General features: G+C 38.8%; 1 protein-coding gene across 8 annotated transcripts; it reads right to left on the bottom strand.

Moving 5' to 3' along the window:
* Window positions 1-34057: 34057 nt before the first annotated feature.
* Window positions 34058-110707, bottom strand: Cemip2 (cell migration inducing hyaluronidase 2). Of its 8 annotated transcripts, none has more exons than XM_040285673.2 (26): window positions 109521-110082; window positions 108682-108863; window positions 104857-105016; window positions 92871-93213; window positions 88552-88692; window positions 87429-87990; window positions 82500-82669; window positions 77727-77915; window positions 75395-75564; window positions 73704-73913; window positions 73150-73355; window positions 72941-73010; window positions 70158-70286; window positions 67975-68063; window positions 64307-64438; window positions 62914-62949; window positions 62002-62157; window positions 59713-59890; window positions 57171-57386; window positions 53187-53395; window positions 49091-49273; window positions 46293-46512; window positions 43329-43427; window positions 40094-40248; window positions 36429-36532; window positions 34058-36082 (listed from the first exon to the last, which is right to left on the bottom strand). In XM_040285673.2, the coding sequence occupies exons 4-26, from the start codon at window positions 93199-93201 to the stop codon at window positions 35886-35888; spliced, it is 4152 nt and encodes a 1383-aa protein (XP_040141607.2). In that variant the 5' UTR covers window positions 93202-93213; window positions 104857-105016; window positions 108682-108863; window positions 109521-110082; the 3' UTR covers window positions 34058-35885. The 8 variants fall into 8 exon arrangements, 7 of the variants coding, with proteins under 7 accessions (XP_040141607.2, XP_021581298.2, XP_021581299.2 ...); XM_021725623.3 differs by having other exon boundaries at window positions 104921-105016; XM_021725624.3 differs by lacking the exon at window positions 104857-105016.
* Between the last annotated feature and the right edge of the window lie 33472 nt (window positions 110708-144179).

The raw sequence follows: 144179 nt of genomic DNA, 5'->3' as shown, positions 1-144179 counted from the left end.
AGAATTAAAGTCATTTTACTTTGGTAACACATGCATACACATGTATATAGCAGTTCACTATTTACAATAGCAAAACTATGGACTCAACCTGGGTATCCATCAACAGATGAATGGATAAAGTAAATATGATATAGATACACAATGGATTTTTATTTAGCCATAAAAAATGAAATTATGGCATTTGAAGGAAAATGGATGGAACTAGAGATCATCATTTCAAGTGAAAAAGTCCAATTAAGAAGCTCGAGGGTCATATGGTTTCTCTCATATACAGAAGCTAAAAAGAGGAAAAAAACAACAACGACAACAAAGGTGGGGTGGGTATTTTGAAAATCAAGGGGAGGTCAGTAGAAAAAAAGGAGCAAAGAGTGAGAGGCAGGTTGGGAGGGGGAAAATGCTGGGAAATGATATTGGCCAAATTATGTTCTTATATTGTATGCATGTACAAATGTATAAAACAAATCCCATCAATATGTACAGCTCTGATGCACAAATAAAAATATGGGAGAAAAAAAATAGAGTTTGAATAAAGTAGATTGACCTCCATTTATTGGTGAACCCACCCAATCAGCTGATGGCCTTAAAAGAAAAGACTAAACCTCCCCAGCACCCTACCCCCTGACCCATGGAGGAAGGTAAGAGAATGTGCACTTTCACCCTGACATGATACAAAGATCATATCTTTGTTAGCAATTGTCACCTTGTTCTCAAGTAAAATCTGTTGGGTATAAATCCATATCTTAATATGTATTTCCCTGCTTACTAGTGAGACTTTAGTTGGCTTTTTGTCCATACTAATTTCCTTTTTGTCTGAATTGCTGAATCACCTCCTTTCACATTTTATTGGGGCTTTGTCTTTTCTTCAAAGGTCTGTAAAAAACCTTGATCAATTCTGGAAACAAATTCTTTATCAGTTATAAGTGTTGCAAAGCCCTTTCTAGTCTGTGGATTTAGTTCTTCCATCTTAATTTTATATGCTATTCTCTTCCTCCTCACTCTCTTGTTTTTCCCTTTCTTGCTTGCCTTCTGTTATAACATTTTTTACATATTCTTTTTTCTCCTCTGTGGGATTCTTTTTTTCTTTTTAGCACCAGGGATTGAACCCAGGTGTGCTTTTATTTTGAGACAAGGTCTTGTTAAGTTGCTTAGGCCTTGCTAAGTGGCTAAGGCTGACTTTGAACTTGGGATCACCCTACCCCAGTCTCCCAAGTTGGTGATATTATAGGTGAGTGCCACCATCGCACCCGGCCTCTCCAATGTGGTTTTGAAACTATGTAGAGTTCCTATTCTTTTAATGACCACCCTTAATTTGTGTCTACATACTTAATTACAACATCTTCATAATAAACACTAAAGAACTGGTTCTCAAAGCATGGCTTCTAGAGCAGCAGCATTAGCGTCATGTGGAAATTGTAAAAAATGCAGATTCCCAGGCTCTACTCCAAGTCTAATAACACAAACTCTGGAGGTGGGACCACAAATTGTATATTCTAAGTGATTCTGATGAATACCAAAGCTTGAGGAACACTGCTCTAGAACTACTTAACATCTTTATCCACCTACTAAATTCAACCAAAGCAATCTTCAAAGAAAAGACTCCTCTCCACTTTACTTCTTCCATAATATTCTTATCTAGTTTTTGGTGTGGTGTGTGTGTGTGTGTGTGTGTGTGTGTGTGTGTGTGTGTGTGCTGTCAATGGTTAATTAAACATAAGAGCAGTTAAGACCATTAGTTTCTCTTGTTGGTTTTATTTTACATCTCCATCCTTGGATATCTGTTGATGGTTCTTTCATTAAGGCTTCTAAGTGGTTAAGTTTTGCTAAGGCATGTTTGAAACTGTCTTTATATGGCCTTTATTTTTAAGTTTTTATTTTTATATTTTATATTGTATTATATTTTTATATTTTATATTATATTTTATATTTGCTATTGGAGATTAAAATTCAGAGTTTGCAGTTGTTTTCTAACAGCACTTTGAGAACTTTATTCTGTTGTGTTCTGGAATCTGTTGCCCATAAGAAGTCTATTGTTCATCGAATGAGTACTTTTTAGCAGGAATTCTTTTGAGATTTTTCCTTGGTGTGTGTGGTTTTGCAATATTATCACCAGTGGCTACATGTGCATTTACTTCTATTTATCCTTTTCATTTTTCTTGGTATTCTTTTCAATGTGAGGATTTGTGAATTTTTTAAATTTTGAAAATTTTTCAGTTGTTTTCTTCTTTTTTTTTTTTTTTTTTTTTTTTTTACTATTTCCTTTCTCTTCCTCTGAATCTCCTGTTGAATACATGCTGAAGCCTCCTGTTTTTCATCTCCTTCCCACTTTCAGAGCACTACTTCCTCCCTTGGAGTCAGCCTAGAATGAATACAATCTACTGTGTGTTTCATTTAACTGTCTGTATTTCTCATGCATAAGATATGTAGATGGTTCTAGTTCATGTTTCTCTCCATATTGCATTTTTACCTACATTTGTTTGGTTAATTCTGGTTCTTTTATTAATTTTTTTTCATTCACCACTCAGAATCCTAAACTCATGTATTTAATATTTTTTCAACTTATTCTGGTTTTTAAATTGTACCTAAAGTGAATTTGTCTCAATTTTTTGGTTGTCCGTCTTTGACTAAAATTTTTCATATATTTTGAAATGTGCATTATAAGCTCATCTTAGGTGAGGAGCTTTTTTGTTTTGTTTTGGTTTTGGTTTTCCCTTCCTTTCCAGCCACTCTCCTAGGTTTGAGGTTGCTTCTACTAATATTGCATATATTGGTGATTTGCTAATGTATGAGGCTTGTTTTAGTTTCGAGTGATGAACTTATTCAATGTCTTTTTTTCATTGATACAGAACTTGCCAAAAGTGACAGTCCTAAAGAAACTTCCAAATTCTTTCTGAACCAGGAGACTTTTGCTTAATCCTTTGGTCTTGAGACACTCCTACTTGCCCACACAGCCCTGAGCAGAATCCAGAACCAACCGTTAATCATAATATAGAAGTTTTGTTGTGTTTCTAATACATGGAGATGTTATTCCTTTTTACTCACACATATAGTACTTTTGACACTCTTTTAATACTGCCATATATTTGGAGCAAAGGTAGCATCTCAAAGAAGAAATTCATAATTATTTCTTGACACACAGGATCTGAAAAGGACCCTGATTTGATATGTTTGCAGGGCCCAGATATAGAGAATGATGTTGACTTCCAATTTCTGTCTACCTATAAGCAACTTGAAAGTCATCACTCCATCCTAACAACAAACAAAAAGCTGAACAAAATGAAGATTAACTCTTCTTAAATGTGTCAGAGAAGCAAAGTCACAAAGCAACCTGCTGCCTTAAAAACTGGAGAGACAGATATATGGTTACAGTGTATGACAACTTACCAAACTGGAAATCCATATGCAACAAAATTAAATTGAATCCTTATCTCCCACCGTGCACAGAAGTTAACTCAAAATGGATCAAGGATCTAGGAATTAAGCCAGAGACTCTGCATCTAATAGAAGAAATAATAGGCCTTAATCTTCACCATATGGGGGTAGGCTCCAACTTCCTAAATAAGATGCCTACAGCACAAGAATTAAAACCAAGAATCAACAAATGGGACGAATTCAAACTAAAAAGTTTTTTCTCAGAAAAAGAAATTATCTGTGAGGTGAACAGGGAGCCTACATCCTGGGAACAAATTTTTACCCCTCACACATCAGATAGAGCTCTAATCTCTAGGGTATATAAAGAGCTCATTAAGATAAGAACCAAAAAAAATAATCCAATCAATAAATGGGCCAAAAACCTGAACAGATACTTCTCAGAAGAGGATATACAATCAATCAACAAATATACAAAAAAAAAAATGCTCATCATCTCTAGCAATCAGATAAATGTAAATCAAGATACCACTTCGCTACTACTCTAAGATACCATTTCACTCCCATGAAAATGGCAGCCATTATGAAGACAAACAACAACAAGTGTTGGTGAGGATGGGGGGGATATACTCATACACTGCTGGTGGGGATTGCAAATTAGTGCAGCCAATATGGAAAGCAGTATGGAGATTCCTAGGAAAGCTGGGAATGGAACCACCATTTGACCCAGCTATTCCTCTTCTAAGACTATACCCAAAGGACCTAAAAACAGCATACTACAGGGACACAGCCACATCAATGTTTATAGCATCACAATTCACAATAGCTAAACTGTGGAGCCAACCTAGATGTCCTTCAGTGGATGAATGGATAAAAAGAAAATGTGGCATTTATACACAATGGAATATTACTCAGCAAAAAATAAGATTATGGCTTTTGCAGGGAAATGGATGGCATTAGAGAAGATTATGCTAAGTGAAGTTAGCCTATCCCCCCTCAAAAAAATGCTAAATGTTTTCTCTGATATAAGACAGATGACTCAAAGTAGGGTAGGAAGTGAGAGCATGGGAGGAAGATTACCTCTAGATAGGAAATAGGGGTGGGAGGGAAAAAAAGGGAGAAGGGGAATAGCAGGGATGGTGGAAGGAGAGGGTCATCATTACACAAAATACATGTATGAAGATGTGAATTTGGTGTCAACATGCCTTGTGTGCAAACAGAGATATGATAAATTGTGTTATAAAGGTGTATTAAGAATTTTAAGGCAAAAAAAAAGAGAGAGCTCATGTATAATGGCATAATTTGGCGTGAACATACTTTATATACAGAGTTACGAGAAATTGTGCTGTGAATGGTAATTATGAATGTAATGCATTCCATTATTGTCATGTATTAAATAAATAAATACATAGATAAATAAATAAAAACAACTTACCAGAGGAAAGAATCCACACACAGAAAACTTCCTGAGCAAAGGCAGGAAAATCTACTCTGTAATGGACAAGTTGTTAGGGGCTTGATGTGAACAAATCTGAGAGTTAAAAACTCCAGAGGAACCCATTCGTGAGAAACACCTAGTTTTTTCAAGGGTTTTACTTCCAAGTTCTCACATGAACTTTGGGGTAAAATCTGCTGAGACCTTGTAGCATTTCGAAATATGCTAAAGCATTCTGTTCTTCTCAAGTTCTGCCCTCAAGAGAAACTATTTTATCAGAGCCTAAACTAGTTGGTTACTTCAGAACCTAACCAACCAGGGATGAGGGAAATACCCAACCTCAGTCCCCTCTAGCCATCCAATACCACCTAGAGGGGGTGTGTAGGGGGTGTTGTTGTTACTCTGTGTGTGTGTGTGTGTGTGTGTGTGTGTGTGTGTGTGTGTGTGCAAGACTGAGAAGCACTAGTGAAGTTCACAGCCCAGGAGCACAGGATCACCAAAAAACTAAAACCTAATCATGGAAAGGTTAGATGCTTGCACTTCCCGGACACATACCTCACCACCACTAAAGGCCTATACCCATGAGCTCCTTTCACCCAGAACATCATGTCTAGCTTTCAACAAAAAAAAATTACAAGGCAAATAAAGGGAAAAATCCACAATTCAATGAAACAGAGCAAGCATCTGAAGCAGACTTGGATATGGCAGGGTAGAGGAATTGTCACATCAGGAGTTCAAAAGACTAAGATGAATATGTTTAGGGCTTTAATAGGAAAAATAGAACGCATGACAGAACAGATGGGAACTAGGAGGCAAGAGATTTAAAGTGTAAGAAAAAATTAAAGAGAAAAGCTAAAGATTAAGAACACTATAGCAAAAATAAAGAATGCCTTTGTTGAGCTCATTAGAAACTAAACACAGCTAAGGAAAGAATATCTGAAATTAAGGAAAGAATATCTGAGACTAAGGAAAGAATATCTGAGATTGAGAATATGAAACTTCCAAATCTGAAGAGCAAAGAAAAAAGAGGATGAAGAAAGTCTATCATAATACCTGAGATAACAAACAACAAGAGGTATACAACATGTAACAGGAATACAAGAAGCAAAATAAAAATATACAACAATCATTTGTGTGTGTGTATACACACACATAAATATACACATACATATATATGTGTGTGTACATATATACATAAATATATATATAAATAAAACAAATTTCATCTTCTAAGAAATTCTCTTGGAAAATAAGACTAAAGTATCTTTGCAATAATTCTTTGTGAGATTTCTTCATAATTAGTGTTGGGTGCAGAGCAGGCTGAACTGTGTTGTCTGCAGGGCAGGCTGAACAGATGTTGGCTGCAAGATAGCCCACGCACTCAAACCCTCGCTCTATCTGGTCCTTTATCACCTGTTTGTGTCAAGTCCTGCTCAAGGCTGAGCACTCAACCCCCCTTGGGCCAACAAGGCAGCTTGCAGACCCAGAGGCCCCATTAGATTTGGGCTATAAAAACTCCCTCCTGCCAGGCCCCCCTCTCTCTTGCTCTCTCTCTCTTGTTCTCTCTCTCTTGTTCTCTCTCTCTTGCTCTCTCTCTCTTGCTATCTCTCTCTTGCTATCTCTCTTGCTTTCTCTGACTCTCTCCTGTGTGTGCTTCCTCTCTCTCTCTCTCTTTCTCTTTCTCTCTTTTCTCATTGTTGCACTGCTGCAATAAAGATCTTTTGGTTGCTCTGAGTGTTGTGGTCACTTTCCTTTCAATTAGCTCATAATTCACACCAAAAAGACATCCTCAAAGTACATTTCATGTGCAGCAATACAGAGATCCTTTACTATAAGTACTTTGAATAAGGTGTTTGTACATTTCTTGGCACCAGGCCACAGTTAACTGAGGGAACTCATTACTGTACTTTTTTTTCTTTCTTTCTATCATTTTTTTTCATTACTGTGTTCTTCCTCAAAGTACCTTGGCTGTGCCTCATGCCCCTTCTCAATATAATATATGCAGTAGTCACTTCCAATTTTCCAGAGATAGCATGTACAGTAAGTGCTATCTTCCTAACTTTCTAAGATGTTTCTGTGGCAAATACCTCTATAAAACATGAATTAATGAAAAAAAGAATAGGGTCAAATACATGTAAAAACACAGAATTAAAATAATAAGTTCTTAACTGTCAAATTTGATGATATTCTTTTTTTGGGGGGGGTGTAGATGGACACAATACCTTCGTTTGTTTATTTATTTATTTTTATGTGGTGAAGGGTCGAACCCAGTACCTCACAGGTGCTAGGCAAGTGCTCTGCCACTGTGCTACAACCCAGCCACAACACTATTCCTTATGAATCATATTTTCTGAACTCCTTAACCCAGGAAGGAGTGGCTCATAGCAAATGTGTTCCCTCGAACACACCCTAAGAAATGTTATTCTAGAAATATTCATGGATAGATTATTCACAGGAAGGTAAAGAAGTTTAGGGGAATGTGCTTAATGTTTTTAGAGGCCTGAAAATTTCCTTTATCAGAGCCAGATGGCAAATATTTCAGGCTCTGAAAGTCGCTCATACCTACTTACCTGTATTGGTATAGCACAGAAGCAACTACAGTTCAGTTCTGGATGTGGCTTTGTTCCAATAAAAGTTGGTTTTTTAAAAAAGGGCCTGCGGACTGTTTGCCAACCCCTGCTATAAATGATAATGATGATGTTTTACCAGAAAACATTTTCATCCAACAAACACTCATGAGTGACAACCATATGTTTTTTTGGTTTCATCAATATTGTTGGATGTATAAATACATGAATCAATGTTAGGGAAGGAGGCTGTGTTAGTTAGCTTTTTATCACTGTGACCAAAATACCTAACAAGTACAACTTAGAGGAGATAAAGTTTATTTTGGCTCTTTGGTTTCAGAGGTTTAGTCCATCGTGGGCCAAGTCCTTTGCTCTGGGGCCAAGGTGAGTCACCACATCATGGGGGAAGGGTGTCACGGAGGAAAATTGCTTCATTCACGACAGTCAGGAAGCAGCAGCGAAAGAAAAGGGAAGGGAGAAGGGCCCACGGGGAAGATGAAGACTTCTAGGACACATCTCAGTGACCTACCCCTGCAACCTTACCCCACCTGTCTACAATCACCACCCAGTTAGTCCATTCAAACTAGAATGGACCGATCAGGTTACAGCTTTTATGAACTATTTCATCTCCTGTATTAACACAGGAGATTTGGGGGGCAGACTTTATATCTAAACTATAACAGAGACCCTGGTGTTTAAGGCAGACATGCTGGGCAAAGTTCTAGGACCTTTACGGTTGACATTTACATAGAGATTTTCACTTGACTTTTTGTAAAAGCAGTGTTATTCATATCACAATTCCACACGAGAAAACTGAGACTTGAACTTCCTTCCCTAGTAGTGCCAAAGATAACATCTAAGAATGGAGGGTGCACAGGTGCACCTCCAGTATTGAGGCTGGTGATGAGAATCAGGGCCAAGTCCTGTTTCCCTGATGTGAAGATTGAACACCCGAGAAACGCAGAGGAAAGCTTAGAAGGCATGTTTTATTTAAAGGATAGAACAGAGTCTTCTCTGAAGAGAAGGGGCTCCAGAGCTGGGTGTCCAAAGAATTGGGGAGTGTCCTGCCCCTTTTATAGGTTTTTTCAATTCCTTTGTTCTCGTGCCCTCCTTCTCCCCTTATCTTGCCTACCAGACTAGTGACCAAAAGGTGGGCCAAAAGGTGGGAAAGAAGCCTTCAAGGGGTGCCTTTCCAGGTCTGCCCAAATGGGCAGGAAAGAGCCACCAGGTGGTACTTCATTAACAAGTCCTACGATTTCCTGCAGGGAGGAACAATTTCCTGGAGGCAGGTAGCCTTGGCAACAGATTGGAGGAGGAGGAGGGAGGGTGGAAGATATTAGCTTTTAATTTTCTTTCCTCTTCAATCAGACCCCATCTCTCTGATCAGACCCAATTATTTATTACCTACCCTGACTGCCTTTTTGTTCCCGAGTCTCAGTTTGGTATTTCTAAGGCCCTGATGCTGTGTGTATCAACTTGGCATTGCAACTGCTTATGGTGTAAACCCTACAAATATTAAACCCCAATAAAAACACTAGAAAAAATGAAAAAACAGGTTCAGCTAAGGCCACCCAGCAGTGTTTATGTGTTGCAGGATGGGTTAGATTCTTGAGTTGTTCAGAGACTCATCACACTTTTTCAACATTCAACTTACCAGTTTTCTGGCTGAACTTAAAACATGGCCAGTCTCAAGGAAATAGAAAGGTGCTACATTTGTTGTTTGTTTTGTTTTTGTTTTTCCAATGATTTATTTTGAAATCCTGATATAAAAGCTTAATTTGACCTGGCTAACCTTTATTCCTAGAACTTTCCAAACAAAGGCTTTATGGCTTGAGGTTTTCCCAGGTTCTGTTGATTCTTGCCAATCAAGTTAACCCTGGGCATGTCTGGGCTTTGTTCACTCACCACCTGCCTCTACTTTCCAGCTCTTTAGAGTACAGCATTCAGATTTCTGCTGCCCAGTTACACCGTGTCCTTCCACAGGAAAAGAGAACCCCAAGAAGATGACAATCATGTATCATCTGATCGCTACAGAAGCAGGGAAGAGGAAATGATTTATAATGAAAAGGAGATTGTGCCTGTGTTTACTTTCTCAAGCTCTGTCCCCCCATCCTTTCTCATTGTGACCTTCCTGAATAAGCAGTAGGAGTTTGCTTGTTACTGACAAAAGAAGACAACCAAGATCCCCAGCATAACATACCAAGTTGCTGATGTGAAATAATTAGCATTGTGGCCAGACATGGGGTTGCAATTCAGAAAGTCATTGTGTTCTTGAAATTCCTTTGGCTTGGCTGCCCTGCTGGCCACAGACCCAGCCATGGGCATGTTGAATAGAACAAATGTTGCTCTCTGCCTTGGAGCTTTTGTTTCTCAGAATTCCTATGGAAATTTTCCTATGAAACGGATCTGAGAGCTAGGATGAACAAACAGCTTCCTTTCAAACAACTGTCTTCCACTCCCCCACCCGCAGCCAGATTAGATGAAAGCAAGAAAATTCTTCTCAGACTGCACAAACAAAATTTGAGTCTCCTAAGGGTTTATAAGAGCTGGAAGATGGGGGTCATTCTTCAATTGGTTCAAATGTCTGATCTAAATGAAAGCAAATTCCTAGGATTCCCTTTCTGCTAGGATCATTCAGTAAAGCCAGTTCTCAAACAAAAGTATTGTTGCAATATCTGCCAACAGGGATTGTCAACACTCATAAACATCTGTAGATTTAACTCACCCCAGAACTCTGGAGAGTGAGAAATCCAGGCATTTGTTATTTCCACAAAACAAACCAACCTTAACCCAACAAGGGACAAAAACAAAGCAGAGCAAACTGAAATGACAAGAGATGGGGTATGATTGATGGAAGGCAGAGTACAGAGAGGAGAAGTTTGTTCTTGGGAATGTGTGATATACAGTCAAGAGCACCTGTCATTCAGAACCAATGTCTTCTAAGCACAATTTTTTTACTTACTAAAAATTTCAGTGTGTTTGCTTTAGCTGGGCTTGTTTGTCCCTTCACATCAAAAACTAACACATTTGAGCAAAGTCCATTTGTCACATTTGATTTGCATTTAGTAGCTGTGCAATTTGTAAAACTGACATCATAAGGCTGGACATTGTCTGAGATCCTCCAGCCCTATAATTCTATGAATGGGTTCAACCTTTGGAAACTTTCAGAAAGTCCTACCTTCCCTAAGAATTAACCAACGTAGAGATATTAAAGCAGACCCATTTTCACCTCTGAGCAAAACTACACCTACCATTGTCAGATGAGAATACCAACACTCATTGGAGCTATTTGAGAACAAAATGCACAAGCCTTTATTTTTTCACCTTCCAAAGCACAAGCTTCTTGGGCATTTTATTCTTCTTTGGGGGGATAACAAAAAATAGAAGAAAAGTTATAACTCAGATTAATGCTAATATAGTATCTGTTAGTAATGCTAAATAGAAGTTAGGTATCAAAGAGGTACTCATAATTAGGGTCAAAGATTATCTGCCAATTTCAACAACCACAGTTCTGTGAAATATAATTTTCTCATTTCAGCAATACCAACACACTTTTTTTCACATTTGGCACCTCTGAGATTGGGATGCCATTTTACTATTGGGTAGCAGCATTTTACAATCCCTATTATCAAGGCGACATCATGAGGTAGTTGTCATTGCTGATGTGCACCGTGGTGTCAGAGCTGTTCATGTGAATGTCAAACCTCTGTGGAGCTGTTTGCATCTGGTTCTTCAGTGTTTATGTGTTTTTCAAAAATATTTCAATTTGATTTGACATTTAAACAAAAGATTTTGAGAATGCTGAAAGGCACTGAAACAGAGTAGAGAGGCATAAATATGATATGGGTGAGATAAACAGTTGATTGTATTTGTAGGAAGACATTGAAACTGAGCAGAAAAAATATTCACTGCAGGAGTGAAAACGGACCCCACTTCCATATTTTCTTCTAAAGAAATAGCCAAGCATTTTACAGGAACTAATAAAGATGATGCTCACAAATAGATGGTCTCCTATTTTGTTACTAAAATGCGTACAAAATGATGTCTGTCACAAACCAAGGAAACAGGCAGGACAAACTGCAAATCCTGGGAATAGTGGGAGACAATTCAGAGCAATAAGGGGCTTCTGTGGTCAGTTCATATGGAGTGGTTTTCATTTTTCCTTCTCTTTTTCCTTAGTATGTAGAATAATGGCAAGTCTTGCAATTAACGGACTCTTAGGGTTGATGAACTATACCTTCCTCATCTCAAGCATCAGCTAACCCTTGACAAGAGTCTGAGGTAGTATGTGGTGTTGGACTTCTGACATATACAGAAGATCACCTTCTTTAGGACCTCTAATCCCTCCATATTTCACAGTGAACACGATGGTCTACTGTCTGTTCCTGCTAACTTCACATCTACCCTCACTTAGCCCAGGCTACCCAAATTAGTCATCTCTCCTAAAATGTTCTTGCCAATACATCTCATTTTGGGTTCTGGGTATTGAACTCAGGGGTGCTCTACACTGACCTACATCCCCAGCCCTTTTTATTTTTTATTTTAGGACGGGGTCTCACTAGGTTACCCAGCCTAGCCTCAAGTTTTCGATCCTCCTGCCTCAGCCTTTTTTGCTGGGATCACCATGCCCTGCTTTGCCGCAGTCTGGCTGGGCACAAAATCACGAGCCACTCAAGCAGGAACAAACTTTATTTTTGAAACTGCCGCCGATGCCCCGTATGCTTCTGGGAAGATTGCCGACCAACCCACGCATTGTTTTCCTGGACCCCGACAGGAAGTCCCTCCTCCGGAATTCCCTCCTACGGCACTTCCCCAACCAATGGGAACTCTCTAGGAGTCCCGTAGCAGGCCGAGGTGGACAGCAGGAGTTCAATATCCATATGAATGCAGATCTTAACATAATCATATCATCTCAATGGCTTGCAACCAAAAATGTCATGCATCATATTACTTGGCTGTGGCTCTTAGCACTGCTTGCCAATGTTTTTTTTTTTTTTCTTTTTTTTTTTTATTGGTTGTTCACAACATTACAAAGCTCTTGACATATCATACTTCGAACAATAATTTCAAGTGAGTTATGAACTCCCATTTTACCCCAAATACAGATTGCAGAATCACATAGGTTACACATTCACATTTTTACATAATGCCATACTAGTGACTGATGTATTCTGCTACCTTTCCTATCCTCTACTATCCCCCTCCCCCCCATCTTTTCTTTCTATCCCATCTACTGTAATTCATTTCTCTCCTTATTTTTCTTCCAATTCCCCTCACAACCTCTTTTATGTAGTTTTTTATAACAATGAGGGTCTCTTTCCATTTCCATGCAATTCCACTTTTCTCTCTCTTTCCCTCCCATCTCGTGCCTCTGTTTAATGTCAATCTTTTCTTCCTGCTCTTCCTCCCTATTCTATTCTTAGTTGCTCTCATTATATCAAAGAAGACATTTGGTATTTGTTTTTTAGGGATTGGCTAGCTTCACTGAGCATAATCTGCTCTAATGCCATCCATTTCCCTGCAAATTCCATGATTTTGTCATTTTTTAGTGCTGTGTAATACTCCATAGTGTATAAATGCCACATTTTTTTAATCCATTCATCCATTGAAGGGCATCTGGGTTGGTTCCACAGTCTAGCTATTGTGAATTGTGCTGCTATGAACATCGATGTGGCAGTATCCCTGTAGTACGCTCTTTTAAGGTCTTCAGGGAATAGACCAAGAAGGGCAATAACTGGGTCAAATGGTGGTTCCATTCCTAGCTTTCCCAGGAATCTCCATACTGCTTTCCAAATTGGCCGAACCAATTTGCAGTCCCACCAGCAATGTATAAGAGTACCCTTTTCCCCACATCCTCGCCAGCACTTGTTATTATTTGACTTCATAATGGCTGCCAATCTTACTGGAGTGAGATGGTATCTTAGGGTAGTTTTGATTTGCATTTCTCTGACTGCTAGAGATGGTGAGCATTTTTTCATGTATCTGTTGATTGATTGTATGTCCTCCTCTGAGAAGTGTCTGTTCAGGTCCTTGGCCCATTTGTTGATTGGGTTATTTGTTGTCTTATTGTCCAATTTTTTGAGTTCTTTGTAAACTCTGGATATTAAGGCTCTATCTGAAGTGTGGGGGGTAAAAATTTGTTCCCATGATGTAGGCTCCCGATTTACTTCTCTTATTATTTCTCTTGCTGTGAAAAAACTTTTTAGTTTAAGTAAGTCCCATTTGTTGATTCTTGCTATTAACTCTTGTGCTATGGGTGTCCTGTTAAGGAATTTGGAGCCTGATCCCACAATATGTAGATCGTAGCCAACTTTTTCTTCTATCATACGCAGAGTCTCTGATTTGATATCAAGGTCCTTGATCCATTTTGAGCTAATTTTTGTGCATGGTGAGAGGAGGGGATTCAGTTTCATTTTGTTGCATATGGATTTCCAGTTTTCCCAACACCATTTGTTGAAAATGCTATCCTTCCTCCAATGCATGCTTTTAGCCCCTTTATCGAATATAAGATAGTTGTAACTTTGTGGATTAGTCTCTGTATCCTCTATTCTGTACCATTGGTCTACCCGCCTGTTTTGGTACCAGTACCATGCTGTTTTTGTTACTATTGCTCTGTAGTATAGTTTGAAATCTGGTATTGCTATACCACCTGATTCACACTTCCTGCTTAGAATTGCTTTTGCTATTCTGGGTCTTTTATTTTTCCATATGAATTTCATGATTGCTTTATCTATTTCTACAAGCAATGCCATTGGAATTTTGATTGGCATTGCATTAAACCTATAGAGGACTTTTGGTAATATCGCCATTTTTATGATGTTAGTTCTGCCTATCCATGAACAGGGTATATCTTTCCATCTTCTAAGATCTTCTTCTACTTCTCTTTTTAGGGATCTGTAGTTTTCATTGTATAAATCTTTCACCTCTTTTGTTAGGTTGATTCCCAAGTATTTTATTTTTTTTGAGGATATTGTGAATGGAGTGGTTTTCCTTATTTCCATTTCAGAGGTTTTGTTGCTGATATACAGAAATGCCTTTGATTTGTGCGTGTTGATTTTATATCCTGCCACTTTGCTGAATTCATTTATTAGTTCTAGTAGTTTTTTTGTAGACCATTTTGGGTCTTCTAGGTATAGAATCATGTCATCTGCAAATAGTGATAATTTAAGTTCTTCCTTTCCAATTTTTATGCCTTTAATTTCTTTCGTTTGTCTAATTGCTCTGGCCAGTGTTTCGAGAACTATATTGAATAGAAGTGGTGATAGAGGGCATCCCTGTCTTGTTCCTGATTTTAAGGGGAATGCCTTCAATTTTTCTCCATTCAGAATGATGCTAGCCTGGGGCTTAGCGTAAATAGCTTTTACAATATCAAGGTAAGTTCCTGTTATCCCTAGTTTTTCTAATGTTTTGAACATAAAGGGATGCTGTACTTTGTCGAATGCTTTTTCTGCGTCTATCGAGATGATCATATGGTTCTTATCTTTAAGTCTATTGATATGGTGAATTACATTTATTGATTTCCGTATATTGAACCATCCCTGCATCCCAGGGATGAATCCTACTTGATCATGGTGCACAATTTTTTTTGATGTGTCTTTGTATCCGATTCGCCAGAATTTTATTGAGGATTTTTGCATCTAGGTTCATCAGAGATATTGGTCTGTAGTTTTCTTTCTTTGCTGTGTCTTTGTCTGGTTTCGGAATCAATGTGATGTTGGCCTCATAGAATGAATTTGGAAGGACTCCCTCTTTTTCTATTTCCTGGAATAACTTGAAAAGTATTGGTATTAATTCTTCTTTAAAGGTTTTGTAAAACTCCGCTGTATACCCATCCGGTCCTGGGCTTTTCTTGGTTGGTAGTCTTTTGATTACTTCTTCAATTTCATCCATTGATATTGGTCTGTTCAAATCGTGTGTGTCCTCCTGACTCAGTCTGGGCAAATCATATGTCCTAAGAAATTTATCGATGTCTTCACTATCTTCTATTTTATTGGAATATAGGTTTTCAAAATAGTTTCTAATTGTCTTCTGTATTTCTGTGGCGTCTGTTGTGATATTGCCTTTTTCATCCCTTATGTTAGTAATTTGAGTTCTCTCTCTTCTTCTCTTCGTTAGCATGGCTAAAGGTTTGTCAATCTTGTTTATTTTTTCAAAGAACCAACTTTTAGTTTTGTTAATTTTTTCGATAGTTTCTTTTGTTTCAATTTCATTGATTTCCGCTCTGATTTTAATTATTTCTTGCTTTCTGCTGCATTTGCTATTGTTTTGCTCTTCCTTTTCTAGGGCTTTGAGATGAAGTGTGAGCTCATTTATTTGTTGGTTTTTCCTTTTTTTGAGGAATGACTTCCAGGCGATGAATTTCCCTCTTAAAACTGCTTTCATTGTGTCCCATAGATTCCGATAGGTTGTGTCTTCATTTTCATTTATCTCTAAGAATTTTTTGATTTCCTCCTTTATGTCTTCTGTAACCCTTTGATCATTCAGTAACATATTGTTCATTTTCCATGTGATATTGGATTTTCCCTTCCTTCTTTTATCATTAATTTCCAGTTTCAATCCATTATGATCAGATAAAATGCATGGTATAATCTCTACCCCTTTATATTTATTGAGGGTTGCCCTATGGCATAATATATGGTCTATTTTTGAGAAGGATCCATGTGCTGCTGAGAAAAAAGTATATCCATTCGATGATGGTTGGTATATTCTATATATGTCAGTTAAGTCTAGGTTATTGATTGTGGTATTGAGGTCTATAGTTTCTTTATTCAACTTTTGCTTGGAGGATCTGTCCAATGGTGAGAGAGGTGTGTTGAAGTCACCCATAATTATTGTGTTGTGGTCTATTTGATTCTTGAACTTGAGGAGAATTTGTTTTATAAACTTCGAAGCGCCATTATTTGGTGCATAAATATTGATAATTGTTATGTCTTGTTGTTTAATGGTTCCTTTTAACAGTATATAATGTCCTTCCTTATCCCTTTGGATTAACTTAGTCTTGAAGTCGATTTTATTCGATATGAGGATGGCCACCCCTGCTTGCTTGCGAGGAGCGTGCGCGTGGTATATTTTTTCCCAACCTTTCACCTTTAGCCTGTGTATGTCTTTTCCAGTCAGGTGAGTCTCCTGGAGACAGCATATTGTTGGATTTGTTTTTTTGATCCATGTTACCAGCCTATGTCGCTTTATTGGAGTGTTTAAACCATTAATGTTTAGAGTTACTATTGATATATGGTTTGTACTTCCAGCCATATTTGATTATTTATTTCGTTTGTTTTTTTTTTTTAATTGCGTTTGTTTCACCATGATTAGTTTTCCCCCCTCCGTCTGTCTTTACTAAGGTACTTCCCACTGTTGGCTTTGGTTATTGTTTTCCGTTTCTTCCTCGTGAAGTGTTTTGCTCAAGATGCTTTGCAACGCTGGTTTTCTGGCTGCAAATTCTTTTAGTTTTTGTTTATCGTGAAAGATTTTTATTTCGTTGTCGTATCTGAAGCTTAATTTTGCTGGGTACAGAATTCTTGGTTGGCATCCATTGTCTTTCAGTGTTTGAAATACGTTATTCCAGGATCTTCTCGCTTTCAGCGTCTGAGTTGAGAAGTCCGTTGTTAACCTTATTGGTTTACCCCTGAATGTAATCTTTCTCTTTTCTCTTGTAGCTTTTAATATTTTCTCTTTGTTCTGTATATTGGATATCTTCATAACAATGTGTCTTGGCGTTGGTCTACTGTGATTTTGTATGTTCGGTGTCCTGTATGCATCTACAATTTGAATATCTGTTTCCTTTTTTAATTCTGGAAAGTTTTCTGTGATTATTTCATCTAGTAGATTACTCATTCCCCTTGTTTGAATCTCTATCCCTTCCTCTATCCCAATGACTCTTAAATTTGGTTTTTTTATATTATCACATATCTCTTGTATGCTTCTCTCATGATTTTTAACCAGCCTATCTGAGATGGCTAGCCTCTTTTCCAGGTGATATATTTTGTCTTCATTATCTGATGTTCTAGCTTCTACTTGCTCCACTCTATTAATGATACTCTCATTTGAGTTTTTAATTTGGTTTATAGTTTCCTTCATTTCTAAGATTATGGTTTGATTCTTTTTTATAGTCTCTATCTCCTGATAAAGATGCTTAACTTCTTCCTTTATCTGTTTGTGTAATACATTCTCAATGTGTTCTTTCGCTGCTTGAATTTGCTGTCTTGTATCCTCTTTAAGGTTCCGTTCCATCTGTCTCAGGTGTTCCATGAGTTCTTTATATGACCATTTTTCTGGTGGTTCTATATCCTCCTGAATATTTAGGCTGCCCTGCATTGTTTGCACTCCTTTTCTTCCTTGCTTTTTCATGCTGTTCATATTGTTTCTTGTTCTGTTTGACTGCTGAGTTACTGTTTACTCCTATAAATATATTTGAAGCTTGGGAGGAAGGTATTAGAAGGGATGGGTAGAAGTCACTAAAGAGAATAAGAGTAAGCAGGTAGAATTCAAGGAAGGGGGAATAAGAAAATTAAAAAGAGATGTAAAGACAGGAGAAAAGAAGGATAGAAAAGAGTAGAAGATTAAAAGGGATTTAAAGAGAAATAATAATAGTAGAAATGGAAAATGAGATTTAAAAAATAGAATAAAATAAAATAAGATGGATTAAAAAACATTTAAAAAGACAGTAAAAAAAAAAAAAATTATAAATGCAGTCCTAGAGTTCGATTAACTGCTCTTCCAGTGGGTGGAGCTATGCCCACCAGGCCAAGTTTCTCCTCTCAGTAGGCGGGAGTCAATCACTGTGCAGCGGTACTTCCTCCAGGATTGGGCGGGTCTCCCTTCCTGCTGTTCGCTGTGTGGGCGGGGCCTTTTGCAGAGCTGGTCAGGGGTCGTTTGCAGCACTGGGTTGGCAGGTGGAGGGTGGTCGTCTGCAGCTCCAAACCGCCAGAGGAGGTTCACAGAGTCGTGCCCTCGGGGCCGGGCAGGCAGTGTCTGCTCCCCCACTCACTGCAAGGGTGTAGGCAGCGGCCGCTTGGCGGTAGCCAGCGGCGGTTCACAGAGCTGGTCTGCGGGGGGCCCAAGCAGCCAAGCAGGCAGCGCCAGCTCCCAAGTTCACTGCGCCGTGTGAGCGGCGGCTGGTTGAGGTTCACCAAGCCAGCCCGGAGGAGGGAGGGGGGACAGGCAGACAGCCAGCAACTGCTCCCAAGTTCGATGTTACGTGTGGGCGGTTCACAAAGCCAGGCTGCGGGGACCCAGGCAGGCCGCTCCTGCTCCTAAACTCGCTGCAGCGTGTGGGCGGCGGTCGGCTTGGGTTCACAGGGCCCGCCCGCGGGGGTCCAAGCGGGCAGCAATGGTTCCCAAGAACAATGCAGCATGTGGCCTGCGCCAGCTGCAATTCAGAGAGCCAGCTCGCGGGACCTGGGCAGGTCGCTCCTGATCCTAAACTCGCTGCCTCTTGTGGGTGGCGGTCGGCTTGGGTTCACAGGGCCCGCCCACGGGGATCCAGGCAGGCAGCAATGTTTCTCAAAAACAATGCAGCGTGTGGCCTGCGCCAGCTGCAATTCAGAGAGCCAGCTCGCGGGACCCGGGTAGGTCGCTCCTGATCCTAAACTCGCTGCCGCTTGTGGGCGGAGGTCGGCTTGGGTTCACAGGGCCCGCCCACGGGGATCCAGGCAGGCAGCAATGGTTCCCAAAAACAATGCAGCGTGTGGCCTGCGCCAGCTGCGATTCAGAGAGCCAGCTCGCAGGACCCGGGCAGGTCGCGCCTGCTCCTAAACTCGCTGCCGCTCGTGGGCGGCGTTCGGCTTGGGTTCACAGAGCCCGCTCGCAGGGGTCCAGGCGGTTAGTGTCCGCTCCTATGCTCACTGCAATGTGTAGGCAGCGGCCATTCGGCGGCCCCCGGCGGGACTGTGCCCCTGCTCTGGGTTGCCGAGATTCAGTATTTTGTGACAATCTAACACCTCCTATTAAACTTACTAGTTCCAGGAAGGTCTCCTTTCAGAGGAAATTTGCTTGAAGTTTCCCAGCAGGACGCATGTGGGTGTATTAATGAGTCTCTCTGATCCCCTTACCACGGAGGCATTGTATGTGCTGCCTCTTCGCTGGCAGCCATGTTCTTTCCCCGCTTGCCAATGTTTTAAGGACCAATTCTTTCGTCATGGCTTCCTATCTTGGTTAATGTCTTCTACATATACCGACTTACCAATCTTAAGAAAGAAAAATCTCCTGGTACTTAATACATGCTTTCCCCTTTTATCACTTGGCCACTTCCCTGCTCCCAATTTCTTCATCTGGGCCTACTCACCCTCCATATCCCACAGAGCTCGTATCTTCAGTTCTCTCCATCAATTACATTCATATTCCAGGGTCCATGTTTTTAAATAACCTTTGTTTCCACTCTGCCTCCCTTTCTAGCAATCTGATAAAACCAGGAGATAAAATTTTTATTTTGCTTCTATTCCCACCAATTTACTCAGTCTTTTCTGTGAATAAATCACAACAGAAATAAAACCCATAATGGAAACCCACTACCTCTTTTGGGTTCTAATTATGCTGACTATCTCAGCAACATTAGATACCATTTGCGACTCCCTTCTTGGAATTATCTCCTTTCTAGCTTCTGAAATGCCATTTTCTCTGGATTTTCTTCTAATGTCTTTGAAAACCTTCTGAGTTTACGTTTTTGGAACCGTTGTCTCTATTCAGCCTTAAAAGTTGGATGTTCCACTCCATACACATTTCTATTTTGTTGTTGTTCTTGTTTTGCTGTTTTTAATTGACACCTAAGTGTACATATATATGAAGTACAGTATGCTATTAGCTGTTGTTTGAATTCCCCAATGTCACAAATCACATAAGCCACTTCTACTTGGTGAAGAGGGTGGAGAATATGACAGAGAGGGTTGTAATTGGAAGTGTTATTCTAAAGTTGTTCCCACATGGTAAGTGAAGTGAATCGTGTATTCTTTTTCTAGGGCTACCATTAAAAAATTACCACTAACTTTGTGGCTTCAAAACTATATAATTTTTTTTCCTCCCTCAGTTCTAGAGGCAAGCACTCCAAAGTTAAGGTGTTTCTTCCGGAGATTCTGAAGGAACATCCATTCCTTACCTTGTTTTTGTTTTTTGATGGCTGCTGGTAATCCTTGGCATTCCATGGCTTGTAGTTACATAGCTCAGGTCTCTGCCTCCATCTTACATGACCTCCTCCCTACATCAGTGTATCCGATTTCCTTCTCCCTCTTCTTAGAAGGACACTAGCCATTGGATTTTACCCAACATAAATGTAAGATAATCTCATCCCAAGATTCATAACTAAATTATATCTACAAAGACTTCATTTTCAAATAAGATCACATTCATATGTAAAGGATGTTAAGACTTGAGCATTAGAGAGACACAAAATATTCACTACAGGTTCTTATGGAAGACTCTCCCCTGACTTCTTTTTCTTTCCAGAAACTGTGCCAGGCACCAGAAATGCAGAAACATAAAACCAATGCACTCCCTGTCCTCATGCTCACAGTTCATCATTATTCACTCACTTTCCCTACTGCCAAGGCTTTGTTGAAATTATCTCCGAATTCTCCTTCTGCCTTCCGGTCTCATTAGTGCCAGATCAGATTTAAAAAAAACACCTACATTAGCCGGAACAGTCAAGGCCATTCTGAAATAACAAATAATCACCACCTCTCAGTGTCTTAAAACAACAAAGGTTTGTGTCTTATTTAGTCTATGAAAGAATAACTGAGGGTCTTCTCTATCTATGGCATTCTTGTTGAGGCCCAAGTCTCCTGCTTCCAAAATAGGTAAGGCTGGAGAAAAGTCAACAGTGTGTTTTAAAGCTTCTGCCCCATGAGGCTCTCTCACTTTCACTCATTAGGATCAGTCCAAGTAAGTCATGTGGCTATGGATAATTCTGAAGGCAGAAAGAGAAGTTACAGTCTCCATATGGGCTCAGAAAAATACTTAGTGAACAGCTCTGATACACTCCAATGTTTGGATGGACGTCCCTTGACTATACATTAACGATTACACTCAGCATGACACTCCAGGGTCTACCAACAATCCCCAATCTCTATGCACAACTTTATTGCTCTCTTCTTTTTGCCACACACACTCCACCTACACCAAATTTGATCACTCAAAATGCCTTGCCCAGCCTTGCCTCACTGGCCTTCAGGCCTTTGTTCACTTTGGTGCCTCCACCAGGAAGAAAACATCCTTTCCCCTTACTCATTCCCTGGGCTTACTCCCTAAAGGTCATTTCCTCACTAAGCCTTGGGCTTAGGCAGAATTAATCCCTCCCTCTGGGATCACACACCATTTTTACATAACTCATTCTTTCACAGATCTGCTTCCTCAAAAAGCAAACCAGCAGCCAGGCCCTGGGCCACTGTGCAGTGAAGGGCTCAGCCCTGGTCCTGGAAGGTCTATTGTCTAGTGAGAAGAAAGGAATTCGACAGAAGCAAGCATGCCATCATGCGAGCAGGATGAGGTGCTAGGACATAATAGGACAGTTAAACTGAAATCTGTTAGTGGTAAGAAGGAAGCCATTAGCTGAGGATGGGGGGCCAGGAGGAGAAAGATCTGGATAGACAAAGGCAGACACAAAGACTCACAGAGTAAAGACCTTGTGATGAGGTTGGAGGACATGCACTTAAATATAGGGGAAATATGTTGCAGACACTGTGGCAAATTGATGACTGAAACACAGATCTTAAGTTGGAGAACTACATCTCTGTTTTTTACTTTGATGATTCATCAGAATAGCTGGTTCTTTAATTTGACCTCCTTGATCTAGCCATTTCTGAAAGTATATATCTCTTTGTCCCCACTGCTATCAATTATTAGGCTGCCCTCTTTCTTTATGCATTTTTTTGTTTAATATTTTATTAATTTTAGACTTATTTAAAATTGTTATATCAACTCTTCTGGCTAATCTACCATTTTCTCCTCTTTCATTTTTAATCATTTCTTATCATTTTCTTTGAGGTATATCTATAAACAGCACACAATTACATTTTACACCTCAAGCCAAACAGATTTTTTTAGTCAATATTAGAAAAGTGAGTTTAAACCCATTTTCATAATTATTGAAATATATGCATTGATATCTATCATCTTACATTATTATTATGGGGGTGTATTATAATTGTTTCTTTTTGCTACCTTGCATTAAAATAGACAAATTTCTTAAACTTCTTTCTTTTCACCTTCCAACATACATGTTATGAATGTGTTTCTTTTTAGCCTACACTCTTACATTTATAATAAACTGACAAGATCAAAGTTAATTAATATTTCTTTACTGCAAAAAACCAAGGACTTTAACTAAATTCCTTCAAATTTCTGCTTCATGACTTCCAAATTATTATAAAGGATTTATTTCCAGTTTCTTTTGAATCACAAATAGCACTGTTGTTATTATTTTGTGGAAAGCACTTCTTAAAACTGTTCTATACTGTTCACACTGCTTCTGTTGTTTCACCACTTAGCTCTGTAATCATTCTTCTTTCTACTGTTGTCTCCATGGCCATCTAAAATACCACCCTCAGACGTGAGCATCTGGGGCCACTGACTCGTGGCCCAGCACCTCAGTGGTAGCTCTTCTCTTTTGTATTCACAGTGTCCATCCCCAAGGGCCAGGGAACCCAGGGTCCAGAAAGGCACACCCACCTGGTATGCAACTCCTGTCCCCTTTTGACTGTGTTCAAAGATCCAGGACCTTGGAATTTCCTGCCCATGGCAAATGTTATGGCCAGTCTTTCAATATTACTTTCTGTTCCGCGTGGAGCCTCATCTCCTTCTCATTGATATTAGTTCCTTCCTAGTTTCCAAAATGTACAAATTTTTCTGTATTTATTTAGAGCTCAAGTCTGTGGATATGTGGGTGGATGTGTTAATATAAAAAATATGGTATTTAATAATTGTAGATTCTAGACCTAACAATAGAAGGGTTGTTGGGAGGCAAGTAGATTTTGTATGTGCCAAATCTGTTGTTTTAATTTAACGTATTAATTAAATGTAAAATTTAACCCATTCAGTCCCAAGCTTTTGATTCTGTAAATATTTCAACAAAATTGACACAGGTATATTAAAATAGGTTGGAAATCATAATCTTAGAGCTTTTATATGTTACTATATGAATGTTATAATTTTTATAATATAGTTACATTATTATATAATGATATTACATAGTATAGACTGTAATTAAGTTTTTAATAGGTGTTCCATATATGGGATGTTGGGATGAAATGGATTAAGTGAAAGAAAATTGGATCTCATTGATTGATTTAAAATTAAATGGACTGTATTAAAATTATTTAATTATGCACTAAGTTACTCCTCTGTGGCCCAAACCATACTTCATACTAGACAGACTAAGTATGATTAACTCTAACTGGAACAAATCCCTCTATCTTTTTGAGTTACGATTTTTTTCTCTCTCCCTTCCTTCCTATTTTATATTTATTTTTATTTTTTAGCTACAATTCCTTGAGTCTTGGAAACTAGGAGACTGCTTGCACATAGAGATTTCTTTCCAAAAAATACAGCATGGAAAAGGGAGGGGGAGAGCTAAAAGAGCAACTTTACAGTTGAGAAAGCTGACAAGGTTCCTCCATCCAGTGATCAAAGTTAACACCAAGCCAAGAGCAGTGGCGCACCCCTGTAATCCCAGCAGCTCAGGAGCCTGAGGCAGGGGCATTGAGAGTTCAAAGCCAGCCTCTACAAAGGCGAGAAGCTAAGCAACTCAGTGAGACCCTGTCTCTAAATAAAATATAAAATAGGGCTGGGGATGTGGCTTAGTGGTTGAGTGCCCCTGAGTTCAATCCCCAGTATCAAAAAAAAAAAAAAAAGGTAACACCAAGAGTAATGTCATATTACTAATATGTACACTTGATTCAATGCGGTGAGAATGGTACTCCACTTTTATTCCTTTCTTTCCAAAACCCAGAATGTGAGAGAACTGTGTCAGACTCCAAAGAAGGACATTTTACAAATACTTTACAATACTTCAAAACTGTCAAAGTCATGGGGCAGGGGCAAGGAAAGTCTGAGAATCGGCTGTGGCTTAGAGGAGTCTAATAAGACATAACTAACAAGTTAATGTGATATCTTAGATGAGATCCTGAGACAGAGAAAGAACATTTGTTAAAAGCAAAATAGGAATAAAACATAAACTATAATCATCACATTAGCACTAATTCATCAATTTTAACACTAATTTAATAATTGTTCCATATCAATTATAATGTTCATAATAGTGGAAATGAAGATGGGATATATGCCTTCACAATTTTTCTCTACATCTAAAACTATTCTAAAAATAAAAGTCCATTTAAAAATATTTTTGAAAGAAGGAAATTGGATAAGGTGATTTCAAGGAAAGTTTTTAGACCTCAACATTCTGGGATCTAGACACAAAAAAAGCAAATCTCCAAATTTTAGCAAAACTAGAAAGAAAATCTCTTGTTTAAGATAAGAAACTGGATCATGCCATCTCAACAACAATAAGTGTGTATTCATAAATATAATGTTATTTCATATGTTCCCATTTGTAACTTGGCCACCTGAGTCTATGTTTTCTAAATGCACCTGTATGATGCCATACACTTAATTCATTCACTGTAACTAGAAAATAGTAGTCCAAAGTGTGAGTATCCTGTAACATATTTATGCAGTTCCATATTGATGACATTCATGTTCTTTCCAACTTTTCACCAATATAACCAACAATGAAAGCCTTTGTATATGCTTGCTTGTAAAAAATGAACAAGAATTTCACAGACATAAATATAATTAGGGTAGTACAGATACAATTAGGGGTGTAGCTCAGTGGCAGAGCTCTTGCACAGAATGTGCAGGACCCTGGGTTTCATCCCCAGCACCTCAAAACAATAACAAAATTCAGCAAGCTTTTGGATGCTACCAATTTGACCTCCAAAGTGTTTGTACCAACTTACTTTCCAACCAACCAGGTATCTCTCAGTTTCATTTTCTGTACTCTTCACTAAACTTTCAAAATGGTATCTCTGTTCTTTTACCTGTTGTATTGAAAATTGAACCCAGGGGTGCTCTATCACTCCATACCCATCACTTATTATTATTATTATTATTATTCATTTTTGATACATGGTCCAAGTTGCCCTTGAACTGATTCTCCTCCTTCAGCCTTCCAAGTAGCAGGATCACAGGCGTGCACCACTGTGCTTGGGGGTACAAAAATTATTTTTCACTTATAAAAATAAAAACAAAATATCAAGTATATGGTGTATTTCTTGACTCCATGGTATCTTTTGTCATACAAAGTATTAAATTGGGCTCTGACCTGAATGTTTGTGTCTTCCTAATATCCATATACTGAAATCTATGTGATGATGGTAGGAGGTGGGGCCTTTGGCTGGGTGGAGATATGAATGAGGTTAGTGCTGTTACAATAGAAGTCTGCGAGCTACCTTGCACCTTCATCATTGGAAGTCACAGTGAGAAGGTGCCATCTTTGACTCATGAGGTGGGCCCTCACCAGATATTGAATCTGATCTTGGGTCTCCTACTCTACAGAACTGAGAGACATAAATTTCTGTTGTTTATAAGTCACCCAGTCTATTATATTTGTTATAGCAATGTGAATGAACAAAAATTATAATCTAGTAGAATTTTTCTGTTGTTTTCTTAATAATTCATTTTTTAATGTAGTGAAGATAATTTTGTATATTCCAATGTTGAAATAATATTCTATATTTTTTCCAAAATGTTTCATTAGTTCTACTTTTTCTCCTTAAAGAGTTAATCTATGTGGAATTTATTTTTCTTCATGGTTTTAGGTAAGAATCCAATTGCATTTTTTTCCCACATGGAAAGTTAATTACTCTCTGATTATTTATTGAATAGTTTATTCTGTACCCACTATTTGTAATGCCTTATTTGTGGCATTTCTGGTTTCTGTGATTCATTCCAGTGGTTAGCCTGCTTATTAAAATGCAGCTTTCTGGATTTCACCCTAAGATTGTAATGCAATCTATCTAAAGTGAAGTCCAGGAATCTGCAAATGAATAGTAAACCCCGGATTCAGTTGGAAACAGCCCATAACCTTACTTTACGAAATATAATCTTGGGCTTAGTAAACAACAGAGTCCAAAGGATAAGATTTTATAACACAGGGATACTTCCCTTTGAATCCCGTTTTCTTTCCACATGGTACCTGAAACTTTAACACTCACTACTCCACAGATTCCTTCAAGGCACTTTGACTTATAAAAATTTAATCTAAACCCTTCTTCCTTTCAAACTTAGAAATTTATACTAAGTTGGAGGGTACACCTAATTAGCTAACTTCCCTTTGATAATTAACAGTAGATTTAACTTGACCCCTGAAGCAGGACTCCACCATGCACACATCAGGGTAATATCATTTGTGTAGCCCTCAATAAGCTAATTATATTGGTGCAACAAAGAAATTCTCAAACATACGAGAACAACACACATAAAAAGTTATAAGGGGGGCAGAATTTGCTTTTTAAAAGTGGCCTAACACACTAAGCAAACTCAGACATTCAAGAATTAGTCCACCAGCTCTGAGTTGTTAATTTAAGAGTTAAAAATAACTAATAGGCAAAGTGAAAAAAAATTAAGGTAGAGCCATTCTTTTCTTTTCTGTTCATTCTCTCCTTCCAATGTTACTGTTATTTAAATCTTTAATTGATTAGCTTTATGCTTCATATTAATCACTTGTCTTTGCAAGTGGATAAAGTTAAGGATGAATTAAAAATAAAAGAGCCCTTGTGTTATTGCAATCAAGTAATCAAGGCACCTGTACTAAATTGATAATTTAGGTGACTATTCAACATAAGCAACAATTATAGTCAATAGACTTTGCCATCAGTTATTTTAAAGATTATATTGAAACCAAATTAACTCATTTCAAGGAATTTGAAACAAGACCCCAAAATTATAGGTCACCAATGATAAAATCATTCCCTCCCCAACAAGAAAAAAAATTATGCTTGACATTTTATCCTCTTCTTGTGGATAAAATAGCTCAGGAAACTTCTACAGTCCTTACTATTCCTAATTCTGTTTATGAATCATCTATCCACTTGGATCCTTACTTAACCTTGCTAGAACGTTTTCTTTTTTTCCTAAAACATTTTAAAGTGTTTTGCCATTTAATATTCAATAACCCATGAAGTTGGTGCTGTTATTACCTTCATTTTAGAATTAGGACTTAGTTGAGTAATTTCTCCAATGTTACATAACTGGGAAGTTGTGGAGCAAATTCTCAAATTTAGGTTTGTTTGACTTTTAGAGCTATAAGGCAGCTTTAATATCAGCTATGTTATTTTTTATTTTAAAAGATCTGATCTTCTCTACCATTGTCGTTTTGCATGGATGCTGAGCATTCTTTTCTTTCTTCAAAAATCACCCCTCTACCTCTGAATCGATAGACAACATAGATAATGTGGCTTTTGTTTTCAGTCATCTGAATTAAAATCACAATGCCTACACTAACAAACTGTGAGGCTATAAAGCACATATTTAATTCTATGTCTCATTTTTATGTCTGTAAGTAAAGGGATAACATTAGTGTCTTACCTATAGGGTTTGCATAAGACAAAATGCCAGTCATTATTGCTGCATTGTAGATGAACAACCATAGTTGAAAACAGATACATGTGGTTGTGATTAGTCAGCTTACTTTAAAAATGATTCACAAAAGAATTTTTTAATCCATTATTTGGCATTTGAATACTACTGCAAAGCAAGAAGAGTTATTGGACAATAGCTAATGTTTATGAAACTCTCACCATTATAAACTCTTTGTACATATCAGTGAACTTATTTTCAAGATAACCTTTTAAAGTTGCTTGTATTATCAATATAAACCTGTGACAAAGGAAAGCTGTAATTACCAAATCTTTCCCTTTCAGCTATTGAAATAAGGTGATTTATAAAAATGCAAGGCAGGGCTGGGGTTGTGGCTCAACAGTAGATCGCTCACCTACCATGTATGAGGTCCTGGGTTCGATCCTCAGCACCACATAAAAGAAATAAAGGTATCATTTCCAACTACAATAATAATAAAAAAAAAACTTTTAAAAAATGCTAGGCAGGATAAACAAAGGGGATTTTTCCAGTGCTCAATGAGCACAGCTTCTAGGAAGATGTCAGGATAAAAAATCCTTTCTTATGGCCAAGTATCTGGGCTGGAATTCAAATGGATTGTATGTTTCTAAGCCGTGTAGTTTTACCCTTCTAGTCCACTGTGTTCTGAGAACGTTACTGAAAGCAGAATGAAAATCACAGTATCATCCACAACCTTCCTGAAGGTGAACACAAGGGACTTCATCCAAACACAAGTACTCATGTCTTCCAGACAGCTTGAGTCCATTTTTCAATGACTAACTCTTGTCTGTGACTTTTCCAGATTTATAACTTCCTCAACATATAGAGGGAACCATTCTCAGGAGGTCAGTATGCCAGAGGGCAAAATTGGTTTAAAAATCAAGCCAACCAGAAGAATACTAAAAAAATTCCAGGTACCCATTACTCTCAGCAGTTTAAGTAGCATGGACAGATATCAAGATGGCGTAACCACCCAAGAAAAAATTTAAGACATGAAACCTAATTTTTTTGAGATACCCAGGGCCTTGCCCTTGCTAGGCATGTTTTACCATTGAGCTACACCCCCAGCCCGGAAACCTGTTTTTGAATTAGTTTAGCAAGGACTGAAAACCCTGAGAGTTGAACAGGGAACTTGTGAGCGAAGATAGGATAATGAGGAGTGAGTTTCAGAAGGGCCTCCTCACCTACATCTTGCACAGTGGAACTTGGGCAAGACATATAGGTGTGTGACTAGGGGAAAATGGGGTGCAGAAGCCTGGGCGGGCTTGTTGGCAAAGGCACTCATTCCTCCAGTCCTCTAACTTGGCTTCAGCTCACTATGTAGCCTGAGCTTTGAACTATTTCTCTGCAATGTCAGCGTTTTCACCACTGCCTAGGAAGGGAGAAGGAGAATGTAGCTGGATGAAAACAGAGATAGAAACGACTTGTTTTTATTTTATTGGTCTATGGTTGGTTTATGGATTGGAAGAGGCAAACTATTAGCTGAACTGAAGTTTCCCCTCATAAAAATGGAGAGCAGAAAATTGCACATATCAGCTGCAGAACAGGGTGTAGCCATGTTTTTGTGGCAGAACCCGTGCCCCAGCTCCCACTGCCCATGTTTCATGGCTCTTGTTCATAAAAGTGAGTGTGTTGAGTTATGCTGGTAGTACGACTAAAGGCATAAACATAAACTTGTTGAGGATGCTTAAACCAATCCATTAATGTATTGCCTGGCTCAGGCTCTTATTCTCTAGATACAAATAGCTGAGTACCAGAAATGTGTTAAAACTAGGGCAGAGGTTTCGCAAAGGGTCTTCTCACTGGTTCTTAAACCTGGCATTATCTGGGGAAAGTCGATTTCCTAATTCTTGACCATTGTAAAACTGCCAAATGAGAATTCAGAAGTGTCTGGAATTGTGATTTTTTGGAAACCATTAGGTGTTTCTGATTACCAGCTATGTTCATGAGCCATGGCTACGCTCATTTATTACCCAAAACAAAAGTATGAGTAATCCTAGTTTATAGATGAGAAAGCTGAGGATCTGGAATAGGAAGCTGCTCTAGGTAACACCACTAATAAAGTGCCTTAGAGAAGGTCAAACCTATTGTTCATCAAAACGTCCCCCAAACCTACAGTAAATAATGATCAGGCTGTCTCCAATCCATTAACTGCTCATTATTTTCCTCAAGGCTATGGTGTACCCTTTTGAGGAAGCAACAAGTTTTATCATGTTCTCTCTTTCCTATCAGAACTCTCTCTCCCTCCCACCCATATTGGGAGTTAATGATGCTGCCTATCTTCTGACACTTGGAAGCCCACATTCTCCAACATCAGCAACCTTCCTGGTCGAGGCCTTCCTACCTCAGGAACTGGGTGCTAACCATCAATGTGGGCGAAGGGAAGGGGAAAACGCCCCACCCTCACAGAGCTCCACCCTCCTTCCTTAACAAGGATCAATTTCCATCTCTCTCAAGTCTACCCAACCACCTGTGATTCTCTATGAAGTCCATGCATTAAAAGGCTTTTGCTTGCTGGGCATGGTAGTGTATGCTTGTCATCCCAGCTACTCGAAAGGCTGAGGTGAAGGGTCATAAGTTTGAGGCTAGCCTCAGCAACTTAGGTAAGGCCATGTTTAAAATAAAAATATAAATAGGATTGGGGATGTAGCTCAGTGATTGTGTCTAGGGTTTCAATCCATAGTACCACAAGCAAACTATCTGTATAAAATCATTCATTCTACTTTTAAAAAGTACATTTGTACTTATCAATGAGACCTCTGCTAAATATTAACTAGGATTACAGTGTCACTAAGGAAAAAAAAAAACCCTGTTGTTATCCTGTGCAGCCTAATTTCAGCCTTAAAATAATGAATTGCAGAAAACAAAGAATGGTTGGGATCACAGAGTGGAAATAACAGTTGCCAAAGGAATAATTTTAACAATGAGAACGTCAGACATCGTGGAGGGAGGGCCGAATCATAGGCTTCACAAACCTTTGCCTAGGTTAACAGCCATACCCACTGCTGTGCATCAACTCTGCCCTAAACTGTCAAAAGACGTTCTGGGGAAGACCATGTAGATGGCATCCACAAGATTACAAAAAGAAACACTTCAAATATGTCCAGAAGTGTTCTCTGCTGAGGGGAAAGAACTCACTACATTCAATGGGGTTTACAAATTTCATCCTTGATAAGAAACCCCTACAGAGCTTGTTAGGGAATTTCATTCCCTGTTCTGCCTGCTGGGGACGGCAATTCTAAGGCTGAGCTTGGGTTTGGGGTTCTGCATTTTCATTAAGCACTGCATGTGATTCTGCTAAGGGATTTTTCCTTAACTGGCTACTTTTTAAATTTTCATAATGTAAGCAGTTCCAAGAACAGGACAATGAACACCAGTAGACTCTTCACTGAGATCGAGGGTCAGCAAATTTTTCAGTAAAGGGCTAATAGTAAATATTTTCAATTTTTTTATGGGCCACAGACTCCTGCAACTATTCAATTCAGCCATGGCCACATGAAAGTCCCAATAGTCAATTCAGAAGTGAATGAGCTTGGCTGGGTTCCTTCCAGTTCCTACCTTACTTATGAACACTAATGAAAATTTAAATTTCATAGAATTTTCACAGTATAAAATATAATTCTTCTTTTGACTTTTTCCAACTTGTTGTTATTAAAAATATACAAATAATTATTAGTTCCCTATAGTGCTACAGAATACCAGACAAGTAGCAATAATGCATCATACATCTTAAAATAATCAGAAGAGCCAGCCAAGGTGATGGCCCTATAATACCAGCTACTTGGGAGGCTGAGGCAGGAGGATCACAAGTGCATGGCCAGTCTTGGCAACTTAGTGGAACCCTGTCTCAAAATGGAAAAGGAAAAAAAAAAAATCAAGGTTGACTAAGAGTAGAGTTCAGTGGTAGAGAATCCCTGGGTTCAATTCTCACTATTAAAAAAAAAAAAATCAGGAGAGGAATTTATACTCACCATGAAAAAAGGATAACAGTTTAAGGTGGTGGGTATGCTAATTGCCCTAAATTGATAACTCCCCGATGCATGTGTGAATTATCACACTGCAGTGTGTCTCATGTATATAAATGTGTCAATTAAAACTAAAAACAAAAACCCCATTCTTAGTTCAAAATTGCAGGCAGGGAGCTTACAGGTCATACTTTGCCAACTCTAATTAACCAATTGTGATCATCATATCTAAGCTTTCCTGAGGATGAATTTTAATTACTTTTCATTTTTAGACTCACCATGTTGTCCACATAAAGGAAATTACAGAAAACGCATCTGGGAAGATGTTTTCTGACCCATCCTGTTTTATTTTTGAATAGAACATTTTCACAGCTTGGTATAGGCTGATGTTTGGGGACATCCTGTTGGGCAGAGCTTCTCATTTAGAAATCACAGTTCAATCACGCTCTGATTTTATCAACTAGGAGCAAAACATGTGCCAACCTTTTCCCACAACACGAGGACCTAATTAAGCATTGTTTTTATGGGTTTCTTTCTCATATTGAAGCTAAGTAAGAGTAAATGACTCAAATGGCCCAGCAAATCATGAGAAACAGGTTATCATCTGTGAATGAGGAACTGGGAATGACTTTCCTTCATTATTTTTTGTGCCCAAACCCCCTCACCACCCACATCTTTTGTTGAAAATTTGCTCTAGACCAGAGAGTCTGCTCCCATTTCTAGCAAACTGGGTCATTACCAAGTCCTACAAACAGTAATGATACAAATCTGTCACCCTATTAAAGGTTTTCACCTCCAGGAGAATTTATAAGGTCATTAGGCATGGTTAATAAGTATCTGAAAACTAAATAAGAAATCTAGAAGAAAAACTCCAATTCTGCCACTCAAAATCAACAAGCATTGTCTTGGGGTATATTTATCGACTGGGAATAACAGAAAAACACACTTGGATTAACTGAGTGCATTCCTTTCTTTTGAAATGCCTTTCAACCAGACTGGCCCAAACATGATTTCATCTCTTAGGGAATAAAAACCTAGTTACCTGAGGCATGAAATCCTCCTTCCCTCGCCTCATTGCCCAGCCCCCCTCAAAACAAAGTAACTCCAAGGCATGAGGACCTGTGAGGAAGTTAGGGACAGAGGAGTCATAGCTCCCTGGCCCCCAGTCTACACATCAGCTTAGCGGCTGCCTTGGAGTCATTTTCCATGACGGGAGGTGCATCTGCCTTTCACCTTCTCACAAGCACTCTCTCATAGCCTCTGAAGATAGCATATGGCATCCTGGCTCAGGTGGAGAAGCAGGACCCATGCAGCAAAGATGTAAAATGCTGGTCTGTGGACAATATGAGAGACCCTGTGTTTCCCATCAGCTGGCTGATTTGTAGCAGCCACATTTCTGGAGCTCAGTCAGTTGCCTCACCTGATAGAAAATGCTTATAAACCTATAAATCACATTGGAATACAATTTCTCAGTAGAATTAGAACAGACTGCTAGCTCCCAAACGCCTGAAATGTGTGTATCAACTTGTAGGTCTAATTCAACAATTGGAGAGGGTTAATGACTGAAAACCGTAAAAAAAAAAAAAAAAAAAAAAAAAAAAAAAAAAAATCTATTAAAAAAAAGAGAGAGAGAGAGACAACAAGTGAAACGCTTTGGTTAGGGTTACAAGTCCCATGAGTAATACAGGAAACTCAAATAAAAATAGTAGATGAACGCAATTGTGTTTGGATCACAAAAATAATAATAATAATAATAATTACAGACTGAAGTTCAACAGTGGGCCTATTATTGTGTTAGTACAGTGATTCTGAAACCTGGCTTCATATTAGAATCACCCAGGGAGCTATAAAAAAATTCCAATGCCCAGGCTGCACCTCAAACCAATTAATTCAAATCTACAGGGTGGGGTCCAGGCCTCTGTATTTTTTAAAGCTCCCCATGGTGATTCCAATGTGCAGCCAGGATTGGAGAATATGGAGACTATGGTCCCACCCTGCTGATGCTCAGTCTTACAAAATCTACTCACTGGATTTTCTTTCCTTATTTCCGCCAATAACTTCTTTGCAGCTAGAATGCGGAACTTTAAAAAAAATCACAGAGATTCACAGACACACGTGTATAAAATACATGCATACATTATTTTTATTTATTTAACTTAGACCCTGATTATTAGTATATAAATCAGAAAAAACTGAGTGCCTTGAAACTTACCCATCCTCCCCAAATCTTTAAAGAACCAAACTCTAAAAAACACACATCATAGATATTTAACTCATAAAACACACATACACACGAACTTTAATCACTTTCAGGAACCATGATCCAATAATATATTTAATAGGTAAAATGTCACTCATCACTATACAAGGGAAACAACAACAACAACAACAACAATAACAACCCACACCCAAAAAACAGATAACCAAACTTTGATTAAGACACGTGCCCTTAGCACGAGCACTTACAGTTAGAATGGTTTATCGGTAGCACTTTGAGGTAGCATATTCTGTAAAGTAACAGAAGTCACAGAGCTGCTCTGTAGTGTCTCCTGGACACAGAAGTACAGGCCATCAGCCTTGGCCCTTGGTAGAGGAAAGTGAATTTGTCCATGCTTATTTCCAACGTCCGCCTGAACACCCTTGGCCATCCCTCCACCAGACTTGTGCCTTGTGGGTTTATAAAAACATAAAGGCATTTTGAAGTATCTTTCCTCCTGATGTGCAACACCCAGGCTGTGGAGCCAATCTCCTTTTGCCACACACAGCCCTCACTGGCAGGAGACACAAGATCCCAGTGGAAAGGGAAACTGGGTGTCATGATGCCCTTTTTAATTCCTTAACCATTTAATGCAGAGTGACTCACTCCTTTAAGGCTATGAAGAGGCTCATTTCTCAATATTCGCTTCATGATTCTGACCCTTAAAAAGCCTGCCTCCCCTCATCATTCTGGAGTATCATTAAGCTTTCTGATTTTCCTGGCAGGATGGTGAGCAGAGAAGCTTCTGAAAAATCCACACTAAAACATTAACAAAAAACCTAGGTGCAAGAGCAACACCAAGAACACACTTCCCTTGTGCAAGTTAAAAATAACACAAAGTTTACAGTTCAGGAAAACATCCTGCTTCTTTAAAACAAAACAAAAACAAAAACGTAACTGTTCAGCTCAGCTCTGCACTTCAAACAAATACACAGTCAAGACAGATTAAGGATTAAAGCTGCAAAAACTGGTCCCAACAACCTCAGACCCTAGTGCAGGTCAAATTTTTGCTCAATGGTCACAGATTAAAGGGATTTCTCGTCCCCCAAAGCCCTTTTGTCCCAATATACTTCCTGTTTGAAAATTGATTCCTTAGAAGTAATCAATATACAAATGAATAAAAATAGCACATGTCCAGGCAAAAAAGGGCATGAGCTGGGCCTGAGTTGTCATGTAAAATTCTGTCATTCGGCATCATACAAAATTCTCAAAGGCTTCCCAGAAATAGGGCCCCAGGCATTGCTGAATGAGCCAGACACCCAAATCAACTGCTTTGCGACACAACTGAGCGTCAGACTTCAAGTATCCAAGGTGCTACAGTAGCAGGTCCTCTAAAGAGCTCAGGCTGACTCTCAGAAGCCCCCATCCCACTCCGCCATGCCCATTATACAAAACGTTTATACATATATATATATATGGTCATTACCAAATAGTAGGGCGCAAGGTGAGGAACAAGAGAACTGCTCTCTGAATACACCAGCCTTACCAAGACAAATAAATCCTTAAACATTTTATACAACTAGAAGGTGCGCGAACTGGTATTCAAGCAATTCCTTTAAAACTCTTTTCTCCCCTTTTAGTATCAAACAAGAAAACGGTTCTGTTGGGTTAACAGTGTCATTTTTAAATGCCATAAATTAAATAAGTTAGTTCACATTTTTTTCCCCCAGCACTTAAATTATAGTCAGTCTCTAAAGCGCTTTTGAAGCTTGCTTTAACAATTCCAGATCTCTTCTGCGGATGCTTCCGGCCCTGGGACATCCATAATCATCTAGCTGCAAAGGTATGAATTCTTCAAGCACCCCAAGGCCCTGTCCAGCAGGACTGGTAAATAGCTTAGTCCATGATGGTTTAAAGTTTCCACTGAATCCCAAAAATATGGTACTCCCTAAAAAAAAAAAAAAAAAAAAAAAAGATCAATTTGTATAGTTACTAGTTTCCAGCAAGATAATGCAGAAGGTAAGTCAGGGCTGAGCAAAACGAAGTTATATGTACATATAAGCACTCTACAATTCCTCATATCAGCAAATGAACTCATGAGCTCTTACCACTCAAGTAACAAACCATATCCCAACACACTTCCTCTAACACTGTCCCCTTATGTAGATATTATCTTAATGATGCCCATACCTGCCAAACAAGCTCATGAAAACAGACTGGTAGCTCAATTCCACTGTAAAAGTACATATGCTGTTAGCCTCACAAGAACTTGATAGAATAATACAAATACAAACCTTTGTTATAAAGGTGAGCTGGTTTGGCTAATCCCAGAGGTATTAATGAATCTGAAATATTCAACCGCTTTATTTCTCCTCTCGTGCTCAACAGAACAATAGACCTGTAAGTGAAAGTGAGAAAATCAGAGTCAATTCTCATCATCCAGCAGGTATTTATTGAGTACCTTTTTGAACTGAGTACGATATAGAAATTCCAGAAAAAAGCAGAAATCAAAAAGAAAAACAGCTCAGATGCTTTTTTATTCTTGCTAGTACAAGTTCCAATTTTCTGGCTCCAGATGAAACTTCTCAGTTTACTACAACATAGGAAAACTCCAAAGTAGAGAAAGCAAAAGTTACTGATGTCTGACCCAGAGAGCAGCTAGGACTTGGCTCTTTTAAGGAATAATTTGCTGCTCATGAGAGTACGGCTTTTGTTTTACTTAAGATTCTTAATTTACCTATGGTTTATCATCATAGACACAATCTTCTTTTTTAAATTTTCATTTGTTATATATGACAGCAGAATGCATTAACAATTCATATTACACATATAGACCACAATTTTTCATATCTCTGGTTGTACACAAAGTATAGTCACACCATTCCTGTCTTCATACATGTACTTAGGGTAATGATGTCCATCACATTCCACCATCATTGCTAACCCCTTCCTCCACCTCCCCCACCCCTCTGCCCTATCTAGAGCTCATCTAATCCTCCCATGTTTCCCCTCCCAACCCCGCTATGAATCAGCCTCCTTATATCAGAGAAAAGATTCAGCATTTGTTTTTTTGGGATTGGCTAACTTCACTTAGCATTACATTTTCCAGCTCCATCCATTTACCTACAAATGCCATGATTTTATTCTTTTATTGCTGAGTAATATTCCATTGTGTATATACATCACATTTTTGTTATCCATTGATCTACTGAAGGGCATCTAGGTTGGCTCCATATAAACATAATATTAAAAATAAAAATAAGAGTTGAAAGTGTAGCTCTGTGGAAAGAGGCTTGTCTAAGATGCACAGAGCCCTGGGTTCAATCCTCAGGACTACAAAAAATAAATTTAAAAATAAATAAATAATAAAACAAAAGCTGTTCTCCATGGTTTTTGAAAAAAGTTTACATCTTTTAAACCTTGCCATCGTTATCATATAGTAAATCACCATAGTACTCTGATCCTTGTGGATCCTTTTCCTGGTTTAGTTACTATAGTTTCAAGGTTTATTTTAGTATTTTATGCTAACAAGTCCCTTGTATTATTGTAATTTGTTTAAAGAGTTTATACTAATACATTACTGATGGGATTACAAATTAGTACTGCCACATTGGAAAGCAGTATGAAGACTTCTGCAAAGACTAGGAACAGTATCACCATACGACCCAACTATCCCACACTTTGTTTTTTATCCAAAAGAACTAAAATCAACATATAATAGTGATACATGCATACCACCTTTTATAGTAACACAACCTATAACAGTCAAGTTATGAAACCAGCCTAGGTGTCAGTCAGCAGACAAATGGATAAAGAAAATGTCACACACACACACACACACACACACACACACACACACACACTGGAGTTCTACTCAGACAAAAAGAAAAATGAGATTACGGCATTTGCTAGTAAATGGATGGAAGCGGAGAACATTGTGCTAAGTGAAATAAGACAAACTCTCATAGTCAAGAGTTAAATGTTTTCTCTCATACGCAGAAGCTAGAAATAAAAAAGGAATACAAAAAGGAGATCTAGATCAGTCAAATAGAAGAGGGGGACCAATGAGGAGGGAGGAGGGGAGGGAAAGAGGAAGAACTGAGGAATGAAGTTGACGAAATTATGCTAAGTGCACGTATGAATATATCACAATTCAGTATTGTATTTAATTTCTTAATGTGGGTCTTGACTTTTAGACTAAGACTGTTAAGCTCTGTGCTGGGGTCGATCTTTCTAAAGCAGTGGAACCTCAATTCAAAATCAGCCAGAGGACTGTCCCCAGCAACCCTGAAGACATGACTTGTGTTTAGAGGTCAGAATTACTCAGGACTCTGCTGTGAGAACATTAACAGATCAGCTTGCCACCACGTGCCACCGTGTGCCCCCAGGTATATGCACACAACCAGACACATACATGTACACACACAAGCAAGCCTTCAATCTTCCTAGAAATCACTGCCAGTTGCCCCATAATTTCTCAATACTTGGTTAAATTGCAACATACATACAGGAACACATTCCTAAGTGTCCAAAAGACTTAAGTTTTTGCGAACTTAACATAGTTGCGTTACCAGCAGCCAGATCAAGAATTGGTATTACTGATCTCTCAAAAGCCTTTCTTACTCTTTCTAGAAACTACGTTTTTAATGAGTTGGTTTTTAACTCAAATCTATAGGTTAACTTGCAGGACTTCTGTGTTGTCCTAAATATTTGTGGTGAAATTTATATCCTAGACTGTTTTAGGGGAAATAAGTGCATGTGTTTTCATCATTAGGAAAAACTTTAAACCCTTAAAGAATATGGTAATCTCCAATAATTATCTTGAACCATAAGATAAAACTATAGACAACCCTCCATATCCACAGGTTCTGAATACATGAATTCAAGCAATCAGATCAAAAATATTTGGGAACAAAACTACATCGGTATTGCATATGAACAGACTTTTTTTTCTTTGTTATTGCTCCTTAAACTATACAGAATAACAATTATTTGCACAGCGTTTACACATAATCTAGAGATGATTTGAAATATACAAGAAGATGTGCACAGGTTATATGCAAATATGACACCATTTTTATATGAGGTGCTTGAACATCTTCAAATGTTGGTGTTTGCAGGGGGTCCCGAAACCATCCCTCATGGATACTGAAGGATGACTTTATATTACACATGGAATACTGCACCAAAATAATCCAGTTAGTTCATAAGACCTGGTCCTGTGTTCTATAAAAAACATAAGTAATAACATCAACTGAAAACGATTTGAAAGCTAGACAGGTCTTCACTCCCTGGGAAGCTTATGCTCTTCCCTGAATGGCTGTACTCAGCATCTGCAGCAAAGCTAAGGGGCAGAGAGGACCCTGAGTTCACATCTTTTCCCCCAGGAAAGGTCTGACCAACCCAGAAAAAGAAAGCTTTCTCTCCTGTACATCTTTCTTCAGATATCAACAACAACCAAAAACAGACAGACCAGACACTCAACCACTTAAAAATTAATTTACCCTTTTACAGTCATTTCCAAATGACTTCACTTCCTAAATATAGTAGAGTGCTGTGCAAGGGTCAATCAGTGGGACAAAGAAAACTGCCTGGAAAAGTACTTCAAAATGGTAATAAACCTTCTGGGGAGTTGGGTACAACATAGAGCAATTTAGTACTAAAGAGCAGCACAGTAGTGTTCCACACAAGGAACTTTCCTAAGAGCATTCTTATCATTTGCAAAATCTTCTAACATCTCAGTTCTGCCATGGATAAGTAACAGCTTGTCAACTGATTGGACCACACAGGCATCACGCTGAGGTGAAAAGGAATGAGTACCTTTCGCAGAGCCCCGAATGCCCACAGAGTTAAAGACCAGGTAGACATACCAAAGCTGCGTGGTGACCAGTGTTACCTGTGTAGAGGACTCCACATCCTCAAGGTGGCTTATCCCTGGTACAGAGTGAGCCAGACCTACCTTGGAGGGATGCTTGTTTTCAAATACTCTTCCATGCGACTGAAATCAGCAAGAAGGAAAAGCTTTCTTTCTGTCAACCGGAAGGGAACGCTGCACGCATCTACGAGGAGGATGAGGACACCTGCGCTTCGGAAGGGAAAGTCGGTGCCATTGACCTGGAGATACAAAATGTCCTCTGCTGTCATCACTGTTGCAGGAAGATCTCTGGGATAACTGGTCTTTCTAGCCCCTTCTAACCCATGAATCAGACTGTATTTCAAGGACTCGAGTTACATGTTTTACTTATTCTTCCCATCCAATGTCTGAAACTGCACCTTGTTCCTTTAAACTCTACCTACATACTATGCTTCGATCTTTGCTGATAGAGTAAGAGTCTCTGAGCCCCACCAAGCTGAGCTGGGTGACCCTTCTGCACTGCTTGGGACCTCAGGTCTACACACAAGCACTGTCCCTAGGGCAAGAGCTCTACAGTGACCAGGGGCTGGCCACTGTGCTACACCTATATACAGATCACAATCTGATTCATGGAGTTTGAAATATCATTTAAGTCCAACTGTTCTATCTCTTTTAGCTCTAAATATAGCCCTCTTCTGACATCAAAAGAGCAAAATGGTGCTTTTAAATGAGTTTTGAGCTACATTTTATTTTACAATGATCATGAGCTGAATTTTCATAATCATCCTCTTTAATAGTTTGTGATCTTTTCAAGAAAGAGGCATACTCTGGACACATCCAAATATTATTAAGTTCTCAGCCAGAAAGGAAAAATAAAACAGAGCTGGCTAAATACTAATCCACAGGCAATGTTACTCTTTGGAAAATCATAAACTGAACTAAAGTGAGCTAGCCAAGGAGAAACACTCTCACCACTTCACCTGACCTGACTTGGAGAAATTATATTCAAATTTTATTTCTAATCATATTGATCTTCCCAAAATTCAAAATAGTCTTGTTAGTTATGTTTAAATTGCTCTAATCTAGTGAAGAGATCTGGAGATTCTGAAATAAATTTGCTATGTGCAAAGTCTAGAAGAGATTCTCTTATTTTTAAAAAAATATGAATGCTTAAGATTGAAGTACAGCTGGATGTGGTGGCACATGCCTGTAATCCCAGCAGCTCAGAAGGCTGAGACAGGAGGATTGCAAGTTCAAAGCCAGCCTTAGCAATTTAGCAAGGCATGAAGCAATTTAACAAAACCCTGTCTCAAATAAAAAAAGAGCTGGGGATGTGGCTCAGTCATTAAGTACCCCCGAGTTCAATCCCTGCTACCAAAAAAATTTGAAGCACATTTGAGAAAAAAATATATAATGATTTTCAATACACTCCAACTGTTCTTGTGAAAAACTATCCTCCAAAACCTGTTAGTTAAATTAAAACTTTCCATAAAAAACAACGCAATGCCAAGTCCCAGGAAAGAATGCTTATATTATGTATCTGCAAGAGGGAAAAGCTGTTTTTCTGTCAACCAGAAGGGAACTCTGGAGATACACAGTGTCCCTTGATTTTTCCAGGGTCCCAGGCACCCAATATGCAGTAGTGGAATCAAACTAAGTCTTCAGACCTTGGGCATAACCTTTCTGAAGGTTTGTTGTTGTTGTTGTTGTTTGGGGTTTCGAGGGGCAAAACAATTTCTTCTTCAATTATCTAGTGAGCTATTAGAACAGTGGGCCTCAGCACCTACCCTCCTCCCTTATGCAACTCCCAACAGATGTAATCAGTAGGCTGGGATCAGGCTTCATGAATGCATGAAGAGGCTGAGCTAATAAATTCTATGCTCATAAAATTACATCTTCAGCATCGTACAAAACAGGACTGTTAACACAGGGGAATGAATGTCAATACAGTCTTTAAGAAATCTTTGAACTACATTTAAACAGGAATCTCCTTAATTCAAAGCTATTAAGTAAAATTTAAATTTAAATTCTGGAATTAGATGGTGGTGGTGTTTGCACAATATGAATGTACTTCACACCACTGAACTCAACACCTAAAAATGGTTAAGATGGTAAATTTTGTGTTAAGTGTCTCTTACTACAATAAAAACAAATTGGGAAAGAAAAAAAAAACTAAAATTTAACTTTGTCCACTTAAAAAATGGATATGTGATCATGCTGTCCACCACTGGGGAAAAACAAAAAATGAACTTCTGAAGAGATCATGTGAGACAGGGTGCAGGTCCTGGCTGGCTATGAACCGGATGGCTAGATACCTGCTCCCCCAAAGAGTTCTTTACAAGGTGGCTCCCAGGTCAACCTGGTTTGGGATAGGTCACAAGCCAAGGTTCGATTCCCATGACTAATTTGACTCTAAGCCCAAATTCTAGCGTTGACACTGAGACTCATTACTGTACTTCCATTAAACCACTTTTAAAAAGACAGCTAATTCTTGTATTTTCACTTTCCTCACCCCCCCCAAAAAAAAAACACTAAAAAAATAGACAACCTCAAAATAAAAAGCTAAAGAAATTTTAAAACCTTCATTCCCCATATCTTGAGAGATCATTTTAAGTTGAAAATCAAGGTAAAACAGTTTTCTATGTGATGATTGCTTATAGCAAACCAAAGATGTCTTTTCTCTTATAGAAATGAAATCAGGGTCATCCATAACAGTGACTAAAAGATAATGTGAACAAGTGTTAACATTAGCCCAAAAGTAATCAGTCAACAATCCACTTGGAAAAAAAGAATTTTGATAATAATGTATTTCAAAACACATTACAAATGTTTAAAGAGGTTTTTATGCCTCATTGTATCATTTGCCACCAATAATCAAAAGGTTGTTAAAACCAGTGACTACTCTCAGAGTTAATATAGGTCATCAGGATAAAGGATAAAAGCAAGAATCCACCGCAGGATACACACCTGCTATGGTCAGAATGTTGTGGGGGCAAAACTTCTGTTGTATTCCTAATTCCTGAAGTGATGGTATTAGGAAGTGGGGTCTTCAGAAAGTAATCAGGACATGAGAGTGAAGCCCTCAGGATAGGGACTAGTGTCCTTAGAAAAGGAACTCAAGAGAGAACCCAACCTTTCCACCATCTGAGGACACAACAGAAGGCACCAAGATATAAGAACCAGAAAACAGGTCCTCCTCAGAGGCCACATCTACCAGTGCTTTGACCTACCTGTGTGCTGCCCAGCTGCCAGAACTGAGAGAAACAGGTTTCTGTTGTGTGTAAGCCACCCCACCTCACAGCAGCCCAAACAGACTAAAACAACACAAGACAGCACTTACAGAAATAATAGATGGGTCTCCTCGCTGAGTCTCTGCTTTGCTAGGTGACTGAAACTGCACAGGGAGGTAGCTCTTGTGAGGATCACTGGTAAACACCACCTAGATAGGAAGAGGTTCCATATTTAAGGTGACTATATCTTCTTCCCAAAGGGTCCATCAAAAGAAACTCAATTATATTATCAGTGCCATTGTGTTTCTGTTTCTGAGATTTCTGTACGTATTGCATAACCTAGAACTCCTTTTTTTTAAAAATATTTAATTCAAAAAGTGTAGTTTTTCATTTTCTGAAACAATCTGTTTCAAACAAATATAATCTTGTTGACAAAATTAATTCAGGGGCTGGAGGTGTAGCTTAGTGGTAGAACATGGGCTCAGTATGTGCTAACCCCTGGGTTTGATTCCTAGCATCCTGCCCTCAAAAAATTCAGTCATTTCAGTAAATAACTTAATAAATATGCATTAAATTTAAATTATTGTAAGCATTTTGGGCAGATACAGATACAAATCTTTTTAAAAGTTCTTTTCTGATTAATTATCGTGAATTGGGGCTCAGTCATTCTAGGATTGAGGAAAGAAATACGTACAACAAGGGCTACTCTGTTTAAAAATTTCCACTGGCCTTGTACATGACCAGGTCTCAGCACACCTCTGTGACCTGCAGAGAGTCTCATGACAGAGCCACACCTAGGGACAGGCCCTCATTTCTCCCTAACCTATCACATTCAAGAGGCAGGACCCCTCCCTCACTTCCCCATGAGCTCTGCACCTTCTTCCCCACACCCTGCCTTTGTGATTCCTTTTCCTCATCCCTTCCACTCCTCCAATCTAGCCCCACAAGGCTGACTGCTCATTCAAACACTTAACTCTCACATAATTTAACACTTCAAAGCGTATTTCGTAATAAATCAATGTCAACAACTTTTTTGCAAGAATAATCATCAGAAGACTAAGCAGCATTCAGAATCTGGACATTTCTTTGAATTTTTGGTTTAGAGTCAAAAGTTCATATGAATTTTCCTACTTACTTCTAAGTATATGTGTTTCGATTTGATATTCAAAATAAAAATTCCTCTCAAACTTCCAAGTAAAAGTGATATTCTCAAATACTTCAAGTATTTTGAAACTGAACAAAGTCAGTACTTAAGACATTAAAAAAAAATTATGATCAGTGCTTCTGGCACAAGAATAAAGAATGCTACATGTTAATGCATGAAACTGTTTAATGAAATAAAGCCTAGGATGTTTCCAAGGATGACTTAATCATTGTCACAAATAATGTTGATTATAAGTTATATAAAGTCTCTTCAGCAGCATGCAGGTGTAGTTCAGTGGTAGAGAGCTTAACTGGTATGTGATGGGGCTCTGGGTTCAATCCCCAATACCACACAAAAGTAAAAATTAAATAAAGTCTCTTCAGCAATGAAGAACATTCTGAACAAATCCAACTCAAGAATGAGGCTGGAAAAATTAGTCTCTCACAAAGATTATCTCAAACTATCACTTTAACAGTCAAAATATTGCATAGGGGTTAGGGTACAGCTCAATGGTAGAGAGTGTGCTTAGCATGTGCAAGGCCCTGGGTTCAACCCAAAGTACCACAAATAAAGAAAAAAGAAAGAGAAAACATGCACCAACAAAGGGCCCGTAGACATGTACATATACCAACAAACTCTTCATATACACAAGGCTTTTTTGTTTTGTCGGTTTGCTTTTTGGTTTTACTTGTATGGGAGAATATAGGCAACTCAAGAGTATGGGAGACTGAGATTGTGATAGGAGTTGCCATTAAAAACAACAACAACAACACTCATTCTCTATCCTATTGGGCAGCATAAATCCATCTTTCTCTCCCTGCTTTCTCTGCCACAAAGCCAAAAACAAATGAAAAGAGAGAACGAAATAAAGAATTTATGCAGTGAGAGATTCTGTTTCCTCAAATTCATCAGGCTGATTAGAAATGAAAGCTCAAGCTTTAGAAGTTTTCTCCGTATAAGTAGGCAGTATGTACTTCTGTGATAATTCAATTCTTGCTCTAAAAACCATCTTCAGTAGAACTCAAATGTGAATAGAATTAGAATTACCTGCAGGACTATTAAGCTGCAGGCTGCTGGGCCCCTGACCCAGAGCTGCTGACTCAGTAGGACTGGGGTAGCCCAAGAATTCCCACTTCTCACAAGTTCCCAGGGCTGCTGCTGCTGCTGGTTGGTGGGGCTACACTTAGAGGACTGATTACCTTAGCCCATATTTGTTTTGTGAAGACTAAAAATGAGTTGGGGCAGTATTCATTCTGTATTTCTTTTTCACTTGGAACTGGTCGGATTCCTTTGGAACCCATTCATATGTGGAATTTAAGCACATTGTTTGGTTTTATTTCCACTGCCATTTTTGACCCAAGATCTATTAAAATATAGTAGTCTAATCAGAAATCTATCAAAGGAAGCATTTTTCACTTCTAACCAAAGTCAGTCTGTTCTTTGAATTACAAGGAAATTTAATAACACATGCTTCAAAATTAAACAGTGGCTTTTCACCTAAAAAAAAAAAAAAAAGGGAAACAATTCTCACACAAGCTGCACATTTTGAAGAGAAATTTCACACTACCAATAAAACAAAGCATTTTTATATCACTTGTTGATGTATAAACCAAGTAGCAACATGGTAACAGAATCACAAATCTGGGAAAGAAAAAAGGATGGCCAATATAGTAACCTCTAATTTCAAACTATAAAAGCCACAGCTAATCAGAGTAAACTGATGTCTCACAGGGAATAGGTACTTTTGTTATAAATTTGGACTACTTTGCTTCTTATAAGGATCACATTCTAGAATAGGCCCCAATTTAGGAGACACCAGCAAGTGTTTATAAATTGGTAACACATACGTTTCAAAGAAAAGTGCTTCTATTCCAAAGAAACCCCCTGATTTTTGCTCCCAGACCACAGCCCACTCTTCTTCCTTATTTACCTGGTGAGTGCCACAGCCTTGACAGAGTCTGGTGAGCATGGACGGCATGTGCTTGACCACTGATGGCTTTCTATAATACTGTGGATATGCTTTGGCCATGCAATTACTGACGTCTTTTGAGTCTGTTGATGCCACTATCTTGACTCTTTCACATCCCTGAGATGAACAGTAACTGTGGCCATCCCTGTGGCTTTTAGCTTTGAGATACAAAAACAGTAACCTGCACAAAGCAAAGAGCAACCCATTTGGTGTTAGACTTCCTCTCGAAAACTTATAAAATTCCTCAAATCAACTCACGGCCAAAGGGATTTCTCCAATAAGTAACTTTTCGTTAGAAGAAAAATTAATTGCAAAAACAATCGAATTGTTTCTCTTTCTTCCCTGTCCTTGTAGGGTATTAAGTCAAATTCAGTACTGCTTTGGAAAATATTTCAATTCTTTGATTCAGTCATTCTGGAAGATATCAAAGTTGATTTCTGGTTTAAATTAGTTAAATAGGTAATCTGAGAGCATGGAATTTGGCCTGGCTCAAAAATTCCTTAGAAAACTGTATACTTTTATTGAGCTTAGGATTCCTAAATTGACGTGGTTTCTTCTTCTTCTTTTAGTCTTTTTGTTCATAAATCATTTTGGTTTAAGGTACAAAATTGAAGTCATAAAACAACAACTCTGCTTGGCTATGGTCAAGATAGTCTCAAATCAATTCCTGTGATGTGTTCCAAGAGCACATGGGCCTGGGGTCCTTCAGTCTGTAACTGAGCAAAACTCAGTGTAAATCAACAATTCCACCCTCTCCAACTTTTCCTCCTACTGCCAAGATGGTCAGAAAAATCTAACTTCCAGGCAGCAGTCCAATATCTACCTGCAAACCCAGTCTTTCTAAACCAAAGCAAGTCAAGATTCTAAAGGACTTTGATAAAATGATTGATAACCAGTAATCAAGAATTTATATTTTGGGCTGGGCTGTAACTCAGTGGTAGAGTGCTTGCCTTGCATGTGTGAGGCACTGGGTTTGATTCTCAGCGCTACATAAAAATAAATAAATAAAGCTATAGCTACAACTAAAAAATATTTAAAAATAAAAAAGGATTCATATTTTAATATGAGGTCACTGAACAATGCAATGTTGCGATTAAGAGGTAAAAAATTGGGCTGGCTATAGTTCAGTGGCAGAGTGCTTGCCTACATGTGTGAGACATTAGGTTTGATCCTTAGCACCACATAGAAATAAATAAAATAAAGGCATTCTGTCCATCTACAACTACAAAAAAAAAAAAAAGAAAAGAGAGAGAGACAAAGAGAGAGAGAGAGTTAAAAAGGTAGTCACTGCCTTAACATCCAATAATTTTAGAATGTCAGGGACCTGATTGAAATGTAATTTCTGAAATATAATTGAAATTGTAAAAATAAAGGGAATTTAAAACAAAATTGTTGTTCAGAGGCTGAGGGATTCTTGAGATACCCAGACCAGAAAATATTTACCTCTTATTATTCAGGTAAATCATTAATTTGTGGTTACCAGACTATCCTTACAAATCTGGGTACTCCATTTATTTTTGTGAAAAAACAATTGGGAATGTGGAATTTGTCATCTACAGAATAAAAATGCAGGTAGATGGTTTGACTCTAATTAGAAATTGAAAATTAGTGATGATTATTAAGAAAAAACTTAGGCTGATCACACTGGTCACTGCAGGTCCTGGAGAGAAAATGAATTGAAATTTTTTCAAAGGCCAACCAGACGCTCAACAATTGAACCCTAATTTTCTTCCCCCAATCAATCCTGCCACCCTTCTCCCCACTCTGAGCTTTTGCCTTTCCCCAAACATGCCATGCCACATTCTTCCATGCGTCCATGCATTTGTGCACACTGTTCTTTCCGCCTGCAAACCTCACCCATCTCTTTTTCCATCTCCTAATTGTTCCTTGGGAGGTCCAGTGTCACCCCATCAGGATGTCACTGGTTACTCTAAGAGGGTAAGTATCCACAAAGGCACATTAAATATCCCATTATAGAACTTACAGCCTTTAAATCTTTCACTCTCTTAATTACTTGCTTTGCATGCCCACATCTTTCAATGGACTGTGAGTTTGTGAAATAAATGCATTTTATTTACATTAATATCTTTACAGTACCTAGACAATGGTATATGGCTGGAATGTCAGCTTAAGGATGGAGACTGAAAGAGCATGCCACTTGCTGGAATAAGACAGGAGGTCAAGCCTACCATAACCCACAGGCTGAAAGACTGTAACTGGACAAAAGCAGACAAAGCCAACAGGACCCCAGGAGAACAGGATTAGAATTAAACAGTGGAAAGATGCAGCCTAGAGAAAGTTGAAAGCAAATATGCTATGGTTATACAGTGACCTTCAAAAACTCAAGGTCAACTTGAAAGACAACCTTAAGGCAGCAGCAGGAGAAAAATGCACTTCCACTGAAATCTGAACTCTATCACATGTAAATAACTACCTTTGGACTTGTTGAAGAAAAAAGGATTTTTCATTTTCAGTTGGGTCTACTGGTTATTCATTGTCAAAGATAACTTCTCTCCCTAAATTGTCTTAATATGTAAATAGTAAACATCTTCACTCAATTCCTACTGCCAGCTATAATAACCAGTCATTCTAGTTCTCCTCTAAACCCTTAATAACGATGTGCAGAGAAGCACCCACATCAGCTGCTTTCCTAAACAGCTATCACATCACAGGCAATTCTTGGCTACGATGAAGAACTAGTAATTTCACCATTAAAGAAAAATAGCATTCATTCTCATGCCCTGGTTCCACTGAATTACCCTGTGCTGGAGTCAAAATAGAATTTCCTCTCAGACTGCTTCCTCTGCAGTTCTTCCAGCGAGTTCACGGGCTCATATTCTTCAACTTTGGATAATGAGCCGCTCTGCCGTTGTAAAAAGCCAAAGTTAACTTGAAAACTTGTGTTTGATGGATAGCAGAGGCCTACTCGAATCCAGTCATCCCTTTAAAGGAGATACAATTTAAAAAAATTATAATTCACACTTGAGTTAAAATCCTTTGGGAATCATGGCATATATAAATTTTAACTATAATTTATTCCTTCTTAAATTTCCACTATATGTTGAGCCACTAACAATGAAAATCCCAAATCCTGACATACTAACCAATCACCTACTTTTATCTGTTGCCCACATTTCTCTTACCAATAAATTTGCAGAATATATTCTACAGAGAAAAAAAAAATCTGGTTTCAACAGGATTTGGGAGACTGTGAATAAACACTGAATAAATATACTCAGATACTCCAAATGGATAATAAAGCCAAGTGAGATGATTGGGTATGAGTGTATTGAGACAGAAAGACTAACAGCCTGGTGGTGGAAGTGTACAATGGTAAAATCATTCTGAAGACTTTTTCTATTCATAATATTATTACAAAAGATAAAAATATATTTAAGAAATTTCTAGTGGCAGGCAGAATTGCTTTTTTAATGCCTTTGATGTGTATCACCAAATTACCTTAGTATTTTTAATGTCCTTAGATATTGAATTATCCTTTTAAAAAGTCATTTAAAATAATTTGCTTTTTTTTTTGTCTTTTTATTGTTCACCATTTTAACCACTTCTAGCTGTAGCGATCAGCGGCATTGAGTGTATTCACATGGCTGTGCACCCATCACCACTCTTCATTTCCAGAACTTTTCCATCATTCTAAAGAACTTTCTCAATCTGTTATAAGACCTTTAAATTGTCACACAAGTTTTACCCAGTAATCCCACTGATGAATAATTAGAAATGCAAATAGAGATGTTCCATGAGGTATTTATACTAGCAAACGAGCAGGGGACAGGAGAAACACTAAATATTGATGCAGGAAGGGGCAGTTAAAGAAAATTTCTGCACACCCATATGTGCAGGAAAATCTGAGTGTGGATAAAGAAGAGAACAATATAAATGTTTACATGCTACCCTTTAACTAGGACTATAGATTTTTTTCAATTTTCTTTTTTTAATGTTTTTTTTTCCTGTACTTTCTTTATTATGTTAAATAAGTGAGTATGGCTTCCTAACTCTTTTGGGGGGTACAAACTGGGGATTGAACTCTCGTGGTGCTTCACTACTGAGCCACATCCCTAGGCCTTTTCTTTTTCTTTTTGAGACAGGATCTCACTAAGTTGATAAGGGCCTCCTTAAATTGCTGAGGCTGGTCTTAAACATTACAAACCTCCTGCCTCAGCCTCTTGGTCACTGGGATTATAGGCAGGCACCACTGTGCCCAGTGGTTTTATAACTCTTAAAGTGTTATTTTCAGAAGTGGAACTATGACAAAGTCTATGACTGCTCTATAATTATATTAAATTTGGAAAAAGAAATTACCCACGTCTTCCTCTTGCCTCTCCTCATCACATAATTTTTATAACTTCTACCTAATTAAACTAGAAAAGCATGACTAACTTTTAGGCCCATGTGGATTTTTGAAACTTTTAGGTTCATCCTTTTTTCACTTGAAAATGTTTTTACTTGCTTAGTATGCAATTAAAACCTTGCACAGTACTTTATAAAGAACTTGTGCATTTTTTCCCCCAGTACTGAGGATTGAACCCAGAAACCTCTGCTTGCTAGGCAAGAGCTCTACCACTGAGCCACATCCCCAGTCCTGCATCATTTGATTCTAACATTTCACCTCAAATGCATAATCCTGCTCCATGTAATTTTTTAGAATACCGATCACTCGCTGACATTTCTTTACAATCCTCCCTATTATTTGTTTCTTTTATGAATTCTCTGGAACACATTGACAGTCTCAGATTGGACTTTAAGAAATCTCACCCTGGAAAAGAGTATTTCCTCCATAAAGAAATAATAAACACTTGAGAAGATAGATATGTAAAACTTGACTTAAATACGCTATGCATACATGTATCAGAACATCATGTGGTAACCCATAAATATGTGCAATGCTTATGCTTTCTTGTATCAGTTTTGAAATAAGCTTAAATTTACAAATAAAAAAAAATCTCTCCTTGAACACAATGTGAACTAAGCATCGGACAAAGGGAGACTTAGTAAGAGGCTGCTGCAGGGTTCCAAGAAAGAGATGATGATAAAAGCCGGGCATACTGGGGCATGTCTGTTTCCCAGAGGCTCAGGAGGCTGAGGCAGAAGGATTGTGAGTTCAAAGCCAGCCTCAGCAAAAAGTGAGGTGCTAAGCAACTCAGTAAGACCCTATCTCTAAATAAAATATAAAATAGGGCTGGGGATGTGGCTCAGTGGTTGAGTGCCCCTGAGTTCAATCCCTAGTACCCACCCCCCGAAAAACAGGCGGGGGGATTGATGATGGCCTGAATTCAGTCATAATCTGTGGGGGTAGAAAGCAGTAGAGATCTGAGTGACATCAGGAACCAGAACCAACAGGGATGAAGAGGGAAAAGGCAGAGTGAGGAATGAGTATGGGAAGTTGTAGAGAAGTGCTAGAGAGAAGCAATGGTTCAGTGTAGAGCACGTGCCATCTGCCTAACTATTTCAGAGCAAGGGCACCCACCATGACGAGCTCCCATTCTTGGAAGTGACCCATTTATAGCTCAACTGTAAGTTCTACTCCTCTCTGTTTACTTTAACTGGGTGTTCAAAGAGAGTCCGGTGAGTCAGAGCTTTATGACCAGTCAGGTGAATGAGCCATGGCAATTTTCTAGGCACATATCTGAGCAGCTTCATAGAACCCCACAGGCTAACAGCTTTACAGATCTAGATGTCTTTGCTCCTGCCCTTCAAAATACAGTGGGCCCTCCTTATCTGCAGAGTAGACATTTACAGGATTCAACCAATGAACCCCAATTCAAAAATATTTTCAAAATAAAAAATTGCAGCTGTGGGGAAAAAACACTCTCTTCTTATTATTGTTCCTTAAACTATATATAATTATTTGCATAGCATTTATATCATATTAGGTTTTAAAAGTAATCCAGAAGTGGTTTAAAATATACAGGACGGTATAACAGGCATTGAGCATCCACAGATTTTAGTACTCATGGGTGGGTGGGTGGTCCTAGAAACCAGTTCCCCAAGGACACAGAAGGACAACTGTAGTCCCCTTTCTCCTATCGGACTGCACTTTGGGCCACTTTTCCTGACTCCCTATGTTCCCATCTCACCAAATCCATCATTCCCCAGGTAGAGTAGGCCCTGTCCCAACTCTGATTTTGTAACAAGACTGACCAAAGTATCATTTTCTGACTGCAGCCTGGCCCCACTCCCTACCGCAGATTTAGTTGCCATATCCTCTACCCACTACAGGCAAAAAAAGAGTTTGGGTTTATCTATTCATTCAGGTTTTTTTTCCTGCACATCTAGTATGAGTTCATTTTTCTTTTTATCAACTGACACACTTGCGTAAATTAATGTAAACATATCAACTTGGATTGAGTTTTGATATCATTGGGACAAACAACTGAGAAGGGACAAAATCATGCTTTAAGTCAGGGCATTTAAACCCCAACTCCCTCCACTCACCCACAGCAGATATTACCAATCAAACCCACTTTCTTCTGTCAAGTCTAAACTTGGCATCAAAAATCTTTTAATTATACCAGTGCCCATTTGGAAAATCATATAAAACTTCTTCCAACTTCAGCTACAGGGACTTAAAGTTCAGCAGCCTACCTTAAAACTTATTGCTAAATAGCTTTATGTACACAATACCTTGGTCTCAGAAAAAAAAAGAAATGTTTTCAAAATAACAGGACCCAATTTATATAAATAATCTCTTTACTCCATCAACACAAAACATAGAGCCTTTCCAAAACAGGATCAAAGTACATGAAACAGGCATTCTTGATAGTGAAGAAAACAATAACATATTTCCTTCCTAAGTCAGTACTTACTCAACTGTTTGAAATGACAGTAATAGAAACATACTTGTTGAAGTTTACGAGGTATAGAAAAGTAGTCCGCGGTGCTGGCCCATTCCAATGGATGGTGTAGCCCTTCTCCAGCATGATCACAGGCTGGTACTGAGGAAAGGCAGCCCTCTGGTTAATCCCCCGGAGTACCATAGGGTGGGATGGATACTCATCTCGTGTGATGGTCATACTAAGATTCTGTGTGTTCCATGTCTGTACATAGACCTTGAAAGAACAAATAAAAACTGAATGAAAGAGGATGAAAATTGAAATAACTATACAAATCTTTCTAGCACAAAGTCAAGGGTCTCTACATTAAAAAGAGAGATTCTGTGATCTGTGCCAGACTACATGAGCAGTGGCCAACTACATCCTAAGCCACACTTAACAATGCAGCCTGCTTAAACTAGATGTAGTCAGAACAGACCCTGCGTTCTTGCTAGCCAAGATCTTCATCATCAATTCCACCACTGCAGGCCAGCTTATTCATCAGAATATAAAACTCCTGTGGTTTATTCAGCCTGTCATGAAATCCCTCAATCTGAAGAACACATGGGCAAAAAAAATTAGTAAACTAATGTGAAAACTGATACCCTCTACTCAAATCTAAGAGATTTTCCTCCAAACCAAGAGATGGAAAATTTATATATCTTGGGGCTTTGGCTTTCAATTTTCCATGACCTACATTAGCCGAAGAAGTCATTTTTCACCCATTCAAAAAAAAAATTATAAAGTACTCTGCAGCAACTGGAAAAACATTAAGCTGAGATAAATTTGAAAATCTTGAATTTATTCCAGTGGCATTCGAGCCGCTCTTCATGCCAAAACAAAACCTTCCACAAATGCATCTTCCAAAGGACAAACCTCAGAACAATTTCCTAAAACAAAGCAGTATCCAGTAACTGAATTCTGCAGAAGTATTAAAACGTTTGGAGAATATTGATGCTTAATGAAGAATACTTCCATATTTTTTCTGCCATTTCTTACAGTCTTGTCTATAATGACTTAATTACATATATGTTCTTTTGCTCATGTCTGACAAATTTAATACTCTTCTGTACTGACACCACTTAAAGACTTAAAAATAGATGGAAAACATACTTTTAATATTTCTGATTGTTTTTATTTAAATACCCATGTAATATATACTTTAATATATATTATTTTCTGAAATCTTTTATTTATATTTGACATATATTTGATTTGGGGGGAGGTGGGCAGGCAGACATGTACATCCCCCCCACTTCCTGCCCAAGGATGACTGGAGGGGGCAAAAGTAACCTTAATTCTCTGTTACCACCTTTCTTCCTGAGTATCTTTATGCATCAGGTATGCAAAGAGCTCATATGCCATTTAAAAATGTTTACATACAGCTATAAAATAACTATTCTATCTTGGGATTCAGATGCTACTGTCTTTTGCCTACAAATGTTTGCTACGTTATTTCTAAGTGAGAACAAATGGATACAGATGAGAACTTCCAGCCCAAATTACAAATTCTCAGGCGAGAACTCCTGACCCGCAGTTTTACCATTCCCAGAGTCTCCTGGGAGGTCCCTGATGACTTATTTTTTTCTGCATCTACAAGTACAAATGGAACTACTCTTCTGCTTTGTTAAGATAGAAAGATTAAGTTCCTACCTCAAATAATGTTAAAAACCCAAAGGGATAAATAATTTATGAGTAAATATTGAAAAATAAATGAAAAATACATATAACATTTATTATTAAAATTAATTCATAAAAAGTATGAGTTATCATAACCATGTACTTTATAAATTCATAATAATTTTCATCAGTGAGCATCTACCACTTTAAGAAAGCTGACAGATAGCCACATGTGAATATACATGGTTGACAAAAAAGTTTAATGAAAACTGTAGCTATTAAAAGACTGAGGGCTTTTTATTTTTGGCTTTTGCTTTAGTTTTAATTCTAGAATGGCCATAGATTCCTAAGTACAGATGGGTAAATAACTTGAAGCAAAGGAAATTCTGATTAAGAATAAAATGAGAGAAAAAAAAAAGAAATCATATTTTCGAACCACATTCTTTTCAGTATTATACTGCAGTTAATTTTCCATTCTCTCCTTGTCCCCCAGAACTTAGTCCTATATTACTTTTGTTCTGCTTTTTTTTTTTTCCTTCATGGTAATGAGAAATGCCATAACACAGAAGCTAATAACACATTAAAATAAATGAGAAGCCCTGTCCAGTCTTTATCACATTCAAGCCCTTTGTCCTTGTTGATAGATCAGAATCCAAAAATTGTTTTTTAAGTTTTTAAATGTAAAAGTCACATATTTTATTTTTTTTAATTGTTGGTCGTTCAAAACATTACATAGTTCTTAATACATCATATTTCACAGTTTGATTCAAGTGGGTTATGAACCCCAATTTTACCCCGTATACAGATTGCTGTTTCACATCAGTTACCCTTCCATTGATTTACATATTGCCTTTCTAGTTCCCAATTTTACCCTGTATACAGATTGCTGTATCACATCAGTTACCTTTCCATTGATTTACATATTGCCTTCCCTTTTCTCTCTCTACCCCCTCTACTGTAAATCATTTCTTCCACTTGTATTATCTTGTCTTACCCCTCCTTTCCTCTTATATGTAATTTTGTATAACCCTGAGGATCACCTTCCATTTCCATGCGATTTCCCTTCTCACTCCCTTTCCCTCCCACCTCTCATCCCTGTTTAATGTTAATCTTCTTCTCAAGCTCTTCGTCCCTACCCTGTCCTTGGTTACTCCCCTTATATCAAAGGAGTCATTTGGCATTTGTTTTTTAAAGATTGGCTAGCTTCACTTAGCATAATCTGCTCTAATGCCATCCATTTCCCTCCAAATTCTATGATTTTGTCATTTTTTAATGCAGAGTAATACTCCATTGTGTATAAATGCCACATTTTTTTTTTATCCATTCATCTATTGAAGGGCATCTAGGTTGGTTCCACAATCTTGCTATCGTGAATTGTGCTGCTATGAACATCGATGTAGCAGAAAAGTCACATATTTTAACAGTCATGATCCAAAGTCAGAAGAGTGGTGAACAATTCCACTACAAGACGCTCCAACTACAGAAGCTTGAGTGGTAGAAATACAGTAAGCTCCGGGTGCTCAGAGAAGGGACAGGCAGAGTCCACGAAAGCACGCTTAACAGGCAAAGCAAGCAGAGGCTGGCCGTGGGGGAAGATCACAAAACTGGTCCCTTCCCAGGAAGAGTCCAGATAACGACGGAATAAGAGCATCTTCCAAAAAAATGGAGGGGCAAGAGGGCTTCCTCCCTGCCTTGGGGGCTTTCAGAGCCCAATTCCACTTAAAGGATCTTTGCTCTTCCTTTAATTTCCCTAGGTTCTAATCATCCCCTTTCCTTTATTCTTTTATCTCCCCTGACAGTCTATTATTAAATCCTAACCTCTCATTGTCTAGAATATGGGCGGGGGCAAGGGGGGTCTGCTTCCTTCAAAATTCTGGGCTGTTGGTGCCTCCGTTCTATAATCTCTTCCATTCAAATCTCACTGTCAAAATCACCTTTGCAGCTTAGAGCCCTGACTTTCCTGTGCCACTCCACACACTAAATGTTTTCCTTGTATTCACGTGTCTGTCATCAGGGTCACCTCCCAGAGAGGAACTTCCCACTCTAGTCAGATTCCCTAATTAAGTAAAGAAATATGTCCCTGAAAGCAAAGGATAAAACTTCCTCTAAGGGGACAGGGCTGGAAGAGGGCAAGAAACCTAAGAGCCAAAACACAAGCGTTCTCTCCAAAGCAATATTTCAAACCTATTTCAACAAGGGCGAATCATTTTGTCCCACTACAAATCACTTTTTCATTTGCTAAACTGAGGTGGCTTTCAGTAAAACTCACTCCCCCACCCCTGAAAAAAAATCACTCTTGGCAAAGCACCAATCACACCGAGAAGCTGAAGTGACCTCCTCACAGAGGCAGCGCTATGAGAAGCTTGAAGACTCAGCATCCTTCTGGGCCTACCTGGGCATAGGTCCCACTGCAAACCACTGCATTCCACTCAGTCACGTTGACACAGCTTGGATGGCGGATCAGGTAGTTGTCCATTCGTCCCACATAAGTATCCTTGTACCCTGTCACAGAGCCATCAATGTCATGGAATATGGAGTTCTTGTCCCCATCCAGCTCACAATCTTCAAACCAGGGGCCAGGTTTTCCAAAGAAGACATTCAGAGAGACCTGATGGCAGTGAAAACCAAGGACATCACAAAATAAGGGCTCCTGTCATCTCGGCATCAGCCTTCGATGACCCAAGTGCCTGCCCATCACACAACTGCTTTAAAGTGAAAACAGTTTGGAGTTAGGGTTCATTGTTGGTAACTATGGCACCCAGTCAATCAGAGTTTTCTACTTAATTAATAGCCTGTTTGGAGGGAAAATGTCTAAAGCCTTACAAAGGTCAATTGGCAAATATTGAATCTCATCTTTTTATTCCCTTTTTTCCCCCCACTGAAAACTATTAACCTGCTCTGACAAAACTAATTATGGTAAGTGAAACCAACAGAGTTGAGAGAAAACTGATTATGGTAAGGGAAATGAACAGAGTTGAGAGAAAAAGAACTATGAAGTTGTATATATAGAGTTGCCAAAAATCATAAATTCCACACATAAGACCTATGTATTTCCCTGCAAGCAAATTATACCTCAATTAACTAAAGACCTATTAAAGTATTTCTTTAGAGCTAATTAATGTGTTTCACCCCAAAAACTTTAGCTACTTATTCATATGACCCTCCCTACCAAAAAATAAGTATAGTTCAAAACTGATATATCATGTAAGCACTAGCTTAGTATATCTGGGTTACTACTGAACTCACTGAATTCTGCTGAAATGTGTAGACTGCTGTCTCTCTCTCCTCAACCTGACCGTGCCCAGCTCAGTAATTTTTATATCGGGTGGTTAATTTAAAGCCTTTACTAAATATGTACAAGTGACCTGCAAAGCAGATTGCAGATGACAGTTTATAGCTGCTTCTTATTTGTGAAAAATTACTGATTTCCTCTAACATTTCTTTATTCTTACATCACCCAAGGATATTTATCATTTAGATAAAGCTACTCATTGGAAAACAGTGAAGTTTGTAGTCAAGTAGGTCCAGGTTCTTAAGTTCTACAGTTTTCTTTTTCCTTGTGCCTCCAATGGTTAAATCTGAGAAAAGTTCATAGTACATTTTCTACCTATTTATGCAGAACAAATTTTGCAAACTATTTCTTTTAGAAACTATTCCCAGAGTATCACCACCACAGAAAACTCCAAGCAGGATGAACCACTGAACTTAACCGACATGCATGCTCTTATGCTGTTATAATTTAACATTACGACTCTCACAATAAATACAACATTTCAAAAACGGCTTTTTTCAGTGGTCACTGAACTCAAAAATGGCTTTTTAATGTGACCACATCAGTGGTCACTGAACTCTATGCATGGAGGACTATGGGGAAGTCCACATGGGCAGTAAGCAAACAGCCAACCTTCACACAGGAGAGGTGCTCTAAGGTTCACCATAAAGGGATGGGGATGTAGCTCAATAGAAGAGCCTTGACCAGCAAGGCCCTGGAGTCAATCCCTAGCACTGAAGAAGAAGAAAAAAAAAATCTTCCTACTTATTTTATATGGGAAAACATCTCTTAGTATGGCCCACCTCTTAACCCGGGGTCACGTCACCCAAAAGAAAATCAACCAATTAAGCTGAGAACCTAATTTTTGCCCCTACCTCAGTTCTATGCCTTAGCTGTTTTAGAAAACTAGATAGAGACTGATAAACCTATCTTGAGCTTTATTTTAAAGTGGTCAACCATAAAGTTTGTGACATGAGTGAGAGAACTGAGAACTTTGAGCTATTCTCCAGTTTTGGCTTATGTCACCACCACCGTGGACCTGGCAAGATGGCGAAGTCCTGTGAGTCCATAATCAGACTGTCCTGTGTATTACGGACAACAGGGAAATGGTGAAACTGCTAAGAAATTCACTTCTATGGGCTACTACACTGTAAACAATGGAAGTCTATCTTCTTTGCAATTTTTATAAAATCCACCCAACAGTTCATAACAGAACACAATGTTGATCACACTTCCCAGCATTCTTTTGTGTCCCCAATTTTTTATCTTCCATTTACCCAGAAAAACTGTTCCACATAAGTAAAATACCAGATAGGTCCCAAATCCTCTTAGTAGAGATGGGGCTATAGTACTAGCTTATTATACTCAATTTCCCAAAATCATAAGTCCTCATGTTCCTGTGACATGCCCCCTATGTCATCACTTTAAGTCATTTACCTAATCAAGATTATCACTTGAATGTCAGAGATACCCCAAGTCACCTGGGACTTCTGTTCTTGCCTTGAACTCAATGGGAAAGAGTGAATGGGATTAGGAGTTGCATGTATTCTTCTTCCCCAACATTAAGACTTAGTATAAACCCTTTGTGTTTTTGTCCTTCAGAATCTGTTATCCCTTCTTTTCCCACTAAAGCCATGTGTAGGAACCTTAAGAATGTACTTACATGTGGACCAAACTTCACAAGGGAAATGTTATTTCTGGGGGTTATCTGCCAGGTATTCTTCATGAGGAAGCCAACTGCACTGCTGTACCTATCTGGAGTTGGCACATATTTTTTGAAAGTACTCCTGGTGAGATGAATGGGCCCGTCATAAATCTGAAAGCCTCTAATTGGGAATGTCCTGTTAAAATACAAGATTTTGTTTTATGCAGATAGGCCTGCCTCTTGACCAGCACTTATTTGTGTTATACAAACTGATAAATATCCTGTAAGCGCTAAGCATAATTCCAGGGTACAGTGGTAACCAAAACAAGTCCCTCCTGGAATAAAATATATACTGCAGTGAGAACAATAAACAAAAAAACAAAGTGAAAATTTCAGATACTGAGTGCAATAGAGAGAAAAAGACATAAACACAATAGACTGGGGGAAGATAGGCTACTTTTGGATAGAACAGAGGTCTCACTATAGAGGTGACTTTGGATTCCTTGCATCAACTCAGTTAAGATGATTTATTGAGGGCTGGGGGTGAAGCTCAATTGTGGAGCACTTGCCTAGAGTGCATAAGGCTCTGGGTTAGATCCCCAGCACCAAAAAACCTCCTCTGAAGCCACTAAATGACAGTAAAAGGGTGAAATGATATAAATAAAAGTAAAAAGCTTAAGTCCTCAGGGCTTGCTATGTCAAAGGGCTGGCTAGATTGAGAACTTCTTTGTATTCATATCCTTCCTTTCTCCTTAGCCTACTAATCATAAATCTTTAGTCAGAATTAATATACAAATCCTATAATATTCTCAATTCCTTAAGTTTAATTTCCTGTTGAATTCTTTAATCACACTGCAAAGATTTCTACATAACTAAATACAACTTGGCAATATGCTACAACAAAAGCATACACCCTAGCAAGAAAACCCAGTATTCTGTGTGAAAACCTGTGCATCGTGCTATGTTTCTAAGCACATAACTCAAAATGGTTCTCCCTCATAGAAAATATTATAAAAATCAGTACAACAAAAATAATTCATTCATCAATGTGAAATTTCCTTTGAAAATCTTCCTGGGCAAACAAAAACAAATTTGAAAACAAACTGGAGGACAATGTGCAATTAAAAAAAAAAAATGAAATCAAATCACCCACCATGATACTGCACCCCATTCCCCAACCAATATGGCTCCTTTTTTTTTTCCATCTACACTATTAGGAGAGGCAGGTGCAGCCTAATTGTGTTAGCTATTAAAAAAATTCATTAGGTTCTTTTCCCAGTGGCTTCCATGGGATTTCTACATGTTATAGCATATCCTGATGCTCAAGACAAGCACCACTGGGGTACATCTTAGTGGCAGAGGATTAGTCTGACATGTGCAGGCCCTGGGCTCAATACCCAGTACCACCACAATAAAACAGAGTCTCAGGAAGCCAGGCACAAGGGCAGAGAAGCCAAGCACAGGCCACTCTTTGCCAGAAACTAGTAAAGTTGAGAGTCTGTTTGCCCAATTCTCCTACCTCTGACCCAATATCCAGAGAGCGCACTCCTTTAAGGAACTGATTCTTGATGAATATGGCATAAACTTACATTTGAGGTCTTTAGAACATGCTTTGATTTTTCTCTACCTGGTTTTCTCTCAAATAAAATGAGGACGACTCCAGAACTGAAGACTCATAGAACTGAAGTAGAGATTAATTAGTTAACAGTTTTCTAAAAGCTTTGAAGAATCTTTCTAGTGCTAAGTTCTATTTTAATGGCTCTGATCATGCTGACAGAAAACAAGCCAAAAGTCTGCCCCTCCCCTAGCACCTCAAACACTGTGAATTATACAGTCGTGGTGGGGTTTTGAGTCAATTTTGGCATCAACCATCTCCTATTTTCTAGGACTCGTTTTCAAAAGAGGTAATTTCCTTTTTCCAGTGGCTATTTCTGAAAACCAACATCACAAACCGAGGGAAAACTGACCTAATGTCATAGTTTATGGTTTGGCAACTTTTTATGTCTCAAGAAAGTAAAAAGAAAAATAAAGAAAAAACACCAGCTTACATAAGGTCTTATGTAAGAATTAAGAAACAAGGCAGACTTCCTTGTTATAAAATCAATGATAGAATCTATGAAATGACTAATAGTTAATGCATGAAATTTGATGAGGATAATATACACAATGATAATAACAGGAACAACAGTAAGATAGGATGTTACAGTAGGAACCAATCTATCCAGAATTATTACAGAAAATTTTTCAGTGTTACATTTTCTTTCTATTGCTTGAATTAAAAATCTCTATTACCAAAGCAATGTTTACCTATTCCGAGGTAATGTCCGAGGCTTCTGGTCTATTCCTCCAATGCCAAAGTACTTGTTCTGACCACCCTGAAAACCGTAATTCCTGCTCTCCCCAACAAAGAGGGATTCAGATACCTCCTGGCTGGAACCTTCATCACTTGGGAAGCTTCCATCACTGTTAAAATGAAGACAGTCATCAGCCCTACTCCTTCAAAACATTCAAGTTTACCTCACAAGAATGCAAACTATAACTTAAATAGCTTAAAAAAACAAAGACTTCAAAGCCAATACCTTTTTCTACTACACTTTCAATTCAATGATTATCGAATTACCAGAAACTGACTTTAAACTGTGAAAATACCTCTTATAAATTATTAAGTGCCTTGCAAATTACATAGAAACAAAGGAAATTTAATTTTGTAGCCACAACTGATTGGTCTCAAGCAACAGCACTGCAAATGAGATAATAACATGGCGACAACAATGATTACCATCCAGGGAAAAATATTAACACAAAAAGTTTAGTTCTTAATGCTAAATTAAAGCAGCTTCTAAAGGAAAAATATTGGTTTTTAACCTCCTGTTTCTCTTTCTCTTTCATAGCCTACTTTTTAAAAACTACAGTCTAAATCTCAAATGCTTTCTTCTAAGCAAAAATTATGACTGGTTTGTTCCTCTGCAGAATTCCAGCCAGATTAACCCTACTGCTTTGGTATGAATTCAATTAGTCAATAAAAATGTATTTTTGGCCCTCTAGTGGTATCAGAAAGAGGGTGCTAACTTTTTTTTTTTTTAATGTTCATGAATAATAAAACATTCCTGTGGGTTATCTACTCTATTCTCCACCAGCCTCCCATCCCTGGAAAAAAATCTAGGGTAATTTTACCTGGCTTTATAATAATCAAGTAAGCATTTTTAAGCAATTACAAACCTGGCAAAGGTTAGTCCTATTCCATTATCTGCAAATCTGTAAGAGAACAGATGATGACAGAACACTTTAATTTACCGCATAAGAGATAATTCTGTAATACATAATTGTGAAATCCAGGAAGTCCCCATGTTTACTCTCTCCAATCACACAGAAGCTGAACTGCACACTGAAACACAAACTGTGAAGTGGTGGCACCTGGTTCAAATCCTGGCTTTACCAATTATTAGCTGTGTGACCTTGGGCAAGTTATTTGACCTTTTTCTCCCTTGATTTTCTCATCTATAAGCTGAAATAAATAATATAACCACCCTTAGAGAATTCTCTTCATGTACTGGGAATTGAACCCAGGGGCACTTAACCACTGAGCTACGTTCCTAGCTCTTTTTATGTTTTGAGATGGGGTCTTGCTAAGTTGTTTAGGGCCTTGCTAAATTGCTGAGGCTGCCTTTAAACTTGACATTTTCTTGCCTCAGCTTCTGGAGCTGCTGGGATCACAGACAGGAGCCATCATGCCAGGCCTCAGAGAATCCTTGAAACATTAAATATACTAAATAACTTCAAGTATTTGGAATAGTGTCTGACACATAGTAAGCAGCATGTGCAAGCTAAAATTATTATTTTTAGAATTATTGTTTGGAAATAATTAGATCATAGTATTCTTTTCAAAAATGTATAATATGTGTTGCCTAAGTCATTTCTACAGATTCAGTGTAATATCAATTTCCTCCCCACCTTGGTGATAAAAGTCAGAAATGATGGTGAAATGCCAAGAAGCTAATGGTCAGTGCCAGAAAAAAAAAAAAATCAAAATCTTCTTTCCAGATGGTTGAACACCAAACCTTTAGCTCAACCTGCATCACCAAACCTTTAGCTCAACCTGCATCAGGCCTCTCTTCAAACAAGTAGAAAAAAAGAAGTGAGAAACTTCCTGCTTCAAGTCATGGTAAGAAATAAGTCAATAGTCTCAGTAAGGTGGAATTATACAGCTTTGCTTTGAATGGCAATGGAGAAAAAAAAAATCAGAAAAACTTTCAGGACTTTCCAAGAAGGGGGAAAAAAAATGCAGGTAGTTTCAAATATTCAGTGCTCTGACATAAACCACATTAGTACATAAAGTTAAATCCTAAGCTTCTGTTCAATCTCATTGCAAAGCTCTCATGTCACCAGACAAGTTCAGTTCCAATAAAAGCACAAGAATGAGACGATTCCAAATATTTGCAGTCTGTTAACTCTAGCATACTTCCTTAGACCTTGTCTTATTAATAAAAATAATAATAACAATGTGATTCCAGGAATCACCACCATACTTTCATCCTATTGGTTTTTAAAAAAAAAAAACTTAAAAATAAATATATACATGTCATCAGATAATAACTTGGCCGAGAATACCCACGCTGAATTCTGCACGATAATATCCCCTCCTCGCACCCATGCTCCATAATCATTATTTTTAAAAGCAATAAGTCTGTCGATGACAGCAGCAACTCGTGGCTTTTCAGGGTCTGCATCCTGATGAGGTCGAAACCTGAGGGTTTAAAAAGAGGGCAATTTTATAAAAAAATAAATAAACAAAAAGGAATAAAAATTAGCTGTTTATAGTCATAAGCTGAAGTATCAAGAAGCAGGATTTAAATTTGGCCAAAACAAACATCTTAAGACACAATAATTCATATTTCAAATGTCAAAGAAAAAAAGTAACATTCATTCACACACAACTTCCCACAGACCTGCTTTTTAGCTTCTTACCCTTTTTTTTAAGTCAGATTACAGAATGGATACTACAGAACATTATAAACACAAAAATCATTTTCATTAAAAACAAATACACACACACCCACATACACACTTAAACCAGGAAAATTAGCATGTTTTCACAGACTCCTAGGTTTCCTGTTACTGATGTAAACTAATCACATAAAGTAATCGTATATTTCAACATACACATATGTGAATTGAATTATTTGAATTGTGTACTGGTTAAATGATTCAGATGTAGAAATAAAACTGGGTTTAGTAGTCTAAATCTAAAATAGATTGTATTTAATTGATTTACTTATAAAGCCTGAATTTTGCCTTTTCTCTTTCTTCTCTCTAAACCATTTGTGAGAACCTTAATGAAAAAGTCAAAGACTTGGTGTCAAAAACTATCCACTATAATGACTCAAACAAATAATCCCCTAAGTCCACTACTTCACAAAGTTAGGGGAAGAACTTATAAAAAAACAGACAGCTTTTCAAAAATCAGTTCAGCAGGCTGAGATTCTCAATCACTCGGTCAGGAAATAGCCTTGGCATAATGCTACTGCCACACTGACTGGCATACAGTAGGTGCTCACTAACTGCATGATGTAAGAAGCAGCTCTGTAGAAAGAAGAGCAAGTGCACATGCCCCTGGGCACACATGAACTCAGCACTCCACTCCAAGCATCCACTCCAAGCCCTGGAGAGCAAAGCAAGGAAGATGGGCTGGAGGGCAGGCTCCTGCCAGACGACCATGTGGGTCTTCATTCAAGGTGCAATGGGACCAATGGAAGCTTGGAATTGGGAGCAAGGTATCAGGTTTCAGCAGATTACAGGCTGCTATTTAGGAAACGAATGGCCTCCAAGGCCACTCTGGAGGCTGTATTTCAGGCAGATGCTGGAGGTTCAGACTAGGGTGGTAGCAGTGCAGACAGGGCATTCAATCCAATTACGTGACTCAGGGCCTTTACCCTAACTAGCTCTGACTTAAGTGGTAAAAAGTCTGACTCTGAGTCAACACGTACTCATCTGTCATCATACTTGCTGCAAATAGCTGTGCAGATATAACACAACATTAAGCAGATAGACAAGTTCTACAAAGGAAGCTGTCTATACAAGGTAGAAACTATTCAAAAAAAAAAAACTACCATAAAGAAACATCTGATTTTCTGCTCTAGCCATCTTACCTCTTCTGAACTCCCTATCCATATAATTCAGTCATTAACCACTTGCTTCAATATCCTTTATTTTAATCTTCTTTCCCATGTGGTATATAGAAAATATGGCTAACTGTCCTGATTTTTCATCATCATCTATGTGATTCAGCACACTTCCAGCCTTAACTGTCTTCTGCTTTAACTGTACTGGGTGGTTCTAATGTTCTGTCATTTTTTAGATAACATTTCTCAATTTCAAATCAAGTGCTTCCATGAGTTAAAATTTCCCACTTTTGGATTCTTGTAAATTCCCACACATCTTAAAGACAAGGAAAGGCTCATCTGATTAATTGTGAGTCAACTTCCTCTTTGATGAACTCAGTATCTTCTGGATCCCAAGAGCCTGGCATTTAATTTGTAGACTAGTCTACTACTCATTTATGTTTTAGCATTTTTTAGTCATGTCTGGATTATATGAATACAGGTAGACACATTCTATACATTAGTCTATGCAAAGTTAAACATATGGAACACAGCTGCCAAATGTCTCATAACTCATCTTCTATACTAAGTTCATTCAAATGGAGTCCAGTTCCTTACCAATATGTATAGCACTTACATACTGGTAAGAGAAATAATGGATGCAGAAGAAAGATTATCATTTTCATAATACCATAAACAAACCTCTGATAAAAAATTTGTTAAGCCATAATGAGTAGAATTTTATTGTCAAATCTAGTTAAAATATTAATGGATTCTTAAATATGTTTACTCATCTATTCACACTTGTGTTTGTACATATATTAATTATATGTATATGTGTATATATACACACATATATATACACACACAGCAATATTATTTAAATTATATAAATGATTTTTGAAGGCAAGGAAAGGAGCCAACTGTGCTGTATTTAAAGAGTTACCTGGAGGCACTAAGTTAGCAATGTACATATTACTAGTTCTACAAATTATACTAGTCCTACAAATTATAATAAACTCTTAAAAAGCAGGAGAGACCTTCTAACATAGATTTCTTTATTTGCTAATATTATTTTGGTGGTTCATAATTTGTTCTCATCTTTATGCTCCTTTTTACTAATTTTATCTTCCCTATCTATCTATTTCATGTGTTGATTAACTATGAACTATATAGTATCTTGTGTTTTACTTAAATAGTACCCATCATTTCTGGGCTTTCCAATGCTATCTGATCACAGCTCTAAAATATTACATTGCTCAAAATGACCTATGAGGCATCCTGATGAGCAATTTACAAATTACTTTCCCCAGTTTCTCCTGACCTCATGCCCTAGTGATATATTGCAAGGATTCTGCTTCACACTTAGATTCATTAACCAACAGTATGGTTCCTCCTTTATTCCCTTAAGAACAAATGGGCCTGGCATTCCTCTCTTAAATTTCTATTAAAAGAGCCCATTAAACCTAGCACCTGTGCAACTCCATAAACTGTTGAATCAACCTGAAGTATAGAAAAATAATATTTATACCATGTCCGTAAGTTGCCATCTTTCCCAGAAAACTTTATTTCCATCTTAGACCCTTTATTTATTTTGGCTCACATACAGGTTGTAACAGAACTCTGTTGAAATGCTGACCCATATCCCAACCACATTTTGTGGTTATGTAGGAAGCAACACAGAGCTTGGTTAGGATGTGGATCGGAGGCCACAAACAACTGAACCAGAATCAGCTTGATCATCAAATCAGGGATCTTTCCCTTTGAAATTGATTCAATGCAATGTTCCATTTTGACCACTAAACATAAACTCTATATGTTTTGGTTTTTCAGGATTAAAGTGAAACATCTTAGTTTAACTTATTTTTCAATGAGTCATACTTTTCTCCAAATATGAGAACTTTTCAACATCTCTTTCTTCTTTCTCTTCCTGTAACTCCCTCTAACATCAATTTATCACAATGAAAAAGGAGAAAAGCACCAATTTGTTGGCATTTCAGTAAGATAAATGCCCAGACTCAGGACCTGGGACAGCAGAGAAGTGTTTTTCCAAAACCCTCTGTAAACTTTCAAATCGTTATCCCAAATGTGTTGCCAGAGAAAAGAGCACAATGTGCTCCACTCGGAAAGTTCTGCTTTGGCAAGATAAGGCTTGAGTGTGAGTTAAAAGAGCCAGCTCTACCTTGCACTGTTATCCAAACAGAGGTATTCCCTCGGGTCAGCGGCACTGGAGTTGGTTGTTTTGACACCCTTGTCAATAAATAAGCCAGCCTGAAATACATAATAATGGACTAAAATAAATATGCATCCCAAGTTACACCTACATGTATTACGAGTCATGTAAATAAGTTCTAGTTTATCACTTCTACCCAGAATGCATGTGGGGGGAATGGGATAAACAGCAGAGCAAAGGCATGAAAAACAATGACATTCCTGGATATTTTTATGATTTTACTCATTCAATCATTCAACAAATATTTACTTAGTGCCTACTCTGCAGGAGGCACCAAGTGTTATACATTAGCTAACAAGTAAAATATGATGTGCAGTTACTGAAGCAGAAACTATCAGGATGACCTGAAATTAAGTAAATAAATTACAACCCAACACAAAAAGCTTACGGCAAAAAAAAAAAAAAAAAAAACAGATGAAGGCTGAGAAAGGCAGCAGAGAACGGCTCCTAAATGTGGCCTTTTTCGTGGGTGGGACAGCACTGAGGGAATGTTTCCTCCTTAACAGAAGTGACCGAATAAAGCTGAAACCTTCAGGATGGGAAAGAACAACCATGCATGTCAGGGGAAGGCGGGGAGCAGCTGAAGATCCCAGAGGTAAAAACTCAGGGCACAGTTTGTACAAAAGTCTCAAGATGAGAGAAAGCATGGAACAGTTGACGGGGGGGGGGGGGGGGGGGAATTCTGGATGGACTGATAAGAATACACCACATCAGGGGCTGGGGTTTGGCTCAGTGGCAGAGTACTTGCCTTGCACATATGAGGCACTGGGTTCGATCCTCAGCCCCACATAAAAGTAAATAAATAAAATAAAGGTATTGTGTCCATCCACAACTAAAGAAGTATTTTAGAGTATATATACACCAGACCATACAAAGGTGATATGCTGCAGGAATCAAGAATTCAAAACTATCACAACCAAGGATAGCTTAAGAAACAAAACAAGCAATGTAGCTACAAGATGAAACCACAGTTAAAAAGGAGGAAAAGAGACAAGAAATAAAGTAGAAGATGACTTCAGTCCTCCAGAAGAGAAATATATATATAATATGTATATAGACTAAATCCTTTACTTCCATGTAACTCATATCAAAGTTCAATAAACTTTTTGGTACTGGGGATTAAACCCAGAGGTGTTAGCACACATCCCCAGCCCTTTTTATATATATATAATGAAAATATTTAAATACTTTTCAAACACAAAAAGAAACAAATGCATTGATCTCCAGGGCACTGGGGAAGCGGGCAGTGCCAAATACCATGGAAACTGAAGCTTCTGAATCACCTGTAGGTTACTTGATCTGCAGCATTGTAAAGTAGGTCAAATATTCTTAAACAATATTTCACTATTTATATAATCAGTATTAAATGCCCAAAAGAATGTTTGACCAGACCTGTGATGGACAGAAGGAAGTATGCAAACTTCCTAATCCCCATAAGTACTTTATCCAACGTGCACATTCCAACACATAGATGTTGAAGATTAGAAAGAAGGTGAAAGAGAAGGAGGGAAAGGAGAAGACGATGAAGACACGGGGATCAAGTCCATGGCATAAGTAAACAAACTGTGTGTGTGTGTGTGTGTGTGTGTGTTGTGCACACCTGTGTATGTACAAACAGAGTGCTGAGAGTGGAAAGGTTAAATGACTTTTTGATCACAAATTACTTTCTCCAATGACAAGTTTTAATAAAAATGACACTTTCTTTGTAATCTCTCTGATTTGAAGATGTCTCCCAAGACACAGGTGTTGGAAACTTAAATCTCATTGCAACGGTGCTGGGAGGTGGGGCCCAGGGGTATGGGGTAGGTCAGGAGGCTCAAGAATTGACTCATACTCATAAAAGAGCTTGAGGATGTGAATTCAAACTCTTGCTCCTCTTCGCCCTCTTGGCCTTTGTACCACAGATAATGAAGCAAGAAGGCACTCATCAGGTACGGGACCCCTCCATCTTGGATTTCCCAGCCACCAGAGCCATGAGCCAAATAAATATGTGTTCATTATAAATCACCCAGTTGGTGCTATATTGTTACATTCTGTTACAGCAGCACAAGAAGGACTAAAACATAATCATAAGAGTCCATCCTTTTACCCTGTGAATCATATGTACTGATAGTTAAAATTTAAGAACCTACCTTAAAACTTGAATGGACCCTGTTGTTATAAAATATACCCAGTGGAGTGAGTTCTGGTTTCTCTAAGAACTGCAATCCAGTGGACTCCCCCGTAGGTTCCTTGTGGAATAAATACCATATTCCAGCATCCTATAAATGAAAGAGTAAGATCATTAAAGCCTTATTTTATAAAGACACTCTATGAATCACCCTCATACCTTAACTGCTTTGCCAGCAACATTAAATCTTTGTAACACAAATTTTTCATTGTTTTTGGTCCAGAATTGACTACAAAAAGCTGTGCACACATCTAGCAGCCTCAAAGCATTATATGAGGCATATTTTTAAATCAAATTTAAAGAAATAATTGACTGATGCTAAAATTTCCTTTCAAAACAACTTTCTCTTATTATCTACTTTACAACATTATGCAGACTTAGAATCAAATAAGCCTTCCATGTGACCAGAACAGCACAGCCTTTAAGCAATGTGGTTTTGTTCTGTTTACCTCCAAACCTGATCAATAGATGAGTCATGCCTATTAAACAACTGTCCACTAGCATGTAGAGCTCACTGACTTCTTTCAAATAACTCCAATGCCCTTCCTGTCCTGAGGCAAATTCGTGCCAAAGGAAAAATAAAAACCACCACATGCATGAATCGGGATGCTGTCTCCGTCTGGAGCCTGTCTGTTCAATTTCGATATTGCTGCCCATAACAGGAGAACAGTTTAAAAATTTTTGACAAAATGAGACACGAAAATGGAAAATAACGTTCTTAATGCCTGTAAAAATTTTTTATATTATGATTGAAAATTGGCCCAATGTGAAGGACAAAACTTCACATTTTGGAACGTTGATTAAACAGGTTGTTCAAACATAAACATACAGTATACAAGGATTAATATTAATTCAAATTCAGTACACATTTGTTTAATGTACACTACATGCCAGGTGTACAAAAAGAGACTACTCTCAAATAATTCAGTCTTATGAGAAATACAGAAATAACTAAATTATATGTAGTAAGTACTATATTAGTGGCCAAATCCTCTAGGAACATAAAGGAGAGATGAATTATAGAAATCATATGTACAAAATGAATGTAATATTTAACATTTTTCCATGATAAACTTTTACAAATGGGTTTTAATAAAATAAACTACTCTGAAAAAAATGTTTGCCTCTTCAACTCTTTTGGAAACAAAACAGACAACTCAACAGCAGACTTGAAGTGCTGGCGAGAAGTCCAGTAACATACCCCTATGAGCTGAGGACCAAGTGGGCCCTCCCAGAATGCAATGGGGTTGAAGGGTAGCATCTGTTTGCTGTTAAACTCTGTGGTGTCAAAACAGGTACAGGAAGCATTGTAAAAGGCAATGGAAAGATACAATGAAGAAACAGTTTGGTTTACTTTGGGTGGAAAACTCTGCCAAACACTAGCTTTACTGGAGAAGACTTTTTTTTAGAAAGAAATCCACAAAATGAAACAGAACATACACAGGATGCTTTCATTATTCTTATCAGGGCCCTGGAAGGGCATCTGGTAATCTCACTTCACATGTTCATGGAGGAATTGAAAATTGCTTTATTCTTCAACCCTTGACTTCTGGAAAGAGCTAAAAGAAGCTCTGCTCTGGCTGCTGCCGTGCAAGGCAGCATAGATCAGAAGATGGTGCCCGGCAAGGCTGCAACCTACTCTCAGCCATCCCTTTCCAATTAGACACCCTCGGCACAAACTTCACACAAGCTCAACAAATATTTGATGGAAAATGAATGAATAAAAGCCTGAAATGATCAAATGCCCATGTCTTTGCCCTGTCAAATAAAATTCTTCAAATGACAGGGACTCCAGTCTACATTTTATGTTTTAAAGAAAAAGCACAGATATGAGTTCAACTGTCACCCAGTGATACTCATATTCTTATCTAAAAGAAATACCTCCTTCAACTAATCTTTTACTTAATCCTTAGAAATGACGTGGGTATTCCTTTCCTTTTTAAGTTTTTAAATAGTCATGATGTAGCAACACAAATATTTAGGTATTACTGCAATGCTGATATTTCTCTACTGTAATTTTCAGCACAGTTACAGTCTTAACAGTATTCGTTCATAGTTTACATTAGTAGTTTTAAATCACACTCACTTGTGTAAATTTGTGTAAGTGTAAATTTCTCCAGGTTTATCAAAGGAACATTTCTACTATTTAAAAAATATTCTATTTATTTACTTTCTTAAACCTTATTTGTGTATTTGTGTGTGTGTGTGTGTGTGTCTTAAACAACTCAGTCGAATCATGGCACATCACTGAGTTTTTAGCTACATTATCAAGGACATAAAATACCTAAAAGCTCACAATCCCTGCATTTAATAAAAAGAAGTGCTACTCAGAGTGACTACTGGGACAGTATTCAAGACTAATCCACTCCCATAACAAAAAGCTGAGGCTTTCTTTGCTCATCAACACTAGAAATTGAAATGATCAGTTTCTAGACAACGTAGGACTTAAACATGAGAATCCAGAAAGACCATACATAACACACTACGAATGCACTCTGGAGATGATCCAACCCTGGAGATCAGCTCACCTCTTTCCCCCTTAATAAACCATGGAAATGAACTGTCATAAATGATTTAGAAAACCCACCTCAGATGTCTCCTGCTCTCAACCCAGACAAGCAGTATCAGAAACAAGGTCATGCTTGGGTTCCACAGGCACGCAAGACATCACACCCTTATAAACCAGAGCATTTATAAACATGAATGATACAAAAAATAATCTGAAAACACTTCAGTATTATTTACCTGGGAACCTGCAGCTGCATTATCAATTAGATGATTGTTGGGATGAGCGATCCAGAAAGTTGAAACAGCCCTGCAAGACATTTTTTAAGGCGATTTAAATATTCTTCATGAAAAAGCATGCCCATTAACAACTTCCTCTAAAAAGCCTTCCCCAAAAGTCACAGGCCTTGCCCATCAAACAGGAGTTTTCCTCTCTGTCAATTACTCACATACAGTCAGTGGCGGGGACAGGGACGTAATTTCCAAATACTTTATCTCGCATGTTGATGCACATGGAGTTGTTCCTATCGGTGGGGAGGAGAGTGCCTGGCTTGGTGAGTAGTCCCAGATTGTGAAACAAAGTATTTCTCTGCTCAATACCATCTTCCAAAAAGAAACAATGACCTAGTGTGTCGAATCCAATGGTGTCCTTTATCTGCAGAAATACAAGTATATAATGTCATTAGTAACAAGATGGACTGGGATTTAAGTGACAAGTGTGGCTCAGCACAGCACACAGTACAAATGCAAAAAAGAAGCTTTTGATCTTAGCAGAAGGGGCAAAGTCAAACTTCAAGTTTTATTTCTCACCGAAGAAGATAATTTGGGTGATAAAAAATGTAGGCTTCCTTCAAACAGAAAAACAGCAGAATTCTCAGTAACAGCAGTTTAGAGTAAGGTATGAAGAGAAATAGTTTACTTAAGCAAAACTGAGATGTCGTGGGCATTAAGGAGAGTCAACCTTTCAATGACAGATAATATCAACGTAATGGAAGCTACTCACCAGTAAGCCATTGGTCCCATGCACAGTGATGCATCTGGAGAAGCTGTGATGAATAGACAGTCCATCCACAAATGTTGTGTGTCTGTACCCGCCTTTATAATCCACGTCCCCACACAGATGAAAATGAATAGGGTACCGCCCCAGCTGCTGCTGACCCATGTGCTTCAACTCCACATAAGAGAGATGGACTGCAGTAAAATTTTTCCTTATCTACAAAACAAGGTAACCAAAAGCAAACTGACACTTCAGAGAAGAGGAAAGAAGCAAAAACTATTGTTTAAATACCAAACATCTGAAGGATACTACATGTTCAAACATTTCTTTTGCACCCTGTTTTCCCAGATCCCTAATTAATAATTTAGGAGATGCTTCATTATATAAGTGAATGCTTTAAAATGCCATAAAAATAGCTTTCAATTAGGAATAAAGGCAACTGTAACCAGGAAAGCTGCCAGCAATGATTTCTGTATGTTTTGACTTGTTCAAATGCAAGTGCTCCCTGACAACTTTGGATGGGGTTATGTCCAGATAAAACCATTTATTAAACTGAAAATACTGTAAGTGAAAAATTCATTTAGGGGGCTGCAGTTGTAACTCAGTAGTAGAATGCAGGCCTAGACATGTGAGGCACTGGGTTCGATAAAGATATAAAAGATGAAAAAAAAAATTCATTTAGTACCCAACCTACAAAACATCCTAGCTTAGCAACAAAGCTAAGTGTGGATTGTTTCCCCTCATGGTCTTGTGGCTGACTGGGAACTGCAGCTCACTGCCACTGCCCAGAATCTCTAGAGTACAGAACTGCACAGCTCTCTCTTCAGAAAAGATCAAAATTCAAAATCTTAAGTAAGGTGTCTACCAAATGCATAACACTCTTGCACCATTGTAAAAATTGAAAAATCGTTGAGTCAGGGACTATCTAGACTTCGGTCATTCCTAATCTCATTCTTTTATTTCTATAACCTCCGCCAGAGTGTAATAGTTATATATTTCTAAGTTCTCCCCAATATTTTAGTTACCACAGAATACTGTTTGCTTAGGTTCTTTTAAAAAAATTCTTCTGTGATCTGAAGTTGGAGGAATATTTTTAAGCATTAGATTTTCAATGATATAACTAAGAATATAGGAATAATGCTGATCAACATTTCCAAAGTCAGTGAAACAGGAATGCTGCTAACACCTACAGCCTAGTCAGTGAAGAAAATGATTTGGAACACATGTTGCCAGAAATCCAATAGAATACAGAATACTGCCTCTTGTGTACTAAGTACTCAACATTCTTACAGAATAAAAATCCGCATTAAAAATATATACAGAAATAAGCAAATATACTACTACTTCTCACTCTTTAGTAATATCATATTTTTTAAAAAACCAATTGATTCAGAAATTGTATGCACTAACAACAAGATTACTCATTCTTTTGTCTCTGTATATTTGGGTTTTTCAAAATATATTGATTTAATAAATTCTTGAAGGAATGTTCTTAAATGATTGAGCTATAGGCCCAGGTCAGCTAAATAAAGAAGCAATTATTTTGTTTTGTTTTTTAAAATATCCTCATTTATTTAAAAGATAAATAAAATATGGTTTCTTTTTATTATCCATATATCTCAACCACTTGAAGGTTTCTTCAAATATGTACTCAGCAACTAGGATTTTCAAAGAAATTGTCAAATCCTTTTGCTCACCATGATGTGTCCCCCAAAGGTATCATAATCAAAGAATTGGCACTGGTTTTCTGCATAGCATGAGTCCTCCATTTCTCCATGGATCACAATATTCCGGGTGAGAATTCCAACCTCAGCTCTCATGTCTACACCATCTAGGATCTCTCCCATGTGTAGGAACTGAGGGGTTTCTGGTCATTGTGAGCAAAGGAAAAAGAATATTCAAACAAAGAAAATATGGAACTTAGTTCAAAACTACATTCCTCTCCATTCCATAACCCCAAAACACGATCAATAGCTTGTCATCTTTCATTCTCCAAACTTCCAAATCACAGCATCCCAGGAAGAGCAATTTCAAAGATTATCTGGTCCAACTACCCACCCAAAGCCTAAATCCTCATTACCAGTTGTCCTCCCAACTCTCAAACACAGGCAGGAACAGAGAGCTTGCTGAAGTAGCCCAATTCTCCTGTAAACAGCGTTAAGGACCTGGAATCTGCCTAATAATCTAGTCTTTCCCTCTAGCTCCTGTCCTTGTTCTAGCCTAGGACATATCAAGAACCAAATGCAGTGAATCAATTTAAAAAAAGAAGAAGAAGAAGATGATGATGATGAAGTAGTTAAAATCAGGGTGTCAAGTTGTTTATGCTCCTACTTCAAAAGTAATCTGCAGTTGGACATTAGCCATACAAAAATTACCCTCTTTTCTTTCCCACTCTTGTTTTAGTATTAGTACACATTCTTTTAAATGGCTACCTTTACTGGAAGTTCAGAAGTAGTTTCATAGTCAGTTTTTTTCTCTGATGCTCTTAGATAAACTCAGGAAGGAAAAATACAAATAAATCATCAAGTTGGGCTTACAGAGATCAAAATCATCTAGATTTGTCATCAGGAATGGGAATTTCCAAAAAATTTTTAATGCCAGATGGTATCATTCTGGGGGATTTTTTTTAATTGCTTTTATTTGGGTTTTTTTTTTTATTATTTGTTTGCTTTGCCTCTGCCCTGTATTATCAAGAGAAGGAAAAGTATAACACTGAATGAAGCGCAGAGAAAAAAAGCTGAGTAAGCCAATCATCCTATTTTAGTAGAAAATGTTCCTTTAAATCTCAAATCTCTGAATGATCTATTACACTAAATTACTGGAAAAAGCTCTGAATGATCTATTACACTTATCGAAGTTACTGTAAACTCTTTTGTTTTATACCATCATTATACTACCTTGAGTACAAAAAAAAGAAAAACAATAAGTAGAATGTGCAATGAATCTCATATATGAACCTACAGGGGGCTTTGCAGAATATCAGGCTCACAGGAAGTACCTGATGTCAGCCATTCTTTCTATACTCAGCTTACAATGAGAAACCCTTTGTGTATTGCTCTCCTTCAAAAAACTGTATTATTTGAAATTATGACAGGAAAGATGGTTATAAAAATACCTACTAGATTCCATTTTAAAAATTAGTGAGATTTATTTTTGTCAAGCAAAAATCAAAAATCACAATTTTTTTGTTAAGAAACATTTCTATTAAAAATGGATTTGGTTAATAGTTGGGTTTGTTACTATGCAATAATGGGAAATTAATAAAAAAGAAACTAAAAAGGACTTGGAAAATCCAATCATCTGATTCACATCTTTTTTGGTACTAGGGATTAAACCCATGGGTTCTTTACCACTGAGCTGCATCCCCAGTTTTTTTAATTTATTTTTTATTTTTATTTCTTTGAGACACAGACTTGCTAAATTGCTGAGGCTGACCTCAAACTTCTGCCTCCAGCCTCAGACTCCCAAGTAGTTGGGATTATAGGTAGGTGCCCAGGTAGTCCACATCTTTTTTATTTTTTCCCAAGAAACCTAGGCACAGAAACACTAATTTGACTGCTATACATCATTAATAGCAAGAATGTTGTGTATTAAGTATTTCTAATTCCCTCTGGAAGCTATTGTTCAATGTCATACACTGTTAAGATCTTTTATTATTTTATTTTATTTTTTAAGGTGGAGGGTATCAGAGATTGAACTCAGTGGCACTCAATCATGCAACCACATCCCCAACCCTATTTTGTATTTTATTTAGAGACAGGGTCTCAATGAGTTGCTTAGCACCTCGATTTTGCTGAAGCTGGCTTTGAACTTGCAATCCTCCTGCCTTGGCCTCCTGAGCTGCTGGATTCAGGCATGCACCATGGCACCTGGCCAAGATCTTTAATTTTTTTTTTTTTTTAAGATCTTTAATATTGATATGATGATGATCATGATCATGGTAAGGAATGGGTAGGTAGAAAAATGATTCCAAGAATCAACTCCCTAAGAAAGAGTGTTTCCCATGAAATACTCTTAATAGTCTGATACCTTTAACTTTGACCTGAAAACGGTTACACTCGGGACAGGGGAGAAGAGTGAACTCCTCGGCTTGGTACATGGAATAGTCTGTGCTTGCAACCACAATCTGGTCTCCAGGCTTCCAGCTACTAACATCATCCAGCAGGTGAAGCTTCACTCCATCCACAGGCTCCACCCGGAATCCTGAAAGAGAAACACCTAAACAAAAAAACAAAAACAAAAAAGTGATGTATTAACAGGATTGTATTTTTCTAAAATCAACCTTCTCCCTGATTCACAAATCAAAAGTTAAGATAAAAGGAATTTAGAAAATATTTACCAGTGCTTTGCACATGCCAGTCACTCTGCATGTATGAATGTTAAAAATATGGAAATATATGTCCTAGCCCTCTAGGAAACAGATCTTGATGCACCTACCAGCCATGATACAAAAACATCACATTCGTAAACTATGCTTTAAAATGTTGACGACTCTCAATCCCCAAATCCCTGGCTGTATTTCAACTCAGTGTTACAATTGTAACACTGCCCCAAACAATCTTTTTGTTTAGGCATTATTATTTTTTCTTTTTACTTTTATTTACTTATTTTTATGTGGTACTGATAATTGAACCCAGTGCCTCACACGTGCTAGGCAAGTGCTCTACCACAGCCCCAGCCTCAGCCCCACCAAAACAAACTTAATATGTAATAAACACTTCCTCCATTACCTGGACTGACCCCCAACTCTTGCTGTTCACCATTTTGGGGGAGGGTGGGTACTAGGGATTGAACCCAGGGGTGCTCTACCACTGAGCTACATCCCCAGGTCTTTTTTTTTTTTTAAGTTCATATTTTTATTTTTTTTTTTTAAAGTACAAATAGATGACAAAGTCAGAAGTGGAAACAGTTTTTTTTAATATACATGACATAAGTAAAGTTAGAAGAGAAACAATGGGGAAAAGGTTTGTAGTATCTAATGAGACATAAGATTACTTCTAAAAATTATTTTTTTTTTTATTGGTCCCCAGGTCTTTTTATATTTCATTTTGAGACAGGGTCTCACTAAATTGCTAAGGCTGGCCTCGGACTTGCAATTATCCTGCCTCAGTTTCTGCAATCATTGGGATTAAAGGTATACACCAATGAGCCTTTCACTGTTCCACCTTTTTATAAACTTTAGGTGCATCAGTGAAAGCTGCTGCATGCTTCCGTTGATGTACTCACTACTCTATGTTCTTCAGAGCACAGCTCCACAGATGTCTGCTGAGTGAACAAGTATGACTAGCTTGATCTATAATGTGAACCAAGGGCACATGACAGTGCTGCATTCCTGGGATGATGTAAATTATATAACCTAGTAACTACTAATGATTGATCTTTCCTAATATCTCCTTTGAAATTCAAAGCTGGTTCCCAATTAGGCAGAGGAGAACTGAAAAGATTATCAACTTCTCCATCGCTTATACTTCTTCGAAATGCAACCCAGGGTTGCATTTTCTGCTTCTACAACATCCATGATGGAATCTGTCATGAGCCAAAAGCTGATCTCATGGAAATGTGTCTGGAATAGAAGGCAGTTACTTCATAACATCAATGCAGAAAGAGAAACAGCCCATTTCAAGACATCTGTAATAAACATCTGTACTTCTCTCTCATTCTAACAACATACCACTCTGAGGCTACTTTAGGATGCTGTCTCTAAAGGGCAATGACGAGAGCCAAAGAACACATTTACTTAAGCCAGGGAAATCAAAAGGAAGGAAATTCAAGCAAGGAACAAGGAATAATATACAGTCTTACAGCCTTGAGCCAACTATCCAGATAAAACCTAACCTGGGAAAATTTTGGATTCTGTCCTTTTACACTTTGACTGTCTTGTTTCTGTGTGTCATAAAAATACCTCATAAACTTCAGATGCTTTTTGATATAATTCTTTCATCCATATACTGAAGCCTATAATAGCATTTTATCCAAAAAAGTAATATAAATAATAATAACTCTAGTAATTATAATAATAACTTTTAAAAATTTCACATGTATAATCACTTTTCATCCTAACTGTGAGAGACAGAAATTATATTCACTAGAGACAAAAAAAAAAAAAAAACAAGATCTAGGAGCTTGGATAATGGCTAAAAATTATAGCTTAAAAAAATCCAGAACTGAAAACTAACCTATTTCCAGAATTTAATTTCTTTATTTTTTATTTTGAAACAGGATCTCACTAAATTGCTGAAGCTGGACTCAAATTTGTGATCCTCAGGCTGCCGAGTTACTGGGATTTCAGGCATGTGCCGCCTCAGGCATAATCCAATTTTTTTTTTCAGAGAGAGAGAGAGATTTTTTAATATTTATTTTTTAGTTTGCAGCGGACACAACATCTTTATTTTATTTTTTATGTGGTGCTGAGGATCGAACCCAGCACCACGCGCATGCTAGGGGATCATGCTACCGCTTGAGCCACATCTCCAGCCCCATAATCTAATTTTTTTTTACCTGTATATTACTGTCTCTTTCCAAGAATAAAAACGGGAAAATTGAGAACAAAAATAATTAAAAGCTCCACAGCAGCAACAACAATCATTTCCCAAATTTTCAGTTTTAATAAAAGAAAACACTCCCCCTATAAAAAGGGCAGCTAGGACAGTCATGATGACAAATGCCTATAATCCCAGCAAATCTGAAGGTTGAGGCAAGAGGATTGCAAGTTCAAAGCCATCCTCGGCAACAAAGCAAGAGCCTGCATCAAAACTTAAAAAAAAAAAAAAAAAAGGGTTAGGGACATAGCTAAGTGGTAAAGTGCACCTGGGTTCAATCCCCAGAAAAAGAAGGGCGGGGCAGCCAAGGAACATTCACTGTTTCACATGAAAATACTTTTTAAAAAGTAAGCTATAAGACAAATAAGTCTGAATTGGAAAGATGATGAGAATGAATTTATTTTAAAAGAAAGTGAGAAGGTTAGATGGGAAGGATGGTACCATTCAACAATTCCTCACTTTTTTCTAGCTTTAGAAAAAAATTCTGCAGGTTATCTCCTATTAGCACATTGAATTGGAAGTTAAAAAGGAAATAAGTTCAGTCCCCTGCTTCCTGGAGAGAATTTTCCACCTCTTCCAGAAACTAAGAGTCACTGAGAATACTGGATACAAACAATAGTCTATGATACAGAAAGAATGTTCCTTCCTCCAGAAATGTCATTACTAATGTGGAAATGAAGACATTTTCTACAAAGGAAAAGCTGACTCAAAGTCCGTCAATAATCTCCCCTGCCTGGAACCTTCTGGAGACAGGATCACGAAATTCCATTGGCAGGACCAAACACTGCTAAGAAAAGCTTTTCACCCACCTATTTCGATAGAGACAACCATGGTGCGGTAGAAAGAGGAATAGTCTTGGAAGCAGAAAGCTGGGGCTTGATTCCAGCTTCCTTAGATATTAAAAAATACCATTTTCCTCACCCCAAACCCAGAAAGTTGCTTGGAGGCAACATGTGAAAGTTCCTGTTATTTGTCAGGGATTCCATTTAATTGTTGTTTTAAAGCAAAAGAATGTCTTTAATCATAGTGATAAAAAAACATCCTTATAACCCCAATCATGTTTGCATCATTGTTAACATAACTGAGTGCAACATTCACTGTGCTAAAAATAAAAACTTCACATTCTTCACCTCTGCAACCCTATGTGGTAGCCTCCATTGAAACTGAGGTTTGGGAAGTTAAAGTTACATGCCCAAGATCACATATTAAGTGAGAGAGCAAGGCTGGGAGCTGAGGCATTCTGTCAAGAGAAATCCATGTTAGTAAACACTTTGTTACGTTGCTGCTCAAAACTGAGGTATGGCCTAGGTTAAATCAAAGTTTTCTGGTTAATCACACATGTGATAAGCGCCTCTTAGTTTTGCTCATTTCACATTAATTCTGTTTAGATTTGGTTAGAAAAGAAAGGCATTATGTTCAGTTAGAAAAGAAAGATAATAGACAAGCATAGACAAGAAGAAGCTAAAATAATTTGGCAGCAAAATGGGTTAAATTTTTAAATTCTACAGTAAACATCCTTAAAAGAAAAAAAAATCAGATGCTCCCTAAATACCTTGTGCTAGGCAATATTTGAATAAACTATAATCCTGAAAGATAAACTATGAAAAAATTATGTTGAAGAAAATTCAAATAAATGAAATAACTTTTAGGAAGCAAGTTAAAGCAAAATGCAGGAAGGAAGACATAGAAGAAAAAAGATCCTAGACTATCATGTACTGAAATAATTATCTCCAAATAATAGGGCTGAAGATTCATTTTTATCTTATACTTCTCTGTGTTTTCGATTCTTATGATAAAGTGTATTTGCAAGATCATCAGCGGGGAAAAACTGCCTAGTAAGTGAGAAGTCTGTTTGCACAGCAAGTGTTCAAAGGTAATATTGGGTGGTATATTTACATAAAGGGAAGATTCAAAGTACAAATCAGGCTCACTATCATTGCACATAACCAAAGAAAGCTCACCCTATCACATTCAGATTGGTTCAGTTAGTGCCAACAGGAAACAAATTAAGTTTTACTACTTAATCACACTCTATGACTCAAAAAAAAAAATCAAGAACAAAGTCCAATTGGGATGTTCAAACTAGAACAGATCATTTTTCGAATCCAGGAAGAGCTCTTGAATCTAAAATATTTTAATAGGGAAACAAATCTCAGCTTCAACTGGTAAAGAATCCAACCAGTCATGTGAATACTATTTTTTTTTAAAAATCTAGTCCAATACTTACCAATGTCTTACAAGAGTATAAAACACCCTTGCCTACCTTCAATCCATTCACTATAGGCTGTCACAGAGAACTTCTGACCATCCACTGTATAAAATTCTCTTTGGGCCAGAGCCTTCCCGCCACTACTATGGTTTTCATAGTTTCTCACAGATTCATTGCAAGAAGTACTTCCACCATCAATGACACCAACTAAAGCCCAAGCTTGCCTAGAAGGAAAAAGAGTGTGTCCATCTGATTATCTGTCACAGTAATGACCTAAATCTCTAACACACATGTGATGGTTGCTTTTTAATTTTTAGATTTCTTTTTTTTAATCTATTTATTTTTTTGCATTACAATTCTTAATACATCTTTATACCACAATTTATCATATCTCTGATTATATATAAGGTATGTTGACACCAAATTCACATCTTCATACATGTATTCTGTATAATGATGAGGGTCTCCTTTCACCATCCATGCTATTCCCCTTCTCCCTCTTTTTCCTTCCCACATCTATTCCCTATCTAGAGGTAATCTTCCTCCCATGCTCTCCCTCCCAATTCCATTTTGAGTCACCTCCCTTATATCAGAGAATACATTCAGCATTTGTTTTTTTGGGATTGGCTAACTTCACTTAGCAGATAGATTTCATTTTTACAGATTGCTTTTCCCATGAGGTTGTAATTCAAAACTTTGAAGTAACCACATGTTAGAAGCAAACATGCCTGATTTTCGCAAATACTTGCTTGTTTAGCTCTTTAACAGGTGGAACACTGATGACTATGGTTTCAATTAATCATGGACTTCCTTCCTCAGTACACACCCATATCACTCACATATCATTCTGGGCACAGATCCATTTACTGTCTTTCTCTTTAAATGATTACTCCCTGTTCTCTTTTAAACTATCTTCTATAATGTTCTCAAAAATTGAGACGCATCATAGAATCACATAGGGAACTTTAGAAATAATATCAATGCTCAGACCTAATTCAGTTCTACGCAATCAAAATATCTAAAGCTTGGGACCAGCATTAGGATGTTTTTAAAGTTCCCCAGGTGACCTAAATGTGCAGGTAGACTTCAGAACCACTGTGTTACAGCATGGCCTCAAACTTTAGTCAGCATCAAAACCATCTAGAGGGTGAGGCAGTATGCTAGATCCACCCAAGTACCCAAAGTGGAATCTGAGAATCTCCATCTCTAATACATTTCCCAAGGATGCTAATGCTGCTGGGTCAGGAGACCGAACTTTGAGAACCCCTGACCTTGAGACCTTGCTTTTCCCATGAGGTTGTAATTCCAAACTTTGAAGTAACCAACATGTTAGAAGCAAACATGCCTGATTCACATCTTCATACATGTATACTATAGTAGTAATTCCCAATCTTAGTTACATTTCAGTTGAATATTCAGTAGGAATTCCCAATCTTGATTGCATTTCAGTTGCTTGGGGGTCCTACCTACCAGTAAGATCCTGCTCTAAGACAGGCTTTAGGCATCAGGAAGTTTTAAAGTCTCCAGGTGTGCAGGCAAGTTTGAAAAACAGCTGAGTTAGACTTTCTTAATATTCTTAAGTTTCAGAATTACTATTCAACAAAGTTTTGATTTTATATACCACTGTCTATTTGTTGAAAGCACGTATTTGAAAATGCCACTTCTGTGATATTAAATATCCAAGGGACTTGCTCAAGTGTGTGGTGGCTAAAATCAAAGGGGAAAAAAAACACACAATAACAAAAGCAAGAAAATTGCCTTAAGCCTCCTGATTCAAAACATGAAAAGAAAAATGTGAATTTCCTACTTTAGAAAAAAAAATGCCAAATATACTCTATGCCAGACAGATGGCTGGATATTCACAGACAAAAGCTAACCAAAGCATGCCTACATCCTTAGAAACCCAAAGCCACCCCTGTGTGGATTAGCTACTCTTTGGCTGACAATGCTTTGTAGCTCTTATTTGTATCCTTTGATACAGCAGAAAAGATCAAATAAAGAATGTCTCAATTTATTATCTCCTATTTGAGAGGGAAGGAGAGAAAGAATGTCAGAGGCTTCCTTTATTTACCAGAACTGCCTCAGCAACTATAAAACAATGTTCCATTCTACTGACATTATCTCCAAAACACTCCTACTTCCCTCCTCCACTTGGTGAAAATTTCAATGCACTAGAACACTATCTTCAAAGGAGTGCATGTTTATGCACATTGAAGATAATGTCAATGTAATGGAACATTGTCAAAAGATCACAATTCTAATTCCTCCATGGAGTCAGTGAAAATATTTCAAAGGGAATTTAGAAACCATTCTGGAAGGTAAAGGAACCAAAGTCAAAATAGTCACAGTCGGTAATCATAAAAATCTAGAAACAATGATGGTGTTAAGAAAGAGAAGTTTAGCTGGGTATGTGGTGTCACATGCCTGTAACCTCAGCAACTTGGGAGGCTTAGGCAGGAGGATCATTCAAGGCCAGTCTCAGCAACATAGTGAGAAAAAGTCTCAAATATACAAAAATTAAAAGGTCTGGGAATGCAGCTCAGTGGTAGAGTGCCCCTGGATTCAATCCCTAGCATTGGGAGGCGGCTGGTGGAGGAGTGGGGAGGATATACATTGCAACCCCTGCCATTGCTAAACAATAAAACAAAGCATAACACAGCAAGTGTTAAAGTTTAGATCATAAACGTCTTTCAAAAGTCTGTGTGCTGAAGGCTCAGTCCCCAGCTGATGGTGTTATTGGTGGTTTTAGAGCCTTTAAGAGGTGGAGCCTAGTGGAAGGAAGTTAGGTCACTGAGGGCAGGACCTTGAATTGGATATTGGGACTCCAGTCTCCTCTCTGCTTCCTGGGCCACCATGAGGTCATCAGCTTCACTCCACCACTTGCTCCCCATCATGATGTTCTGCCTTCCCACAGACCAAAATGATAGGGCTAAGTGACCATGGACTGAAAACTCTGAAACTGTAAGCCCAAATAAGTGTTTCCTTTTTATAAACTGATTATCTCAGATATTTTGCCATATCAATGGAAAACTGACTAACACAGTAGATGTCTAACTTTGGAAAGACCATGTTTCTACTCCTGGGTCTATAAATTATAGAAATATCTGCACATGTACATCAAGAGGTGGTGAAGGAACATTTACAAAGGGATTTCTTATAACAGGTCCAAACTGGAAATCCATTCAGATGTCCACCAGTAACTAAATGGTAGTAAATTCCTACAACAGAAAATAAAAGCACAACATGCAACATGTATGACATTCAGTAACATAATGTTGAGCAAAAAAGGCAGACACAAAATCTGTTGTCTGCTTCCATTTATATGAAGCTCAAACAAGGACAAATAATTGAAGAGAATGGAAACATTTGCTCTGGAGGGAGTGATTAGGGCCCAGCTGCAGGTGGATGGGCTGCTGGTAATGCTTTATTTCTTGGTCTAGGTGTTGGCAACTCAGTGATCATTCTGTGATAAATCAGTAAATTCTCCATTCTTTTTAACACTTTTCTGTATGAATTATATTTAAACAACAACACAAAACCCTCTGAGGTTTTGCTCCTGGTATAGGAAGCTCTCCTCCTTCACTGTCTACATAGCACACTGCTGAAATTCCTCCAGGCCTCTTGCCTTTGGCCAGCACCAATTCCCTAGGTCAGTTTAGGGGCTCTTTCTATTTGTTTCCATTATCCCCTGTAACCGCAGTGACTTACTGCATAGTTAGCATGCATGTAAGCCTTAGTTTACTCACTAGATTAAAGACAGACTCTAAGGTAGTATCCTTGTACCTAAACGTTAATGAGCATCCAGCACTTAGCATCTTCTAATCAAAGGTGAAAGAAAGGCATTTCCAAAGCATTACATACCCTTTCTCTTCACTAATTTTTGTCTTCTGGAATTTCTATAGCTGGGAAGGGTGGAGCACATCTATAATCCCAGCAGCTCTGGAGGCTGAGGCAGGAGGATCCTGAGTTCAAAGCCAGCCTCAGCAACTGACCAATGTCCTAAGCAACTTAGTGTGACCCTGTCTCTAAATAATACATAAAAAAGGGCTGGGGATGTGTCTAAATGGTTAGGCATTCTTGGGTTTAATCCATGGGACAAAAAAAAAAATAGAATTTCTATAGATAATACTCCATTCAATAACCTACCATCAAAGAGGGAAAAAAAAACTACTACTAGATCACTTCAGTCTCTGGGTTTTGAGGTCCTCTTACTTTTCTCATTGCAGATATTTCCCAACTTTACTAAGAACATTCAGCAGAATTAAAACTTCTGTTTTTTGAATTAAATGTTGAGCCAGCTACTTTTCCCAGACTGAGGATTGCATTAGGAAATCACGGTAAATAAGTAGATGCTACGAGAACCATAAATAGTAGAAATAAATTTGTCTGTCTAGATGACAGTAAGACTTTATCCTTCCTTACAGATGCTAGGACTCTAGAGACCTGAGTCAAACAAGTGGGTCCAAAGTATAAACATGCACTCAAAGTATGAAATATAGTATGCAAACGGTTCCAAAAGAAAAGGGAAACTGGGCATGCCCCACCCCTTTGGGTTTTAAAACTTAGCATGGAACTGTGCCCTAACCTTTCAACCCCTAAGTTCCCTGAATCATTCAGAATTTCTGTCTTCAAGAGGTAATGAAAAAAGGAAGTCTCCTTGAAGGCAAATCAGCCTTTATGCCACCTGACTGGTTTTCAGGAACACATTTCTGTTCTGTTCCCAAACCTGACAAGATAATTCACAAAGGCCTTCATAATTGACAGCCTCAAGACGAGCACTTCTTGAATCTCATATCTGGCAATCCAACCCGGCTAACTCGGGCATTATGTTATTGAATATCATTCATGTTGCATGTAGTGCCGGCTCATTTTTAGTGTTCTTTGTTTTCTATTATAGAGGGTGATTTCTTCCCCACTTCCTTTCTCTTCTCAAACAAAGACTTCAACACAGAGCTAGAGAGAAAAAGAATAAGGCATGCCCACCTGTAGCCCAGTCCTTGGATCAGCTTACTCCCCAGCCTTTCCTGGATCATCTGGATAGTTCCTTGTAACAGGCTCTTGACAGCTGAATCTCCCACAGCTATAGCAACAATTCGACCCGGATCCTGGACTCTCAGAAATTCCTCAAGTCGCCTGCTCTCATTTTGGTACTCATGCGTATCAAACTTCACATTTTCCAAAATTTTGGCCGTGTCTTGGTCAATGACCCTCACATTGAGGCCCCGGGAAAAGTCCTTCTCAAAGGTATAGGACCCAAATGGCAAGCCTGAGGTATTCAGCGTCTTTGTCAACAACGTCCACGATGTCTTCCGTGCCCCATGTAACTCCAGTGTCCCGCCAGCTTCCACGCCAATAAACTTTTTGCCAAATGTTGGCATACTTTCGCCTTCATCTGATTTGCCATACAAAGCAATTGTCGCTTTGGATTTATAGCGGCATTTTTCTGCTCCAATATGAAGCGCCCCACCATCCTGGATCAGGATGTAACGAGTCCTCAAAGTAATATTTCTGGATCCATCTTTATCATCCCCAAATACAAGCAGCCCTGTAGGGAACAACATTATTGTAGGCCAACTTCTGGAACATCTTTCTGAGACACACGGGAATAGATTTCCCCTCAAGTAGGAAAAGAGAAAGAAAGAAAAGATAACACTTCCACTATTAAGTTAGGAAAAATTTGCTTAGAAACTGAAACTAGTCTTCAAAATAAAGCCAATGAAAAAGTGAAGAGTTGATATTTCAATCCATTCAATTTAGAAATAAATCATTTCTAGAAAAAAATAACTAAGAGTCTAGAAATCTGAATCTCATATTTGTTTATGCAAACCCATGTTAACTCTCTCATCATTCTCCATTAGTTGTAACACAGATTCAGCTTGCAAATAATCACCTTTCTTGTTCTCTATCTGTAAAAAGGATCGAGTGATTTGTAAGGTCCTTAGAGTTTTTGAATTCCATGGCTCAATCTTGGAAACACATTTCCATGGTTAGAGTGACATTCTATCCCCAAATCTATGCCATTTAAGAATAGTTTATAAGGAACAGCAAATATCCCCCATATTAAAGATCAACCTTGCAGTCTCTGCAGGCAGGGACAATTACCTACCTCCATTCTCAATGACAATTGAATTCACCGTGACATCTGACGTCAGGCGGAACATATCTCCCTCCTTGATAACAACTTGTTTTGCAGGATCTTGTCCTGGTTCCCAGTTCCTGAGATGCGGGTTTTGATCTGGGCAATTCTCTATAAAACAACACAACGCTGATATCCCATCCAACCCAGCAAAAGGCAAGAATACCAGTAACCAAATCCAAGCATTCTCACTACTACATATAGTTTTGCAAGTAAGGTGTTGATATATTTTGATTTCCTAACATCAGGGTAGAAATTCCATCCCTTTCCTATACTGTCCCAACATTTAAAAAAAAAAAAATGGTTACCACAAAACTAAGTGGACAGCATTTAGTTCAGGTCAAACTTCACAAGGCAAAAAGGAAGTTCCCCCAAACCATCTACTCTGGAAATAAATTCACAGTAAGAAGTGAAATTATAAATTACCCTTGGACTCACACTAAGTTGTTTTAGAAAAGAAAATATAGGGCTGGAGATGTAGCTCAGTGGTAGAGCACTTGCCTAGAATGTGTGAATCCTGGGTTTGACCACCACCACCACAAAAAGGAAAAAAAAACACAACATATTGGTAAGTGAAAAATGTAGATTGCTAAATAATACGTAGATTAGATATCCACAAGTTCTTTCCTATGCACAGTGAATCACAAAGTGGGCAATCGTAGCACCTCCTTCCAAGGCAGAGGCTGAGGAATACTAGCATCTTCAGTCATGTGTGCTTTCCCATGAAACTGCAAGAGGCAAGCAGCCACAAACACCACCTCTCATTTGCAGAGATGAGGAAATTTCAGATTAGGGGAGCCAAACCCAAGATCACTTAGCAAGCTGAGTAATGAGAAAGTTTTGCTTCTAAGAAATGAGGTTCTTCACTGATAGTGTTCCTTTACTAGAATTACAACTTGCCTCTCGAACAGGTGACAGTGAAGCTGCAGCTGTTTATGCATGAAATCCTTATTTTGTGCCACAATGAGAAAGAGGGAGGGGGAAAATCACACCTTCACTTCTGATCAACTAATGACCAAGTATTTGTTGAAGATTGATTTGTGCATTTGTAATACATACTATAAAACTTCTAAAGCATAAAATGAGCTCACATTCAAGTTTACCTGCTAGCTTAGAAGAAAAAGCCATCAGGTATAATATAATTATGTGCTGAGCAAGGTGGTAGTTACTTTAAGGTACAAATGACCTCAGGGGAGGATGGGGCCAAAGTAATTGCAGTAACTTCATGAAACAGTTGGCACTAGATCTAGACCCCAAAAGATGGATAATATTTAAACAGGATGAGCACGAAAGGGAGATAAAAATACTAGATATGCATGTATCCCCTGCCATCCAAGTCCACATGATTCATCAATCTAGACTAACAAATCACTGTATTTAAACTAAGCAAAGGTAGTAATAAGAAAGATAATGCTCGAGAAACATATGAAGAGCCAGGCATGGTAACATACGCCTATAATCCCAGTGGCTCTGGAGGCTGAAGCAGGAGGATCGGGAGTTCAAAGTCAGCCTCAACAACTTGGAGAGGTCTTAAGCAATTTAGTGAGACCCTGACTCAAAATTAAAAAAAAAAAAATGGCTAGGGGTATAGCTCAGGGGTTAAAAAATACTGCTGGGTATTTAGTATCTAGGAACTAAGGCTGGGGAAGGGGGAAGAAACACATGAAGATATATCTTTGTTAAAGTGGCAAACTGAGTGTAACACAAAAGAAATTCTATATGGGAAAATTTCTGATTCTTCCCTTTGAACTTGCATAACCTTCTGCGCCCCTCTTCCTGTTTCCAAGTGCCTATGTTGTCCTAGTCTTACTGCTTTCTCTTAGAGGTGACACTAACCACGCCTCAAATTAGTCCCACTCGCTAAGTCTGTGGCAATTACTTTAGGAAATAATTTTTCTCACAGCAGCTGTTTTATGACTGATATTTAATTCTTCAGATAAATCAATGATCATCACTATTATACTAGAATCAATCCTTGGGACTGCAGGTATAGCTCAGAGGTGAAGCACTTTCCTAAGATGCACAAGGTCCTGGGTTCAATCTCTAGCACTGTAAAGAATAAAATATATAAAAATAAAAACAATCTGTCAAGCATGGTAACTCATACCAATAATCCCAGCAACAAAGAAAAGGAGACAACTTAGCAAGACACTGTCTCAAAATAAAAAAGAAAAAGGGCTGGGATGCAGCTCAATGGTAAAGCATCCCTGGATTTAATCCCCAGAACAGAAAAGCAGGGTGGGAAGAAATCCTTCAACTTTTCATTCTCTTAAGGAAATAAGAATCTCTTAAATTTTTTTCTGACAACTACTAAGAATTTCTTGAACTTTTCTTCAACACCCCACTCTCCCATAAAACATCTAGCTGGAATTCTCCATGGAGTTATATAAGAAGCAAATGTAGCCATGGGACATGCCTGAAATACTGGCAACTGAGGAGGCTAAGGCAGGAGGATTACAAGTTCAAGTCCAGCCTCAGCAACTTAACAAGGTCCTAGAAACTTTGCAAGATCCAGTTTCAAAATAAAAAAAAGTTGGGCGGTGGGGACTGAGGATGTAAGTTAGTGGTAAAGTGTCCCTGGGTTCAATCTCCAATAAAAAAAAAAGAAAAAAGAAATAAAGTTAATTTATGCCACATGTAACAAGCACTATTCTCAGCTACAGAGAGGGAAATCCCATCCTTTGAAATCTGGAGTCCACTAAAACAGTTATATAATTCCTCTTAATTGTTTATAATTATTCCCCAGGGGAGCACTCTTCATTAGAACCATCACAAAAATTCCAATCTGTTCCCTTCCAGTAAAATTCACTTAATGACAAAATGTGTGGTGTGCAGACAGCAGTGAAAAACAGCTCAGCCAATCTCACCTTCTCAGCTACCCACTTTCAGAGTGGTAACAGCAAAATGCTGAGCCTAAAATTTTTCAGCATGCCAGGTCTTTCCATGGATAATCTGTATTTATATTGCCAAAATATGAAACTAAAGAATGTTGACTCAAGGAACCACATTAGCAATTCAACATTTTCAATGGACATGAAAATACAAAGGAAAGCCATAGACTTCAGCTCTGATTCCCACTATCTAACATCCCTTTACTGCAGATTACTTAGGAAGTATGAAACAGCAGAAGGGAACTTGCTTATTCTGCTGCAAAAAGGAGACAGGAAGTCAATACTGCATAGAATGGAAATCAATGTTACAAATTTATAATGTATTCTAATGGTTTGAGGAACAAAAATGTTGATACAAATCTTTCTTCTTTTGTATCTATCATCTCAGAAGCACTGGCACTAACCCCCCGCTCTTGGGGACCCAAAAGCATCTGAGAAAACTAAATAAAATAATGTTTTTAAGTCTTATAAATGGCAAAATGTCCCTCAGCTGTTATATCCAGTTAAGGAAGCATCTAATTTAACTAAAAGTGTAGGGAAAATCTATTATAGAGTTTGTTTAAAAAAAAAAAAAGTAGACAAATACAGCATCCAAACCAGGCTGAAATGGTCTGATGATCTCAGTCACAGCCCTGAGCCCTCTGAGTTTTGGAAGATACACAGGTTTCTTTTATGAGGCAATTCTTTGTTAGTGTTTTATTAAAACTGAATGACAACAAAATTCTTCAAAACCATTCAAAGTAAATATATTATCATTGAATTGCTGACATTGTTTCTTGAAAAGCAAAGACCATTCAAGAAATAAAAACCTCCCTACATGATATTTAACTATGAAGTATTGGGTGATTTTTTTTTTTTAAGTGTCAGAATTTACACATACTCAGAGAGGCTTTGCTTCAAGGATGTACACTGTATATAACTAAAAAATATTTAAAGCTCCTCCTTTGGAACTATCTACTAAGCTTATTCCAAAACATATTATGATTAACACCAATTTATCATATTTATGACACAAAAACATACTTTCAATAGTCCAAAAATCATTCTACCACAAAGGATGAAATTGTGCTACCGCAAGAATTCAGTAAATACTCTTAAAAGCATTTCCAAAAGAGAGATTCCAAGAACAACTTGAGCACCAGGACCAAGGGGAAAAATAGCAAAGAAGAGCAAATCTTTGAAATTTATAATTTCCAATGGATTCCTTGAACAACTGTTCTTATTCATAACAGTTTCATATTGCCTAACTGTGTCTTGGCTTGCTAGAGCTAACTTATGGAAAAAAAAAAAGTTTTTAAAAATTATTCCAATATTTCCTCCTTTCTTCTTTGGGAATGTGTTCTAGGTATGCAGCATATACACACATGCGCGAGCGCACACACACACACATATACTTACCATCTGGAGCATATTTTGAGGATATTCCTAAAATGACTGCAAGTGCAACAAAAAATGAGAAACTAGTTATAGCAAAGCAAATGAAAGTATTCTTGTGTCGCTTCTGCTTCCGGCTTGCTCTCTGTGTTTGCTGTTCTTCAGGTGAGAATGCAAAGGCTGCCTGTGCTTCTTGTCGGATGGAGGTAAACTTGGCTGAAGCTTGGCTCTTTGGAGGAGGAGGGGGACGCAGGGGAACGACCTTTCCTGGAACATAACCAGGTGATCGATGGCTGTTTCCATTCTGAGTTTGCAGGAAAGCAGGGGAGTGTCCCCTGGAATCAGTGGCATACATGATACCCTGTCACTGTGAAAAGAAAAAAATAATACAGTTCAGAATATGTAAATTATAATGTCTTTTAAGAGGTGTTTTTTTATTATTGTCGCAAAATACACACAATATAAAACTTGCCATTTAACCATTTTTAAGTTCTGTGGCATTAAATATATTTACAAAGTTGTGCAACCATCACCACCATCCATTTCCAGGACTTTTTCATCATCCCAAACAAAAATTCTATGCCCATTAAATAATTCCCTATTCCATCCCAACGCTGATAACCACTGTAATGACTTTTTGAAAATCTCAAGTCAGCTTACATCCCTGATGTAATAAATTATGTCAACAGTCACCTTCACTAATTGTCTTCTAATACCACTGCTTCTCTACTCCAGCTGCCCATTATAATCACCTGCTAATGCTAATACCGAGGCCACATCCCCAAAACAATTAAATCAGGATGGCTAAGCCAGGATGGGAGCATCTGAATCTTTTAAATGTTCCCCAAGTGAATCTAGCAAGCCTCTAGAGCCAACTGCCTCACCAGCTGTTCTCAATTTTCATCATGCCTAAGAACCACCAGGGAAGCTTGTTAAAAATGTAGATTCCTGGGCTCTCTGCCCCTGTGCTTATGGTCCAAATGATTTTACTTTTGTTTATTTATTTATTTGTCTGTTTATTTATTTATTTTTTAATGAACTTTAGTAACACTGAAGCAGCTGGTCACACTTGGAGAATTATTATGCTAAGTTCTTTAAACTGAAATTCTTTAAACTCAAAAATCCTATGAGCACCATGGGTGGCCCTTGAAAGTTCCAACAGAGAGGTGTTCATGTTTGGGTGTTGAATTTTCCCACTATCTTTGGGTTAAGCAATTTAAGTATTTCTACCTGTGTTCTCACTTCATTACAGACTCTGAATCATTGGGTGGGAAAGCCTAAAGTCTATCTTATCTCTTTAAATTGTACATTTCTTTTCTTAAAAAAGCAGTCATTCAAATATTATGGTTCAAGTGATTTAAAAAAAAAAAAAACGAAAACAGCTAACATGTACTTCCTGCCAAACACTGTTCTAAACACCTCATGTGTTATTAACTCACTAATAACAGACTGCATACAACAAATCTACAAGTAGGTACCATTATTCCCATTTTGCCCATGAGAAAAAACGGAGACCCAGAAAGGTTAATAAGCTTTCCCAAACATCAAACAACTAGTGCAGACAATCAAGACTTAGACCCAGGTACTCTGACTCTGAAGTTAAGGCTCTAAAGTTACACACTGCATCTTTCCAAACAGTTGAGAGGAAATAACTTTAAAGAATGCATTTTTCCAAGAATGTGATAAGAACCTTGCTGGGCGTGGAAGAGCATATTGTCAGGAATTTTTCATGTAGAACCTCACTAGACTATAGTACACAGTTGTTTTTTTATCTAGGAAAAAGCTCTCTCTCTCTCTCTCTCTCTCTCTCTCACACACACACACACACACACACACACACACACACAGGGAAATCCTTTTTTATTTTCTTATGTTTACAGTGATCACTTACAGGTCTGGAATGAAACTCTGTTAACTTGTAAAAGAAAGGAGGCAGGCAGGCAGGGAGGGAGAGGGAGAGGGAGGGAGGGAGGCAGGGAGAGGAAGAGGGAGGGAGGGAGGCAGGGAGAGGGAGGGAGGCAGGGAAGGAGGCAGGGAGAGGGAGGGAAGGAGGCAGGGAGAGGGAGGGAGGGAGGCAGGGAGAGGGAGGGAAGGAGGCAGGGAGAGGGAGGGAGGCAGGGAGAGAGAGGGAAGGAGGCAGGGAGAGGGAGGGAGGGAGGGAGAGAGAGGGAAGGAGGCAGGGAGAGGGAGGGAGGAAGGGAGGCAGGGAGAGAGAGGGAGGGAGGCAGGGAGAGGGAGGGAGGGAGGGAGGGAGGCAGGGAGAGGGAGGGAGGGAGGGAGGGAGGCAGGGAGAGGGAGGGAGGGAGGGAGGGAGGCAGGGAGAGGGAGGGAGGGAGGGAGGCAGGGAGAGGGAGGGAGGGAGGGAGGCAGGGAGAGGGAGGGAGGGAGGCAGGGAGAGGGAGGGAGGGAGGCAGGGAGAGGGAGGGAGGGAGGGAGGGAGGCAGGGAGAGGGAGGGAGGGAGGGAGAGAGAGGGAGGGAGGGAGGGAGGCAGGGAGAGGGAGGGAGGGAGGGAGGGAGGCAGGGAGAGGGAGGGAGGGAGGGAGGGAGGCAGGGAGAGGGAGGGAGGGAGGGAGGCAGGGAGAGGGAGGGAGGGAGGGAGAGTGAGGGAGGCAGGGAGAGGGAGGGAGGGAAGGAGGCAAGGAGAGGGAGGGAAGGAGGCAAGGAGAGGGAGGGAGGGGAGGAGGCAAGGAGAGGGAAGGAGGGAGGGAAGGAGGGAGGGAAGGAGGCAGGGAGAGGGAGGGAGGGAGGGAGGCAAGGAGAGGGAGGGAGGGAGGGAGGGAGGGAGGGAGGGAAGGAGGCAAGGAGAGGGAGGGAGGGAGGGAGGGAGGCAAGGACAGGGAGGGAGGGAGGGAGAGAAGGAGGGAAGGAGAGGGAGGGAGGGAGGGAGGGAGGCAAGGACAGGGAGGGAGGGAGGGAGAGAAGGAGGGAAGGAGGCAAGGAGAGGGAGGGAGGGAAGGAGGCAAGGAGAGGGAGGGAGGGAGGGAAGGAGGCAAGGAGAGGGAGGGAGGGAAGGAGGCAAGGAGAGGGAGGGAGGGAGGGAAGGAGGCAAGGAGAGGGAGGGAGGGAGGGAAGGAGGCAAGGAGAGGGAGGGAGGGAGGGAAGGAGGCAGGGAGAGGGAGGGAGGGAGGCAGGGAGGGAGAGGGAGGGAGGCAGGGAGAGGGAGGGAGGGAGGGAGGCAGGGAGAGGGAGGGAGGAAGGGAAGGAGGCAGGGAGAGGGAGGGAGGGAAGGAGGGAGGGAGGGAGGGAGGGAGGGAGAGGGAGGCAGGGAGGGAAGGAGGTAGGGAGGCAGGGAGAGGGAGGCAGGGAGAGGGAGGGAGGGAGGGAGAGGGAGGGAGGGAAGGAGGCAGGGAGAGGGAGGGAGGGAAGGAGGCAGGGAGAGGGAGGGAGGGAGGCAGGGAGAGCTAGGGAGGCAGGGAGAGGGAGGGAGGCAGGGAGAGGGAGGAGGAAAGGAAGGATGGAGAGATGGAGGGAGGGAGGGAGGGAGGGAGGGAGGGAGGGAGGGAGGGAGGGCAGAAGAACTAGTTAAACCATATACTGTTTTGTTGCAATGACTGGATAAATAAGGTGTGCTCAAGGGCTTCAGAAACCTGATGTTCTTCCTCTCCCACTATGCCCCTTCCTTAACTAGAGCATCTAAGCATCACCTGACTTCATTCAATACCTTTACAATTAATCCCCTCATCTTCTGCCAAACAATGAACAAGATTCTAGTAATAAGGGTGCCTCCCAAATGCTCTAAAGCATCCACAAACCCTGCGAAACACAAAACAATCATTAGAGAAGCCACAAATAAGCATTCCCAGGATGCAAAGGACCTGAAAATTAATAGGGAAAGAAAGGAAATCTAATCCACAATCGATGCTGATTTTACATGGGGCAAATAATGTTCTAGAGTCAGTGCATTTGTGGAAAACACTAGTTTTGTGGAGTTTGATTTGTGAACAAAATAATTTTAGATAAAGCTTATGCTTTCCGACAAAAAGAAAAAAACACCACCATTCAAGGTGCTGTTTGAAGAAACTGCTGCACCCCAGGCAACAAACCAAAATAATGGATATATCCTGCTGGAAGAAAAGAAGGAGCATAACAAAGAGCCTCTTTATGATCCTCTATTAACAAAGCAAAGACTAAACTAGATATTCCTGAGTGCCAGTCTCATCAGAAGGGGAGGGAATTAGGACCCTAATCCTTTCTGAAAAGGAGTGGGAATCCTTTGTTTCTCAAGCTGCAATCATCTGATACCTCATTGTTTTGGGGTGAGAAAGGTTGTTACTACTTAACAGGCTGGAGGGCCCTTTTGTGTGAGATAATATGTCACCAGATGTACCCCCCCCCAAAAAAAAAAGGCAGTGAGGCACTCAATGGAGTCACTGGTCCACTGAGAATAATTTGTGTCTTCAAGGTCACAAAATGGCAACCTAGGATGAAAATTCAGATCATGACTACCACAAGCTAAATGGGGATAGATGATAAATAGATATTTATTCTGAGTCCATTGGCTCTATTTTACTGAAAAATATGTAAATGTACAAGTATTCATTTCCTAGAAATTAACATATTGTTGACAATTGTATCTTAGAATAAAAGCAAAAAAAAAATAATTTTTTAAGCAGATATCTCCCCTCAATGTAAGATGTAAATACTTTAAAACTTTATTCTACATATATGGGTTTACTGGGGCATAGTATTATGATCAATTATTTTAAATTCTATCCAGAGCAATTAAGCAAGAGAAGGAGGGAAAGGGGATAAAAATAAGAAAGGAAAAAAAATCAAATTATCAGTTTGCAGATGATATGATCCTGTACCTAGAAGATTAAAAAAAAAAAAATCCCACTAAAAGACTGCTAGAGCTAATAAACAAATTTGGCAAAGTAGTAGGTTAAAATCAGCATACAAAATTTAGTATGTCTCCTGTATAACAAAGAGTCTGCTAATAAAGAAGTCAGAAAAAACAATACCATTCGCAATAGCCTCAACAACAAAACATCTAGGAATAAATCTAACCAAGGAGGTGAAAGACCTCTGCTAGTTTCAGATCTAAATTGTTCATGGGGAAAAAAATGGCATTTCACTCATTCAGTAAGCAACTGGGAGTCCCTGCTGTCAGAGGATTGTGGTGAAAACTATGGGGGACATACAAAAAGCTTTATAGTATTCTCAAGAAATATAATTCCTATATTCGATTCTGAATCACTTGTGGAGAGCAGAATAAAACTAGCCAAGGAAATATCATTAAAATGATGTAGGTTCCCAAGCTACCTCCAATGGCTACCTCATGCAAAAGCTGTTAACACTACTTGTAGAATTTGAATTTGGCATCCTGAAAACAAAGGAGGAACTACCAGGGGAAAGACAATGAAGAATATCCTCTAGCTTTCAAGGTTTTAATGCAAACATTATGCACCATATCAATTTTACACTGACCAATTTCACTTTAATATGGTGTGTCTGTCTTGCATTATATGCTGCTTTTTAAAGGGTTGTACTTGTCGTGGAAAGCACAATCTATGTAGAAGGGGTCTAGCAAATTTTACAATGCACTTAAGGGTATTACAACTGTGATAGCCCCTAAAATAAGACAAGACAATCCAAAATGGGCTATAACCCAAGTTATTCATATTGAAATGGAAATGCATTCCCCAGTTTTTAAAAGCATGATTTTCAGGCATTTAGATGTTCCTTGACATAATTATTTTGTGAGTATTTACTTACTGGAAAACAAAAAGTGGTAGCTCAAAAGGTTTGTTATACATCAAGCAAATTAACAGGCAATTAAGTATTTGCAAAGGCAGGATGGAGAGGGCTATAGCTCAATAAATAACAGAGCACCTGCTTTGTGTTAGCAAGGCCCTGAATTCCATCCCCAGCACCACAAAAATAAAAATTTAAGGCAAATATGTAAAGTAGTTAATTAAAGAAATTACTAAGACGTTGAGAACACCACAGACTAAAAAGATATACACATATAAGTTAGGAAAAAACATTCAAAGAAGTATCTAGTACCTTTGTCTAATTCTCAGCTGCCCCCAAAAAGATACCTTAAAAACACTATTATTTTAAATAAAACTCTTCTCTTGGAGAAAGGATGCCTTACCTCAAATAACAGCTTGAGGTAGGAAGGACATATACAGTTGGTAAAAGCATCCAATTAATTTATTTACAATAAATTACACTAAGTACTCACAGAATGCAAACTATTGTAAATTTCCGTAACATTAAAGATTGTTTTAAAAAAAAAACTGGAAAAAGGGCATGATTTTGAAGAAAAAAAAAATCTTGAGATACTGTCATTCAAAGTTTTCAATTCTGCACCGTCTCTTTCACAAGGCCTCAACATTCCCTGTGTCCACACTTCTGTGTATTGTGCTTAAAACTCTTAAGAGGATCGCCTTGCTTTTGGCCTTAGGTTCCATTTGTGTACTTGCCCATCTCCTGCAGTAGATGGTTCGCCTCTTGAGACCAGGATGAGGTCTTTCTTGTTTTGGTATACACATAGGACATTATGCATAGGAGGTACTCAGTAAGTGGTTGTTGAACTCAGATCACAAATTCCTGCAAAGGAATTCAGCATAAGTACTAGGGGTGTGTGTGTGTGTGTGTGCGTGTGTGTGTGTGTTTATTCATATTTGGGAGAAAACAGACAGATGGTTGAAAAAAAATAAAAACAAAATGTATCCCCATTCAGAGATGTTTGATTTTGTGTAAGTATACTCCCAGACAATCTGTTAAAGTACAAGATTCCTCTGTTCTGTTCTCTCCACCACCACCTCCCTCTCTCCTTCCCTCCCTCTCTCCCTCCCCCCCCCTCTCTCTCACACACACACACACACACACACACACACACACACACACACACACAGACTGATACTAAAACTTTCCAATTAATCCTTCTTCAACATTCTTGAGGCCCTGAGAAATTTAACTAATCTCTAGGAGTGTCTCTGATGTGGATGAAATTAAGAACATTACTTAAAGCAAAAAAGTCAATGGCCAATATGAAATCTAATTGGTGACTAAAAAGTATAATTATAACAACTGCTGACAGGAATGCTAAAGATAAAGAGTGGTAAACTAGCTGGACAAGTTTAGCCTTTTATAATTTTTTTTCAATGGTTTAACCACACACTATGAGATGCAAGAGGCACATAGGAAAAAGGAAAACATTCCAGCCACTTTATATTGTTATGCTGACAGCCAAGAAAAGCTGTGTTCAAGAGGAACGTCTTTTTTCAATATGGAGACTGCAGCAGTAATTCAGAAAAAGTAAGAGTTCTTTAGAAGGGCTAGCTTCTAATGGTCTTTCTATGGCTGAGATAACAGTAGGCAAAACAAATTCACTCCCCTGTGATTATCACTTACTGGAATAGCTGAGGACACCTGCCCACAGGCCATATCATCAGTCCCCCAAACCATCAACTAGTCTAGCCCAATGCAGAGGGGTCCCACAGACAGTGTCAAGACATGCAGATTGGTCCCATATTGAGCACCTAATAAAAATCCAATTATTTTGACTTATTTAAATTTCTTTTAATCCCACCTACATTTTCTATGAGAACTTTTCTTGGGGTGGGGGTAGGGTACTAGAGATTGAACCCAGGAGTGCTTTACCACTGAACTATATCCCCAGTCCTTTTTTATTTTTCACTTTGAGAGAGGGTCTCAGTAAATGCTAAGGAGGCCAGAACTTGTGATCCTCCTGCCTCAGCCTCCAGAGTCACTGGGATTACAGAGTGCACTACCACACTCAGTTTATGAGAATTAATTTTTAATGGGAAGTTCAGGCATGAAAGAACAGACAAGAAGCTAGGCTGATCTAATTATTTCTCCTCCTCCTCCTCCTCCTCCCCCTCCCCCTCCTCCTTCTCCCCCACCCCTCCTCCTCCTCCTCCTTTTTTTATGAAGGACATGATTTTAAAACAGTATTCAATCCATAGGTTAATTCCACAAGTTCCAGTGTCTTAGCTTTTCTACAGTTTCAATACAGCAAATCAAAGAAGTAGGCCCAGTGGCATGTGCCTGTAATCCCAGTGGCTGGGGAGGCTGAGACAGGAAGATCCCAAGTTCAAAGCCAGCCTCAGCAAAAGCAAGGCACAAAGCAGCTCAGAGAGACCCTGCCTCTAAATAAAATCCAAACAGGGCTGGGATGTGGCTCAGTGGTCGAGTGCCCCTGAGTTCAATCGTGCCACCAAAAAAAAAAAAAAAAATTTGGCCAAAAAATTTTATCTTTCATAAAGATCTTTACAACATAGTGACTGGTATGCCCCAAAAGTAAAACATGTCAGAAACAAGATATGCATGAATTATCATGAAAACAAATCATGGATTTTACTATTAGTACATCTGACCCAATAAAATCTTCAAGGTGCTCCTAATAGCCTTGAACTTTTAATGAATGATTCTATATTCCCAACTTACAACTTTTTTTAAAAAGGCACAATGACGAGGTGATTTTCAGTTTTGGGGTTTTTTTTTTGGTGGAAGAGGTAGGTATTTCATTTAGTTTTGTTTTAGATTTAGATCATGTTTGTTGATAAACAACAAGTTCATTATCTTAGTTATATAGAATTGTTCAATAGAAATAAGCAGGGCATGTGTGGTGGCACATGCCTGTAATCCCAGCTATCTGGGAGGCTGATATTAGTACTAGAAATATTATAGGATTATTGACTGTTGATTATATTAATTAGTGTGTATGTTGGATAAAAGACTATAAGCAATGTGCCATTATATAATGTAAACTGCAAAACTTAGATAAACTGCAGAACCTTGACTTAAGTTAGTAACGGAACAGTCTACACCTGGGGCATACACCCAGACCTCACCCAGTTATCAGCTGCAAGTAAATGAATTTTAAAATGAACTTAAGAACCCAGACTTCTGAGGGGTGATAGGACTAACAGGACCCAGGACAGAGAGACCAAGGCCTCCATTGCTGTTGTCCTCCCTGCACCAGACTCCTCCACCCCAGATCAAGTTCCAGCAGCCCGGACTTAAGACAGGTCACGTGAGCATGAGCGTCTGGGACCCTTGGGTGTAGACTGTTAGGACTTAGAATTAGGATGTGTCTGAAGTGTGATTAGCATCAATAAAATAGGTTTGATTAAATCTATCTGTGCCTCAGACTGAGTCCATAATAAATGCTTGTGACAGAGGCCACGGCAGGAGGATCATGAGTTAGAGGCCAGCATGGACAAGTTAATGAGACCTTGTCTCAAAATTTAAAATTTCTTTAAAAAAGGGCTGAGGATATAACTCTGTGGTAGAGTACTTACCTAGCAGGTGTGAGGCCCTGGGTTCAATCCCCAGGAAGGAAGGAAGAAGGGAGGGAGGAAGGAAGGAAGGAAGGGAGGAAGGAAGGGAGGAAGGGAGGAAGGAAGGGAGGGAGGAAGGAGACAAGAAATAATCTTAGCAAAGTTGACCTTTTAGGTCCATTAATTTGTTAATTTTTCAAATAAATATTTAAGTGTGACCAATTTTCTCATGAAGATCATGAACTTAATGTACAATATAGATTTTCTATAAACAAAGAGTTTTTTGAGAGGGTCTTTTTATACAATGCAGAAAAATATTATGCATTGCCTATTCTATTTCCAGAGCATACAGAATAAAATACTTTTTCTAAAACAACCCCTGTAAGGAATTCAGCATAAATGCTAAGTCCATATATACAGTTACGTGCAAGAGACTGTTGAAAAAAATGAAGTCCGCTTTCATTCAGAAATCTGTGGGATTTCATTTAAGATCCCAAACAAACCAATTTTTCCCTGAAAACAGGAGATTCCAGTTAATCCAATCAGTAGAATACAGAAGTCCCTTCTGCTTTAACTCTTATACAAAAAAAAAAAAAGTAACCTGCAATAATCTGATGTTAACCAATCAGCTTTTTTCTAATGCTGTTTCCTTTTTCCCACCGTATAAAACCCACCGGTCTGCCTCTGCCTGGTTAGGAGCTCTCCTGTTTTGTTGCATGGAGCTGCCTCATTTCTTGAATTTTCAATGAAAGTCCAGCAGATCCATAACTAAATTTGCTGTAATTTTGTCTTTTCTACAGAACTAAAAGATAAATTCCTGGAAGAGGTTCTGGAAAATTAGACACAGAGGGAGTGGGTCATTTTACCTATCAGTCCTTCTCTGCTCATCTGTTTCTTTTTTCCTATTATTATTCATCAGATTTTTTTTTTCCCTTCTGAATTCTTTCTACTGAAAAGCTGCTCTCCTAGGTCCTCCCCTCCTCCCCCATGCTCCTTAGACTATCCTCCACGCCCTCCTTCCCAGCGGCTGGTGAGACCCAAGAGAGGCTTCCAACCTGCAGACAGTGATGGATGGCTGGGCAGAGGCACACAATGGTGGTGCAGGCGTGTGTCAGCCTTGCAGCTGACCTTCAAAAGAACAAGCCAAAGCTGAAGCCTGACTTGAGGGAGGCTGATTTAATTAAGGTTACAGCAAAGGCCAGAGCCGCCTGTGGGCTGCATTCTCTACAGAGTGTCAGGGACAATGCTTTCAAATACTTCTCAAGAAGAAAGAGCCAGGAAAGTTATGTTGGTAGAATGCTGGAAAGTGGGGGGAAACATAAAGCCGAGATGTGCTACATAAACAAGTATAGGCATACCAAAAGTTCACGATCCAGTGATATACAGATACTGAAATGCAATGACAATAGGAAATACACAATCAGTATGTTTTGACATGCCTTTCAAACCAGAAAGAGGCTAGATGAATAATCAGATGTCCAAAGTGAAATGATCCAGGGCTAGAAGAAAAAGCAACGTTTTGGTTAATGGCAGGACCAGGACTCAAGTGTACCATTTCTTTTAATTGTAGTACATTTCTTTGAACTATAGTACAGTTTCTTAAATGTCTGTGAATGGAAGAACGTATAAATTTTCTAAAAGCCCTGGCAAATGTACTAACGCCAAAGTGTACCATCAGATCATTACTGGTAACTTCTTTACTTTGTAAGTATTCAATAAAATCTATCACTAAACTGCCACAAAAAAATAACAATACATTGTCCAACACACCAATAGGGCAGGGGAAGCAACAGGTCCCAAGAAGTCTTTCCTCTTCTTTGGAAAGCAAGTTCCAAGCCAAAATATAAACCCAATCTCTACGTCCTCTGAGGGCATGTGAAACCTAGGCCAAATAAATGGATCATTCGACCTCTTCTCAACAGTTGCCTTCTGCTCTCCAAGACTCAAGGATGCCACAGTCAAAAGTCAGGACCTCCATGAACAAGCAACTGCCCAGCACTATGGTGATGGTTGGCCTTTGTGTACCTAAACACGGATACCTGGAAGCAGGGCAGGCTATTGTTACAAGCACAAACAGGAGGCAAGAAGGTTAAAGTCAAGCTAAGACCCCATGGTAACCAAACAGCTGGGAAGTTATCTACTATCTGATCCTATACTGGGAGCAGTTCCCATGCAGTAAGTACAAGCGATGTCCAAGTCAGGGTAGGTCTTGGGAGAACAGAGCATTGTCAGGAATCAAAAGATGTCATGAACTATACTGAAAGGCTATTCATCCCTCATTCGGCTTTTTAAGCTATATGGGGTCCACTGATTCGGAAATGGCTACCAGTATGTACATACTGAGCAATTAAAGTCACACTTTTTTCATTCATGAGATATAATTTTTTAAATTCTAACATAAAGTTCATTTTATAGTGGTGGCACTAATGGTATCAAAAAACAATGTTACATGGGTTTGTTTTGTTTTGTTCTGTTACAATCTTTTAAAAAAATAACTCATTTTTCTCATTCCTTCCAAAACAGGACTCTGACATTTTTCCTTGTGCTCTATTAAACTTGCCAATGACTAAGATGTTAACAATTAATTTTCCAATTTCATTGTGTGTGAAACCATTCATTTTCAGGAAAATGAGTCACCATTAGCTCAGGCCATTATGACAACAGAAGGTTTGCCTCCTCCAAAGGGCAAGACAGTAATTTGGGGAATATCTTCAAATCAGTAAGTTTCACTCTTAAGAGAGACTTGGTAACAGACCTGATGAAGACATCTAGTTTGTGGTGGACGTTTGTATGTTCTAAAATACTTCCATCAAACTCACAATCAATGAGGACAATTCTTTATTCTGAGTGACTCAATGTGGATTATAACTCTTCAACCAATAATGTCCTCAGGGACCTTCTATGCAGCATCAAAGCTGTGAGAGAGAGAAAGAGAGAGAGACAGAGAGAGAGAGAGAGAGAGAGAGAGAGAGAGAGAGAGAGAGAGAGAAAGAGAGCGCGCACATTAATACACTGAAGCTAAAAATGCCAGAATCTCTCTTCAGCAAATTTTTCATTATATAAAATTCATCAAATACTGCCAAACTTTTACTTACTGTCCAAACTAAAATGAAGTCCTGATACAATAAATGTAAAAGATGTACCACTCTTCATGCTATAATGAAAATATGTGCCTTGCTACAACTCTGCTTATAACTTTAGTCTAATGACAACAATTTCAAAACAGTTTTGCTTCACAGATCATCAGATTCATTTGTTAGGAGATAATAATTACAGCTTCCAAATCGGCTTCACTTTTTTAAGAGGTATTTTAATAAAGACCCCATGTCTCATTTATCTTTGTTTTGCTCACAGAAAGCAGCAGGACCTTGCATATTTTAGAAATACAACAAAATATTTGCTGAATGTAGTTTCTAACAACCAACACTAAAGGTTTCCCAAAGCAAATAAAGGAAAAACAAAAGAACATACAAACTATTTCTAGTATGCTTTTATCCTGTGATTCACAACACAAATCTGAACAATGTTTCCAGGAACTTGCTGCTTTGAAAAAAATGTTCACTTCTACAATATTTTAAACTTGGTCCTGTTTTTAGAAAATGCAAGTAAAGCTAACATTATTCTTACACTTTGTTCCCTATTTGACAGAAATTTATTACAAGTAACATCACCCCACAATGATCACCATATTATGTGTAAGAACTATGAAATGAAGAGATACAGGGTCTGTCTTTAACTTGTATGCAATGGTTTTCTATGCTCAAATGCATACTATTTGACCATAAAAACATTCAAATAACTATATTGTTAAACAAAGCCAAACTGGAATAAATGAGAATATATGGTGAGGGGGGTGTTGTCTGGAAATAAGAGACAAAGGAGGTCTTGTCCCTGCTTAGTCATTAAATTACTATGTGACCTTACCTAATTAGTAAGCCTCTCTGGGTCTCAACTTCCTTGTTTTAATATTATTTTTAAGATCCCCTGGAACTATACTAGGATTCAGCATATGTAGCACTGTCCAGAAAAAAAATTTACATTCATATCATCTCCTTTCTTCAAAAAAGTCACATTTAATTCAATAGCTTTAAATATCTGAGTTTGGATTTCTATCAAAGGCAATTTATTAAAATGTCAGATGAGCTTAATTCTATTTCAAGTAGAGAACTAAAGCAAGTATTGCTTACAGATTCAAATTTCACCTAGACAGCAGCTGCTGCTATTGAGAGAAGAGCCTCTAACAATCTAGTTGGAAATTATAACTCTTTTCAAATGGAGAAAACTAGTCAGGTGATTTTCATGGTCTCAAAAATACAGAGCTTTTCTTGCTTTCTTTTCTTTTCCTCTTTTCTTTCCCATATTCATCTTGTAGGATAGAGGGAAGTAAAGGCCAGCTTAGCTTGGGAGGCAGGGTGATATGTGTATGTTATAGGACAAATCTTTCTCCATGGTTGCACTGTACCAGAAAGCTCATCCTTCTAATTAATGCTCACAATCCAAATGAAACCAGAGAATTTCCTGTGTCTGGGATGAGAAGAAGCCTGTCTAGGTGAGGAATACCATTTAACAATAGCTAGAACCTAAAACAAAGACTTGCTCCCCAGAGGGGGTTCAAAAGTGTCTGGAAGAAGCCAATAAATCAGAAATCTCTGATTAATACAAGTTCAAGCTATGATTTATAACTAATGATAGCTTTTAAAACACACACATATTTAAAGTCCCTTTGGATAACACATAGCACTAGCTTAGGTAGTTTTTTATCATATACATAGCAAACTTAATCCAATTTAATCCTCAGAACATTCCATAAAGCATTTGAAAACTCACTTTACAGATGAAGAAAAATCAGAGGATTTTCCCAGTAGCAAATAGTTGGTTAGCAACTGTACAAACTTTTCAAGCCCCTCAATATTTACATTCTAAAATGGCACCCTGATACCAGTTTTCAGTCCCATTTATTTTTTTCTGATTTAATAAATTTTATTTTTCAAAAAACTGCAACACAACCCCATTCCCAATCAGTTCCTTCTCTGGCTTCTTAAAAAATGTGCATAATGAGCTGGGTGTGGTGGTGCCCGCCTATAATCCCAGCAACTCAGGAGGCTATGTCTTATTCATCTTGGTAGCTGGAGACCACCACATGGGGTAACTTGGTACCATGTGGTCTCCACAACAGCTGCCACTCCACCGGTGTCCCTCTGTTGCTCCACTTTGCTCCATGAAGCAGGTGCTGAGACTCCTTCCAGAGAAGTCTATTGTAATTCATGGCCTAATTACAATAGGTAATTAATAATTGTTAGTTAAATGAATGGACAGTGGCTGAGTAGATGGAGGATATGAGACCCAAATGTTTTAAAACACTTTATAATGGAGATATTTACATGCAGCATTTCAAATATGAGTCTCAAGCTGTAAATTTGAAAGCAATGATAAAGTTTTCTCATTCTGAAACATGATTCATCTTTCTAAATTTCAAAAACTTACGCAGAGGCACATAGCTAGAAAGGAGTACCCTTTCAACTTCAAAAATAGCCCACAAGATTACTTTACCCCCACTTGTCTTCTCATTTTCTAGGTAGCTGTTTGAGGACAGACTTGATTAATTCTACCAGAATGTGACTAGTAAATGGTTGCACGGTTCAGGTTTCCTGTTGTGACTGTGACTTTGACACTTCTGAAATTCACCAGTTAAGTTAGATCAAGGAAGGAGACTTTACTCAATTAACCACAACACAGAAACTTTACACAAGCAACATGTAAGAATTTACAGATGCTACTTCCTGTATATACACATGTGCATGTGCATGCACAGACATGCATGCACAGACATACACACACACACACCCAGTCCTCACCTTACTCTCTTATCCACAGACTAATAAAATCGAACAGCGGAAGACTCAGGGTTCAATCCTAACCTTAGTTTTCTGATCATGTAAGTACACATAGATCAGAAAAATATAGCACAACGTAGACTGAATGGAAAGCCAGAAAACAGATTCCAAGTTCCAAACTGTCCAGTTCCTCTAGTGCGGACACACAGAAAGCTGAGAGGAGTCATTTCAGCAATAGGATAAAGCACCAAAAAGGGTCACCCAATGTTTACTAAGTAGAGGACGTACTTATGCACCTTCTTCTGCTTTGATCATAAACACAAACTCAGAAGAACCCTTTGAATAGGTAATGGGGCATCCAACCAGAGCATGATGCCCAACTACAAAAAGAGCAAGCTTTCTTCAACTGTCAAACCAAGAACTCTGTTCTACCCAACCAAGGAACTAAAAAGCTATTTTATATGTATTTGATTTTAGCAGTCATTTCCTGGGAAGCCAGCTCAGAAGAAGCCTTTCCCCCTTTTTATCAATTTTTCTCACTTTTCCCTGGAAGGAGCTCACATCTGCACACCCTCAACACATGCAAATGGGCAGGATGGCATTTTGTTGTCACACTGGCACAAAGGGAATGAAGTTAAGGTAGTGAGAGGCTCATGAGCAGAATTAAAGTTCTTAAATTATTGGGCACTCTCTTTATCCTCAACTGCTGATGAAAGGAGACATATATCAAAGTCTGTTTTCCTAACCTTATGTGGAGAATTTAAGTGAGTTGTTTCCGCTCCAGGGAGAGGTCTGGTGACACACATCAACCCTCAGCAGAGAGCATCCAGGGAAGTCAGGACCTTGGATTTATTGCTGAAAAGTGCAGTGACTGCAGCACCTCGGGTCCTCAAGGAAAGAGCTCCTCCTTTGCCAGGATCTCCCAACTCTGCAGAGAAAAGCTCAGAGTGGGGTCCAGTGCTAAAACTATTCCCCAGCTTTAACGTTTCATGCTATTTAAAAGCCTCATCTTACCCTAAGTAACACAAAGTGAAGTGGGGGATGGAGGACCCACCAACCCAGGGGTACAGTAAGGAGACAAAGATCTCCCCCCGCCCCCGCAAACACACAAGCGCGCGCGCACCGAAGCTAAAACTCTACAATGCACATTCCATCAACCTTTCACTGTAGTCGGCTTCCTGTGGGGTTTAATCCCAGCCCTCTACAGAAAGTTTAAGGCTGTTCACACAGACTTTCAAAGATCCATTGTTCCGGTCCCCGTAAACGTAGTGAGAAAACACAGGGAAAGAAAGAAATCAAGACACGGTTCCCAAGGACCCTTTCTTACTGAAAGAACTGACTCTAGAGGAGTCTGGTTACTTCTAATCCAAAGAGACTGGGGAAAGGAGGAGAGCGGGAGAGGGAAGGAGGGTGCTGCGTGGAGCAGCAGAATATTTTTCATTTCGGCAGAAATGCCCAGCGCTAAAGCGGGCCAGGCCTCCAGGGACCGGGAAGGTGCGCAAGACCCGGGTCTGCGCCCTCGCCATGGACTCCTAGGATAGCAAAGGAGGCGGGGCAGGGGGCCGGCGAAACCAACGCTCCTTACCTTCCCCTCCCCCGCCTAGCGTCGGTTAACTCAGGTGCCTACGCAATGATCCACAGAGACTGAGCGGAGCTCCTGGCGTCGCCCGGTCCGGATCTCCTCTCCATGGCCATGGAGCCCCTCCAGCCCCAGTGTCCGCCGCTGCTGCTGCTGCTTTTACGCAACTATAACCGCAGCCTCTGCTTGAAGGTGAAACACTCTCCTCCCGGGAGTGACGCGCACTTCCCTCTGCCTCGGCCTCCGCCTCCACCTCCTCCAGCCCGGAGCCCCGGCGGCAGGGGCCTCGGCTTGCGCTCTCCCGGAGCAAACGCTCGGCTCTCTCCTTTCCCTCCCCTCCGGGAGGAAGAGGAGGAGAATCGCGACCCGGACGGCGCCGGCCCGAGTGTCCCCGAAACAATAGGGGAAGAGACGGTGGCGCGAAGCAGAGCGCGTCCCAGGAGTCGCGCTTGTCCCTGGTCGGCGGGCGCCACGGCTCACTAGGGTCGCGCTCAGCCTCCGCCGGCCAGACAAGCGGCCCGGCTCTGGTGGGTGGAGGGCTGCGGATTGGGCGGGCGGGCGGACTGGAGGGCCAGAACGAGAGAGGCGGAGAGAGAGGAGGAGCCTGTGGCGGGAGGAGGCGGCAGCCTTGCAGAACTCCTCCCGCCGCCACCGAGGGCCGAGAGCTGTAGACTCTCCCGACTCAGCGCCTCTCGCTGCCGCGAGCCGGAACAGCGCCCTGGCTCGCCGCGGACCGGACAGAGCCCCCTACAGCGTCCCGTGCGGTGCCTTTCAGGCTCCTACCTGTGCTGGTAGCGCGCACCTGGCCTGGTCAAACCTGAACCCACGCCCCACTTGACTTCAGCTGAGCTTCGTACTGCTCCGCTGTCGCCTGCGGCGGAACCTGTACCTGTGTCTCCCATCACGCCCAACTGAGCCCCCAGTCACCTCCGGCTGAATCTGAAGACGCTGCGCCCCCACACGCCGTGGTCGAACATGACCTTTATACCCTATGGCTGAGGTGGACACCACTTTTTCAGCGATCCCTGCTGAGACTTACTCGGCGTCCCAGCATTCCCAAAGGAACTTTCAAACTCCCACAAAATTTTCTGTGCATAAAGTCACCGTAACACGGCTGCCCCCACCTGGCCAACCAGGGGTGCGAGGTTCTTGGTCCTCTCTGAAGAATCAGACTGCTGGGACAATAATAGTTCCTCTGGTAGCTTGTAGCACTCCCAGCGTCCGACTCTCAGGCCAGAATAAATATACCTACATCTCCCCACGCCCCCTGCCCGCGCCACTCTGCAGTAGCTGCCTCTTATGGGGGGCGGGGCGGGGACGCTGAAAGCCACTCCCCGCCCACCCCACTGGGAAAGTTCTTCTCTATGGACACCCGCACTAGGTGTGGAGGGACCTCGCCCCCCTCGCGGAAGCTGCTTTCACTCTGAAAAGCGTTGGCTCAAGCCGAGGGTGCGGCCGGGCTCGATCCATCATCCGTCAGAGATCCCGAGCTAATGACAGCTACAGAACTGCCAAATTCCGGCCGTCGTCATTTTCTATTTCATTAGGAATTGTAAATCTTCCCTCTAGGGAACACTTTCAGTGAATACTGTACAGAGAGGATTGTTCACTTTTCAGGGATGCTCTTTTTTTGTTTGTTTACCCCACCCTCCCAATAAAAATTCAGTCATGGAACCGTGTGACACACCCAGCAAGCAGGAAGGGGAATCCCCTATTTCGAGGGTTTCAGTTCAGGGATTTGTAGAAGGAATCAGTATTTCCAAATCTTGGCTGATGAAAAGAATCCTGAGACACTTTGGGGGGAAAATGTATTCCTAGACATCGCCCAATCTATTGAATCAGGAAAATGTAAATTTGGGGAACTGTGCTAGAATGTGTCCACAATTAAAACCTTGGAAAGATGCTCCAAACAGGACTCCATCTACTACTGGGACTTTATAGAACAGGTACCCGACTCCCTTTGGAACCACTATCCCTTCTGGGAGAGAGAGTAAAGAAAAATCCTTAAAATAGGGCAGATGGCTTTTAATGACAAGCCAGAAGGGGCAAAGGACTACTTTACTGATCCCAAAGTGAACTGCTTAGAACTATGCCTTTAAAAGATAGCACAGATGCTGAGGATGTAACAAGGCCCTGGGTTTGATCACCAGCACCCCACCACACACACACAATGGGCAGAAATTGTCAACTACCCTATGTAGTTGTCTGAAAAATGCTCCCTCCCCCAAGATAGCAGATTCCAATCTCTGGAACCTATAAATGTTAACCTGGTAATAAAAATAGAGTCTAGGCCCATGTGATTGAAGTAAGGGTCTTGAGTTACGGAAATTATTCTGGGTTATCAGGGTGGGCCCTAACTGCAACCACAAAAACTCTTACAAGGGGAAAGCTGGAAATCTAACACAGAGATGAAGAGAAAGTAATGTGACTATGGAAGCAGAGATTGTAATGCTGTGGCCACCAGGCAAGAAAGCAAGCAGCCACCAGAAGCTGGAACAGGAAAGACAGGGATCCCCTCTAGAGCCTTGACTTAAACATGTGCAGCAACTGTGTTTAGTTGTCTGGCCAAATAATGTGAAAATAAATTTCTATGGTTTTTTGATCCACTCAGTTTTGGCATTGGGATACTGAAGCCATAAGAAATTTACATTCACTGAATCCTTTACTGTGCCAGATTAATACAAAACTGCCCCACAGCCCCAGCCCATTTTTATATTTTATTTAGAGAAAGAGTCTCACTGAATTGCTTAGGGCCTGGCTGAGTTGCCCAGGCTGACTGAATTCATGATCCTCCTTCCTCAGCCTCCTGAGCCACTGGGATTACAGGCATGGGCCACCATGCCTGGCGAAACGGCACCCAGCAACTAGACTTTGTGGTGCATATCTGATATTCCAGCTACTCAGGAGCCTGACCAGGAGGCCAGCCTGGGCAACTTAGCAAGGCCCTGTCTCAAAGTAAAAATCAAAAAGTGGGTGGGGTATAACTCAGTGGGAGAGCACTTGCCTGCATCAGTGAGGCCCTGGGTTCAATCCCCAGCAGCAGGAGGAGGAGGAAAGAAAAGGAAGAAGAAGAAGCAGCAGCAACAGCAACCTGGAGTGATGGCACAAGCCTGTAATCCCAGCGACTCAGGAGACTGAGGCAGGAGGGTCATGAGTTCAAAGCCAGCCTCAGCAAAATTGAGGCACTAAGCAATTGAGTAAGATGCTGTCTCTAAATAAAATACAATAGGGCTAGGGATGTGGCTCAATGGTCAGTGCCCCTGAGTTCAATCCTTGGCAACGCCCCTCAAAAAAAAAAAAAAAAAAAAAAAAAAAAAAAAAAAAAAAAAAAAAACCACCAGGCACTTTGTCTTGAGTTAGGATTAGGATATGTAATTAAACCCTCCCAAAGGTTATTATTTCAATTTTGGAGGTGGGACCCTGACTCTGAAAGCTTTAGGATCGTGCCCAGGCTACAAGGCAAGAGCCTATTAAAATCAAGTCTACCAAATAATCAAATGTTAAAAGTAAAAATTACAAAATAATAGAAATAATTCTGGTAAAAGTTTTGATTGTAAAGAAGTTTACTTCCACAATATATATCAATAGGCCGAACCAAGGGAGATAGGTGCTAAGATTGGGAAAAAATGAGCTCAAGGATGGGAGTGCAGGGCTTGGAATAGCTTACAGGCCAACTCTCTGTAACTTTTGCTCAATTTTCATGGGAATCTATAACTACTCGAAAAACTAAAGTATATTAACAAAAAGGGGATGGTGACTATATGACTTACCTTTGAGAATTTTACCAACTTTTGTTCTTAGATATTTTTCTAGAAGTTGAAAAATCAAAGGAAACCAATGTGAAAGGAAGTTACAAAGGAATCAGAGAGGACACAGACTTCTCTTCACTGGAATTGATGTCATAGATTAAGTCCCCAGGGAAGCAGGCTTTGAGACAGAGTGGCAGGATGTTCATTAAGGAATACCCATGGGGTCAGCAGCTGTGGCGGGAGGGGCAGGAAGCAGGATGGGACAGAAGGAGAAGTTGAGCTGCAGTGTGCACCCAACCACCTCCCCAACCCCAGTGGCGGCTCTGGACCTCACATGGTCCATCAGAATATTGGGCCTGTATAACTGGACCTTTAGATACCCCCCTCACCCCGAATCAGTCGCTATATGTGGTCCATCCTGGGAAGGGACTTAACCTTGGACAGAAGAGGTCCCTCACCCCAAGATAGGCATCAGTCCTTCTTTGCAGGCAGATCTAGGTGGTACATTTCTGTGTCACAAGCTTCCTTGGTATGAGACATCCTCACCATTATGCTGTTTCTCTGAGTGAGAGAAAGCTTCTGGAGAGTGGGATACTCGAAGTATTCATTTTTCTCCTGGTCATGACTGTGCATTCGTCTTGAGGGAGGATAGCTCATTGGCTGAGAGTGGTGACCGTTAAGTCACATTGCCTGGGTTAGAACCAGGTTCCACAGCTAACTAGTCTTACTTTGGACAAGATCCCCAGCCTCCCTGTGCCTCCATATTCTCACTTTTTAAAAGGAAAAATAAGAGACCGGGGTTGTGGCTTAGTGGTAGAGCGCTTGCCTAGCATGCGTGAGGCACTGGGTTCGATCCCTGACACCATATACAAATAAAATAAAGGTATTGTGTCCATCTACAACTAAAAAGATATTTAACAGGAAAAATAATAGTACCTAGTCCATGGAGATATTATGAGAATTAAACATGACCATGTTAAAATGGGGTTAGTACTCATCAAACTGTACTATTGGTGCTTTTGATGGTCTCTTCTTTAGTGACCCTCATGAGTGGGCTAATTTTGAGTTTAAATCAGCTTATATTCAATGACTTCTAGAGGGGGATAGGAGACTAATTGTCCTTGGGATGCAGGCCATAGGTGAAAGACATAAAATAAATACAGTAAGTAACAGAATCTAGAATTTTCTAATATTGAGAAACAGCAGCCACCCTCCAAACATACCTTGTTCTTTCATGAACAGCCCCCCAACACCCACACACACAGAGATACTTCTATCTTTCTAAAATTCCAGTCTTCCCCTTCCCACAACCCCTGTGACCCCTGACCTTCACCAATTTTGCCCTTTTCCTGAAGACTATAGCAAATGTCATCTCTGTGAGACACACCAGGGTCAGCCATGGCCTGCCCTCAGCACCAATGGCTCTGTACACACATTGTCTACAACCCTAACCCTGCTGCTCTGAGACTATTTAAGAAGTCTTATCCCGGGGTCCCATCCTGCTTGCTCCCATAATTGGTAGACTGGATACCCCAAGATTCAGAGGTTCAAAATGGAATCTTATTTATGTTTAAATCCTCAGGGCCCAGCACAGTGTTTGCTCTTTTGCTAAGATGAAAAAGGAGTTGGCCAAGCCCTCTGGGAGAGGGGAGAGAACCAAACACCATGGCATGGAAAAGTGTATGCACTTATGGGCTCAGCACCTCCTGTGTCTCCACTTGCTCTGCATTTTCCAGCTCTAATCCCTTTGAAGAGAGAAACTCCTCTCTCCCACTCTTCTCTCTTCTCTTTCCCCCCAGGCTGTCATAAATTAATTCCTTCAAACAGTCTTTCATTCTATGGGGGTCAGAATGGATCATTTTTAAAATCATGTTCTGCTCATACTCGTTCCTGTTACACCCGGTACATGGGTGTGGAAATGATTCTCAGGTGACTAATGCCTCACTAGGAAGCAGTTGGTATGGTGTTTGCCATCTTCACTTTAATTAAGAGTCTTAGAAGAATTTTCCCCCCATCTGCTCAATGCAATAACATTACCAAATGTTAGTGTGACCTTTCTCTTCTGAGGTACAGCTGCACATCTACAGACCATCTTTTCTTTCTTCATTTCCTTCCATCCAAACAACCTTATTCTCACACTTCATCAGCTCATTATGAAGGCTGCTTGTTTCCTGTTGAACTCTCTGGACACTTGTGTTAAATGATGTTGTAAGCAATTCTGATATAGATAAAACTCTGACAACCTTTTCAGAGAAATGAAAAACATTTATGTGTTATGTTTTAAGTCTTTAAATTCTATCAGGTTGATTGGAATAAACCTCTTTTCTCTTTCTCACTCAAAAACATGACTTCTTACTCAAAAAAAAGGGGAGAGGGGGAATCTCCCATCTAACATCTTTAAAATTCATACAAAATCCTTTTAAGTTAGATACTCTTGGTATTTTTTTCTATTTCAAAGGCCTACACAGACAGCTTTACCTAGGTGATATTGCTTTGCTGCCAGAACTCAGACCTAAGAATTAGAAAGGGCATCTCCCCAGTTCTCATTTTTTTAATATTTATTTTTTAGTTTTAGGTAGACTCAATGTCTTTTATTTTTATTTTTATGTGGTGCTGAGGATCCAACCCAGTACCTCTTGCATGCTAGGTGAGCACTCCACCATTGAGCCACAACCCCAGCCCTCCCCAGTTCTCATTTCACAATTGAGAATGGAAATGAGTTGTCTGAGGTCACTCAGATAGAATGCAATTGTTTCTGTAACTTATTTTGGATTAAGATTTTCTGATAACATGTCTAAAATAAATGCAGTATCGCTACTAATATCTTATAATTGCTCTATGAGGATTACATGACGTACACTGAAAACACACACAAGAAATGTAACATCTTTTCATTATATTTGCATGTGGATATGTACTGAGAGATTTTTAATAATGAATTTGTGTAAGAATGGAGAACACTTGCTATGTATGTGCTATGGTTTCAATGTGTCCCCCAAACGTTCACATTCTGGAAACTTGGTCCCCAGTGCAGCAATATGAGAAGGTGATTAGGTCATTGGGTTGCTGCCCTCAGAAGGAACTAATCTGCTCTCTAGGGACCCCAGTTAGTTACTGGGAGAGGAGGTTGCAAAAGCAAGACTGGCCTCTCCCCAGTTTCTGGCTTTCCATCTCACCATAACTCCCTACATGACATATTCCATGAGGCCCTTGCTGGAGACCAAACTGATAGGAATACCCACTCTTGGAGGTTTAGTTTCCCAAATTGTGAGTTAAATAAATCTCTTTTATTTATAAAGTACCCAGGTGTTTTGTTACAGCAACAGAAAATGGAGTAATACAGTATATAAATTTTAATTTGAAATAATATGAATATCCTGAAATCATATATTGTCTTCTAAGTTTTAACCCTTCCTTCCTGTTCCTTCTTCCAGACAATCAGTTGTGGATGGACCTTTATTTATTTGTATGTGGTGCTGAGAATCGAACCCAGTGCCTCACACATGCTAGGCAAGCACGTTACCACTGAGCCACAACCACAGCCCCAGACAATCAGTTAAAAAAAAAAAAAGGATTTTACCTAAAAGGTTAAGAATCCTGTGTACTCCTTATAGGCCCAAAATTAGTAAGGAAAAGCAAGATTACAGTATCTGATCTGCTTACATGCAAAGCCATCAAAATTCCTCTAACGTATATTGCTTAAAATCTCTCTGCATTTTCTAGATTATTAAAAACTTAAAGTAAAAGAAAAAAAATTCCTGCAAAAGAGCACTTTGGAAAACTTGAGTTCACCTTGGTTTGAAAATCTACACTTTAACAACTTCCCAAAAGTTATCATCACTCCAGCTGAACTCCACAAATCTTTTTTTATTTACACTTCTGCATTACTCTAAAGAAATGACCATGAAAGTATCTTTAAAGATAGTCAAGATTATTGATTACTATGTGTGCATATGTTGATTGATTTGATTATGGTAATCATTATGCAACATATATACATATCAAATCATCACAGGACATACCTTGCACATGTACAATTTTTATTTGCAAATTATACCTCAGTAAAGCAGCAAAAAGGTTATTTGAATTAATATTAATAAGCTAACAAATGCCATAAAGTATTGCCTGTTTCTAAGAAGATAAAAAATGCCAGTCTTGACAAAAGTAGGTAAATCTGATTTTATATTCCATTTGGATGTAAGAATTTACCACATGATTAAGTTTAAAGCATTATTTTCAGAAAACTACTGTTAAAATGTACATGGTGCTTTAAAAGGAAGCAAAGTATTTCAATCCCTTCACTGGTTAGCATGGGGTCTTTTGTAGATGAGCTAAACATTGTTTAGAAATCTCAGAAATCTCAGTTATTTCCTCAACAATGATTTATTTTTGGCCTTTATGCAAACACTGATAGATTCTGAGAGTGAATCAGACAGCAAAGCCCTCGCCACTTAAGTAGGGGTTCCTCCCCTAAGAAAACTGGGCGGGGGTGTTGCTCAGTGGTAGAGGGCTTGCCTAGCATGAAGGAAACTGAGTTGAATCCACAGTACTGTAAAAAGAGAAAACCAAAAATGATAATGCAGATGGTGATAAACTCTCTAATGGAAAACAAAATTAGGAGTAAGGATTGAGACAGAAGTTGCATTGATGGAGGTTGGGAGTATAACTGGGTGGTAGAGACATGTTTAGCATGCATGAGATCCTGGGTTCAATCTCCTCAGCACTGGGAGAAAAAAAAAAAAAAGGTTACACTGATGGCCTTCAATAAACCATACTTCCTGACGTTTTCTATATTGACTCTGGACTTGGCCATGTGACTTGCTTTGGTCTGTGCAACAACAGAATGTTTAAGCAGAGGCTTCAGAAGCACATGGATGAGGAAGTAGGGTACATAGGATAAGGGGTATTTAAGATAATGTGGGACATCATTACCCTAGGTACATGTATGGCTGTGCATGTGGTGTGACGCTACATTGTGAGCAGCCAGAGAAATGAAAAGTTGTGCTGCAATTGTGTACAGTGAATCAAAATGCATCCTACTGTCACATATACCTAATTAGAATTAATTAAATAATTAATTAAAAAATTTTTTAAAGGTAAAATTTAAAAAATTTTAAAAAGGTGGTCAAGGACTACCTCTCCAAAGAAGTGAAAGTCAGCTAAAATCAGAAGGAAGTTAATCCTCAGAACAGAAATTTGAGAAGCAAGATGAGTTATGTTGGTTGAAAAGGATCAGAGCCAGTTAAGGCCTGAAGACCAGGGAATCCTGACTTGAAGCCTTGTGGACTCTGGAGAGGCCAAGGGCAAACTTTTTGCATAATTTCTTCTTGGACTGACCTCACCCAGATTCCCCAATAAATCAAAAGTAGACATGAAGGTCCACTAATTTTCTGGACAACCTCCTCACTTTATATAGAAATACAGAAATATTGCTCAGTTGAAAATCAGAAACAGTTTTAAGAAAGCCAAGCAACTTTCATTCTTACATTGTTGGAGGCCTGAGCTGCCATATAAAACCTAGATATTCTGCTGTAAAGACTTCCTGGATAGAGAGTTATGCCTTCACCTTTTCACTCTACTGAGAGGACATGTATGAGAAATGAAGACCAGAAATATCAGAGAGAGAAGGCCCAGCCATCTCAATATCCCAGTGAGGTTAACCTATCTACCCACCAAATATATGCAGCCATTAGAATGACCACTGAAGAATAGCAGAGGACATGCCTCACTGAACCCAAGTCAGATTTCAGAATCGTGAGCAAATAAAGTAGTTGTCATTCTAGGCCACAAAATTTGAGGTGGTTGTTATGCAGCACTTAAAAATCTTCAACCTGTCAGGCACAGTGGCACACACCAGTAATTTCAGCAACTCAGGATGGTGAGGAAGGAGGATTGCAAGTTCCAGGGCAGCCTGAGCACTTAGCAAGACCCTGTCTCAGAATAAAATAAAAGGGGTTGGGGATGTCACTGAGTGCTGCTTAGCATTTGTGAGTTTCTTGGTTCAATTTCCAGGATTGAAAAAAAAATTTTTTTTTCTTAGAAAGAGAAAACAAAAACAAAAACCCTCAACCAGTGGTTTTTAAATGGAGGTAATTTTTTTCTCTAGAGGATATTTGGCAATGTCTGGATATCTGGAGGAAATTTGATTGTCACACTCAAGTGTGGGAGGGTATGGGTACTTCTGACATTTAATGAATAAAGGCCAGGCATGATGCTAAATATCCTGCAATGTACTGGACAAAGAACTATCCACCCAAGATAAGAGCACCAAGGTTAAGAGATTCTGACATAAACAAAGGACACAGGAATTTATGATTTGGACAGGTAATTGTTCAAACAGTCTTCCATAGAGCCAATGCCAATATCATAATTCCCAAAAGTAATATATGAAAATATCTATTTTCCTATTCCCTCACCAGCAGTATATGTCAGAAGACACATAGAAATATAGAAATAAGTACAGACATACATAGATTCACAGATTTATATTTGCCATAGGAAAAAGTGATAGCATCACTTCAACAGAGTTCTCCAATAATAATCGAGAGTGTCTGTTTGCATATTCAAGAGACGTTTGTAGTTTTTTTTTTATGGTGATCTGTTCATTCATATCCTTTGCTCTTTTTTTTTAATGTGGCTATTTTTCTTTTTCTTATTGATGTAAACACTTCCTATGTATTAAGGAAATTACCCCTTTGTTTATGATTTGAATTGAAGCTAGCTATGCTTTCCCTATTGCACAGACTGACTTAAAGTAGTAAATAGCTAGAAACCAAACTATCCTAAGAAAAGTACACTTAAGTGAAAAAATATGTTTAAAAGCTGCAACTTTGAAAGAAGTTAACAAATGATGTGTTGAAAAAAAAAATACTAATATCTGTTGCCAAGAGCTGCGTAGTGGAGTATAAAGTGAGCCAGCTCATGTGAGTAGGAGGCTGAGAGGTCAGGGTGCTGAGAGCAAGGAAGCCCGTTTCAAGGCAGATGAGCAGACTGTGATTCTGAGGGACTGGATTTCAAAATGTAAGCAATTATTTAAAATAGTCATGATGACACTAGTTAAAGACCAGACTCTAAGTTTAGGCTTTAAGTTACTCTTTACCTTCTTGAGACTCTCATCCTTCCTTCAGCCCTTCTTAATTTAAAAATGGCTGCCAACCGTGAGCTGGAACCACATGGCCCAGACCCATTCTCAGCTTTGCTAATGACTAGCAGTGTGGCTTTGGACAAGTTACTTAACCTCTACCTCCATTTTTTTAATCTGTGTAATGAGAATAATAAAGGTGCTCACCCTGCAGAGCTGTTAGGTCAGTGAATTAATCAATGTGACCCATACACACAGTCCCTACTGCATGTATGCAGAAAGTTAAAGTTATTTAATTCTTTTTGTTGTTGTTGTTCTGAGGATTGAATCCAATGCCTCATGCATGGTGACAAGTGCGCTACATCCCTTTTTATTTTGAGATGGAGTCTCAATAAGTTGTCCAGGCTGACTTCAAACTTGTGATCCTATTGCCTCACCCTCTCAAATAGCTGGAATTACAAGTGTGCACCATCACTCCTAGATGTTTAATATCATGAATGCACACTAATACATATACATCATTAATCTATTTCAGAAAAGTAACCCAAAATCTGAAATGTTGAATCATCTGTTATGTATAACTACTCCCACTTCACAGATAAAGAAAACTGAGTCTCAGAGAATGTAAATAAGACCCATTTTCTTCATCAGCTTTAGGTCATTTATAAAATTAAGTAAAGAATTATCTTTATAAAGAAAACCTGGAGGGAAAAAAAAGAAGAAAACCATCACATAGCAACTGGAAAACTATCTTCAAATATATGAAGGATTCTTGTGAAGATCAGAAATTAACCTTGTTCTCTGTTGTTCTGGAGGGAAAGGTGATATCAATAGTTAGAAGGGATGCAGAACTTGGTCCAGTCTTATGAAGAACTTGATGTTTTCACTTCCTATATCTAGCTCAGCACAGGACAGATCTCAGCTCTCATTAAAATTTGTCAAATAAACAAATGAATGAATAAAATAAATGATAAGAGCTGTCTAAAATGAAATAGCTGCCTCAAGCGCACTCCATTCTGGCTTTGTCCTAGAAGTGACAAGCCAGACATGCTTGTAATCCCATCTACTCCGGAGGCTGAAGCAAAAGGATCAAAGTTCAAGGCCAGCCTTAGCAACTTAGTGAGGCCCTGAGCAACTTAGTGAGACCCTGTCTCACTAAATAAAAAGGGTTGGGAATGTCGCTCAGTGGTGGAACAGTCCTTAACGAGTCACAATTTCTGTGGGACACAAGTTTGCAGAGGCAAGACCAATCTATTGATACTTTATACAGCTAAAATGAAGGAAGGGAGAATGTTGAAGTTATCCTGCCTCAGCAGGAAAAAGAAAGAAAAAGAAGGCCTGTTTCAAAGGGCATTGACAAAGCATTATTTCATAGAAATTAACAAAGATTAATTCTATCATGAGAACTATGTGCCAAACACTGCGAGAAACTAAGTCTCAATGGGAAAATAACAGCTGCCTTCCAATATTTGAAGATTTTAGGGCCTAAGACGGCCAAGTTCAAATCCTGACTCATCCATTTACTCATTGTTTGACTTTTTCCGAATCCTCCACATGCTTCATTTTTGCCACATGCAAATCATAAAATGAAGACAAATAAATTCCACAAGGTTACAACACACTGTACACAAAAAAACTACCATTGCATCCAGTTTGGGTTTTTTTTTGTTGTTGTTGTTGTTTTTTTTGTTGTTACCGGGAATTGAACTCAGGGAAGCTCAATCACTGAGCCACATCCCCAGTCCTATTTTATATTTTATTTAGAGACAAGATCTCACTGAATTGCTTAGTGCCTCGCCATTGCTGAGGCTGGCTTTGAACTCAAAATCCTCCTGCCTCAGCCTCTTGAGTTGCTGGAATTACAGGTGTGTGCCACCATGCCAGGCTGTATCCAGTATATTTTGATACTATATTTCCCTTCTCCCCAAATCATACAATATAAGGAACCACATATGACAGTTGGAATTAGCCAAAGATTAAAATGGCTTTTTTTAAGAGCTAGGGACTTCTCCACCCCTGGAGGTGTTTATGAAGAGACTAGATAGCTACCTGCTGCAGATGATAACATTGGTAACTAGCTTACTATGGGCCAGGCACTCTTGTATGTGTTTTACAGTTGTGTATTAATTCTACTTGTCCACAAAAGTCCTTTATGAGATACATATTATTATTATTGTTGCCATTGTTGTTATTTTAACAAGTAAGGAAACTAAAGCAGAACAATTAATTTTCAGAAGACTACACAGGTAGTAAGTATCAGAAATTTATACCCAGGGAGCCTTGGCTGCTCCAATTGCATATAAGCAATAGTGTGAAGGGCATTTGACTGTGGTGGGGGTGGGTGGGGGTGTTGATGACTTGGACATCTCTCCCAGCACAGAGATCCCTGGGTGCATAATCTCAGTGAGGTGTGAACAGCTAAAGGGATTCAACCATGACAGACAGAGAAACAACCAGAATAAAATAGTAAGCCATAGTTGCCTGACCAGGTGAGGCCAAAGGAGAGGAATCCTCCAAGCCGGGAGATGGACCATCACTCAGAGATGTGGCTACTCAGGCAGAGCAGCAAACTACAGATATTTCCGAACAAGAGACCCTAGGTGTCACCAGTGTGACAGGGTGACCTGTCATGCCTCCATCCTTTTGTACTTTCATTTACACAGGAAATAACACTGTCAGCCACACAGTTGCTCATGGCGTGTACTTCAGGGACGGCTGACGCAGGGAGGGGGAAAGGGTGGAGGTGGGAGAGAGGGTTGTTTGTGCCAACATGTTACACCCGGTCACGACATGCTGCCTGCTCTACTTGCCCCTGGCCATGTCTGGCGGCTGCTTACACAAGGCTTGGACTGTTTGGAACAGGGGAGTGGGGACAATCCACATTATATATTTGCAGACTTGGTTTTAAAAATTATTACCATCCATTTAGGTTCAGGGTTTGATTTTGAGGGGAGAAGGGGAACCAAAAGATGACTAGGTTCAAACAGAATTTTTCTTCCCTTGCTCCCCCTGCCTCTAGAAGCTCCCCCTGCCTCTATTAGCTACTTATGCTAATTCTAGAGCTCAAAGTGATTAAATCATCCTGCAAGAGAAAATAATAAAAACAGGACTGGCCTATATGTGGGTTTTTTGTTGTTGTTGTTCTGTTTTGTTTTGTTTGTATTTATATCAGGGATCGAACCCAGAGCTATATCCCCAAACTTTTTCTTTTTCTTTTTTCTTTTTTTTTTTCTCATTTTGAGACAGAGTCTTGCAAAGTTGTTGAGGATCTTGCTACAAAATTGCTAAGGCTAGCCTTGAACTTGTGTTTCTCCTGCCTCAACTTTCATGTGCATATAAATTAGTGAAAGAATATTTTCACACTCTGTCTTGTTGGCACACCTCTGAAACAGACCGGATAAGGATTACCATCGCCATTACACAGATGAGAAAATTGAAGCTCCAAAAGATGGTCAACACTTTTCAGAATGGTACTTAGTCTCTTTCTAGGAAAGAAAAACATCTCTGGTTTATAATTAAATATTTTTTTGTATAATTAACATATGTTAAGACTCAACCTTATTCAAATTTCAAACTCCTTACTGATCCTCCCAACCCCCAGACCCAGATTATTCACTGGTCACAAAAATCAAAAAACTAAAGGCCAGGACAAGAAATGGGTTCTATTCTAGGTTGCAAGAGACTTGTAGTGATACACACCTGTAATCCTAGCAACTCTGGAGGCTGAGGCAAGAGGATCACAAGTTAGATGCCAGCCTTAGAGATTCAGCCAGAAGTTGTCTCAAAAATTAAAAAGGGCTCAGTGGTAACTTATGCTAATTCTAGAGTTCAAAGTGATTAAGTCATCCTGCAAGAGAAAATAATAAAAACAGAGCTGCCTATATGTGGGTTTTTTTGTTCTGTTTTGTTTTTTGTGTCCCTGAGTGCAGTCCCTTGTACCTCTGGGGGTATGTGGGGAGGTACAATATAATCAAGTATAATACATGGTGTTTGATTGTATCCTGATTTGAACAAATCAATAAAAGACTCATTTGGAATCAAATGGGAAAATTAAATCTTGTTAGGTAGGGGTGAAACGTCATAATATCTTTAAAACATATTAGCACAAAATAATAAGTGAAGCATATATGGCAATATATTGAAAATTGTTGGCTCTAGGTTACAGCTATATGGGTGTTCATTTTACAGTCCTCTCAATATTTCCGTAAATTAAATTTTTCATAACAAAACTGTTAGAAAGGGGCTGGGGTTGTGGCTCACTGGTAGTGCACTTGTCTAGCACGTGTGAAGCACTGGGTTTGAGCTTCAACACCACATATAATAAATAAAGGTATTATGTTCACGTATAACTAAAAATATATGTTTAAAAAATCAGTTGGAAAATAATCACTCATTCTATCTTTTTCATTTGAATTCCTTTGTATTTTTAAAATTTTTATCCTTATCTTTTCTTTCATTCCCTTTCAGTGTATAGAAAATTTGGTGTAGATGAGACATAAATTGAAAAAAAAGATCAATCTCACGTCTGACTAAAATTTCATAGCTATTGTCTTTGATTATATCCCACAACCTGGCGGGAAAAAGTTTTCTAAAGAGCTCATTTTTTTCTTTTTTCTTTTCATTTTGATATCATTTCAAACTTACATGAGTAGTATGAGAACTTTGTTGTAGCCTTCACCCAGATTCATCAATGATTAAGGCTCTGCCACATTTGTGTATCTTTCTGTCTTCACAATGAAATGTATGTTGTCTGAACCATTTGAAAATGAATGTCCTTAATGCCCAAGTGCTTCAGTGTGTATCTTCTGAGAACAAAGATTTTTTTTTCCAGATGACAACATAATTATAAAATTCAAAAATTTCAACACAAAGTTCATATTCAGACTTTGTTAATTGGCTCAACAATGTCCTTTATAGATTTTTCCCATAATCCAGTGTTCAGGGCCTGGTCCATTATTGTACATCACATTTGTAGTGTCCCTGCAGTCCTTCTTCATCTGGAACAGCCTTTCTGTCTTTCATGACATGAACATTCAAGTGTACAGGCCATTGTTTTGTGAAATGTCCCTTAATTTAGGCAGAAAAGTTAATAACTATAATCAAGTTTTTGTCAATTCAACCTTTATCTTCTCCAAGAATGGCTGGAATTATTTTTAGAGGAAAAGAGAAAACTTCAACTGTTAAAACTTGAAAGGAGCATTATTCTTCAGAAGAAGATTCAGACAGGCTCTGCTCATGAGTGAAATCAGATTAATTTATATGACACAATCAGGTTTAAGCTAGGCAAAAAGATAACCAGCAGCTACAATAATTTAGTATCAAATCACATTCCAAGGGAAAGGGGAATGATCTCTAAAAGTTGAAGTTTTGTTTTTTATTTTTTTTTCAATTTTTTAAATTAACATACATGTTCTCTTATCTGATGTGCAAGATGTGTTTATACATAGCAAGAAAATCAAGTTGCAAATTTAGATATATTCCAGAATTGCATTCTTAGATAAAACCTTCAAGAGATCATCTAGTTCAATTCTTTCATAGGAAGATCCAGACTGCTCAAAGGTCGAGATACAGAACTATTCAGACAAGTGCCAGTGGATATTTGTACAAGGATGTTCACCCAGCACTGTTTGTAATAATGGGAGAAAGGAAATGATCTCAATGTTACTCAATGGGAAGTTGCTTTAAAAAATTATTTTGTTGATACAATAGATTCTCTATAACCACTGACTAATGATGCAAATGCACATTTGGTGAAAGATACCCCTCAAAAGGTGAAATGGAAAAGCAAACTCTAAAATGGCAAGCTTAATATAATCCCACTTTATAAATATTAATGTGTATGGGTATGGAAAAAGTCTACAGGTAGACTTATATGCGAAAATACAGCTAGTGATGGCTTCTAGGCAAGACAATAATTGATTTTAACTGATTTATTTTTTAAAACAGCACTGGGTATTGAACCCAGGGCCTCTGGATTGGTAGGTAAGCACTCTATCTCTGAGTCATATCCCTAACCTTTAATTAACTTTTAATCTTAATATAGTGAGAATTTTTATATCCATTATTCTTTATAAGGAAAAATAAAGTCCTTTTCATTTCAACAAGCAAAAATCATTTCATTTTCACTTTTACTAATGAATATTAACAACCATCAAAAGTGTGTTGGATGATGTTTAAATGTTTGCTGGAAATATTATTCTTTTTTAATATTTTAATTGTAAATGGACACAATACCTTTATTTTATTTATTTATTTTTATGTGATATGAGGATCAAACCCAGTTCCTCCCATATGCAAGGCAAGCACACTACCACTGAGCTACAACCCCAGCCCTGGAAGTATTGTTCTCAATGTCCAAGATCAGATCTGCATTACTTTATGAGGCGAAAGCTCTCTCAACAGTGGGTCTTACAGCAGAATAATACCACTAGGAATAGAATTTGTTTTGTAAAGAAAACAGTATGTCTCGCTCTTGGAGAAAGACTTGCTATAGGGAGTTTTGATTTATGTTTTCATTTTTATTATTTATTCATTTTTGCAGCACAGGGAATGGAACCCAGAGGAGGATACATCCCCAGGCCTTTCTATTTTTGATTTTGAGTCAGGGTCTCACTAAATTGCCAAGTCTGTCCTCAAAGTTGGAATCCTCCTGTCTCAGCCTCACAAATCACTGGGATTACAGGTATGTGCCACCAATCACATGTAGGGAGTTTTTGTGTGGATGTGTGAATCCATACAAGGATCCTCTGTCCCCCATTGATGGGCAGAGGGTTTGATGAATGGATGAACAGAGAAATGGATGAATGGATGGATACATGCATGCATGAATATTCTTAAATACGTTTGAACATGCCTTGCATATTATTCTTTAATGAATTGGAGATGGCTAGGAGAAAAGGTGTTTTTTTGGTTTGTTTGTTTGTTATGATGCTGGACAATTGAACCCAGAGCCTTGTGGATGCAAGGCAAGCAGTCTATCAACTGAGCTATATCCCCAGCTCCCATCCTAGGTTTTCATTCTTTAATTTTCGTAGCCAATTTTCACAGTAACTGTATTTCTTCAGCTGTTAAGACCCTCTTAGGGTGCCATCCAGAACATCTAACTAGTTCTATATCATGAAATGTTCTCAACCAGCCATGAGGCTCCAAAGAGTAGATGGAGGCATCAATGGTGTCAATCACAACTATGGAATTCTTAATCTTTCTGGAAGGTGCTGGGTCCCGTTTAAAGTTTGCAGAAAGTTAAGGCTCATTCTTCTAGGGAAAAAAAAAATGAGCACAGTATTCTGGCATAATTTCAGCAGATTCATGAGCTTCCAGAACCCCATACACTGATGTCACTAAGTTTCACCAATTCCTTGTTAAGGACTCCTAAGGTCGCCAAACACTGGTGCATGTCTTTAATCTTAGTGCAGGAGGATTGCAAATTAGCAAGGCCTTCAGCAATTTAGCAAGATCCTGTCTCAAGATAAAAAATAACAAAAGGCTGGGGTGTAGCTCAGTGGCAGCATGTCTGAGTTCAATCCCCAGTACTAAGAAAAGAAAAAAGAAAGAAAAGAGAACTGCTAAGCTGTAGCAAGAAATGACTGATGTTGGTAAAGACAGGCAAAAGTAGCCACAGAAGCTTTGAAGGTCAACTCCTTGTATTTCTATTTGACATGGAGGATTCTGGCGACATTAAATGTAGCTGAAGAAACTAGGCATTTAAAGTTATGAAGAAGAGATCAGGTAGTACTTGCTTGTAATCCCAGTGACTCCAGAGACTGAGAGAGGAGGATTACAAGTTCAAAGTCAGCCTCAGCAACTTAACAACACACCTGTCTCAAAAAAAAAAAAAAAAGAGAGAGAAAGAAAGGCTGAGACGAGGATGTGGCTAAGTGCCCCTGGGTTCAATCCCTGATATTGAAAAAAAACAAATAAACCAAACAAACAAAAGTTAGGAAGAAGAAGCTAGAAGTTAATATAGTTAATTTATTTTTTCTGGTTGATACTTTAAGTTAAAACAATGCCTTTCAGAAGAAATAATTTACCACAGTTCCAAGTGGTGAAGTAAGGACAAGAGTCCATGATTCCTTACAAAAAAAAAAAAAGAAAGAAAGAAAACTGAGGAGGTATTCATTTATTCAACAAATCTATATTGAATTCCCACTATATGCCAAGCCTTGTTCCAAGAGCTAGAGACATAACAAAGAACAAAACTGACAAAGTGTCTGCCACGTGGAACCTACTTTCTTGTTGAAGCTGGGGAGGGAGACAATAAACAAATAACCATGTGATGTAATTTCACATTGAAATAAGTGCCCCGAAGAAAACTACAACAGAGTAAAGAGAAAGAGGGCAACAGGAGGTTGTGCAACAGGGGACGGTTAAGCAAACTAAACCAGAGCAGAGCAACTGCTGGGCCAGATCTGATGCTTTAATAGAGAAGATTAATATGGCTTCAGGAACACAGTATGCAGCCACTGAGTTTCCAAGTATGTTCTTTTCTACCCCAGCCAGGAAAGCAGGGCCAGAAATAGCTGGAATTCACAGGTACTGTTACCAGACAATAATACACCTTTGCATTTCCCCCCCTCCCCACCCCGGGAGTTGTATGAACCCCTAGCCCTCTGCCATTGTATGGTCCAAAGAGATCTGGACCATCTGGCCATCCCACAAAACATCCTATTGTTCCATTACACTGGTGACATTGTGTTGGCTGGACTGGAAAAGCAAGAAATGTCTAGCACACTGGAGGCTTTGGTAAGATGCACGTATTCCAGAGAATGAGAGAAACTCTGTGAAAACTCAGGATTTGTTCATCTATAAAATTTTAAGGGGAAAGAAGGAGATGCTAAGATATTCTTCCAAAGTAGGAGACAAATTATTGCACTTTGAGTTTCTTACCATGGAGAAGGAAGCACAATGCCTGCTGGTCTGCTTTAGGTTCTGAAAGCAGCAAATTTTCCATCCCTAAAGGCATGGCTTTGGTCCACATATTGGGTGTCATCCCAGACTACCAGCTTTGAGTGAGGCCAGAGTAGGAAAGAGCTCTGCATTAAGACCAATCTGTGGTGCCAGCAGCCCTATCAGGGTGTTGCCTCTGAGTTGGTCCTCCAGCTTGGCAATCTATAGGCTGTCCCAACACTCTCTCAGGGTGGCAGCTTCTGGGTGACCCGGGATTTAATAGGATCTTGGTCATGAAACTCCTCCCATATCTCCTTTGCTATAGAGTACCTTGTCTGATCCCCAAAGTTACATGGGATCCCCAGGCCAGTGAATTAAACCCTTGGTAAGTTTTCAGAGTGTGGTTCTTCTTGGGGCCCAGAATTCAGGAAGAGGTAAACCCGCACCCAGAATATGTGTCTATCCCTAAGAAAGAACTACTGCCCCTTCAAGAACCAAAGGGGCTCAGCGTAGTCAGCCTCTCCCAGAGTCTCCATTGCTGACAGCTGGACATTTGGCAATGACAGTCTTAATACGTGAGAGCCCCACAGTGCTTGTTCCCTGCAGGACCTCCACCCCTGCTACTATGTATCCTTCATGCCAGCACTGGAGTGGCCAATGACAGGGGCTGGCTGTCAGACGATTGGCCAGTTTATTCAATCCTCTTGGTTTTCTGTGCCTCTTCTGTGGTTATTCTTTGGTGGATATTAACATTCCTATATATTGATCCACATTCTCTACCTAGACCTGAGATCTGTTTTCCTTCCAGGCCCGTGGCCAACTCACCAGGCCATTTATCCCTGCCCATAAGTATATTGGAAACTCCAGCTACCTCTCTTTCTATATACTGTGAATAATCAAGTGCACCACTCTACCATTGGGAGAATTTTCCTCCTCTCCTGTCCCAAGGCTACCTCTGAATGGACTATAGAGAAGTACCATCTATTTTCAGCCTGCATTCACACCAGGGTAGATCCATCCACAAGGTAAGCTCAGACTTTTTCAGACTCCCCATATCAGCCAAGGTGTGCCTTGGAGGAGAAAGGCTGGGCAACAGTTGGGAGGTACATTGGGGGTCTGTGCTACTTCTCACGAAGTTTACTTGTCCCCTCTGGTCCTTCTTATGCTTGATCCTGAGTGTAGCTTCTTCATTTTATGAGAGATTACTGCTGGATCCCCTCCATCTTATGATTTGGTTGATCATGATGAGAAGCTTTACTTCACGGTCATTTGGTGACCCCTGACAGAATTTCCGACTCTATCAGAGCCCTATAGCATGGTAGGAGTCATTTTCCAAAGGCCTATGAGTCTCCACTGGAGATAGCATACTGTTACTCCCAATTTCCAAAGACCTTAATTGGGGTTCTCTCACTGGGGACCTGCCACAAAATCACACCTCATCTTTCACACCACTGATACTTCCAACTGCAATGGGTCTGCTGAATCACATGGCCCAAGTGATAGGGCCTGGACCTGCTGGAGAGCCCTTCCCTACACTAGGCCCCATGCAAACCTTGCAGTCTTTCATGTCACCAAGTATATAAGCTGGAGCAGTAACCAAAATATAACATGTGTCTCTAAATGCTCATTTATTTTTTTTTATTAAACATAATGAAAGTGCTTGAAAGTTGGATGACCCAGTAAAAGTACTTCAGTTTCTGTGTAGGGTTTCTGCCTAAGTATTCAAAAATAATAGAGTAAATCCCTCACCAAAAAAAAAAAAAAAAAAACTTAAGGCAATTTTGTTTTGCTTTCTTTCTTTCTTTTTATTTTTGAGGCATGCAAAACCCAAACTTTCTAATTGGTTAGCCAAGCATGAGGGGTCTACCAGAACAAGAAGGAAGTACCTTCTGTAGTCCTCATGCCTTGATCTCACATGAGCTCTTGTCAGATATTAATACACTGCACTTTCTTAAACATGGGAAGTGACTAGGATCAATTTTCTCAAAGGTTCAGGATGGCACAATGCTCCTCCCTGCTCCTCTGCCCCATAGAAGCTGTATGAGAATATATCTAACTAGTATGCATAAAGTTTTCATTGACTCAAGCCCAGCAGAAGGTCCAAGAAGTAATACAGTATCCTAATTGTTCTAGTGTAAATAAAAGCCCTATACTTGTTTGTGGTTATTTTAAGAGAATTGACTTTGGACCATGTTCAGAAAAGTTCAGGCTTGGTTAATGCTATTTTTCTGTCTCATGTCTTTTAGCTGATGACTCATATTTATCATGTTATCATAAGATAGATAATATTGCTACCTATCATTTAGTATGTTATTTGTCCCATTTATTTTAACAGATGACTCAAATTAATCATGTCATCTCAATAAATAATATTGCTACCTATCATTTATTAGTGGGTTTTTTTTAACTATAAGATAGTGCTAAGAATAATCACACATAATACTTAGATAAATCTAACACAAGGGGCTATGTCAGGGCCATTCCCAGATTGCTACAAGGATTACAGGACTCAGGATATAGTACTACTCATGGCTATGATTTAGTCCAGTAAATAGATACAAAGCAAAATCATCAGAACAGGGACTCATGAGGCATCCCTGTAATCTCAGCAAATGGGGAGGCTGAGGCACAAAGCCAGCCTCAGCAATTGAGCAAGACCCTGTCTCAAAAAATAAAAAGGACTGGGGACGTAGCTTAGTGCCCCTGGATTCAATCCCCTGTACTGTGGGGGGAGGGGGGCGGGGGGGGGGGGAATCAGTCAAGAGGAAAGGCACATGGGTAAACCCAGAAGCAACCAGGCACAAGCTTCCAGGAATCCCCTCCCAGTGGAGTCCCACAGGATGTGCTTAATTCCTCCAGCAGTGAGTCATGACATTAGTGTACAGTGCTGTCTACAGGGAGGCTCACAAAAGACTCAGTGCCCAGGATTTTATTGGGAATTGATCACATACACAATATACCTGGTACCTCCGCAAATGCCTAACTCCTAGATGGAAAGCAGATGTTTGGCATAAACCATATGTTTGCACAAAAAAATTTAGGTGTAGTGAGATACCTTTATCAGAAAACCTTCCTGAAATCCAGGTTCCCAGGTGCCAGTTAATGGCCAGCCTTGCAAGCAGGCCTTCTAAAAGATGATGCTCTCAGGAGAACAATGCCTTTCTAATCTATGTCTTTAAACTGCTTTCTTCACACAGGCAATATTGCCATTTTTGAAAAAACAAGTATGTTTCTATTTTATATTTGTTCATATTCCATTATATTTTCATTTTATACAAATCTTTTTAAAAATATTTTTGGGGAACTGAACCCAGAGGTGCTCTACAATTGTGCTACAGCCCATACCTTTTTATTTTTTATTTTGAGATAGGTTCTCACTAAATTGCCCAGGCTGATCTTTAACTTGTGATCATCCTACCTCAACCTCTCAGGTCACCGGAATTACAGGCACACACCACCAGATCCATTATATTTTTATAATTTTATATATTATATATAATGTGTGTGTATGTGTGTATATACTCATATAGATGTACTCTCTGTTTTGTGAATGTAAAACTGAAACTCAACTAGTTTAAATATTTTGTTCCAGACCAACAGGTCATATGTGACAATATGAGTCTGCTTCCAAAGGCCATATGTTCATCACTATGTTGTAATGTCTCAAATCCTAGCATCTAATATATTTGTATAATATACTCCTTTTTTGTTGGGGGGTAACCAGGGATTGAACTCAGGGGCACTCTACAACTGAGCCACATCCCCAGCCCTTTTTAAAATTTTATTTAGAGACAGAATCTCACTGAGTTGCTTAGCGCCTCACTTTTGCTGAGGCTGGCTTTGACCTTGCAATCCTCCTACCTCAGCCTCCAGAGCTGCTGAGATTATAGGCATGTGCCACAGCACCCAGCTTAATATACTTCTTTTAAAATCAAGATTAAATTACATACTTTCAGATTTTTCTATAACCCTTTCACTGATAATTGTGGCAGCCATGAATCTACAGTTAGAAGAAAAGGAGCAGGGGTTTTGCTGAATGGATGGTACTGGGGATTGGACCCATGGCCTCCCACAGGCTGAGCACATGCTCCACCACTGAGTTATACCCTCAGCCCCAAGGAATGGGTTTAACATCAGTAAGGTTTATGAAGGAGAAGAAATTTCAGCTCTTTAGTTTTGTTTGTGTCCTTGTGTGATCATTTGTTTTTACTCTGATCGACAAAATGAAATCAAGTCCTGAGTCCAGACACCCAAAAGAAGGCTCCAGGTTGGGTCTTCTTTGGAACTGTGCAGAAGAGGAATACAGGAGAGGACGACCGGTGAGTGTCTGTGGGTGAGCTGCAACCCCTCCTCTTTCAATGTCTTCCTGGGAAGAAATGGGAAGATGCTTCCTCTGTATCAGAGCCTTCCAGGTGTCCACAAGACACACATTATTTCCACCTCAGTCACTTCCCCTGGGGGAGATCTCTGACACAGACCTCAGTTGAAATGAATGAAGAAAGAGCATGTGTATTCACAAGCCTCTTAGACAAAAAAGCAAGGCCACCCATGAAAGCTCTTTATTGACCCTCTTTGCTAAAGTACTGATACCGAAAGATAAACATGTTGTCTATAAATAAATACATAAACAAACAAATAAATAATTAAATAAATCTGTCCACTCTGACCCACATCCTTGGGCCCAAAGGAATTACAATGTCACCCAGTCTGAACAGTGTTGTCCTGGCATGGTTTCTTTTTTTCTTTCTTTTTCTTTTTGGTATTAGGGATTGAACCCAGAGGTACTTCACCATTGAGCTACATCTCCAGTTCTTTTTATTGTTTATTTTAAGGCAGGGTCTCACTGAGTTGGGCGGGGCCCCACTAAATTTCTGAGGCTGATCTCAAACTTGAGATCCTCCTGCCTCAGCCTCCCATGCTGCTGGGATTACTTACAGGTGTGCATCACACTGCCTGGCACAGTTTCTTAAATTTGATTTGCCTAGCAGCAGCAAAAGAAGCTCTTACAGAGTATTGTTTACATATCAGAACAACATTTGCTTTGATCAACTACTCAATACTAAAAATATGAGGGCCTATTTATGATTCATCTCTCACTTGTTTGCTCCAAGTCTAGAAACTTGGCATACATAAAATCAGATTTAGGGTTAAGGGATGAAGTCAGTGATTATTTCAATCACCCCTTCACCCAAATGCCCTTCTTATTATCTCTCAACTAGTAATTTTTGACCACGTGCCTCTCTGAGTTTGGATGAAAATTTTAGCCTATAATTTACAACTAAAGTGAGCTTTGGGCAAGCAACTTAAACTTTCTGGGTCTCAGTTTCCTCATCTATTAAAAAAGGATAATAGAATACCTGGCTCATAAAGTGACTATAAGGATTAAATAATAAAAATGGAATGTATTATTCTAAGTATACTCTCTGGCACATAGTAAATGTTTTACAAATTTGTTTTTCATTATCATAATAAGGGTCATTCAGTGACAATTTGCAATCCGTTTTGAAAACTCCATACAATCTATTTAGAACAGAAATCCTTTCTTTTCCTCTGTTCTGAGGAAAATCATTTATATATCGTTGGCATTGTTCTTATCTCTGGGGACTGGGTAATGGGAAAGTCATGCAAAATTCCAGGCGAGACCTTTGTGCCAAAAGTTGGGTGGATTGGGGTCCATCTGGGACTGAACAAGAGCTGAATGTCACCAGATGCCAGGAAGCAGGAACACTGAGCACCAGCTGAGACCCTGGAGGTAACTTTGGAACTAGGAATGGAAGCTGGAATTTGCTGGCATTTTCTTGTAAACTTTCCCGATAAAAAATTTCTGTCTATTTAGCATGTGGGTTGCTATGGTAATGGGATGATGAGAAGGAGTTGTGCAACAGATGGTCCTAATCTATTTAAACTTTACAAAGTTTACTGTTTTGAGGCAAAACTGTGACCCAGCTCTCAAGAAGCCAGTAGGCATCCTGAGTTTAGATTAGCCTCTATCTTCTCTATATTTCCTTTTGACCCAGAAAAGCCACCACATGGGCTGAGGAAGAGGGTATGGTGAGGGCTGGGGACTGCTGCTGGTAGCAGGAAGAGTTGGCTTAAAGGATTTAGACTCCTTACTCCAAGATTGTAAAAAGAGGTTGAGATTGGGAGTAACAAGAATTTGAGGTCCAAAGCTTGCCTCCACCACTCAGGAGCTCTGTGTGCTCAGATATGTTAATTGACTTCTAAATTCTTATAAAACAGAACCATAGTGTCTGCTTTCACTACTTGAGGGTTGTAATGAGAATCAAATAAATTACAAACATAAAAATGTTTTATGAGCTGTTAAATATCATAAATATATTTCCACTCTACCAAAATGACTGCCCTGGAGTGAGGCTTCTTGACCTGTCCAAAGAAGCTGCTTCCTATCTCTCAGAATGAGTTCAAGGAACTGAATGAGCAAGTGACACTCCCCAACAATTCACCAGCTTAGTGAGTGCCACAAGTAAAAACTCTGGGAAAAGTACTACATTCAACATAGTTTCTTTTAAACCTATTTACCTTCCCTCAAATTTCTCAATAGGAGAAACTGCTTCAAACAAAATTACAATTGTAGAATTAAAAGTCCGCCTCATGCTTAAAATGCCTCATAGTCTGGTCATTTTTTGTTTATTTGTTTTTAACAAAATAGAGATTGGAAATAGTACAGGCCCCTTCAAGACTTACCTAAGTAGAAAGAACTAAGCTACAAATTTGATGACAGTTCAACAATATGCTTCAGAAGAATAATGCTTTGATCTGCAAGATACTGAGGTTTATCTCTATGGAAAACATCATTGGGAAATATGAGAATATTGCTAAATATTTTGGAGATTTGTTTGTTTGTTTGTTTGTATTAAGGATTGAACCCAGGGATGCTTTACCCCTGAGGTACACCTCCAGTCCATTTTATTTTTATTTGTTTTGAAACAGGGTGTAGCTAAGTTGCTTAAGGCCTTACTAAGTGGCTGAGGCTGGCCTTGATCCTCCTGCCTCAGGCTTCTGTGGCACTGCACCTGGCTTTGCTGAATATTTTTGAAGCTGATTTTTTTGTGTGTATAGGTGCAACACTGGGAACTAGACCCAGGCCGTCACACATGCTAGGCAAGTATTCTACCACTGAGCAATCTCTCCCCCCCTTTTTTTTTTTTTAAAGAATTTGACCACTGGAGTAGAGAAAGGAGATCAGAGGGAGGGAGTAGGGGAGGAAAGGGCATAATAATGGGGATTTCAATGGAGAAAACTATGTTGTATACATTTATGAATGTTAAAATGAATCTCTATCATTATGTATAACTCTAATGTACTAAAAAAAACACATAGTAAAATAACATAACAAAAAAGAGTTATTCTAAAAAAAAAAAAAAAGGAATTTGAGAGAGGGTTTCACTAAATTGCCAAGGCCAACATCTAACTTATAATCCTCCTGACTCAACCTCCAGCATAGCTGGAATTACAAACATGCACCATTGCTCCCAACTTCAAACTGACTTTTTAGCTTAGTAAATATTAGACAGGCTAGTCCTCAGTTTACTTAAAATTGGTATTCTGAGTTGTTACAGGCCAAATCTCAATACTTTTGAACTTGGGATTATGCTTTTTATTTTTGTGCATATTTCATACAAAGCAATTGTCAATTTGATAAATGAGCCATTTTCCTATTCTCTAGCTTTGACAAGATTCTTTTAAAATGAGGAAATCAAAGACCAAAAAAGTCTCTTATTTTTTACATATATTTAATTTTTAAATTTTTATTTGTATATATTTGTTCTAATTGGGTATATATGACAGCAGAATGTATTTTGATTCATTATACACAAATGGAGCACAAATTTTCATTTGTCTGGTTGAAAATGATGTAGAGTCGCACCATCTGCGCAGACATCTGTGTACCTAGGGTAATGATGTCCATCTCATTCCACCATCTTTCCTGCCCCCATGTCCCCTCCCCACCCTTCCCTCCCCTTTGCCCAAAGTTCCTCCATTCTCCCCATGCCCTGCCCCACGCCATCTCTTATTATTATTAACATTTTTATCTTTGAATATTTATTCTAACATGTGGGGTACGTAATTTGCCTAAGCCCTTTACCATAGCAGAGCAAGCCAAATTTTAGCATGTTGGGTAGACATCATTATAGAAGATCACCTCTTAAGGATACGCTTCCATTTTTTTATCTGTTCTGTCTTCATACATGCCATATTCCTTTGTAGAGAGCATAAATAAACTATAAAATGTGATATATTTCCATCTCTGTAGAATATTTTTCAGTTCACTGAAACCTAATACACCGATTTCCACGTAGAATATTATTATTGTCTATATTAAACTTTAATCATTTTTTAAAATTGTTTCTTCCCTATGGGAAAGAAAACTCATTTTTAAAAATACTGTGCAGTATTACAAAATCTGCAACATTTTACAAAGAATTTTCCTCTCAACATGAATAGTCTTTTTCTTCTTAATTATATAATAAATAGAAGTATACAGATGAAGCTATTGGTTTAAAAACACATACGAATATAAAAGGCTTTTGTTTTCCCTTCCTTGGAGGAAATTCAATATAGTGTTTTAGAAAGGTTGGCAGGGGCACCAATGGGGAGAAAGAAGGGCCCGGTGCCCCAGTTTCAAGTGTTTGAAACTGAACTTGAATTCTAGGCCATCTACGATGTGTGGTAGTTAGGCTTTGGTTTAGAATATTTTACATAAATAAAGAGAGCATATAAAAAGGAGTTTCATAATATGTATTAGAAATAAAAATAAGGACCTAGGGGTATAACTCTAACTCAGTGGTACAGTGCTTGCCTAGCATGTGTGAGGCCCTGGAGTTCAATCCCCAGTATCAAAGAAGTAAATCTGTTTGAATTTGGCACAAACAGTCTGATGTCCCAATATGGTATGAAAAAAGAAGAAGAAGTCAAAGAAGGAGGAGGAGGAGGAACAGATGGGTGCCCCACAGAAGATGAGCAGCAACTCACACCACATTGGGACATCACACTGTTTGTGCCAAATTCTTCATTTCCCAAAACAGAGTAGTCCTCAACCATTGGCTACAGGATAATTTCAGGCTTTTATTGGCAGTGACACCAGGAGAGGAAAATACAAAGCCAAGGTTGTTATTTTGCTACATTCTCTATTCATAAATGACACTCGGCTCGCCTCTCCAAAGCTGGTTCATTGTCAAACAGCTCATCATCTTTAGCAATTACACCAGTATATGTTTATGCCAGCACAAAAGAGCTAGGAAATTCTAATGACTAAGAGGAAAGAATAGCTGAATTTTTTAAAATAGAAAGCAGCCTTTATATCTTTTTGTAGAATACAATTTGGATCACTGAATCTAAAATGGTGGTATCATGGCGGGGCGTGCTGACACACACCTATAATCCCAGCAACTGAGGAAGCGGAGCAGGAGGATCCCAAGTTCAAGGCCAGTGTGGGCCTTGAAGATACTCAGATACTCAGCAGCTTAGCAAGACCCTGTTTCAAATTTTTAAAACAACAACAACAACAACAACAAAAAAGGTCTTGAGGTATTGCTCAATGATAAAGCACTGCTGGGTCCAATCCCCAGTACCAAAAATAAATAAATGAATAACGGAACTCATGGCATCCACCCAAGTTACTCTGTAAATAACTTCAAGTTCAGACACCAGTGCTGTGTAGGTGGGAATTCACAGCTCTTTCCCAGGGAGAAGAATGGAAATACAAAAGTTAAGTATTTAATAATGAAGCTTATGCCAGTTTATTTTTCCTTTTATAAAACCTACCAGGGGTTCCCACTGTCCTACCATCAGAAGAATCAGTCTGACCACCTGGAATATATCTTTATTGTTACTAAAAACTAAAAGGCTCTCATAAGAATCAGGGTCTTTCTTTTAAATATGAGAAACATATTTTTTAAAGAACCATATATATGTATATATAGTGGAGGGGGGTACTAGGATTGAAACCCAGGGGTGCTCTACCACCGTGTTCAGGCATGTGCCATGGCTCCCAGCATGGGAAGACATTGAGCATGGATGAAAATCTAGGGCTTCCTAAAACACATTTTCACTCATCCTGAAAGCTGCCATTCTTCTATGTGGAATATTTCTATTATTATTATCATGTTTACAGCGTTGGGCTTGGAACTCAGGGAATCACTTTTTTAAGTATATTGATATAGACCCTAATCATGCTCATATTTTTTATGAGAATGCTGCAAGTTTATAAGATTACAGGGATGGTGGATTTAGCTCAGTTGGTAGAGTGCTTGGCTTGCATGCACAAAGCCGTGGATTCAGCAGCACACACACACACACTCACAAAAAAAAAAAAAAGTTTACAAGCAGAATGTGATGAATTTGAAAAGATCATAAACAACCTGGAATAAGGTCTTTTGGGTGGAAGTAAGGATTCATGTAACAGGCAAACACAAGGCATTTGCCCTGCACAAAGCAACAGAAGAAGGAACCAATGTCATGCAGACCATTTTGGTCTCCCAGAAGCATCCCTACTATTTTTGGATGTAATGAAGATGCTACTTTAGAACAAAGAGTCACCACCGTGAAATACTTTAAAGGTTTAATGAACATGCACAGTAAACTTGTAGATACACTCCAGAGTATGCTGGTATGGTAGAAGGAAATCGAGCATTAGAGTAAAACTTTGCTCAAAGGAACTGAATACTTTTCTTTTTTTTTTTTTTTTTTTTTTGGTACAAAGGATTGAACCCAGCTTGCTTTGCCACTGAACTCTTTCCAGACTCTTTTATTTTTTTTTTCATTTTAGTTGTTGATGAACCTTTATTTTTTATTTACTATGGTGCTGAAAATCGAACCCAGTGCCACACACATTCAAGGTAACCACTTTACCACTGAGACACAACCCCAACCTTGTCTCTTTTTGAGACAAGGTCTTGCTAAATTGCTGAAGGTCTTTCTAAATTGCTAAGGCTGGCTTAGAAATTGCAACACTCTTACCTTAGTCTCCCGAGTCACTGGGATCACAGGTGAGCAGCACTGAGGTTAGCAAGAACACTTTTTATGAGCAGTAGATGAATTTGCAGCTATGTGATATGAAAAAACAAGGGGAACTTTGGAGACTGCATTTCTTTTAAGAAATCCAATAACTACATGCTAAGCATTCCATATTTAGAATGTGTCTATTTTGCATTAGGGCTTAGGAGAAGTAGTTGGTTCTCAAAATTGATCAACATTTGATTATAAATACGCATCTATTTACAAATAAACTTATCATACATAGCCAGCTTCCAAAACAGGCAGAAATGAGATGTTTGTCTGCTTAAAAAATTGGAAAAGCCATTTTAAAGACGAAGGTGCTAGATATTAGCTGGCTGTAATGGCACAAAACTATAATCCCAGTGACTCAGGAGGCTATGGCAAAAGGATCACACTTTTCAGGCCAGTCATCCTGCATAACTTAGGGAGACCCTGTCTCAAAATAAAATAAAAAGGGCCTCGGTGGTAAAGCAAAAGCCATCCAAGATTTTTACTCTACTGGAGGAAAAAAATAAAATAAAATATATATATATGTGTGTGTGTGTGTGTGTGTGTGTGTATATATATATATATATATGTAATATATATAAATATATATATTTGTGTGTATGTATGTATGTATGTATATGTATATATATACAACATATGTATATGTTATATATATATATACAACAAATATATATATATACAACAAACATATATAACATATATGTATTTTGTTGTTTAATTTATTAGTTAGCTAAAGAACTATTTTTTTCATGTGTGCATGCTTATAATCCTAGCAACTCTAGAGGATGAGGCAGGATGATGGAAAGTTCTAGGCCAGCCTTGGAAACTTAGTGAGATCCTCTACAACTTAGGGATATACTCTCTCAAATTTCTTTAAAATAAAAAGGTCTGAGGATGTATCTCAGTGGTAAAGCAACCCTGAGTTCAATCTTCAATACCCTCCAAAAAAGCTAATTTTTCAAACCTTTATGTCTGAAATACTATCTTTGTATTTTCTGTGCTTCTGCATGCAGTTCCATTAATCATCTTCCTGCATTAGCATTTGGACATCCAAAGTTCTGCTGCATATTATTAGTAAGGGAAATTTGAAGGGAAAGAGAGCAGTTTTTGTACTTTCAGGCAGTGGCACATGCCTGAAATCCCAGCCGATCAAAAGGCTAAGACAGGAGGATCTGGAGTTCAAAGTCAGCCGCAGCAAAAGCCAGGCACTAAGCAACTCAGTGAGACCCTGTCTCTAAGTAAGATACAAAATAAGGCTTGGGATGTGGCTCAGTGGTTGAGTTTCCCTGAGTTCAATCCCCAGTACCCCAGAAAAAAAATATATGTATAAAAGCATGTCTTTTTGCACCTTCTTTTATGATGCTTTTTTCCCACAAATATGCTTTTATTTTTATTTAATGACTTGGGTTCATTCCTAACAAAATATCTTGGCAATTATGATATTTACATAAACAACATATTAAAGAATTATTTTGAAGAAAATATTCGGATTATTGTCTAAAAGGATATTGATGATGTGCACAGAAAAGGAATTACTATAAATAATGTTACATTGCCATGGCAACTTTCATCATTAAATTGAAAATGAAAATATACTGTTTTTTCATTTTTAATTCAAATAAAGCTTATAATAAACAACCAAAAAGTTATTAGGAATATCTTTGCTTGTACTTATGGCCTGACTTAAGTTGAACACTCAGCCATCAGCAGTTCAAGGCTCCATCCCCTTTCTGGCAATGGCTCCATTCTGCCGGTAGAGGGCACCATCTGCATACTGGGCAGAGACAATGGTTAAGAACATCCTCCTCTTTGCTTTGGTTTCATTTTTTTTTTTTTTTTTTGAAGGGATAGCCCAGCCAGTGTAGGTGTGGATGGAAATCACAGGGGAGCTGTAGGTTGCAGTTCTGTGGAACTTCAACATTTTTTACCATCCTCTTCAGCAGACAAGCCCCAAAAGAGTCTGAGTTCTTCATTGGTCCAAATGGATGTTTTGGGCGGTTACTGTCAAAATGGACAAAGAGTGAGAATTGAAGAGGGTTTTTGGTGTGTAACACAGTCCATGTAACAAAAATCAGAACAAGCTAATGGTCAGGGGACCTGTCTCTAATCTGTTGTACCAATTTTTGAGTCACTTTGTATAAACTAAGAGGGAAAACTAAGTTCCACATGCAGTTAGAAGTTTTGCTTTGGCTTTCATTACACCTGCTCGATTAAAGAATTACTCATATTTTATTTACTCCGCTGTTTCAATTGTGAGAATTTATATTCCTGATCATTTAAATATTCATTAAATATTTGGTTTGGAAGACTACCTTCAAGCTTTTTGTGCACTGTATATTTAAAGATTTAACTCCAGCAAATTTTTATTTTAACTATGCAATGCTAACATAACTCAGGTTAATCCAACTAATTTTCAAACTAGCAAAGAACAAATAGCATTGACTGAGGTTAATGTAGAAATTTCTGAAGTGTACATATTTATTTTTTTTAAAAGATTTCATTTAGACTGTCTAAAGAGCATGCAAAATGCCCAGCTTTCCAGAGGTAGAATTTCATATAGAAAGAGGATTTACCTTATAGAATTGTTCAAAATATTAGAGACAATATATGTGAAGTAACTGGTATGTACTCCATGCATGGACTTGTTTTCTGTTCCACCTACCAATCCCCACCTTTTTTTTTTTTTTTTTTTAACCAGGGATGGAAACCAGGGATGCTTTACCACTGAGCAACATCCCCAGCCCTTTTTATTTTTAATGTTGAGACAGAGTTTCACTAGGTTGCCCAGGTTGGGCTCAAATTTGTGATCCTCCTGCCTCAACCTCCTGAGTCCCTGGGATTACAGGCGGAAGCCACCACACTGGGTGCAGCCTTCCTTCTTAATTCTTGCGCTCCTCATTCTAATTTTTTCCTTGGGTAGTTCCTTGCCCTTGCCTCTGTGGAATAATAATTCATCTTTCTTTCTTCCATGTTGTGTATTTTCCAGAAATATTCTTTCTATGGACCCCACATATGAAATGTTAAGGCAATCATACTGCCAAAAAGAGAAGAGAAAGAAACTACTTCTGTGAAGACTTCAATCCCCAGGTTCAATTCCTGGCAACAAGCCATCTCTCTTAGGAGTTTCTTTTTCCGTTGCAATTAAAGAAAAACTTTTCTACTTATACAGATAATAAGGTTGATACTAAATCAAGTATTTATTAATTGAAAACATTTTCCTTCAAAATTATACATTGTAAAGATTTTGAAAATAGAGTTTATGAACCAGGCCCAATGGCACACACCTGTTATCCCAGCAACTTGGGAGGCTGAGGTACGAAAATGTTAAGTTCAAGGCCAGCCGTAGAAACTTAGCAATACCCTGTCTCAATAAATAATAAAATGGGCTGGAATGTAGCCCAGTGGTGCCCCTGGGTTCAATCCCCAGTAAGATGAAAATGAAAAGAAAGAAAAATATAGTTTATAGACTTTTATAAAAGTATGAATATATTGGGGGTTAGCAATGATGGTGGAATGTGATGGATGTCATTTTCCAAAGTACATGTATGAAGACACAAATTGGTGTGAATATACTTTGTATACAGCCAGAGATATGAAAATTGTGCTCTATATGTATAATAAGAATTGTAATGCATTCTGCTCATATATAAATAAAATATTATATATATAAATAAAATATATATATATAAATTATATATATATAATATATATATGGGGTTGATGATATAACTCTGTTGGTAGAGTGCTTGCCTTGTATGCTCAAGACCCTGAGTTCTAATCCCTAGCACCACAATAAATAAATAAATAAATAAATAAACACAAATATATTGGGAAAATCATGTGCAAATAAGTATTCCGCAAATATATTGACAAAATTATATGTAGATAATATTATACTGGTTGTCTTAAAATAAAATCTAC

Source organism: Ictidomys tridecemlineatus, chromosome 4 (genome assembly GCF_052094955.1).
Source record: "Ictidomys tridecemlineatus isolate mIctTri1 chromosome 4, mIctTri1.hap1, whole genome shotgun sequence".
Taxonomy (NCBI): domain Eukaryota; kingdom Metazoa; phylum Chordata; class Mammalia; order Rodentia; family Sciuridae; genus Ictidomys; species Ictidomys tridecemlineatus.
The sequence above is the reverse complement of the archived record's forward strand: the minus strand, read 5'-3'. Positions and strand labels throughout refer to the sequence as shown.

Bases quoted from the DNA above. Each gene is read 5' to 3' on its own strand.
- Cemip2 (XM_040285675.2), bottom strand. From the start codon at position 93,201: ATGTATGCCACTGATTCCAGGGGACACTCCCCTGCTTTCCTGCAAACT. The intron at 73,011-73,149 runs GTGAGTAATTGA...AATGTCTTGCAG, and splicing joins GTCCCCGCCACTGACTGTAT to GGCTGTTTCAACTTTCTGGA. The intron at 43,428-46,292 runs GTAAATAAGGAA...CTTCCTATCTAG, and splicing joins AAGGCTGTGGCACTCACCAG to GTGGTGTTTACCAGTGATCC.